This window comes from Symphodus melops (assembly GCF_947650265.1).
Source record: "Symphodus melops genome assembly, chromosome: 13".
NCBI lineage: Eukaryota > Metazoa > Chordata > Actinopteri > Labriformes > Labridae > Symphodus > Symphodus melops.
In genome coordinates, this window is record NC_136703.1 from 12,091,080 (window position 1) to 12,235,258 (window position 144,179).

The following is a 144,179-nucleotide window of genomic DNA, read 5'->3' on the forward strand; positions in this document are numbered from 1 at the left end:
TTTTCCAATGATAAACAAATAATCATCATGTGAATAATAATGATCTGCGAGTACTCGAGTACTCTTTCATTAGGTAATTTGAGTACAGAGATTACAGCAATTTGCCATCCCTACCCGATACCCAAGATATATATATCACAAGATTCTTGCCAATGTCTAATTCTAGCTCCGTAAGATTCCACCTACAGTTCAGTATTTGTTGCAGATGTTTTGGAGAGCTTTTGTTCCAACTTTTTCTGTTACTTAGCTCAGTGTTTGGTGCCTGGCGATCTTTATACAATATATTTCGTCTTTTCTTATCACAAACTATTAAGGTCAAGGGTTTCATACAATTTCTGTGATGAAAATATCAAGCTAAAATCCAATCACATGAGCCACCTTAGGACATATCTTATTACACAAGGGTCCACAGTCTAATGTAAATATGACATTTAAAGGGTCCTTGATGTGAGAACGTTTGACGACTTTAGGTTTCAGATTGAATGTGGCTCACAAACTGACTTGGTGCTTTGTCATGTTATAGTTCAATAAAAAAATAACATTCATCCATAATTGTGATTTCAATTAAACAGTTTAGTGATTGCCGCAATTACATTCCAATTCTGATGACGAGAAAATGCATCCTTCTGCATCCTCCATCAATCAATGACAGACACATAACGTGGTGGACAATACAAGTAAGGGAAAAAGGCTTTAAAGTCGTATTTGTTGTCCAGTGTGGTCATCTTGATTTACCATCAGGACAATAAATGGTCTCATATAGAGGATCAAAAAGCCCACACTCCACCTCTCTCTGCAAAACAACATTGTCTGCTGATTTTCTTTCTCATTGGACCAAAAATCCAGACAAAAAAAACAACAACAATGTACAATGTAAAACCAAAAAGTAAACTTTTAGGGAAATCACCTTAATTTACTTTTGTAACCCCAACAAAGAAGAGGGTAACATACGGACCATTCACAAGGAGACAAAGACAAAGCCCCTTTATGTTTGCCAGGCTCTTTCATCGAAGCCAAACCTTTACAGTTTAACCTTTTAACCGTGATGAAACACTTCCTGCGAGAATTTAAGGGCCACAATAGGTCCAGCTAATCCTGAGATTCAATAGGATGCCTGTATTCTGCCTGTATTCTCTCTCTCTCTCTCTCTCTCTCCCTCTCTCTCTCTCTCTCTCTCTCTCTCTCTCTCTCTCTCTCTCTAACACAATCCTTCTGCCTTAAAAACGCTTTCCAAAAGCTTTGCACATATTTAGCCACCACATGACCCCCACAACTGTTAGGGATAGAAGTTAAAAACATACCAGACAGCTTACAAGCCACTGGTCATCATGGGGGAGGAGCACAGCAACACAACAGAGCTGTGCTCCGACTGTAGCAGCATCACTGCAGCAGATGATCAGTTTGTAATTATCAGATGAAGCCTGGGAACCTCTGGGGGCATGTTGTGTAACCATGATGATGATGTAGCCAAATGTCAGGTTGTGACATGTAGAGGAGTTCTCATTTAACAACTGAACTCAAATTTTACATTTGACTTCTGATAGCCTGCAAGCATTTGTTTTATTTCATTGCATGCTAACAATAAGTCCCATGACATCAAGATATTGCAGCATTTAAATAATTCATGAATCCATACACAATCATGAATTCCCTCTGGACTAAAATGTTCTTATAGATTTCAGATTACATTATAGTACAAACTCCAACTCATCACACAGAGCGCACACAGTTTGAAAGCAGCAAGTGAACGTGTTCAACATTGATTCAAAATTCTGGATAACTAGTTCACGCTCTGGTGCAAATGTTCGTTTTACCCAGAATCATGAATAAATTAAAATCTGTAGCAAAACCTGCCACTCACAGAGGACCAGAACAGACAACAAAGTCTCCAAGCTGAGTGCAGGCTGTCTTACTATCATTTACTGCTAAATAAAGCCTTTCTGTTGCCAGGTTGTTATTCATCTGTGTCTATATTTAAAGAGTACGCAATTGCAGCTATGGACTGTTTTCTTTTCGTTTCTTTGAGGTAATTTCTATGCTGAACCTTTTGCAGGCTTTCAACAACCACTGGGACATTTCCTTGCAGTTTCAATGCAAGCTCTACACATACCAGACAGAAGGATCCAACATATAGAAATTGCAGCCAAATAGGTGTAGGTATGCATACTAATCTGGGTAAATGACTTCAATTCTTCAAGGTGGCTCTTTTAATTCTGTCAACCAACAATAGTCACTGGAGGTTCTGCTCACGCTCTAGAACAGCAGGCACACTTCTCTGTTTGTCTTGCCTTACAAGCTCCTGAGCTTGTTGATGCAAGCCTTCACTATCACAGACCGGGGACTGTTCCAGTAAGCCATGTTGACCCTTAAAGGAAACCCAGACCTCAGGGGCCCTCACTCCAACACAGCGCTCACACAGGAGAGCCTCTCAGTTTCCATGCCAGGCAACAACATTTGTTTGTCCTTTGAGCCGTCTCAGCCGCCCAGCAGAACGAACACACCCTCAGTGAGAGCGCTGCTCCTCTATAGATGGGGGTTGGGAGTCGCAGAGCCTTGAATGCAACTCAATCACCTCTCTGTGTGAATGGCACAAAAGAACCAGTGAGAGTGGAGAAGTGAGAGTGAGTCGGCTGGAGCGCGGCACAGGCAGTTCTTGGGTGTAGCTGACCTGCGGCAGGTAATGTGCTCTCTGGTTACCTGTTTCCCATGGAGCCTGAACCTAACTGTCACAACACCCTAATGTGATAACTACGCAGTGCCAAGTCTTCTGTAAGCAATGTGACTCTAGGGAAGAGGTCACAGTCACACAAGAGCTGCAGATCTGGTTTGAATTTTGACCTGTGTGCTCTGGTTTGATTACACTGCTTCAAGATGACTCAATAACACGGGCACCCGTGACTATCACTTCCACAATTAAGTCACTCTGTTTCAGTACGGCCTTTATAGCAACGAAATCAGTTGGTTTGGAAAAGGACTGCTACAGAGATTCTGCTGACGTTGCTGTTCACATATGTCCCGTTTCCACTGAGCGGTCCGGTTTGGTTCGTCTGGTTTCGGTACAGCGCGCATTTTGCAGCGTTTCCATAGACTAATCCTGGGAAAGATTCCCAAATAACCGACCCGTACCGTCCTACTTTTTGGGTCCCTTCTGTTAGAAGGGAAGAATTCCGAGCCGATCCTAAAAGGTGGAGCTAAACACTGCAGTCCATTGATTGGTCGAAAGAATCGTCACTTCCCGTGTGACAACAGTAAACAAAACCCTGGCACGTTTAAACACACAGCTGATTGTTTACGTCTGTTTATTTCTCCTCGTGGCACACAGCCTTCACTGAAACCAAGCTTGATTGTGTTTTGTAATAAAGAGCAACATGTCAGCGACAGAGTAGACGAACTGGATGTCATCCAGCATTGGTTTTGTTTGTATCGCGTTTTACTTCTTGGTTGAATTTATTAGTTAGCAGTTAGCTGTTAGTTGCCATCATGTGACACTGTTACGTAGCTGGCGTGGCTATCAGCCTCCGGCTTACACATCACCTACCAAATAGGGCACGGGTGGCTGTGGAAACACAAACGGGATCAGGCTTTGACAGAATGATGTATACCACCCATTGTGCCAATGGGTGGTATACACTGGAGAACAAAAAAGGTAATCCTGGTAAACGTGCACGGAGATCGCAGTGGTCGCGATACATTCTCTGCAGCGGTCACAGAATACAAACGTCACTACCACTACTATTGAATTTCCCATGGGATTATCTATCTATCCATCCATCCATCCATTCTTAGATTAGCTCATCGGACTGGCAGGAGAAACTCTGGGTGAAGTCCGAGTAAAAAATATGGTGGTTTGCGCTCACATACGGCTACTCCGAGACATATCCTGAGATTGTCAGGAGATTTCTGCAAGTGTGGAAGCCCTAATACAGTTTGACAATGAATTTCTTGCAGCCTGGATGTTCTGACTATTTCCAATGTTGAATGTAATACGTGAACCAACCAAAGGCTAATGATGCTATGATTGCTAACTGCTTTCTTGGTGGCTAACACAACTCCCCAGTGACCTGGCACAACTTAATATTCCAAACTGAATGACCCATTTTTGACAGTTCACTGACTCCATTCAGACCCTGAAGGCACCAATCAGAGCAGAGTCACAAAAGACCAAAAGTGAGTCCAGTATTCTCAAGAACCATCCTCATAGCAATGACTGGAATATTACCAAAGTGAAATGCTTCAACAACTTTGCACTGTCAGGGGGGAATTACACATTCTTGAGGGGCTTGACTTGTGATCCTTCAAACACTCCTCCAATTGTGACATGCTAAGTCAAGATCCCGACCCTGAAGCCTGGCCCCAAAAGCCCTTTGTTCCTCTTAGAAAATCTGAATAAATATTCAAAATGTTGGACTTAACTTTCAGAAACAGGGCAACTGAGTAGTACAAGAACACAATTATTTGTGGAAAAACAGGGTAAAATGTTTTTAAACCACATAAACAGTAATTATTTTCATCTCACTGTGGTTAAGAAGAGTTCTTCAATTTTTCACTATTTTAGAATTCTTCTCAGCTATAATTTAGCACATCCTTTAAAAAAAATCTTCTTTTCTATCTTCCTCAACTTAAATACAGATTTGGCTGAGTTTGACTACGTATAGTCAAATAGATACTTCAAAGAAATGACAAATGTCTCTAAAACGTTAATGCCATTTACTAATATGTGGTATACAGCAGTGGGATGATAAAGGGTCATCTATTGCCTACCTGTCTTTCACCTTTCTAGAAGTGTAGCAACGTCTTTCAATGGCCAAGGGCTTTACTTTGCAGGGAAAATGTGAGTTTCTATTACAAATAGGTCTTTAGTTGCATGTAAGTTCAATGACAGATTATGTTAAGCCGTGGATCTTATGGTGACAAGACAAAGTGGAATACGTGGAGCAGATCAATCAACATCAAAAATGTGTCCTATCGATTCAACAACTTCCAAGTGACGCACTGACGACAGCTGATAACTCTCTGCATCATTCAAAGTGAAACACCCTAAACTGAACTGACTCCCTTCTTTTCCCTTGGCATCACGTTTTTTTGGACATTAGCTGTCATACCGCTGACATTTAATGATCTTATTTGTGAGAAGAAACAGTAATGTAATCTGATGCAGAATGATGACTGTGTTACAAGATCTGCAGAGGAGAAGTGAACAATGGAGTGATTGTTAGCTGTGTTGGTCCACATAGTTTCTGCTTGCCATAACATAGCCAGATGAAATGCGTCACACATAGGTTGCTGTGTCAAAGGAGAAGCTGTCAACAGCAAGCAGCAAATCAGAGCATATTCATGTCCACTGGGTCACCAGGTCACCGATGGCCCTCATCATCCTAAATTTTGTGTATCATCTTAAATAATTAATAGAAATAGAGTAGAATAAGTGACTTATGAGCTAAGAAATCACTGATGGTTTTTGAAGGCTGACGTGTTTTTAAATTGAAACCACTACAGGCCTAATTGAAGACAATTGTTTTACAGCTGAAGTTATACGAAAGGAAAAAAATGTGTTTAAAGCGAATTTCAATGTGAATAAAATGAGTAGAATTATATTGTTAAAAAATATATTGTTATTGATATTTTGCTCAAACCATAATCAGTGGAAGGCTTTTCCAATAAATGTAAGACAAGGAGGAGTTGCACACTTTCACACCTAACCTATAATAATTTACTTCTTCTTCACTGCCAGCCAGGTGAACAGAGCGTGCCCTCAGTGCCACACAAAGCAAGGCCTTCAATTTGATCAACTCAAATGTCTTAATTGGGTGACGAATGAGCCATGAAACTTCCCAGCAGCCGGCTTTAGCTCTGTCTGGCTTTGTGCATACAGAGAAAGCTCATGAATACGGGCAGACCTAGTGTTTGACTATGGAACACGAAGGCACCCAGCAGCTGCTCATGAGAACAAAACAAGGGGACAGAGATGTTGAAACAAGTGGACCAAAATGGTGGAGCAAGAGGTGTCCATTTGAAGACATTAACAGGGTTGGACAACATCAAAGATCTTCAAGCATAACGTGCTTTCAAGCTTCAAAGACCTGCAGAAGATTTCAATTTGCACCAGTATTACACACACCATTGCTGTGTTTGCAGTGCAATGACTCACATAGTAGAGATAAGAATTTCATATGAATCAAAACCTATTCCTTCAGATCCTCCAGGGTTTATTGTAGACTTTTAATCAGTGATTCATGTTTGTGTAGGTGAGCAGCTGGGGAACTCATCCACTGCAAATACTGATAAATGCACCTGAATGACTCTCCATGTCTCCCTCTGTTTCTGCAGTAATAACCTCTATTAGTGATCATCTAGAGACTGGAGAAACCAGGAACATCATCAACAAAATACGATATGATTCCTGGTCCACTGACAGGTGGCTGGCAATAAAATAAGACGAATCAACAAGCCTTGAAATCTAAATGCAGGTGACAAGGGGTGTTGCACAAAATGAGCAAGTGACCTTTGGTTAATGTGAGATACGCACTCAACACGATGGTGATTTCACAGGTCTGCTTTGCTGATAAGGACAAGGAAAGCCAACAGGTGCACTTTGCAAACACACGCTCACCTTCAACATAAAAAGTAAGTTTCACACACATGAGCCAGCTTTAGGTTGATGAAAAAGAAGTGAAGTTACTGCTCGGAAAGGGAAGCCTCCCACTGCTGTGCATTCTCAGCTGTTTGGCATGGAAACAGTGAAAAATATGGCTTCGTTGGATGCCTCTGTGTAGACATTTATAGGTTTATTTATCCCTTTCAGAGCTTTATTTGTCAGTAGGTCATAAAAATGGCTGCAACATTAAAGTCAACAACACCCACTGGCCCAGGCATGTTGAGGAACTAATTAATATGCAGCTACCTTTACACACCCAACATGGAGTTCACACAAGGGAGTCAGTGGATTCAGATAAACGTTAAAAACACTCCATAAATTCATGCAATCAGGAGGTTCATGTCTGAGCAGTGAGCTGTAGGAGGAAGGTGGACCGCCCTGCAGCAAATAAAGGCATGTCTCTGCACAGTGTGTGTGTGTGTGTGTGTGTGTGTGTGTGTGTGTGTCTCCATCGGTGACATTGCAAATGAAGAGCACTGCACTTCCACTTCTCTACAGACTACAGTTCATATAGGCCCAGACTTTCCACACTTAAAACTGTGATCACAACACATAAATATTTAAATCCACCGACAAACAAGAGGCTGCTGAGGAGGATCTGCAATGCGTAGCCAGCCAAGCTCCATCCTGGTGCGACCATAACGCTGCCAAACTCAGCACAAGGCCTACGAATGGAAGAATAAACCTCGTCTGGTTTATTAACACTGACTGCAGAATATGGAAAAACAACTTGGGGAAAACCACATCAGCAATCATGTTCATATAGATATATTGAAAAAAACAAACCGTATTTTTCTCTTGAGCAGTACAGTGAGTACCAGACACAAGTTATAAAAAATAATCATGAAATCCCTGCAGAGGATGATAATGATTGTTTTATCCTAAAACAAAAAGGTTTAAAGCGATATAAAAAAAGCATAAGCCAAAAATAGACTACATGCAGAAGAAAGAAGGGGGTCGTTTCGTGGCCTTCGTATTATCTTCAAAGTAGCCTTATACGGGGGTTTGACAATTAAAATAAATAAAACAGATGTAGTTAGAATGTATTGTTTACTTGTAGTCTTTTTGTAGTTTAATTGACATGATATCGCGTGATGCACTTGCTGTCGGCGGGATACTGCGCGACATCATCCGCTGCGGCTCGCGAGCTGACCATCCCAGAACAGGTTACATCCCTCTGGACCGACACTTGCTACAGACTCTGTGATAACCTTCACTGTCAGGACACAACCAAAAAAGCCCTGGGAAACCACTTACTTTCAGTTCATACGACGCTAAGCCACAAAATAAACCTGTCCGACACGAACAGACAAGCAACGCACAACATAAATCCCAGCTTATTACCTTTAGCTGCCTCCACCGCACATAATAGTCCGAGGACCAGTCCGACAGCGGATGCAAAATGTTTATTCCCTCGGAACCGCATCCCGACTTCGAGTTCAACGGCGGTGAAGTGAAAAAACAACCTTCTTCTTCTCTTGCCAGTCAGCCGAAATATTTCTCTCACAGGAAAAATAAAATCCAGAAGATGAGAGTCGGTTACTACGGTAGCTCTAAGATGGCCGTCGTCGCCACCGCCGCTCTTCTATCCCCTTCAATCACCGCTTCTCTCGCAGTTTTGCAGCTTGCTGCATTCAGGGACTGTTGGACGTTTCTAAACGAGTCCTGAGCGCAGTAAATCACTCAGAAACAATGTGTAGCGCAGTCTTGCGATCCCAAGTACATTTATTTTCTCGGCTACTGTATAATCACTGAATCTCAAAGTTTGCATAAAGTTTGTCTACTTAGGGCTACAACTGGCAGGCCTACTGTTAGTCTTTTCGAATAGGCTATAGCATTTCCCAATTTCTTTGATATTAGTTCAGAGCCCAACATGTCTTTTTAAAACGTATCCAAAATTAGAAAAAATAGAATCTCAGAGTACATGAATAAACACCCTACAATTTAATACCTCCCCTTCATAATGACTTCTTTCTTACCTGCCTATCTTTTTTGTAAATGTTGGCATATGGAACTAACTTATTATTTTTGTTTAGTTTTTGAATATGCCTTATACTTTTTTTTAACATGTTGGATAACACAACCTCACTTCCAATCTGAAGCTATTATCAAAGAAAAACTTTCATGGCATGGTAATGGTAAAGACTTAATTATCTCCCCACATGAGATAATTCACTCATACATGGAAGCTCAGTTTTGTTGTCTGAAAATGTCTTCAAAATCAGATGCCAGACAAGAATAGTCAGATGGACTATAAAATAATTTTGTTTTGTAGTTTCACTTCACAGATTTCTAAGAAATAATACATTTAATCATGATCCGTAAGTCCCAGGGAAAGACCAAAAACAATGTTTAACAGAAGCTTTTCTAGTGTTCTAGTTAAGTTTTTCTATGACAATATAGTCACATGCATAATTGCAGAAACAAGTCCAAAACCTAGAAGACACTTTAAACCTGGAAATGAGTGGACACATCTTGTTTCCACTGCCAGAGGGGGACACCACCTTGCACAGACAGAACCATGTTCTGTTGTTTGGTTGAATTAGGTTGTATGGTGTTATTTAAACTAATTTAATTGAAATCAACAAGTCTGTAATTTCAGCAAACTCCACAAAAACGCTTTACTTTTGTGAGACTGGTCCTTATAAGCTTCGCCTATTGTGTACTCTTATCTACTATGTAAAAGCTCAGAAGTCGAAGCTTAATAGGTGAACCTGAATGCAGCCCGTGCTCAACGACGGTCAGTGACGTCAACACTTTTATTGTGGGAGAGCGTGCAGCTTGTTTAGCACTGTAGGATAAACTAAGACCGAGGGCGGGGGGCAGATGTCTTCTGGTGCTACAAAGAGGTCAGTAAGGATACAGACTCCCAGTGATGGTCGTAATGGGAAAGGCACGACTGAGTTAAACACAACAACCAAGGATGTAACTTAGCGTCTGTAACAAAGACCTTGTAGATCTCTGTTTGCACGAAAATTGCAATTTAACAGCACATTTTCTCAATCTTTGGTTATACAGGCAACCGTTGTAAAACAGAAATGTAAGGTTTTAGGTATTAGTCTCCTCAGTCTCAAAAAAAATTCTTTAGTTGAGGGTTGGCCTATTGCAGGCAAGTGTCGACCCATGCAGCCTGCAGGCCCCTTGTAGATAATCCTAGCATGGTCAAATTGATATTTCAACAACATGACATGACAAGAAAATATCAAGTTGTAGTATGAGAATGCTTCTGGGCCTTATGAATCCAAAAAAATGTTTAATCCTTTATTACAGACAGGCGAGAAGGGACTAGTCAATCTGAAGAACATCCTTGTTTTAATTTCGCCCCAAATGTATTCTGCTGTTGAAGAGGCTTTCACATTTGTTTAATAAAGATGAGCATTAAATTAGACATAGACTTTCTTTATTGTCATTCAAAGTTGAACTTTACAGTGCCAATTACAAAATGTTGTTGCTTTGGCTCATATAGTGCAGGATACGGAAAATGACCGTTTATGAGTTAAAGAATGACTCCCAAACAGCCCCTTCAGTTTTTTCTTGAGACAACCTTGATGTAACTTCTGACAATCAGATATGACTTTACATACAGGCCTAAATTGTTTTAGGGAGGCTCTGTGAAAAGGTCAACCGATGTTCTATGTTGCACACACACAAAACTATAAAAAATTAAAAGTGTATCTGGATGTTGAAAGAATAAAGTCCGTCTATTAAACTTCAGTGCAGTCTCAATAGTTGCAATTTCCACAGAGACACAGAAGACAATGGTCCTAGTTGAGTGAGGCCACAATTAAGTGATGGGTCTATAAACTGGGGCAGTCTGTGAGCATCAGGACAGCAGCAGAGCTGAAGCACAAAGCTTGTTTGTCTCCACTTTGGCAACACATGAAGTGGTCAGGAGAAAGTGGAAGCAGCCCCCCTCTCTCACAGATGTCTGACACTCTGGGGAAGACACAAAGCGGCCATTATTATTACGCAGGGTGACAATGGGCAGCAGAAGGAGGGTTTGGTGAATAGGTGTGAGACATCAACTAACAATCAGAAAAGGTGTTACTTTGCCCAGAACAGAGTGGCTTCTCTTGCTTATCTGTAATCGTTTACATGAAGACTTGTTATCTGTTTTCATATTCATGCTTATTGGCTGTTGCTTTTGTACTTTTTTTTATTTGAAAATCACAGTTGGGTTCCTGGTATCGGCACAAAGTTTTTGACTTCTAACACTTATCTTACTTTTATTATCAACTGCAAGACCACTTTGAATGCAACTTTTTAAGGGTTGGTTCAACTGAAATCAGTACTTGACTAACTTTACATTTTTATTCCACAGATGTTAAGAAATCTATCTCTAAAACGTTTGTCACAGCCTCACAGAGATAAATATATTTTTGTTTATGGTGCTCACTGCAGTGAAAATAAACATTTAAAACATGCAAAGGAATTTTCCCTTGTACATACTGTGTACTCTATTACTTTCTTCTACTCGACCTACATCTTTACAAAGAAAGGATCCTAGGATTGAAATTCAAAACATTGAAAATAAAGTGAATGTGCATGTTGCAGTTTTAAAAAGATTAGAGTGCAATGCAATTCATTGCTCCACATTAAAGGCAAATAGATCATGATTGTTGTACTTTTTCAGATGATACAACACTTTTTCATGAAATCTGCCATTAATTTTTGTATTTCCTAAAAAGAAAAATCCTGAATAGTTTAGATGCAGCCAAACAAACTGCCAACAAACTACAGAAGCACACATGTTTGTGTGTTACGTCTACTGGGACTTGAAATAATGCATCGTTTTATAGCAGAATAATAATAAATTAGGTTATTTTCAATTGGAAACGTTTAATTAAATTATGCACTCACATGGAGCTTCTCTAGTCCTGGGACCACCAAAGTGTTTTTCAGTTTCTCTAATTTATTTTGACTCAATTTTCAAACAACAATTGTTATTATTGTTTTCAAACAGATTATAAAGTCTTATAAAATTCATTATTGATACAGGTATATGGGTGGAAAAGATTAGCTACGATCGTCAACATAAAAAATAACCACTCCTACCCACTGATCAAAACTGATACATTGATTGTCAGTGAAACTGACAAACTCTGCACAGCTTCATAACTTTTTTCATCTTTTGAGCCAGTACAAGTGAATAGGGTCAGACATACATGTATTTCATAACTGTAATATCCATAATATGGGATGCTTGTGGTGTTTGCAATATTGGCCAATGAGCTGCCAGTAAAGAACAATTGGAAACACACTGGAGTCATTTTGTGACAGATCTTCTGTGTATGGTGATAGATAGATAGATAGATAGATAGATAGATAGATAGATAGATAGATAGATAGATAGATAGATAGATAGATATATAGATAGATAGATAGATAGATCTTTCTGCCTCAGTTATACACTCTGTCACTGTGAATGGGGGCTGTATAGGCTTGGGGTCAAACATTTTCAGACGCTGACCTTGGTTAAAGACATTACTGTAGGCTGTAATAATGGTGGGTGGTTTGCAGCTTGAAAATACTTTCCTGTCATTGGAATCAAAGTGGTTGTGACCATTTACTGCCACAACTTTCCTGTCTTGTGTCCAGACTGCAGCTTGTGTCATTAACTTCTGTTTTCATTTCCTTCTTGGCTAGCAGATGATTTAGGAAGTCCAGTTTTTTTCCACTTTACTTATAATAGGCAAAGATTACAGGATATAATCTCTGATAAGGCTGTTGTTAGGAGAGCACAAAGCTTTTCATCCCACTTTTCTTTTATTTCAGGTTAATATCAAGTACACAAAGAAAGCAATTATTTGGTTATTGGTGCCATTCTCACAAAGCAGCAGCATCATTTTGAGGGAAATGTTCCACTATCTTATTGGCCTCAGAGTGGATTATACCTGCCAGTGCCAATTTAGCTTTATTTCTGTTCAATGAAACAATTTACCAGTTAATCAAAAATATATCCAGAGAAGGCTGAATGTGGGTTGCCTTAAAAAAAGTATAAGGCTCAATTTTCAGGGTACATTTGTGTTGAGAGATTAATTTATCCACTGCAAGACTTTGGTCCTATTTTTCTTTTTTTTTCTTTTTTTGCCTCAGTACGGATGTCTGCTAGACTTTGCTCATGAATACATTTTTTAAAATCCTTGGCTGGGGGAAATTAAATCTCACTTTAGAAGTTCCAGATATAATCGAGTTCTTTCACGGGAGATTTTAAAAGCCGGTGGGTCTGTATGCGCAGGAGTCTGGCAACAAATCACACGGTGAACTGAAACTGTGCACCTTGGAGCTGTCTCTGCTGTCTAATTCATACTCTCTCCACGGGGAACATTTTAAACTAACCCTCTGTGATTGATTCCCTTCTACTTACGCTGCTCCCATTTATCTTGACGCCTTGGCTGTCGCTCATGGTCATTTATTAACCACCGGCTCTTCCTTCATGTGCTCACACTCTCACGATGAATGTCCTTAAAATGCAATGTCTGATGTTTTTATCATAAACTAATTCAACCCTAAATGATCAGATATCTTTTCTGTCAGAACTTCAGGCAAGAGTCTGCACTTCACCTCATGAGACAAGGGCTTTATTTTTTCACTGTTTCATCTAATTTCCACACTAACACATTGCATTCCTGCGTGTCTATTCTGGTTTATGAACAAAAGGTTAAAAGCGACCGAGGGCAAAGTTTTCTGATGTAGTCTGACAGCTGAAATCTATATTCCATTCCTGCAGAATTCCCTTTCTCATAGAGCCCCTCATTTCAACTACATTGTAACAATCTCTGGCTTGTGAATTATAGTATAGCATTCTTGATTGCACATAAGAAGCACTTTCATTTCAGCTGTCTCTTGGGCCCCATTGTTGCAAACACCCAAAAACCACATGATAGGAGAGAAAGGGATTCTGACAGATGGAGGCTCCATAGCCTCTCTAAAGACCTCAGCCCTCTCTGCAGGGATCAAGGACTCTGCAGATTAAGTTTTAGCCAGCACCTTGACCCACATCAATATTTATGAGTACCATATTTTAGTTTTTATCACTGATATTGGATGTGAAACTAGTTTCATTTCATTTGCATTCATTATGTAAATCTGAGCAGAATATAAGATCAGATTTGATTCATGAACATGCCTTTATTGAGGCTACCACTCATGTGCTGGATTCTACCAGATGGGCATCAGGTTGCTCAGAGGTGCGTGGGTGTCATGATTTTGATGTTCTCGTTTTAAGACCTTGACCCCTGACCCCCCGAGAAGGTCACCTCTGACATACCATGAGAAGGGTTCGTACTGTGGGTCAATCTGGTGTCAAACTCTCACCTCATTGGCATTATTGCTTTGCAGAGTTTAGGGTGGGGGGCACCCATATGGCTGTCACAACCAGTCCCATCATTCATCTATGATAGGCAGGGTTCTTTGGCACCATGGAGACTCATTTTGAACACTAAAAACCAGGGCCCTATAGGGAAGGAATATAAATATTGTCGTGATCACAGTCAAACATGAACATTGGCTGTTGTACAGCAGAAAAGTAATTTCCAATACAACAGGTGCACTTGTAGGCTACTTGAGGATGACACTTGGAAAGATTATAACAAGTAGTAGCTTAAACTTATAAAACAAGAGAAATATTGTAGTAATCTAAAAACATTAACCCTCATTTGAAGCCCTTCCTTGAACATTAGGTCTTTGTAAATGTTGTAAATGTGAAAAGTAGCTGCAAGCCAGTTGTTACCTTGAAGTGACTGATATATCATTGAAATAGATATAGTTAAATTAATGTTGTAATATATTTAATAAAAGATAAGGTATAGCATACAGATACAAAGTTCAAGCTTAAATAAATGATGAAATATTGGATGTATTGCCAAAATCTAAAAGCTGATAACGACTGTTGGAAGTTAGCTTAAAAACAATGATCGTTGATAGCTAGCAAAAAGGAAGCGATCACAAGTTATTTTCTGTTTCTTAAATAATGGACAAATAGATCACATAGGTCTAAGAGTTATGATGAATGATGAAAGTTGGCAAAGATAATAGATGAACGGGTAATGGCCAGTTAAATCTTTTCAGTACACTGTATCTTAAATAAACCTAGAAGTTATGGCTGTTTAAGAAAACTAATGTTGAGGATTGATATCGAAATAGCACGCTTCATAAAATAGATAAATACTTTTAGTTGAGACATTGTTTATAAGGCAGCTAAAAGTCACGTTTGAGACTTTTTGAGCCACAAGTAACTGATTCAAATCAAATACTCTCTCTTTTTGCAGTGCTGTGGTAAAATAATTGAAGTAACTATGTTAATAAAAAAAAAAAGAAAATAGTAATATATGGTTGAAATTATAATTTACAATTCAACATGAGAGAAAATGTGAACAGCCACAAATGACTTTTAATTCTGTTTTAGTCTGTTACACATATATATCTATCTATCAACACATCTGTTGGCAAATCTAATTTGTGTTGAATATTACTTCACGCACACATACAGTTAAATTGCATGTGCACCCACACCGGATAAAGCTAATAACACAGATGCAGACCCAAGACACATTGCCCACCCATTGTAACAACCCCCCAAGTTGAGACATGTCTGTGATTAAAATCTGCGTCCCACTTGTGCATGGAAAAAGCTGCTGTCCAGACAGCAATGTGAGCAGTCTGCTCCTTCATTACCCTTGAAGGAGGCTCATATGGTGAGTGGGTGATATTAAAGTGGAGGAGCTTGGTTAAAAATGGCTCTGAGCCAGTGTGAACTCCATCGTCTCGGACCAAGTGTGCAGCACACTTTAGATCACACTGACCCAGATGCTGAAAATGTACAACAAAAATCAAGTGATAACATTATTTACATGAGAATAGATCTAATACAGCTCGAACTGTTTCATAAATACCACGTGAAAGATCAACCTAAGCTCCCCTCATTTTCTTTCAAAGATTCATTTACCGTAATAGATTAATTTCCTTAAATGTCCTCCTTTTTTATAATTAAATTGGAAACACGAAGTGTGAGCAATCCCCTTTGCCTACTAAGATTTTTCTGTTTGACTGATGATCCTCTCCTTTTGTATAAAATTAAAGATAGGTACAAACTGTCCTTTGACTGGTGGTAGAGTTCACACTCAAATCTGTTTTTGAGACATAAAAGGAGTATCAGGGTCCTTGGCAGCCATGTTGTGGCTCTGTCCCCATTAAATGGTTTCTTTGCTGCTCCCTAGCTGTTCATAATTATGTTGTTAGTGTGCCTTTAACTGAGATCAGTGATTATTAACTGGCCAGGTCAGACTGGGAGCAATTAAGATATCCCCAGTCACACTCAGTTCACCCCCATCATGATAAAACAGAGAATAACACACATAAGATGAAGAAGCAAAAGGAAATGACTTTGAGCTTTGATAAACATCAACTTTGACCCACAGACATGCATGTCTGATTATTTTCAGAGCGTTTTCTTTTTCTTTTTTTGTTGTTGTTGTTGCCCCTTTTACTGTAAAAGAAGTCTCTGGCTCATCAGAGTCAACCCATCAATTCTGTGCCAAGCTCAGGGAGGCAGAAAGCTTCTCCCGATGCATCCATTTGGTTAATTAAGTGTATTCACTATAGATTGTGTTGAGCTTTTTCCTTTTAAAAGTCTTACTCCATCCAAGTTAGACAGCTAGTGATGCACTTTATAATTATACTGGGTGCCTCAATGCACCATGGGGTATTTGATTTACCAGAAAAAATATAGAATCCCAACTTCGCCATATGTTGCTTAGTGAGTATGATGGATTAATGATAGGTCTTTGTTGATTTTATAACAATGACTAAAGCTATTTTACCTGCTTTTTATAAAGTGTTTTGAGAAAACATTTGTTATCAACTGCCACTACACTACCACTTTTTCAGGACTTCTTTTTCTAAAAAAAAAAAAAACACTGCTCCACACTCCTGCTGCAAAAATTTCCTGTGCACCACATCCTGACTGAAAATAGTCTACAACTTGTGCATCACTGCTATTTGAGTTGTTGTCACTTTTTGCATGGCATTTGTTGACAGGGTTAAAAATCTAGAACATAACCAGTATTTGCCAGTAGGCCTAAGTCAAATTAATGAGTGTGGATGACAATGTTGTGTCAGAAATAAAACCTGCACATAATATCAATGTGTCAAACTAATATAATGCATGTGTTAATGGTCAATGAAGAACTTATTTCGCACATACAGTATGTGTTAATGCAACAGAATAGATGTTTTGCATGCTTACATCCCATGGTGCATAGCGTTGGCATCCCCTGTGACCTCACATGATGAGGAAGCAGGATATTTTGGTGGCTGCATATTAATGGAGGATTAAGGTTTAGTTAACAGGGCTTCCTCCTCTTGCCCCCCCCCCCCCCCCTCTCTCCGCATGACCTTTCAATAATTGATTTTTTTGCCTCTATCTGTCCTCTACTCTCTCTCTCTCTCTCTCTCTCTCTCTCTCTCTCTCTCTCTCTCTCTCTCTCTCTCTCTCTCTCTCTCTCTCTCTCTCTCTCTCTCTCTCTCTCTCTCTCTCTCTCCTTCTTCCCCTCTATCTCGATGCTTCTTCTGCCTTTTCAGCATTTAGGCTTGTTTTCTTCCAACGTCAAATCAAAATCACTTGCAATTCCTGCTTTACACACACTTAGATACATTTCTGAGCATGCATACACGCGCTTCCCATCCTTTTTATTCCCTCCTCTCTTTCTCCCTGACTTGTCTCCACATTAAAATGCGTAGTCGCTGTCCGCTAGCTGCAGTGTCAGCAGGGGGGAATGGTGAAGGTAATTCATACACGGCTGTCACCCAGGCTGGAGGTGAGTGAGCACACTTCTCTGAAAAGACTGCTAGAAATGAGCCCAGCAGAGAAGCTCAGCACATCAATAATCCAGCAGATCTCCCTGCACTAACAGCAGCCTCACACAGTCTCATTAAACATGGTGGTCTTCTCGTGCTGCCACATTTGTGCAGTGGGAGCTCCAAATTGAGATAAATGGAACATATCTCTCTCTAAGCACACAGTCCTGCAGTTATACGTGAATGAATTGAATAAGAAATGTTGTTCAAAACTACATGTTGAGAGATAATGCCCGAGCCAACTCGATGAGATCTGGTTCCTGCTCTGAGAAATAAATACTGTATGTAGAAGGTCCTTCAAGTGTTTACACCAATAAGATGTTGTGGTATATTTTCCATAGTACACCAGCCAAGCCCTGTGGGAAGCTGCTGTAAATAGGCTGCCACGCTTCCCATGGGGAACATATTAGGAAACTAAGGAGGATATAAGGTGAAGGCACGTGCACACACGGACCAAAAAATATCAAGACTGGGAATTGAAAGGGATCAGTGTGAAGAGGACCTGAGCTTCTTTTCATGAGGTGCCCGCTCTACCAACTGACCTTAGCCAGCATCCCAGCTTTAAAAGAAAAAAAAAAAAAAGCACAAGAAGATTTCTCTTCTGACTCTGAGTCCGTACTTTTTTTTTTAAACTCTAATGTGAGCTTTCAAATGTGATAAAAAAGAAGTATTAAACACACATTGATTGACATCCATTCATAGTCGTCAAGCCTTCAAGTCATTGATATGGGCAATTTTTACATAGGAAGGCTGAAAAGTGACAGGAAATGTTGTGTGATGACATGCCTCAAGTAGCAAAGGGACGGGTCAAATTTGAACCCACAGACACTGCAATAAGAACATGGGGCGCATGTTCTAACCATATAGCGAAACCAGCACCCCATCCTTATTCTTAATGTTACTTTAATGCAAGAAAAAAGCAGTCAGGAGAGAGGGCATGGCTGTCGTGGCTCAATGTTGGCAGTCGTATTTGGAAATACAAACAAATTATTTCTGCTAGACCACCACCAGCTCAAAATAAACATTTACATAAATGCACTCCCCAAAATGGCTCCTAACTCCATTCCTCCTCTCTGCTTCACCCTCAGGATAATTCTGGCCCAGAGTATTCAAGGAATCTGTCTCAGGATAAGATAATCCAAGGACAGCTGCTGTCTAATTTTAAGTTTAGGGCCCGGGGATACGGGTGTCAAAGTGCTGAGAGCTGCTGGATGGTAAAGTGGGTAAAAAGCTGTATCCTGCATGTAAAGGACTGTATCTCTTTTCACCAGCTGACACTATTCACAGTGGCCCAGCGGAGGTCACTGACCTCAGGACAAGGAGTGAACCTGCAGATTACACAGTGTTCAAGTTAGAGATTCCATCTTTTGTTGCCATGGTGACAGCACCTGCAGGCAGATGAAAGCCCCCACATGAAACCTCAGAAGCACCTTCTTTGAAGTGTGAGGGCATGATTGAAGGGCGTGTGTGAGCTGATTGTTTGATGAGAAAATGCTCAGTTTATGCATTGTCCGTTTAGAAACATTCGTTTTGTTGTGTTTGTGTTCTGTCATTTATGGATATTTGTGTATTAGATGAAATACCTGTGTGAATATTTATCCAAACATTACAGGTGCTGCTGATTAGACCCTCAGCTGCTTTGTCCCTCAAAGCAATTACTCTATTGCATAGTATTTGGTTGGTTCATCATTTTGTATGAACATCTGACTATAGATGTACTGTAAGGATTTCACAGATTTGGCTCTCATTCATTCAAGCCAATAAAGCTTGGAATTAACAATGATATTATGCATTTGCAAAGTCTTCAAAATGGGAAACCAAAGGCTGGTGTGCAGGCTCTTGTCTCTGCAGACAGCAGCCATACCATAAAGTCTAAAACAAGACACTACAGCCACCTGAATGAAGCTATTTAAACACATTTTCCATCATTGAAATATTTTAATTAATTGTGTCAGAGCAATAATCCGTTATGTTAAATCAATGTGGCTGGTTACAATGAGTTGTGAGGCAATCATTTATTTTATTATCATATATAAATCGATCAGTTTGGGTTTTTCTGTACCTGTAGACCCTTTAAAAAACCCTTTAAACAGTCACAGTGATGGTTGTTACAATTGTAAAACTTCTCCTCCTAAAACCTAAAGTCTGTAAGGAAACACTCGTCAGTTTGACCTATAACATTAAAAAAAAAGACGTTTTAAGGTGGATTTGTTCTTGAACAAGTTTGATTGTGTTGCAGACAACGGCATCCTGTGATAGCATGATGTTCACAACATCACAATCCCACAGTCTTTGACCTATGTATAGGTATGGAGTGCCTCTCTAATTTTGGCCCCAAACACCGGAGGGTCAGCAACCTGTTTAGCATTTCTGATGTCATAATATGTTACAATTTCTTTTATTTTTTTGAGTTATAGGCACAAATTATGTACTATAAAAACTCAGTTGTTTACATCTAAAATTAACTTAATATTGGAGACAAGCTTGGGCCATCAACCTTTTTTAATAATAGTACTGGAACATTTTAGGTGCTCCAGGCAAACTATCATAAAGTGCACCCATAGCTCCTCATGAACCCGAGCCCTGCAGCAGGTTAATGTGGCCCTGACTGTGAGGCTGGAAATTAAATTCCTCTGAGACGGACAGTTCTGATTTAAACATAACCATGGTTTGAATGTTTTTGTAACTCCACTAATTACTTCTTCCTCCCCAGCTGACATCAGATTGCCTTGACCCTTGGGCCAAGCAAGATCAGTGATGTTTTCTCAGCAGCGTGTTGCCCTGCCTGCACAATGATTCAGCAGAGACAATGTCAGAGCAGTGTCAGGCTTCTATAGGCTGTTGACACACCGTTGTAGTGGCGTGATGGATGTCCTCTCAGCCAGCATCCTGCTGAGAACGCTGAGTCATTCTATGCATTCCCAGCATTCAGCAAGAAGCTGCAATGGCTTCACTGCTCCAATTACTTATCTGGGGTCAAAGTCCACAAATAACCCAATCCTCAGTGGAGCACAATCTGTTTCATTTTGCCAGTCTGATTCAGAGGTCCATCCTGTGATCTGCACTTGAATCAACAGCTCATCCCTTTTATAACCAGAGTTTCATTTAGGATATGAGTAATAAAAATAAAGTGAGATATGTCTGTCTCTTCAGGGATGATCTTTTCAGTTTACAGACACCATCATCTGCAGGAAAGAAACAGAGCAATAAATACAGCTTTAAACTTAAGAGCTTTAGAGTCTGTTTCATTAATCAATGCTAACATTGCTGCTGGCTGTGCATCGTTCATTTGCCCTCTGCAAACACCTCAGGGAGGAATTTTATCTTTTTAAATCCCTTGCACAGGGTGAATAAAAATAAGAAATATTCAGCTGTCTGATAAAATCTTTCACTGAAAAAAAGGATGAAACTTAAACATAAATAAAAGAACACATCCAAATCCAAAGTTAAATTAGTGTTGTGAATCTCCAATCAAGCTTTATTTTGTTAAAAAAAACACTCTGCAGTTGGCTGCAGCACTTGTGTTATTGTTGTACTCGGATCTTCTCTAAATACAGTCTAAGTATATTCTGCTCCTGCAGCAACAGCAGTCACTCAGGCTTATTTCAGTCCATGCAATGCATACTTTAGGCCTGATGGCACTGCAACAATCTGTTTGTTATGACAGACAGTAACGGGCTGACTTGTTATTTTTGGGCTCAAAGTGGATACATTTATTACGTTAATACTTAGTTAGATTAGCCTTTTCAATAAAATGTAGATATCTGGCAATGCTAGAGCATTTGGAGTTGACTTTTTAGCACTTACCTGTACTGTGTGTATCTAAATATAAACTATTGAAACTTATTGCTGTCAATTCTTCCGACAATGTTTTCTCCTTAAAATGTGTCATATCCCAAAACCCGGAGATGACATCTCCATACATTGTGCCCACGCACTGTTTCATGAACAGGAAACAAATCACACACAATAAACGTATTAAGGAGTGGGAATTCTGGGGGTGGACAGGTATGTTGTTCCTCAGAGTATATTGGAGAATAGAGCTCCTGTCAAAGCTATATTACAGCTACTGTAGAAAGAGCTCAGGCAGATGGCTGGAGTCAGTCTGCCTTCAGAATAGCAGCGTGCCATTAAACTCAGATGGGAAACAGAGTGGAAATCTTTGTAGAAACAGATAGTTGGAGGTTGATGGGAATACAATTGAATGTGTTTTCTTTCTGTTGAGTAATGAGATATTTATAACACAGGTGGTCCAAAGAAACTCAGCCAGCACATGGCCCAGATTAAAAGTAGCCAAATGCAACAGAAATCTAGTGAGAATTAAAAAAAGAGCTTCTTTTGGATGCATTGTGGACCAAAATGTGAGTGTCAACCTCACGTAAAGCAGCATTATGGGCTTAAAGGTCCTTCAGAAGTAGCACAAAAGGATGTCTAAGGACCAAATTGTCTTTTCATTCAGAAAAAGTAAACTTGCATTTCAATTCTAAAGCAGTGATTGAAAAAAGGCAGATATCCTTAAGGCTGTATTATTCTAGACCCCTCCAACTTCAACAACCTGCTTGTGCAGCCATACATTTTATTAATGTCAAGGGACTTTATTTTGAATTTAAAGACCCCAAAATACCTCTAATCTCTCATCTCTCTGACTGAGCTATTAGAAGTTGTTTAAAATAATGCAAGACTTCTAGAGCATTTCCATTTGATTGAATGAACGAACAAAGCAAATATAAAATGTAGGTTTACTAAAACAAAGCTTACTGAAGCTACTACAACTTTATACAAATTACAGAAGATACAATGAGCTTTTTATCAGTTGTTATTTTTGTTTCATTTCAATTGCTATGAGGATAACATAAAAACACAAGTCAAACAGTCAACAGCCAGGCTGGCAACATTGTAAAACTGTTACCATTTAATTACAGGGAAGCTAAATGCTAATGTTGACATCTTAATATGCTCACAATAACAATGCGAATGTATTAACATTCAGCATCTAAAATTCTAACAACATTCACCATCTTTGTGTAACTTGTTTGCATACTAATATTTAATGCAAATCAACCTGGGAGGAACATAAATGACTCTGCAATTCATGACAATCTTTTCACCGTTGAGACATTGTTTTAAAACCAAATAAAGATATCAGAGGAAAAGTCACAGTAAAAAAAAGGAGTTAAGCTTCGTGTTTCGGGACAAATAATTATCTGCTCTGTTTTTCATGGTAATCCATCCTACAGTTGTGTCTAATTATTGTGTTAAAATGCTAATTAGCTTTGCTACAATGGGGCTGAATGAAATTATACAGTCTGACTCCTATACAAATACACATTTTGCAGTCAAAGTGATCATATGTTTGTCAGTAGGATTACAGATGGGAGTGGGATACAAAAGCAGAAAAATCTGGTGACTGGCGCATAAAGGGAGAGTTCTCCTCTCAGAAGATGCTGCAAGTTGAAGGAATTGAGAGCAAATCTCATCTATTAGTCATGAGGTTTAGGGTGGACTAGAGTGTATCTGTAGAGGTTTGTGCAGTGCTACATGTACTTCTCAGCATGGGCCCGCAGTCTGACCTTGCAAAGAAAAATACATCATTGGAGCATTCTGTACACGTTTTTTTCTGATAAACTAGAATAATGTTTAATATGATCAGGGAAAGATTGTATAACCTTTTGGTTATACAAATGTTAAGTACACTGATGTCCCAAAAGAAGAACATTCTGTTTGTACGCTCTTACAACAGAAGGGGAAAACCCAAATAAACAAGTGTTGAAACATTCAAAAGCTTTCGGATTATTTCATGTAACTTTTTAATTGGCCACTTACTCGGATAAAGCCTGGATGACGAGAGACAGCAAACCAGGATCAAACTAAAGCATGTAGGATTTTCTTTTCTTTCTGTGTCGAAAAAATAATTTGAAGGTTTGAAACGAAATCATTTCCCGCCCTTAAAACGTCAAATTATGGAAAAATCTTTGTAAATACGTTGTTCAATTCTCTTACATTCAAGAAGTTTTGACAGCCAATGTAAACGAGAATTGAAGCTAATACTAACTCATAAAGGGTAACCACATGGAGATGTCAGGTAACCTTCAGTGCAAGTGCTGCTCTGAAGAGAAACATTCCTGTTGAAGAGAACATTTTAATTGTTTTAGTTGGATATCAGAAGGCTTACATCTATTTTTTGTACATTATTGTGAACTCCATCACGCATCTGATCCTATTAATATTTATTGAGTCCATCTAAGAGAATGTCTGACTGTAAACACAAGAAAATTAGAAAAACAACCCATTTGAAATGGACTCTATTTGTTTGTTCACTCTGCGAAAGAAGAAATATTCATTCAGATAAGAGAAGTTCTGATTGATTAAGCCTTATCCTAACTTGCAAGATGTCTCAATCTGTAACTAAACATCGTGATCATACATTTGCAAAAATTCACAAAATGTGTCAATAACTGTATGCTGCAAAATGTTAAATGCTTTCTTGTAAAAAACGTTCAAAATAAAGTAGTGTCACAACATTCATACTTTATTTGAACACATCCAAATATGGCTCTTCTTTTGTGTCACACTGTAACTCTCAAAGTCCCAAAGAGATAGTTTAACCATATAATTCCAAGATTACAAATGTTAGATGTGTATAGGCCTACGAACAAAAATAACACACACACAGTTGCACGTGACATGACAGTGCTTGTGGCAGCTATCGGCTGGCTGCTGCACAGATGCTCTCATCCGTGTGACATGAGATAAACACATCTGGCTCACGTGTACAAAGAGAGAGAGACAGAGGGAGAGAGAGAGAGAGATGAGCTTATGCGTTTGGAGGAAAAAACATGATGCTCGCATAAGCGTTTACGTTATTTGAGGCAACAGCAGACAAAACTAAATATCACTCCTTAAATCTGTAAAAAATGTCATACCAAATGACATGTTCTTCAAACACTTTGCAGCATAAAACAAGAAATCAACCTGTTCTCATGAGAAACACATTGTTTCTTTCAGTAAACGACAGCCTCAATCTGAAGTGCTGTATCATCAGTAAAAATGCAGCTAACAGCTGCCGTGTTATTCCCAGAGCGTGCTCACTCTTAATCGCAGGATTCTTCTACATCTGTGAGAGAAGACATGGGAACAGGGAACAGATGCTGACCATTAGCTTTGGAAAAAACATTTACACCATTATCCCAAAGATGATTGCCAGACAGCTCAAGATTTAAACATCTGACAATTTGAAGGACTCATTACTGGTAATGAATGATGTTGTTTTTTAATTGTATTCGTTGTTTAGGGGATTAAAAGTGACAGGTAGTGTCATTGATAATGCTGTACGTTTATGTAGAGTTGAATGAGTCTATGGGTTATAAGTGATGTGTTCCAGGGCAAAAAGTAACATGTAAAAGTGATAATTAAGTGTTGGAAAAGCTAACCTAAAAACAAAGTAATGTTTTCTCACCTGCTTGTTCTGGAGACTTTGGCTTTCTCTACATACGCAATTAAATGCAATTTATATCGGCTGTTCAACTCATCTGCAACTTCATTTCTCACTGAAGGGCGATTTTTTTTTTTTACAGCAAGGCATTAAAAATGACAGAAAATGACAAAACACATTTAGAAAGTGAATGAATTACAAAAGGTAAGAGACACTGATAACAACCTTGGATTAACAACGACTGATGCTCTTAGCAGCTTCCATTACATACAGAAGAAATAGCTGAGTCAACATGAATTCTAGAAAGGTCACTGATATTCATCACTAATCATAAAAGTCCCATTTTAACACTGAAATACAAACTGTACAAAAGCCCAATAACATTAGCCTACATAAGTAACTGCTCACAATTTTTTCTACACAAACAGACCAAGGTGACACTGCTGAGGTCAGCATAGCATCAGCATCAATGTTACCGACAGCAGAAGCAACACTACACTCTCCCACCCCCTTTAACCTGAATTAACGAGGGCCTGCATCTATATGCTCCTAGAAATGTAAAGTAAGCAGCTATCATTTATTAGTATTTGACTAAGCTTGAAGAGAATTTCGCTGAATGATCAAAACATTTTCAGATGTTGAAAATGTTCAAACCTTTACAGCTAAATCTCAATTGGAAAAAAATAAAAAATAAACTGTTCTTTTGCCGAAATCCCCAACCTAAGCAAGTATGTAGACGGAGTAGCTATGTCAGACATCTCTTGATTTTAGATTAAACTGCATGTGCAAACTTCTACAACTAAAAACATTTTTACCTGTTCAGACTGACTTTTTTCTGCAATTGCAGTGGATAAGAGAAACAAAAACATTTGAAACCTGTGATGATTGTAGAATTCTTTGTCCTTGCACCCAGCATGAGAGTTTATCTGAAGCAATTTCCGCATTTAATCCAATGTAGCAAGATGTTTCTCCGCCTGTATGTCTGAGGCTGCATCTGGCTTTATATTGGAAAAAAGAACAAAATAGCAACTTTTCATTGTTTAAAATATCTTTAATGGTTCAGTTGGTATAGGATTTGGAAGCATTAAGTCAAGACATGGTCAGCAGCCATACAAAACAAAACCAACTAATCGATTTTGACTGAGAGAAAAATACAATTTAAAGGCAAAACAAAAAAAGGACAATTAGGCAACGTCAGGTCATCACAGTAAAAAGATACACCGATCCTAATCAAAGTCAACAGCATGCTGAAAATCAAAATCATAGCAAGTTAACAGGTGATCACGCACGCACACGCTTTCACACACACACACTCATCCACAACTTGAACGAAGGCTGCAAAACAACCCTGATAGGTCAAATGTACAGTAAGACACATTTTAGAGAAAAAAAAAGAAAAACAATGCATAGACAAATAAAAAATGTTTTAAAACAAAAGTAAACATAAAAAGACAAACGTCTTTGTCATAGGCGGACAGTGTGACATCTGTTGGCGTACTATGTTGCGATGATGAAAGCTGAGGACATTCAAAAAGAAGTTATTGCCAACAAGATTTAACAGATAACACTTAATCCACTGAAAAAAAAGTTTTTTGTTTTTTTTTACATTTTAAAAAAGCTCATGGCTTCCACAGACGATTACAAACAATGGTCATCGTGGTAAGGATTCAAAGATCCTCGACTCCACTTGAATGAACATTTTAATCCACGAGGCAGACATGCTTGGCTTCAAAACATTACGTTACAATTATTTTAAGTTATACAAGTTAACAAAATGTACTTAAAACACATTAAATATTGATCGTGTCACTAGAAAAACATGTCTGGTATTAACAAGTATTCGTTTTAGATATTCCAGTTTAGTCAATTATCACAGAGATTTCTTTTTATAACTGAATAAACAAAAATGGTGACAACTTTTTTCCCCATTGAACCAAACATAGAATCTCTGTGCTAAATATCAAAATGTATTTTTTGCAAATATCTCAATGATAATAGTGCAAGAGACACAGTACAGTCAGAAATAGCACACAGTTCTGATGTTTGCTTCACATGTTTCGTTTCCACGTCGTTCAAAATTAGAGTCGTGTTGTTTTAGTGTGAACAAACAGAACCTTTAAAGAGGGACTCGTGTCGGACTTTCACTATCTACTGGCTCTCCATTTTTAATGATGCCTTCAAGGAACAGGGAGTCGATTCAGTAAACAATAAATTATATCAATAGCCGTCTCTCATCAATGTTCTTAATCATTGTTAATTTTATCTTACAGATAAAAAAACAACCAAAAAATACAAATGGCACAATCAATTCATTATTGTATTTTCCCACCTATCTGTACAATAAAAAAGGTTTTACATGTTACAACAAGCCTAAAGTAGTATTTGTTTTGGGAGAATGTGTACACCTGTGTTTCATGTGATTATATCTGCTAGTGTCTGTAATTCTTACTCTTTCCTTGAGAGGAAAGTGTGTTTGTACTCTCCACAGCGTAGGGTTCAACATAAAGCAGCAGAAGAATGGGAGAGGCCTTCTTTATTACAATGTGTGGAAGCTCTTTACACTTCTGGACCACACTGGTGACGTGATTCGGATTCTGCCGTGATAACTCGCATAGTTCTACATGAAGGACACACATCTCCCTGCACATTATTCTACTTGAATTAAAGGGCAGAGTGTAGGTCCATGACAAGAAATGCTACAGAGGGAAAATGCTGCAGGTGCTAAGTTAGTCTGAATTTATCGTTGAGTTTTTTTGGTTCAAAGTTCTAGTTTGACGAAGAAGAGACTAAGTCTAAAGAGCAGCGAGCCGTGCATGATAAAAAGCCCAATTATTCAAATATTCATCATACAACTGACTTCATGCTGCAATAAGGGGATCAATAAACCAGCCAAAATTTAGTTTGACGTTCAAATTAATTGAGTGAATGATTTATAAGTTTCGTATCATCTACGACTTTGCAGATTTAGTTACCATTTTGAAGCGCTCCAGAAACCTTTGTTTGAGAGTTTGTGTACGCATCACTTCCTGTTTATAAATTAGGCCCCTCCTCCTCGACAGAAATACAAAAGCATCAATAACAAAACAGCTAAACCAAAAAAAATAAAAAAATTCAGCCCAGTTAGGGTAAACAGAAACAACTAAACCTTTCCCCTATTCCTCACACTCGCTGCCTGACCAAAACTATACTTTCTCTTTGCTTCAATCAGCTGCTGATTGGTCATTTCCTCCGGTGACCTCAGCAGATATAACACGTAACACTGCCTAAAGTCTCAAAACAGACAAATAATACAAAACCGATGCTCCCAGCCACCCCCCCCCCAAAAAAAACTACATTTGATATTCTTCCACACAATCTGTGAGTGTTTTCACTGACGGCCTTCTTTTAAAAGGCTTTAAACCCACAGTGAAGCACAACAGGGCATCTGGGGTAATGGTATGCCAGCTTGTGCGAGGAGGAGCTGTGGATGAAGGAGGCGGGGGGAGAGTGAGGCAGCCACCTCCTGGAGTCTCTTCCCCTCCTCTTCGTTTCCTGCCAGCTGATCCGTCTCTCCTGAGCTCATCAGTGTTGTGTTTGTGGAGTTTGGGTCGTTCGTGAATCACGTATGGGGCGGGGCAGTGGGTGAGGCGGTATGAATTGGGGTGGAATGGAGGGTGATGGCGCGCCCGAGGTCACTGGCGCCGGTCCTCCGTCTCTGACCGGGAGAACGCCATGACCACGTCCTCTGCACCTGTGAACACAACGAGCAGCAACATGTCAGGACTCGTGATAAAAAAACAAACCCGACTCTCGTGCTTAATTGACGTGAATTCACTTTCTCTCCAGGTCCTCAAATCGTGCCTGTCGCCTGTAAATCCTGTCAGCTGGGACTTTTAAGCTGGGGAGGGAAATGCACCACCATGAAAATCCTTTTTTTTGGATCAGGAAATGTCATCACTTAATATGTTCAAATGTTGTGGAAAACCACCGCCGGCCATCAAAGCCCCTTAAAGGGATACTTCACCCATTTATGCTATTTATTGATGCAATATGACGCTTTTTGCATCACATGAAGAAAACTTCCAGGCAAAGAAAAACACATTATTCTCGTCTCAGAGCAAAATGAGGGTTGGATTCACGACCATTCAACACTACAACCATGTTTCTAATGATACAAAGCTTCATGCAAATGAAGTATCCCTTTAAGAAGGCTGTGGCTCAGTGGAGTTTGATCTCCAGCCCCTGTAGTCACTTGCTGAAGTAGATTTGTCAAGACATTGAATCTTACTGCTTTACCTGTCGCATGTGAATGTGTGGTAGTGGAAACGAGTTGGGCAGTTTATGTAGTAGCCTCTGTCATCAGTGTGTGAAAGAGGCGTAAATGTGACATGTAGGAGGAAAATGTTTTCGGAGCAAGAAGAAAAGCTGTGCAGTACAGTGAGCAGTAACACACAGCGTCCGGTGATCTGTTCAGTTTGTGCTGCAGCAGCTCAGACTGTCAGACACACCGAGAGAAAGAAAAGAGGCTGAAACGATCGGATTGTTTTGTTCCTCTTTTAACAGTCTCGTATGATTGGAGTCGACTAATGGCTCCTCTTGAGTTATACAATTTGATAAAAAGCTTTTTGTTTGTTTGTCGAGGAATCACTCAGTCTGTTGCTGCCAACTGTGATTCATCAAATGATTTTTGGCCTGCCCACACCTGCTGTGACGCCTTTTCTCCTCCAAAACAAACATATATTTTCTTTTGTGAAAAGTTAAAATACAAAAGCCTATTTTAAGCACCTTAAATATCAAAGTGCACTTTCACAAAGGCATCATTTTTTCGGATTTTTTTTAAATTGAAAAAAAAAACAACAGATCAGAAAAAAAGGCTTTTTTCAGAATTGATCAGCGAAAACGTCTCTCTTTTAGTTATACTTTGCAGCCTGATGAAATACATTTGCTTTCTGGTGATAGATGAAAATCAATTAAGAAATATTTGAGATTGCAGAGTACACGCAGCAGCATTTTTAGAGGCTTTAATTCCCTTATTAAAGAACCTTTATCAAAGGAGGCCAACTCGCCTCTACTCCTTACTCAAATAATTGATGAGCTTTAATCACATTCTACACCTTTGCAGACTGTTGATAACAATCCCTTACAGCATCTCACACGTCTTTGAGAAGAAAAAAAAACAAAACCCTCTCACCACAGCCCCCAATTGCTCGTTAGATTTAATTATTGTGGAGAAATCAAAGTAGGCCAGGGACTGAGATTTTCCGCTCCTATTTGGCACAAAAATCCAAACTCTCCATCAGACAGCGCAGACCGTCCAAACAGATTTTTTTTTCGTGTTTCATTTTGCTGTCTCTGCAAGTGGGTAATTAGCAGGTCTCTATTCAGGTCGTCTCGAGCGCGGTTAGATGGAGAAGTTTTTGGGGGAGGGTGTATTTTAATATGAACTTTCAAGTTCCTCCTCCTGTGGGAGATCGTTGGCCTACTGAAGACGGAAAGAGCCAATTGGCAAAAAACAGCATGATGAGAGGAGACTAGAGATAAAAAATATTGGAGAACACGTTATGTTCTCTAGTTAATAACAAGAGTGTAATCTGTTTGGAGGAGCGCGGAGGGATAATGATGCTTGAACAAGAGAAAGATTATGTAATATCACAATGGGGACGTCGACCTGAACTACCAAACTGCTGAATAGCACTGCTGTAAAGATGATGTGATGGTGCAGAGACCAGCAATAACACCCATTTATCATAACAGCTGTCAGTCTCAATCATTCTGTGTCTGGCTGAAGGAGTTCATCCGTGTGCGACGGGCAGTTCAGTGGAACTACGTGTCTCATACTGAGCAACCTGAGCCCAGTGACCAGCAGAAAACGCTCTCAAAATACCCCACAGGGCCCAGAGGATGGCTGGGTTATATCTGCTTTTTATTTTAGCCCTTTGCCTTGGAGTCATGTTTGGACCTCGCCCTCACGCACACGCGCACACACACGCAAATTCAATGGAATCGTCAGGTCTCCTAAAAGCTGTTGCCTAGCGACAGATAAAAATCAGGCCGCTGCCAATGAGGAGAGGGCTTTTCAAAGATGCAGCTCCAACCCCTCCCTTCAACGTGAGCTGATCCGCTCCTCACCTCGTCTGATGGGGGTAAACAGATTGGCTCCGGACAACGAATTACATAAATGATAATAACAACAGGCACGTCATCCGATTTGTGGTTTATAAATACATTGAAAGGAGGGAGACTGGAGCCACCTCATTGATTCATTACAGAAACTGTTGTTCCAGTAAAAGAACTTGGCAAAAATATGTCAACTCTTGTTATACAAAGTGAAAGAGTTTCTATCCTGTTCATGAGATTAAAAGAGAAGGAAAATGTGCCAATACTTGACAAAGCCGTACCTGCTATTTGTATACTCATTCATTTACATTTATTTAATGTAGAACTAAAACACCAGTTCTTTGGGTTAAAAAAGGTGCTCCGTCACACGTTTTAGAGACTATAAATCAACATATTATGAATTCTTGTTCATTTTCAGGATAACCTTTTCTCAGAGTTCCCTTGAACCTCCGAGGACGAGAGGCCCGTGAAATAAACCCAAAGGGAGTTTGTTTGAAGTATAAGGCTCCCGTGCTGCGTCTCTCCAGCCCCGCAGTCTGACTAAGCAGAGAAGCTGCCGCTGCATTATGACTCCAGTGCTGCACTCGGTTATTAGTCAGAGTAACGGCAGCCTTCCAGGTCACAATCTGTGCGGGGTCAGCTGAGAGGATAAAGACCCAGGATCCCCTTCTCCACCCACCCCCATTGAAACGACAGCAGGGGCGGGTTAAGAAGCAGCACACACACCATGGGAGTGTGTGTGGTCCGGCTCAGCTTGTTGATGTAAACAAACACAGCGGGTCTACTTTGACTCAGTGTGTATTAAAGTAAGGATTTGCTACTTCAGACTTACACATGTGTATTTCTAGTGATCTATTCAAAAGTCCTCTTTTTTTGAAAACATATATATTTAGGTTCTTGGAAGATTATTCAGACTAACAGGAATCACTGTGTCTCCCATTATGACTACAATATTATTTTGAGGGGCATTTTAACGTCGCCATTTTAGCCAAGTCAGCATTTAAACAGGGATACTGAATTTCTGTAAAGTTCATGGAAGATTTAAGGTTAAATAAATAAAACAAACTATTGCCATTTGTCACATTCTAATGAGTTCTTCTGGCTAAATGTTTTTCATGATATTTTCAAACATAAGAGCGTCAGTGTTTGTCATCAAATTTGTCTGCTGTAGTTACATTTAAGACCTTAGTTTGTTCTTCAGCTCACAAAGCTTTCCACAAACAATTTCGGCAGTCCTTCTTGTCCTCTCAATGGATCTAACCTTTGATACTCTGCATCCACAAAGTCAATTAGCTTAAACAGCAGAAGAATTTCATGTAGCAGGTCTGATCTTTACTTTCAACTATTGCCAAACGGAGCTGAAGCAGAGTTGAGAGCAGTTGTTTGAAATCAACCGCTTTACCCATCCACCTATTGTTGTGATGCAGATGAGGATGAGTGGATATCCAAGGAGGCACTTCTGTGTTTCCATGATTTAAGTAGCAGGCAGTGCTACATAAAAAATTGTGACTCTGGCTCCAGAGAGACGCAAAAGAATCGATGCCCCAGCAGTGTCGCCAAATAGAGCTGGGTCCTGGCGCTGTGACACTTGACATCCAGTCGAAGGCAGGTAGAAGCTTTGTGATGTGAAGAGGTTGTAACACAGAGAAGAAGAAACAAGATTGTGTATCGATTGCTGGAGGCTGTAGTAATATTTGACAGTGGAGAAGCTGAAGCTGGGAGAGAGGAGAGAGGGAGAGAGAGAGAGAGAGAGAGAGAGAGAGGGAGAGAGAGAGAGAGAGAGGGAGAGAGAGGGAGAGAGAGGGAGAGAGAGAGAGAGAGAGAGAGAGAGAGAGAGAGAGAGAGAGAGAGAGAGAGAGAGAGAGAGAGAGAGAGAGAGAGAGAGAGAGAGAGAGAGAGATATCACACTGCATGTGTGTAATTAGCACCCCAGCTTGCCTCCGGGCCCCTTAATGACACCTGCTCTGATCTACTGATGCAGCACATCCAAACAACACCAAAACCCACAGGGAAGCTGAGCTTTCCTGGGACAACTCGGGTTTCTATGGCAACCCCTTCTCTGTCTCTATCCCTTTGTTGAGGCCCTCAGACATCCCTCTGGTAGGAGTTCACTTTCCTTGTCACATCAGAGTAGATAACAACTCGTTACTGCTGTCTTTATGTGAAGCTCTGACAAACAGTACTTTTTATACATGAAGTCAGTAATAGAAAGACATGCAAGTTCAAACATGAACAACTGCCTGATTGTACAGACGTCTTCAGAGCTGCAGAAAACTGAAACATTATTCAGTCGGAGCAATTAACAGTGAAACAGGCCAACAGAAAACAAGGCTTCATTAAATGAGTTCTTTCTTCAAATATCAACACAAATATATTATGCAAAATCCTGTCACATCCACAAATACACTACATCAAGGTATTCACAGTCAGACAGCTGAATTGCAAAAAATAAATGTATACAATCTCAGTCTCAGAGCCTTTGGCATCAAAAAGTTTTGGTCTGATTAAAATTGCAAAACTGAATGCAGTATTTGCACGTATGGTAATAAGCCAATTAAAACTATCTGGAATGCAAATTCAGTGACCCAGAGACTAAAAAAAAGAAAAAAAGAATAATATGTGACATCCCTCGAGATGGTTTTTGCCTCTTTTTCAAAAGAAGGACTCAGAAAAAACCTCTGACAGCTGAGCAGAGCCTGCGAGAATGATTTTAAAAACTGTCCGCTCAGCAGTCATGAAGGAGGCTTCGCGTTGTTCCACAGATTAGACTGCAACACCTGCTGCACGTGTGTTTCCCTTTAAGAACGGGCTTAATTGACTGCAGCAATGTTTCCCATTTGTCCCATGAGCTCGTGTGCTCTCACACATTCAGTTCTATTGTACGTTTTCTGATAGAGCTCAGCCTCGACTTGAGAGTGATAAATATATGCATCTCCACGACACCACAAAGCTTAAGGCCCTCTAAGTGAGCTTTCAATCAATGGACGAGGCCACGTCTGTCACAGGATGCAGGGTAGGTCTTCGATCTACAAGTGTTTGTTTACTTTCTGCCATATCATGGGGTGTTACAGCTCAAGGTTACTAAACTTCATCACTCTTTAAAGTGAAGTCTCTCTTGTTGATGCACGAACACAGGTTATGGATGATGATTCAAGGTACAACTGCTACGAGAACGTATGTTGAGTAAACAATGTCAGAAAAAGACTGCTGGCTCGTCACACAGGGGATCAATTTAGCTGATGTGTCCTACACTTAATTTCATGAACAATTACCACTTGCTAAAGATCTTTTCTCCAAGGTGGTGAAAAGAAAATTAAGCTAGACTTTAGTTTGGCCTTTTTCCCTCCATCTGATAGGACAGTGTATAGAGTAGGAAACCAGGCAGAGAGTGGGGAATGACATGTAGGAACTACAGTTTGGACTTGAACCTCTGTGCATGGGACACAACCTAAACGCTAGGCCATCTGCGCCCCGTAGATTCAACTTTCCAAACAGGCGTCGTTTTTAATTTTACTTCATAATAGTCCACACAGGCCATTAGTTGTTTGATGTGCTTCTGCATGTTTTAAAAGGCACGATGACTGTGTCAGTTGCTAGGCAATGCAATGATCACTTTCATCTATTTCCGCCTCTTTTGCTGCGCTCAAATGAGATCAAAAAGGGGACTTCCCTTTTCATGTAACTGAGCCTCTTCACAGCACCTCAAAGGATCACGTATATGCTGATGTGTGCATCCTTCAGCGCTCCGTTTAAAAGTGATTAACTCTCAGCTATCTGCCTCATCACAGTGCTTCAGATAGGACGGAGACAACAAATTATTTATTGACACACTGAGGAGATGGCAGGCTGCCAAGTGATTCTAAATGTGTCTGTTTTGTGATGTATAATGCATGACCAGAGCACCTTTCCCCAGTCACTTGTACATTATTGATGAGGTTCTCCTTAGCCGTATTGACACAGTACAGACATGGAGTCCTGTTTCTACTAAAGGGCATGAAGAGAGAGAATAAGGACATGCTGCACAAACTGACAGCCACGCTACTCTGTAGTTGTTCAAATAGACACCCACAATTATTCATAAAGAAAAAAACCCATAACATCAGTCACCTGCTCACAGTAAGCTCTGATTTTTAAGATGTGAAAGCAAGCTTCTTTAGTGAGGCTAAGATATCATTTGTTCTGCCGCATGATGAAGAAACACTCTGTAATGATGAAACTAACACTGACCAGGACGCAATAACCCTTCAGTGACATTTTAAAGAGACAACTAATATTGCAGAAATTACGAAGACGCAGTTTAATTCCCTGAAATGTATAAAAAAGATGGTTAAAGAAAAAAAGAGAAGGTCAGAAAACAAAAGCCATTATGCTTTTTCACATGCCTTGTTAAAACCCTGTATAATCATAAACCCTTCTCCAACACAGAAACCCCCCACCCCTTTTTAATTCAAACTATGGTGCTATTTCTCCGCAGAATAAGGACACAGACAAGGAGACTTAAATCTATACTGCATGTAAAGCATTGCAAAGTAAATTTCCGGAATTGGAGCTCCCCTGAGGGAGCGATATCAAAGCAAGGCCTGGTTGACCACAGGAGGACGGCGCGGCTCCTATCTGACTGCTGTGTTTGAGCTGAGTCTGGAGAGCCTGATAAGTCTATTTGGACTGAAAAAAAAATCCTCTGAGACGATCTGCTGCTGCTTTTCAAGGTAAGAGCGGTGCCTTGCTGCATACATAAGCTTTAAAGCAGCACTCTCTTGTGGCAAGAAACTGAACTGCAGGGCAGATCAACAAAGCTCAACAGCACCCTCCGGTGCTCTAAAAAAGCATGACCATTGTAGGCGAGTCTTAAAGCAGCACATGACAGGTGACTAGCTTTATCACATAAACAAACGTTTTTATATCAGTACCATATTTAGCCTAATTAAATCAGTTAAAGTAGTGGATGAGTCACTTGTTTCCAGTCAGTCTGTCTGAGTCATCTCTCTGTGCTGGTGGGCTGCTGAGTCGGCCACAGTGCAGTCAGGGAACATTTCCGGCCTGCTGGGGTAAATGCTCATGAGGAGAGATGTTTGTGGAGGGATTTCCCCTTGTTGTTGTCTGAGGAAGGTCACAACTCTACTCCATGTGTAGGTGGCGTTTGGGAGCTCATTAAAATGTGAACAGCTCCAACGTAAGACGTTCTGACCGGATGGCTGAACTTAAAGCTTTGTGTGTATGTGGGTGTGAGTGAGTCACAGCCTTACCCTGGTCTATGTTGTGCTGTGGTAGCTGGCTCATCTGACTGTGGACCACACCTGCATAACTCCGGAGAAAAGCTTCCTCACTCGGTGTAAGCTGAAGAGATGGAAATAATGTGAGGTTAAAAAAAAATAAAAAAAAGGGATCAACATGAAAAATGTTTGTTAAAGCATTAAAGTATAATCTGAAAATGTGTGATGTCATGTCCCGACATCAAATCATTCTGAATAATTCTGCAAGAGACAAGAATGTGACAGATTAGATCAGATTAAATATTTCAAGGCTTTTAGCTGAATTATTTCAAAGTAGCATTGCTTTCATCTTTTCTGTTGTGTCTTTGTTTATATCTCTACTCCTTCGATGGGTTTTGGTCAGGGGAATATTTAAGTCCCCATTTCATTCAAACCAGTAAAGAGATTTTATGAAATTCAACACATCAAAACTGATTTCCTCAGCCATAGTTATTTACCATGATTTTCTTGGAATCACACAAAAGGCTGTTAGTTAGAGTTGTACTGTTTGCTGTCTGCGTGCTGGAACTGCTGGTCTACACGGAGTATTTACTTCTTTGCAAAAGGTCGAACAGTGAGCGTAGTGTCTCTGATTTGATGGGTTTTGCTCCACATTTGTTTTAATATGACAACAAAGCGTTCGACACAGTTCGAAGGAAGACAGAATTTGCTGCTGTAAATTTAGACTTGTTTCCCCTCCAAACACACTGTTTTTGTTCTCAGGAGGCTGCAAGTCAACTCATCTCTGCTTAAATCCTCCAAGCTGTCAGGAGGCATTAAGACAACAACTCACGACCTAAATGTTTGTCACTTCCTGAGTTGAAAAACATCTCTGGAGCTTCAAACTCCCCTACGTCAGCTCTCTCTGTTTACTTTTGAAAAAAAAAAAGGATAGACAAATTGTACACTATAATAAGTAGACCAGTGTTTCTCGGGACGCTAACACGGTTTCTGGTCTGGCTAATGTGTCAAGACGCCATACTTACATTTGATCCCATTTTCTTTAGCATGAGCAGGACCCGCACTTTCTGTTGGATGTACATGTCTTCAGGAGACTTCCCCGGGGCCTCCTCGCGGTTCATCCCCCCTGCTCCTGTGGCTCTGGACAGACAAATGGAATACATGTTACACAAGAACGGTCAAAACTTCGAGCTACACAAACCATCAGTGTTTTCAACAATTGTGTAAACGGTGACTGTGATGCATTAAGGATATGTAACATTTACTCCAGTCTGAGTGATATCCTTAAATAATGTTTTCGGGCTGGGCGATATGGACAAGAACTAATACATCAATATTTTCTCTAATAAAACAACCCGTTTCAAATTCATTAATTTTCTGCATCTAAAAATAAACACTGTTGTATTATCCATTCGTTTTTTGAGTTTTGATCAGAGAGAGAAAAATAGGTCAACTGGCAGCTCTATGATCGATCGCACAGATGGATGGATGGATGGATATCTATCTATCTATCTATCTATCTATCTATCTATCTATCTATCTATCTATCTATCTATCTATCTATCTATCTATCGTGATACATCGCCCAGCCCTATAATGTTATGTCATACAAACAGGAGTGCCAGGTCTGGCATTTTAAAGGCTGAATGGTACTCATTAATATTGCATAGTAGTTCTCCTCTGCATGCTCCTTCCGTCTCTTATTATCCATCTAACTAATGACCTATTTTCACTGTCAGTCTGCACTCATCTAAAATAAGGCAAGAAGGGAGATCAAGAGGGAGGGAAAAGAAGGCGATAAAAGGAGCTGTCAAAGCTAATGCGGATGGCAGAAAAGGAAGAAGTTCTGCTGTGATAGCATGCGCACACTTCAAGGTCGGCTCTTGTCGCATTAGATCTCTGCTATAATGCACCAGCAAGAAGAGGCAACCCAGTCTGGCTTGATATCCAGCATACATTTGCTAATTGAAAAGGTGAAACATGCGGGAGAAATTATTCACAGAGGAGAGCAAAATTATTCTTCAAATGTTGAAATCTGATCAGAGAACAAAGCTAGAAGAGGATTTAAGAAAAAGAGAAAATCAGTATGCAAGCCAGGATTTGTTCTGACTTAAGAATCTTTCAAAAAAAAAAAAAAAAAAAGAAGCTGCTACAGCGACTATGATAGTTCTGGCAATTTACTTTGGCCTCTTATCTACACAAAGGGCTACTAATGCATGTTGACAGGCTGTTTGATGTGGGGTTATATTTAATTGAAGAGCTGGCCCACCATCCCCTCTCCCCTGAGCCCCGGGCAGGGGGATAAAGGGGGGAACGTCGGCCATTGGCTCTGTTTCATCGCCACTGCAAGGCGGATTCGTCCAGAGCAGAGCAGCTGGAGACCATGCTTGAGGCTATATAGTCCTTATAATTATAGAAACCTTTGGTGGCTGTTTACTGCAAGCAAATTGCATTTAAGTTTGTCTGTGCTTTTTTTGTAGGACGCTGAATTAGGGGAAGAGGAATACATTAGATATTCAGTTCCAGCTCAAAGCCAGGCACAGATTAATTGGAGAACCACTGAGGACTCAAAGCTAGAAACACATGAAAGATGAGAGATCGTGCTGGATGCACTTGCTCAGTGCACCTTCAGGGTGGCGGTCGTGATGCCAGAGTGTGAATGTCTTTGAGTAGGGGTTGAGGTGGAGGGGGTGGGGGCTGGCAGTGTTTTTATACTAGCAGCAGTCACACGTTTCATCGCGGCCCCGAGTTCCACACTTCAGACAAACAGAAAAGCAGTGACTCTGAGAGGACCTACTCGCCATCATAGAGAATAAAGAATGATACAAATTCAGAAGCACCAATCAGGCGCTCAGTGGGAATAAACGCCACAGTGCATGAGGGATGATGGGAGGAAGAAGAGAATGGAAGGGGATTAGTCTGAATGTTGGAAAAGGTGTTGTCTTGTCAAGCAGGATACATCAAATAATCCATTCATATTCAGGTTTATTTTAAGACTTGACAATTTAACTATTTTCATGTCTGCAGCAGCGCAAAAGGCCAATATATTCCACATTCATCTTTGGTATAAATAGGCCTACGGCTTTCAAGACTGAGGCATTTCTGGGCGTCTGATGTTTGCTTTTGAAGTTTGAAAATTGGCCATATTAAGTATCATCTCTGTCCAGACTGCTGAATGGTCTGAGGGCTGCAATTTGTATTTTTTACCAACTACAACATATATTTTAATCTACAAAATATATCACAACACAGATCTTATCTTAATGCATGTTGCAGAGATTTCTGCTATAAGGAGAACATGGAAATGGTGTTAACTCTAACAGACTGATCACAAAAGGGACACTGCAAATAATGCTTTGTAAATGAGGAGGAGCTGTGGTGTTCTTCACATTTTTTAGCCAGTTAAAAAAAGACAATATAGATGTGAGATTCTTTACAGTAGTTGATTTCACTTATTCTTATTGAGCTGAAGGCTCCTTTGTGGAACTCTGTTCTTGGCTGCAGAGTGGCCACAAAGCAGGAATAAACACTGATCTAATTCTCCGTAAACTGGAAGCCAACATGCATTCAGTAATTAACAATGTGCATATGATTACGTAACCTATGGTTTTATCCATGTCATCCTGCTGAACTAACTAGCTTCCCAGCCATGTTTATAATTCCAACAATGCTCCAGATGGCTCTCAGGATCCTGGCTTACGACGCTCCACTGCCAAACACTGAACCTCTAAATAATGGTGTCCTGCATATCCCTGCTGGATTACAACAGTTTGAACACGCTGCATCAAAGTCAAATCCAAAAATCCCATATGTTACAGTGAGGAGTATTATCAGGAGCCAGGAGGCTGAGAAATACTGCAACAACTATTTCCACTATTAGTTCATGTCTAAAAGGAGCTCAACTTCACAGGTTGAGTTAAAACTGCTGGCAAACTGTAAACAGCAAATGTTAGGATTTGACTGGATGATTTAAAAAAAAAATGAAAAAGATAAAAATCGTTGATTCATTGGTCCCACTATCAGCTAACTGACAGATTTTTTGTATTTGACAAAGTAAAACCAGTCCTATAAAATCCAGCTCTCTATGTGGACTGACCTATAAATTATTCATTACAGACACAATGTGTTAGTCATATATCTATTTATATTCCTTCAAGCTGTATGCTGATTCAGGTCTTCTGGGAACAGGCTCCAAACACAAACTGCTCTATTTGTAATCAGCAATGACTGAAATGCACGCTTGTGACTTCAGCCGAGTTCATAAAGGACCCTTCATGACAGTTTCGGAATAAGCTGCTTTTTGTACAGCGTCTGACTGATCAAACACATCTACTTAGATTTTTATGTATTATTATAGATTCTCGTAAACTGATGGCAGAGATACAAGAGTTGTGAGGAAGCAGTGATACACGAGAAACGACTCTTGATTGTGTATTTGAGAAAGAACTTTATTTGTGTCCTTTAGTCTACAGGCTCATTCTCGTATGATTCTTAATGTGTACTCTCTGTTTTGTAACATGTCTAACATGGTTTCAAGCAGCACAATAAGGATCCTGTCTGAGTCCCTTTGTGTGTGAGATGTTAGGGTGTAGAGGTGGGCTGGCTCAACATTAATCCCTCAGGGGAGGCTCAGCCAGCCACAGACGCATGCAGCTAATATTCTAGACGTAATCAAAGGCTTTCTTTAATGCTGATCTAGTCCTAATCCTCCCCCCACCCTCTCTGTCAGTATCGGGCTCTTGTCAGCGTTGTGATGTTGGGCTGAGTAGAGACTTCTGTGAGCCCTTTTAGGCAGCCAGGCTAAACCGCATCATCACCAAGAACAAAGTCAAGGAACCAGATAAAGAAATAACTGACAAGAGCAAGCTACACATTTTTGATTTGTACAAGGTGGAAATATGACTTTTATTTGACTTAATTTTAAACCTTTTATTATTTTTGACAATTAAAATTAAATTTTAACTGTCTGAAAAAATCTGTTTTTCAAATCAACCTGTTATGAGAATACAGTTTCTAAGATCAGTATGAAAATCACATATTTACTATTTATAAATGTATTATTACTTGGGGTGGGACTTTAACACGTTGATTACGATTAATTAATTATAATAACTTTTTTTAACACATTTAATCACAGTTTGCCTTATAAACAGTGCGGAACTGTTTATCATAGCTCCGCACTAGCTTCAACATATACATGATCTATCTAATATAAATACTATTTCAATGATCAACACAAATGATTGGCTCAAGTCACGATTCGAGTCACGGTACGATTAAACGCTGCATCATGTTGGTTTTGTTATTTGTGTAGTTCCCTCTCTTCTGACAGACAGTTGTATCTTTTCACCTCTTTCATTTTCAGTCTTGGGGGAAGCCAACATGCTTCCACACCTGTGATTTATGATGGTGATTTATTTTTCACAGTGCAGATGTGAATCTTGACACCTTTGAATCGATTTTTTTCACGATTTGACGATGAATCTTTACATCCGTACAAAGCCCTGGGTTAAAATATTGTGTCGTAAGTTATTAATCAATCAATCTTTATTTGTTCTATCGTGTCATCACAGGTGTTATCTCAAGACACTTTACAAAGAGCAGGTAAAGGACCTGACTCTTTGTCTGTTTACATTACAACAGAGCAGGTAAAAATGACATGGACCACGCTTTATCCGTCATAGTGTGGCAAGAAAAGAAAAAAACTTCCTTTAACAGGCCAGAAATCTTCAACAGAGCCGGGCTCATGACAGAACAGCCGTCTGCTAAACTGCGCTGGGCTGTTAGTGTCTGTTGCTTGCACTCACAACAAATGAATAAGCAGACTAAAATGACTAGTAGACAAGAGTGCTGGTTCCCAACCCGAGGTCCGAGACCCATCAGGGGAACACCAAAGATCTCAAAAGCTCGGCTTTTCAGCTTCTCTTCAATATGAAATATAAGTGGGGGTTGGTTTCTAGGAGAAATGAAAACACAGAAAAGTATTCTCAGACCTTGTCAGCACTGTGACCGGGCCACTCAGAGAAGTGAGGATCTGCTGCCAGGGATTACAGTGTGCAATGTGATAGGCCCTCACATTTGCTAAGGGTCATGAAGGGCAGAGGCTGCACAGTGCAGTGGCCCAGTCATGGCTCGGTCCACTTGACAAGCTTGTTGTTGGCTCTATAGTCTCAGCTGCTCACATGATGCACTGTCTAATTGTTTTCGACATCAAATTCTTTCTGCCGGGAGAAAGAAAAAAAGAAGAAGAAGGAAACAGGCTTTTGGGTTGGCAAACTGTCTCACCGTGGAGTTAAGCTTTACATGGACAACACTAAGAGCCAGAACTCTATAAGGCCCCGAAAACTGAGAAGGAAAAATAACTTGAATTCAATCATGAGCTCATGAGCATCTCAAGCAAATGTGTGAGAAACGTAAGTAGGCTAGAAGCCTGGTGTGGCTGCCAGCTGAGCTGCCAACAACCTGGCCTGGTTCTGTAGAGCAGCTGTGTCACTGCAGGTCCACGCGCTCTCACACACATGCTCTCTTTTACCAGTGGCTAAGGATACAGGCCCACCAAAGACAAATCTGTATCAGGATAAATGTTTTGCTGATATGTGAAGATATCTTTAAATGAAAAAGAAATGTTGAGGTTGTCTTTGAATTGGTGTCTTCACTAAGTGTGAGCATGCACCCACTCTAGCATGCAAAAGTTTCAATACTGTCTAAAAACTGGTTAATAATGTATACAAATGTAATATCTTCTTTTCTAACTTTTATGAAGAAGCAGCTTTTTGAGTACCTGTGCTTCGTCAGACAGATAATTAATTTCAGTTTATAATATTAATACTGACCGCTGTATCGATAAATGGTGAGTTATTTTATACCAGAATTAATATTCAGTATTTTTGTTAAGTATCATTGTCAAAAACACAGAAAAGAACAGCTAATCCTCAAAATCATCAAGCTTGAACCAAGAAATCATTGGCACACTTGATAAAGGATTTCTGAGCAGAAACACATATACAAGATGGTTGACAATCATTTTCAGTCTATTCATTCACTTACTATTGATAAAAAAAAATAATGGTATGACAACTTGAAAAGGGGTGTCAAACAACCAGCAAACTATAAGCCCTGTTTCCACCAAGCAGTCCGGTTTGCTCAGTACAGTTTGGTACGGTAAACCCTGATCTTGTGTTTCCACAGCTTGCCGTAGGCAGCCTCATTTGATAAGCGGAGCGTAAGCCAGATGGAGATAGCCGCAAAATAGTGTGACGTCATAGCAACCCAACACAGTGCAGCCCGCTACTAATTTAAGTTCAACGAAGAAGAAACCCTTTACCCTTGGCACCCAAACAAAAGGGTATCACGAAAGCAGGACGGTACGGATCTCTTATTTTGGTACCATCCTCAACTTTTAACAGTGAAAACGCTAATAAATGGGCACCAAACCGAACTGAAGTGACCCGGACTGCTTGGAAACGGGGCTTTATATGACTGTATTTGACCGGCTGAGCATCCAGCAGACTGACTCCCTGCAGGTCAGGGGCAGCATGAGGTCCTGGAACAGCATGAGCCCAACAAGCAGACACAACAGGCCAGAAAGGCTCTGGCTTGAACTCACTGGATGTCTGCTTGCTGCCTTTGTGTGAAGCCATCTCCTCACATGTACAGTGCCCACAACAAAGGCTACAGTATTTGGGGACAATGGTGACGAACTGGATTGTGAAAACATGATTGATAAGTAGGTCATGTCTTGTTGTCACCATGTGAGGCATGAACTCAAACAATCTTGCTCCACTGTATAGGCTCAGTTTATATAGCTGTTTTCTATCGGTCTATTAATGTGACACATTAGGTCGATACAAGGACAGATTCATAACTTATTTTAAACTTACTTTCTTGATACCACATAAAGGAACTTGTATTCAAATGTACCCGTTTTAAAAAAAAAATGTTTTTCAAGAAACAGATTCAGGCAACCTACATTGCCTCCACTATGCAAAAGCTTTCACAACCACGATTTTCTTAGACCATGCCATCAAAAGATAATTAATACAGGTTTATGATCTTCTCTGAAGATCCTAGCTCCCTCCTAAGGGACCCTTCAAAGGAATTGAAAGAGAAGCTGCTGCCACAAGCTGGTCCCTCTGGGATGTGGCTGCAAAGATTTCAAAAGCACCAACGTCAAGACAGAGCTTACGATGCTGAAGTTATATGATGCATGAGCCTGGAACAATGCCAAGCGATAAAAACCTGCAGGATACCATCTCTCCACAACAGAAAAAGAATCAGGAAAATAAAAGATTAGGTGGAGAGGAGGGATATTGTATTGTACTGGGTGAATTAGCCTCAAATGGGTACAAGCAGCTCTAGTATTTCAGTGTTGGGTGTCAACTGGCGACTACCTTGGCTGACAGACTGACAAGTTCTTGTGCTAACACAGAGCAAAAGGTTGAGACATGAACCAGCTCTCCCTCCCAAACTGTTGACCGGCAGCTGATGGAAACCCATCGGGGGATTCAGCAGCCGCTAAAGAGCACCCGCCCTGAGTGTGAGGAGGCAGAGAAAGGAGTGAGGTAAGGCCAGGGGGTCCATGCGCCTGTCCAAAATAAAACCGGCAAGAAGAATGTACAAGCTAAGGCAGGCTTGGTATACAGTGCTTCATGACCAACTGTGCCAGAAGGATTCAGGGCACTTGCCTGTGGCCGGGCCTTTAACACCCACGGTCTGCAGCCATCATGGGTGCCCTGTTGGTGCCAGCTTCACCACTCTGTCAGCTTTCTGACATGTGGGGGAAAATCAGACACTGTAAAAGGCAGTGGCACAATGCATCCAGGAGAGGCATGATCCAAAAATAGAAAACCAGTGAAGTAGTTATGTGGCAAGCTTAATTAAAGATGAAAACAAATCAGTAAAGAAAGTCAGAGCATGTAGCCACAGGAGCTTTGTCTTAAATCTTATATTTGGCTTATAATGACAGTAGCTGGGATAAATGGGACTGTAATTTATTTACAGAAGAGCTTCCACGTTGCATGTTAAGTCGTTTACATTTTGTGCCAGCTGGAAATTAAAGGATGTTTTCATATGTGTGTAAAGGAAAACACTGTAAACACCATAAACAATACTAAACCATACTGTAACGTTAACGAGAGTTTGCATTACAGATCACTTACGTTAGCAATGATTTGCAGTAAATGACCGTCTAAATTATGGAACTTTTAGTATCAGACAAACTTATAAGCAACCCAAAAGCAAAGTAAAAGCACAAGGAGTATGTTTCCAAAGATGTGGACACATGACTGGACGGTTCTTGTCATCATGTTGATGGACGCAGTCTGTTCAAATAGCAGCAGCGCTTTTTTTGCTAGCAAGCATTCAGCGCGTTTTCGCTGTATATCCTTAACAATGTCCTTTATGGTGAAATACATGCATAGTTAACTAACACACTTAGACGTCGCATGTATTTTGTCATGACAGACGTTATATTTCGTCTCCACTAAATCCACGCAACCATAGGAAAAAATAGGCAGTGCTAACAAGCCTAGCTAGCTCGCTAGCATGCCCGAGACAAAAGCCTGAATGAAGTTCCTCTGGGTGCAAACACCATCCAGGTACCGCTGCTCTGAATCAAGTGTTTCAAACACAATCATGCTTTAAACAATGACCTTGGCAATATGCGCCTCATGTAGAAGACAAGCCACAACAGCTTACCCCTCCTGGTCCAGCTTTTCTTTCTTCTGTTCTCAGTTTGAATGGTGTGTTGTTGTAGGAGGGCGTCCTGTTCCGGGGTCACATCCCTCCAGTCGGCAGAGCTCCGGCGGACTGACTCAACGCAGCCAGAAACCAGCTGTCTGTGCAGTACCGCTGCTAGCCGCTGGGGGCCCCAGTAGCTCTGTCTAACTAAACTGTGCAGGAGAACATTGCCACGGGGGTTCCCAACCTATTTTCTCTTAGACCCCACCACACAAACGCAACAACAAATTGAGCCCCATTGATGTTTAAACTAACATCAATCTTTATTGTCTTCATTGATAAATGTATCTTTTCTGGTGTAAGTCTTAAAATGTTTCTGTTAATATCCCAGCAGAATAAACCTACTACACACGTGTTCTTACCAAAAGACCTTTATATTACTATCTGGGTCATTCCGCCAAAAGAGTGCAATTTGCTCATCGTAACTCTTCAAAATTAAAATTAATTTTTCATTCCATTTCAATATAGAATTGAGTAATATACACATTTACTGATTCAAAATGAGTACTGGTCAATCTCAGGCTACTTTTTTTAATTTATTGCAACTATCAAAAGTTTATTATCATTGCATTTTTTTCTCTGCTGTTACCAAAACACAAATGCCATTTTAAAACCATGTTTAAAGGAATATTAACCACATACATTGTTTTCCCTTAGAAAACAATGTATGTGGTTGATACATTTCGCTCATGTCTGTGATGACTCCAGGGTATAGATCACCATCATACTTAAGCAGCAGTGCTCAATGGTCCCTGTAACTATGATTCACAAAACTGATCTCAGATGACAACAACTTTAGCCTATTTCATTTAAAATGCATACAATCATGTAAACTAATAATACTCATCCATTCGTTATATTATTTCAATTCATTCATTCATTGTATTCTTTTAATTAACAGAAAAGGGCATCAGAAAGCACTAGCCTACTCATTGCTGTTACTCTATGTTTGAGTAACAGCAATGAGGGTAACAGCAATGAGTTTTTAGCATAAAATGACCAATTGTGTGAAATCTATCAACTCAGCATCCGTGCTAATAGCTTGAGTATATAGAGCACATTCTTAAGATTTAACTAAATATTTTACTTTTGATATCAACAAATATTGTCTTAGAGATAATTTAGGTAACAGGACTGAGTTTTTAGATTGACCGTCTCTGACGCAGCTAATATATCCTTAAATTTAAGGAAAAACAAATGAGATTATTTACTTTTGGTCTTGCCATGACTCGCAGAAGGCCCAAATGATGTCACTTCCTGCAGAACATGTCACTGATGAAATGTTCCAAATTTTTTAGAAGGGGGAATATGTTTGGGTAACAGCAATGAGTGAAAACCTGGGGACAGCACTAAAATATGAATTTTAACCAAAATATAATGATGTTTTTGTAAAACTTTTTTCTTGCAAGTGTATATTGAATATGGAGTCACACTTAAATGCAAAAAAAAAAAGATTTTGGAAGGATTTTGTTCATGATGCATTGTGGTAAAGTGTAGCTTTTGGCTGTGGGGACAGGCAAGAAATGCCACGTATCAGTGTTTTGGATGCTTTTTAAAACATTTAAAAAATATATATCTGTAATTTCTACATTGATTCATGTGTACGGTGTTTAGTATAATAATAAAGTGTAATTTGTATTATATAATTACTTGTGTTTACACATTTAATATACAATAATATGCTGGGGACGGAAATGTCACTCTTATGGCGGAATGACCCATCTAGTGAGTGTAGGTTACTACTCCAGGTTGTGAACCAGTACTCTAGACTAGAGTACATTACAAAATTGTACACACACAATTTAAAATAAAATTCAAACGTTTAAAAATGGTCTACAAACTCCAACATTTACCTAGCAGACTTTTCATTTATGTCCAATGATGTCAAATATACATATACAGTATTACAAAAATGAACTACTTTTCTCAAGGTATAGGAACATTTAGCCAACAATTGGGCCATTAATTGTGTCCACATCGGCTTAATTAATCCACAAATGGGTTCGATTAATCCACTAAAAAGTCTAAAAAGTGTTATGTATAACACATGAAGAATAGTTTTCCTTAAGAAAAACATTTCTCTCAGTGCAGTATAGGTTTTTTGTCTACTTTAAACTACTGGGAATTTAGAGAAGGCCTCAAAACACGGCAACTGTTTGAGAACACAATGAAAGCAAGGAGAATCTGATGGCTTTCTTGACCATCACACTTTAAATAACATTTGACTGGGATTGAGCTATTTTGTGAGTGTCTTTTCCTCTAAACAGTGAGAAAGGCAGTTTAGATAACAGAATGAAGGTAAACTCCATCAGACACTTCGTTCACACACAAATATATTTAGTCAGCTGTACACATGAAAATCGTGCCTGGTGAGTATCCTTTTTTTTTTTTAACTTACCAAAGCAGTGTTCAGTCTAGTCCACTGAGAGTTTACTGACTTTTTAATCATCTTCCTCTGTAAAGGTACTGAGACTCATACAACAGAGATCGTTTCAAGTGCTATGCAAACTGAAAAGCCTTGTAGGACAGACAACAATCTATACAGCATCTAAGCAGCCTGAAAGCACCATCAAATTAAACCCTACAACACAGTGACACATGTTTTTCTTTTAATTTGGGGGGGGGGGGGGGGGGGTTGTGCCTTTATTGGAGACACAGGACAGTGGACACAATCAGAAATCAGGGAGAAAGAGAGAATGGGGAATGGCATGCGGGAAAGGAGTCACAAGTTGGATTCCAACCTGGACAGCCTGCTTCGTAATCTGTACAAACAAACTAACCACTCGGCCACCAACAGCCCCGCACTGACACACTTAATCACTATTTTGCACAGCATTGGACATGACTAAGTATAGAGGTGTTTGACACAAGCATAAAATCTCTTTCATGGCACTAAGAACATCAGTTCAACAATGCAATTAAAGTTATACAGTGCATAACTGAAATTTACGAAAATAATACAGACAGAGACTCAAAGTTACTGCATTGTCTTTGATAGTACTTCAGATTCAAATGTTCAAAAGAGACGTGTACCACATTTTGAGAAATGCATGTCTATGGCTCTAAAGTCTTATTTAAGTCCTACATGCTCATCTATTCAATATTTAATTGGATAATTTCACCTGAGATCACTTCCTTTTCATTTAATGTAAATTGTTTGTATGTATAAATGCACATACATGAGAGTGGTATCTAACTGCTCATTAAATTCCCAGCCAGAAAAAAAAACAAAAAAAAAAAAACAAGCACATCCAACAAAATGCTTAACTTTTCCCTTTTCTTTTTTTTGGTAAAAGTCTGCTGGATATCACAGCCCTGCACAAAGGGTTGCAATCAAAATGAAGGTTTAACTAATTTTCTCACCTTTCAATATATTATAAATAGTACTATGCTAATTTATTACTTCACTTCAAGGCAATATTATATGTAGTTTAACGCATCACATCTTAAAAATATTTCTGAGTTACCAGATTAAATAAAAACACAAAAAATAAAATAAGAAAAGACACCATTGTTAGTTAACATGAGATGCGATAACAATATCACAGTTAACATGAGATGAAACAACAGCAATGGAGCGTTGTAAACTGAGCAAAGGGCTTGACATTAAAACTGCTGCTGCCCTGTTATTGTACTCTGTGTGACTAAACAGTGTCACCTCTAGTCTTCATAAAGCGTGTCTGCAGTTTGCACCCTGCTGACGAGTGCAGTCGGTGAGATGAGTCTTCAGTCTCTGTTCTTGTTTCATTGACTCATGACACTTTGCACGTTTTCAAGTTGCGATTTTAGCGATTCTGCAGCCTTAAGGAAAAGGCATTCTGTTGTTTAAAGGGAGAAGATGAGTGTGATTGATGTCCTTCTTGAAGAACATAAAAGCATTGACATTATTCCTCAGGATTAAAAGTTGTCTTTGGATGTCCCTTCTTAGATGTGGTTTGCATCAGACCACTGTCACGCCAGCCAGAGAGGAAAACATTTGCAGAGTGTCCTTGAAAACCATTAATAAAAGATAATATTTGATCAAGTTTACTTCCCTTAGTTCAAATTTGTTGTTGCTCTTCAGGTTCCCTTTGTGAATTGTTCCTCACGGTCTGTTATCTTTGGCTAAGGAGTGCATCATCCAGTTCACCTTGGTCTTCCAGCTCTCACGCAGAGCTTCGTTGAACTTTACTTTGAAATTCTTCAACGCCTCCTCCTCTGATTTGCCCAAAGCTAAAGAGTCCTTTTAAATATGAGAAACCAAGACCAACATTGTTATCATCCTCATTAACATTATAGTCATTAGCATGATCAACAGCAACATGTTTACATACCTTTAGATACTGGATGTCTTTGAAGGAGGTGAGCTCTGGCAGTCCTGCTGCCTTCATCATAGCAAAGAGGTTAACAAACAGGCTCCAGTTTCGACATAGGATCTTGTAGGCCTGCTCACAGTACTCCCGAAACCTGCAACAACATGGATGCAGTGATAAAAGTAAAGGTAGGTAGTAAAAATCCCTGATTAGCAAACAGACCAATAAGAAATACCATACCTTTCAAACTTCTCACTGTTATTCGTTTTTCCTTGTTGGATCACATGGACAAAGTCGTAAGTCAAGATAAAAGGCACACGCTCTCTGTTGATCCCCATTTTCCGCTTGAAGTTACCCAGGAAATGACCAAAGTCAATGTGGAATAGCTGAGGAGCAAAGGTGAAAATTACCTCTGGATTGTGCATTGGTCCTGCATCACTTAGCAGTCACATTTCTTCAAAACTGTTTAACACATTAGTGATATATTGAGAGATTCACTTTGAAAAAAACAATCTAATCCAGGAAAAATAAAGTAAATTTCACAACAAATTTACAACTTTTATTCAGACAGGAAGAGTATGCTTTACATAGAATATCAATTTAAGAAACAAGTGTTCTGCAGTGTAACCTTCTCCTTGAGGTGGATTTCAACGTCATAATAAATTCCTATGATATAAAATATGAGAATACCTGTCCAGTTTCCCTGATCATGATGTTGTCGTTGTGACGATCTCCAATGCCCAGGACATAAGTAGCTACACAGTAGCCAGCACAGGACAGCGTGAACTCTTCTATTGCTTTATCAAGTTTGTCCCTGGTCGTAACAAAGAGAAACAAGGAAGCAAAGCATGATTGGGTTTGTCTATTTACATTTTCTTATCATGGTCACATAATAAGCATAACTATTTACACACACGGCCACAAGGCACAATTTCCTTCTAGCAATATTAAATATTCACAGAAGAGTTCAGGTGCTGGTTGATGATTCACCATCACATCCTTTCCCTGTCTAGACGTGCACAGTGTCTACCTTTTACTAATTTTCTCTGCTCCATTTTGGCTGCTATAACATTTCAAGCTAATTACCTTTCTGTTCTGTTGTGCACTCAGCTGGGCCTGTCTTGTCAACGTGACGCACAAAGGCTTATTCATTACATTGAATGCTTCTCTTACTCCGAGGAGCTTTTAGAAAAGACAAGACCTTCAGACTGTCTGGCACCAAATAAAAATCTACTCTCATTTATTGTTGCTGATGCTTTAGTTGCCTCTGCACCTTGTGAATCTTGATCAAGGTTTTAAAACACTGCACACAATAAATACTTTCAAGTAAACATTCAAACACACAATGATAACCACGAAGACATTCTTTAAGAGTAAAAGAAAGGCTTCTGACACGCCTGGAAACACATATTTTGTTGTTACTGAAAAGAAATAACACAATGATCTTTGTTCCAACTGAAGCTACATTATAATGATTCAGATAAAGGAAACACTACAAATGTATTTACGGACATTTTGTAACTGCATTGAATTATACTGTTAACCTACTAACAGTCTTCTGATATGAAACCCGTTTTTCTTTAACCGTAAACAATTTTCAAATGTTCTTACATCTGTGTATCGCTACAGTAGAGAGGAAATGGGAACATGGGGGAGGGAAAAAAAGTGTGTTACAAATGATATGAATATGTTTGTAAAAAACAGAACACATTTCACTCCATTACTGGGTTTCAGTTAAACATTTTTTACCAACACATAAAGTGCCATAAGTGTTGCATGTTTCATGCATACGTTTTTTCACACGTCTTAAAATGCACTCAGAGACATCACACGATGTAGTTGTCAACAACAGAAAGATATAGCTCACGATTTTGAATATACAGAAAAGCAAAACCACAACACACTGCCATGTGAGACCTCAGTTAAAAATACAACTGAGTAATTTTATTTTTAAATGAATATGGTTGAAAGCAGGACTTGCAAAGCATTTTACTACTGCAGATTTAACACTTGTGAAACATCTGTGGAACTGTTGTATCAACTACGACTAGTTCTATATTTTTTTGTGTGCACTTCCATGTGGAACAAGAATGTTGCCTGTCACAGATCACAAATACAAATCCAACAACTCTGGGATCTGGGATCACTGGGATCCCACCACCAGGTGTTGGGAAAAGTTTCTAGTAAAAAGGTCAGTTGGTTGGTTTTGCTCTACCAGTACTTGGGTCCGTGCATTAAAGAGGGTCATCATCTACACAGTAGAATATGTATTTTAAATTGTCCAATAGTAACCTTTCCATGTCAAAGTGTTTCATCATACTCACTCAGGATTCTTTGATTTGAGCCAGTTAAGCAGAGCGTCCTTGTTGAAGGCAGCGGTGGCGGCACTGTTGCTGCTGTTTCTCTGGATATTTGCGATGGTGTCTGAGTGCTTTACTGCCTCGATGAGCCCCATCTTGTTCCCAGTGGACAAGCAGCCATATGGGATCATCCTTTTGAATCAAGGGGGAAATGATCATTATAGGCTGACGAACTGCTTGTGTAAAAATAAAAACAGGTCATCATCACCCATTGTACCTGAGATCCAGGCCTTCTTTCTTCCATAAGTTCTCCATTAGCTGGATCATTTGGAGCGTCAGCATGTCTTGCCGAAGATCTAAAGATGAAGGTGGAAGTATACAAAACATTTTATTGTCAGACCAGAAGTGATGAAACAGGTTCTAATTTCATGTAACTTTCATCTGAGTGTTAAAATGTTGAGGAAGTAGTTTTCAAAACCTGCATGGTATTTTCATCTTTCTGTTGCAATACCCATTATTCATACCATTAGTTGTGTTCCTTTTTGTGTGTGCACGTGTTTGAAATGATTTGTATCTCACCATCTCCATTCTTGAAGATGATGCCCACCATGTCTCCTTGAATGCAGGGGTTCTTATACATCAGCCAAAGCGGCTTCATCTTGGAGTCCATAAAGCGGCACTTATCTGCACTGTAAAGGAGAAAAACACACTCTCAAACAAAAGATTCTCATAAGTGTGCAATGTTCATGGGCTAAAGAACAAAACACTTAGAAGTTCATAAAGGCTGTGCTGTTTTTATCAGGTTTTCCCCACTGTCGTTTTAACCTGTTGCACGTATTAATGCACATCATTGAACATTGTATCTTCTGAGCCACTGTATGAAAAGAGGAAATGTTGGACGGCAAGGATGGCAAAATAATTAAAAATGCACTTTAAGGAAGTGAATAAGAACAAAACCTTTCAACTTAAAAGGATTAATCAATGCAAGACAAGAGTAAGATGGCATACAGTATAGTTTATTGGAAGAAAAAGTCTGCTGTGCTGGTGCCGAAAGGATCAACTGTCAATATGCTATATAAATGCATTATTTTGTGATACAGTAAAACCAGAAAGGGACCAAACTCAACCTCAAAAAATCCAATTATGGAGTCAAAGAGGCAATTTGCAGTTTATTTTGTGTGTTTGTTTGTGTGTCTGGCACTTACCAGATCTCAGCGAGAATGATGCTGGGGTTGAGCGGTGACAGCAGGTCTGACAGGGCCTCCAGGTACGACTCCTGTCTGATGCACAGCTTCAGGTCATCCACTGTCATCTTCTGGGAACCCGACTTTACAAAGTCACTCAGGGCCTTCATTTTGCCCAGAGCCTCGTTCTGTACAGCGAGCGTAAGGCAGTCGCAGACATTTAGTACAAATTACAAACATATTTAGAGTATGTACTGTCGTCTATGAGATTACCTGTTTGGTTAAGAGCTTGATGTGGTGGATGTTCCCCCGGCAGTAGGCCTCCAAAATCAGGCCAAAACGTAAACTCACAGACGCCACGTGAATCTCAGACCTTCAACAAACACAAATTCATCAGTCAGACAAAATATTTCTCGATAAACTTGATATCTTGCTTATTCTGCTGTACAATGTCTCACCTGAGATGCCAAAACAGAAAGTGTCCTATCTTCCTGTTGGACAGAGCTCTCTCCAGCAGGAAAGTGGTGAGGTCACAGTCGAGATATGACTCGTACTTCAGGACCTGAACCAGCTGGATTAAGTACTGCAGCAGTTCATTATCACTGTGCAGAAAACAAATGTGCCATAAAGGGTTTTAAACTTGACAAAGAGATTTGTAAAAGCAATGAAGATGGATGTTTGTGTACCTAAGCTTCCTGAGGCATCTGATGGTAAAAGAACGGACGACTGGGTCGGGAAAACTGTAGTCTAAGAGCTCCAAGGCATGGATAGCAGGGAGGTCAGGCCAGTTCCTCAGTAAACTCACCATCTGAGGAGAATCAAAAGACCATTTTCTACTACAGTGGCAATAATTACAACTCTCAAATAGATCGAATCTTCCCTGGAGATGTGAGTGTTTCAGTTCGATGTATTTTTGCACTTTCAACACTTTTACCAGTTGGTAGAGCTGGAAAGATGAATCGGCATTTACTTTCATCATTGTTTTTTGTTTTGATCATTCATTGTGTAAAAACACTGTCATATAATGTAGTTTTTCTCTGGTTTACAACTTTACATACTAAATGTTATAATGTTTGTGAGTGTTGGTTGGACATTAGAAGCAATTTGCAGACTTTCAACTTGATTGCAGAAAATGTGATGAGCATTTTATGTTTTTACTCATGCTAGCATTGTAGCTTAACAACAGTTCTAACTCTGGTGAATACATACTTTTATGAAAGTGCTATATCCATCTTGGTTTTTGTAATCCAAATTAAATGTCTCCCAATCAACTATTGGGTTACCAGCTAAACATTTTATTCTGCCAGACACTAGTTTATGGCCAAATACTTGCCAAGCTTACAAAAAGTCAAATGTTAGCAGAAAGACTGTAAACATAATACACTGGGAATTGTCTGGTGAATATACACATGCTAGTATAGTCACAAGGGGAGTGTTAGCATGCTAACATTAGCATTTGCTCAGAAAACTAGAATGGTTGTACAATCTTGGTCTTGTTGTTGCCCTTTACAGACTATATTAATAGATGCATTTATCTTCATTTTAGCTATATTAAGATTTGGAAAAATATATTAGCAACAACAACACTGTTCTGATCATTCACTTTGACAAACATTAATTGTGGTTAGCCAGTAGAACAAAATAATTAGCAAGCACAATCACATACTTGGGAAAAAGCTGGGCAAGATGAGTTTTCTTTATATTTTGAGAAGTTAAATTGACTTTGGACATTTTTCTGGATATATGTTGGGTTGGGCAAACATTTCACACCGTTATACTGTACAAACACCTGATAAAAATAAACTGAACATAGTAGAGAAATCCCAGATAAATACCTGGACTACATCCTCATGCTTATTCCACTTGGTTATGAGAAGCAGCTTGGAGAGACTTTCAGGGAAACAATCTCGGACTTCAGCACGAAGGTTCCACAAGAGCTCCTTCTCATCCTCGAAAAACTCTGTGTAGTTTTTGTTATCCATGATTTCTTTTAATTTCATGTACTACAGAAAGCAAACAGACAGAATTACATATAGACACATATAACAGGTTCTGAATTTGAACTTCAGCTGTGTGAATTATAAAGTCTTACGTCATCTTTGGCGACAAAACTTTCATCCCCATTCTCCTCCATGTCACTTATCTGAAAACAGTTAAAGATTTTTTTTTTTGGCTGACTGCAACAAAAAGTCTACATCTCAGCGAATAGTCATCAATGGCCGTTTTAAATAAATACCTTGTCTAGTGGAGGGTAATAGAGAGGATGTGGGCGGATGTTGTGGAAGCGGATGAGCAACCCTGCAGCGCTGTCCACATTTGGATTTTTCTCCACAGTTCCCATCGGATTCAACAAGTCACCTTTGTCATCTGTGCAAAACATTTCATATATGAATTGTGCCACAACTTAATGAGAACATTTTCATCTTCAAATCTCTCCTGTATTAATGCAACAGTGAGTCAAATAGTGCTACAGCATCAGGGATTTAACACATAACTCACATTTTTACACAAACAAACATTTGACAAGTCAAGTGACTGGCGTGTGAATCAGCCCACACGTAATGTGTGGGGTTTTGATGGCACCACATGGCATTGTGGGTATTTCAGCCCTCTGTGTTCTGCCAGGCGTTGTGGAGGATGCTGTTAAAATGGGAGGTGTTTGAAAAGGGGGAGATGTAAGAAGAAGAAGCAAGGCTAGAAGTACCAGGAACAGATGGCCATGTGGACAGGAGGACCTCCCCAGTCTTCAGCTGGTCCTTGTAGTCGAACACCATAGTATTCACCCAGGCTATCGGACAGTCCTGAAAAGAGGGACAAGGAGGATAATATTTGTGAAAATGTTTTTTGGATTACCTGCAAGCAGCAAAATCATTTAAAAACAAATGCAAATGTGGGACACATTAATAATACTCTAACTTTTCAAGTTAAGTGTATCATAGTTTGATCAGTAACATGAAAAAAAACATCTGGTCATTTAGCTATTAGGGATGAGATTAAACTGTAAAGCATTTAGAATGGAAATAGCATCCAGGCTGAGGCTCACTGAGTATGTTAGTGAGGAAACAAACAAAACTAGACTGAATGAACTCAGCTAAAAAAAGTGGCATGCATACAAACAAGAGCAGCTAGAATAGCTCAACTTCCGTCGGTCTTCCTGGTGTCTGTCTGCAGGACTTCTCTTCCAGGCAAAAGAAGAGAGAAGTTGCTCAGAAAGCAGAAGTGGCTTTGATGCCCATAAACCCACCTGGTTTAAGACTTCTTAAATATGTGAGAACCTCACCCGCTGCAATGCTTAAAAAAAAAAGAGGCCGCAGAATAAAGAGGAAATAAGATGTTGTTTACTGTACTTGTTACTGTACAGAGAGTGGCTGTAACTCAAAGAGTTATTTCAGTGCTTAGACTTTCTGCTGCTTCTGGCAGTTCATGTCACAGCCTTTTTTTAAAACATGTGAATAATGAGCGCAATGTACAACTTGTCATGTCAGTCTGTAGCTAAAGGTGGTATATACAAGCAAATATTCATTTTAAAAAAGGTATAAATATTACAAGGAGAGAAATAATCAGTAACTAACAATAATCTTATATTGTTGGTTTATTTTATTTATTCATTGATGAAACGCTAAACAGTTGTTTAAATGTTTTTCCAGATGATATCTCCAACTCTTTTTAAAAACTTGCAGTCAATGATATAAAATGTTGGGTTTTTTTTAAATGATATGAAACAGTTCAAAGCTGCAAATACTCAAATTTGAGAAGCCTGAATATCTTACATTTTTGCATCAAAACATTTTGGTTCATTCAGTGTCAAAATGCTTGTGCACCAATCACCTGTAGATCCGCTAATGAACTCAGTTATGTACTGTTGTGTTTTAAATTAGTTTTTAATGTAATGTAATGTAATGTAAAGTTGTGTTTATAGCTTGAGCCTTGTCAAGTGACAATTGTTGCCACTGTTGGGACAAACAATAAAGTTTAACTAATCTAATCTATTAACTGTTGCTTGGACTTTGTTAAAATGATTGTCTTCTGCTGGCTTTCTAAGGCTTTGTCACTGACTTGTGCATCTTACACATACAAAAAAATCCAGACACGATCTTAGCCTGAACCGCCTTATTCACGCATAGATCCTCTTTTCTGATCCAGTGTATTTTGTTCAGGTCTTTATTTATTTTTAAAAAGCCATCTGCCTTTCTTCCATTCAAAACCTGGAAATTATCTAAAACTATATTTTTCACATGGATGTGCCTACTGTATGAAGAAAACAGAGTATTGTAAGTCCAGAGTTCACTCTACATAACTGTGTCTGCATAATGCACTAAAAGATCAATTTCAAAGGATTTGTTCACTGGCAGCATGGACACAGAACAATATAACCTTTCTTGGTTTAGACAAAGTCCAAATACTCAAAAGAACAACAGTTGGTGGAATTTGCATTTACCGAGTACAGGCTTCAAATGAAGGGACTATATTCAAAGTTAAAATACTATGAGGTTATGAACTCTGAAAAAATGTTAGGCAACTCTGAAGATGAATTTAGAATTCCTTGAAAATGTTTGCCATGTCCTTCCTTCCTTCTTTGGGGTGATGTACAGATAAAAGAGCTGAAGTGAATTACAAGTTAACCGCAGCTTTGCCACTGAACACACTTGCACAACACACCCACACAGCACATACTACACACGAGAGAGGAAATAGATCTGTTTGTGCATGCTTACATCTTCCCACCCACCAGCACAAACACTTGCCTGCTCAAAAACAAATTTTACACTATGTCCTCAAACAACACCTCAGATGGACTCACAGCTTTCTTATTCTTCTTCTTGGTGCCGCGGGGTTTCTTGGCTTTCTCAATGACAGCGTAGAGCGCAAAGCACAGGCGGCTCATGCGAGGCAGGTCGGCCACGTTAATGTCAAACTCCAACTTTTGGTCCCACAGAGGCTCAGATGACACTGCCACCTCTGAGCTTGTCACCACCTTACAGAGCAGTTCGCTGCCATGGAACAAGCCCGCCTGCACTACAAGCTGGAGAGGAAACACACATACACAGTAGTGATTAGATGGGGGAATGACATGTGGCTAGAAAAGCTGAAAGGGGTTAACACTTGTGTGAGGGAGACTGTTTGTGAAAAATTTACAGACCTCACAAAATGATTCAGAGGTTCCTGTGTCAATCAAGGTATGAGTCAAAGAGTGTGCACATTCATTACCTACTTTAAGAAAGGTAGCACTCTCTTTTGAAGCTATTCAGTCAGTCAAAATGATACACAATCATAAGAATCAAAACGCAATAAGGCACCAAACAAGATAACACTCTTGCCTTTTTGCAAATGAAGTTAGTCTTAATCTATATTAACAAAATAGAAGACCTACTCTTCCCCTTAAGGGTTTGGTTACAAGCCGTTGCCTGCCAAATGCAGACATGATAATTATGTGACAGGACAAATTTGTCATTAGTCATGATGTGCCCTGAGGTAGCAGCCAGAAGTGCACTTAATCATCCATCTAAATAGTAACATGGTTAGTTATGAAGGTGAATTAGAAACACAGCCGCAGAGTTCATGTGTGTTTGTGTGCTCTGTGGTTTCTCGTTTGTCAGCTTAGTAAAAAAAAAAAAAAAGACATTTAAAAAAATCTGAACAGCAGGATAAATGATTATGGAATATTTTTCTGCAAACTTTTGCCCCTATTTACAGAGATACATTTCAATGTTAACTGCCACCAATGTTAAATTTCAGCATAGGTTAGAGTGTGTTTACTATAGTAACAGAGTGCCCACACTGCCTACCAAAAAAGAATTGCATTGAAAGCGAGAAAGGGAACAACACAAGCATGAAGTCGGCCTTCTTCTTAGAAAATAGGCCTCAGAATGAGACATAAAAATGAGATAGGCCCTCCCCACTTCCTGTTTTGAAGTTTTAACCAACCGCCTTGATGAATTATGGGAAACGTGTGGTTTAGACCATGTGACCCTCCTGTCATTTACATGTCAGCCCCTGCTGTACTTACAACTGAAATTGAGATATTGGTAAACAAGTGAATGCCACACTCCAAAGTAAGAGAGAACCCACGCAAAACCACACCAACCTTCATTCCTTCATCTGCGTTGACTCGGCTGCCCTGCAGCAGGTGAATGCAGAAAGGCTCATTGATGGACCACAGTGAAGACGTGTTCTGCTGCAGAAAAAAGCCAGAAGGGATGACTTTTATTTACTTGGCTTCTCAATTTTAAATTGAAACTGAACGCACTGCATTCACTGAAGTAGTTGGTGATGAAACTGTTGCTACAATTTCCTGTCAAAATACAGACACACAACTCACAATTTCAAAATATAGTATAAAAGGGGAACAAGGGTTTACCTGAAAGAAAATAGGAAAAAAATATGCTCTCAAAGGTTCCTTTGTTAAATTTGCAAAAACATTTATTTTCTTATACTTCCATGTCTGTTTTTAATGTGTGAATCACTTTAATAAAAGCTCAAAAACACATTTACTTTAATTTTTCTAGCACAGTCTTAAAGTTAATATTGTGCTTTATTGAGGTTGTCAACATTTAAACTAAATTAATAATTTTTCGACACCACGTATTTTAAAATGATATCGTCTCAGTTGTTTAAATGATAGATATCAGAATGTAGTGAAGCTTTAAAAAGAGCTTCTGTTATCAGAGGTTATCAGAATTCAATTTGCACATACTACATAAAATCCTGTTCAAACTTTACTGGGAATTTGTAAAAAGGGCTTTTGGCAAGAACAACTGTATTGGCAAATTCTATTTTTATCAATAAAACCCCTTCAAATGTGCATTAATTTTTGTAAATTTGTAATTTTTGAAAGCAATGTATCACTTTTAGATCCTGGGGGGGCTCAGCTTTTCAAAGACACAAGTGAGGGGGTTACAAGGAAAAAAGGTTGGGAGCCACTGTTCTGAATAACAGAAATATGTCAGTACAGAAACTTTGCTGACGTATTTGTGCCATTTTGTTTGTAATGTGTGGTTATAAAAAACAAAAAATTAGCCCCTATTGGGTCCCAAGGACTAGTACTGTATTTGTCATGCGGTTTTAACGAAACATGTAAAGATAATGTGGTTTTTAATGATATCTTGTCGAAGTTTAAAATGTATCTAAGTACCGTATGTTTGATGTTAAACTTGGAATGGTGTCAGGTGTAAATTATCAACATTGTTTTAGGACAGCTTGTTTCAACAGTGCCAAAGTCCACAGCTGTTTGAGAAACAAGTATAATGAAGAGGAAGGGAAAAAAAGGGTCGCTCTGTTAATAAAATACGTGCAGTCGTCCGCTAACCCCTCACCTTCTTCAGGGGCAGTGGAGGAGGTCTGGACGAGGAGCGACTCTTAATAACCTGGCTGCACATTGTGCTCTGCTCCGCCTGATATTTGCTGATAGTGGTGTAGTGCACCATGGTTAGAAGAGGGTTTTGGCCATTTCTCAAACACCAGAAAATGTACTGTGAGGAAAAAAGATGGAGAGACACATACATACACACATACACAAGAGGGGATTTACTAGTGTAAGCATCAGTCAGTTCACCCACAGATATTTCCCAGTGTTCTGCTAGGGCTGGCTGCTTAACGCTTGCAGGGTATTCTTTGCTGTAGGTTACTGCAGCTGAAATCTCATAATGTGTGGTTGAGTGAAGTTTCTTTCTGCAGGGCTGCTAGACTGATATGAGTAACCCCTGCAGTAGGCTGGGGTTTCATAAACAACAGTGGGGTCTCCTGTAACCAAAGCCTTGACTCAATCCAATTGTGAAATGACAATCGCTGAAGCTATAATGTGCAAAACTCACAGACAGAAAGCAGACAGGCAACAGAAAGGTTATCAACAGAAAACGAGAAATGTTTGACCATACCATTGTGCCTTTTCACTTGTGAAATGGCAAAGTGTCACAGATCAACAGACATTTCTTCATGCTTAAGGTGAAAAGGAAATGTGTTTTGATGAGGTTCAATTTTCAACAGTTGTTTTTCATAACTTAGGAGAATGACGATAACTTTATGTTGTAAATGGGACAGAAGATTCGGAAATGATATACAGGACAATCTATGTATAAGAACATTTTAGACACACTGAAATCTGTATCTGTAAGAAGAAGACAGAACAGTAAGTCAAGTTGTCCAACTGCTTTGTGAGTCACATCTTCACAGCACAACAGAGAAACTGTTGGGAAAAAGTCACATTTGATGTGTGGGAGCCTCTGAAACCCAGTAGAGGAAGATTTTAGGATCTGATGAGACCAGAATTTTTGCATTTCATATTTGAGATCATACTAATCATTGCTGGGCAGAACCGAAACAGCAAACATCTGCCAAAACACACCATCACAGCGACGAAGCGTCATGTTGTTTGGATGCAGTTCAGAGGCTGGTTGGGGTAACGGCAAAATGTATGCAGTAAAATACAAAAATATACTTAAGACTAAATGGTTTCAACTGATTTTTGAAAAAAGGTTCATTTTCCTGCAAGATTACACTCTGAATATAAAGACAGAAGCTAAACTGCTAATGTCCAAATCAAGAAATAGTTGAAGGAGATTGTCTTTTGTCTGTGCTATACAAACCAACTAAAATAAGTGTTTTATGTAAGAAGAACAGGGTCAAATTAAATGTCTAAAATAATACATTTTATACATACTAAGTTAAGTCACTAACTGCCCCATTTTCATTTTAAATCAAAGTGGATGTATTAACACAAAGGTGATGTTGTTGATATGACTCACTTTAAACTGGCACAGAGGGTGTTTCCCATAAATGAAATCCCACCTCCCGTTGACCTGTAGGGTGTAGTCTTCGGGCTCCTGTCGCACTGAACGAAACACTGTGGCCTTCTTCTTCAAGGCGCTCTTCAACAGTGCTACAGGGGGGTCCTGAGGGTCCTGCTGCAGCATGAAGCTTTCCTAAGAAGAGTCACAGACGTCTTAAACAAAAGGTGGAACCACAGTTTTTCCCAATCAGAGCTGTTTTACTCTGTGCAGGTAGCCCGGATGCTAATAATAGCTAATCAAACTTGTAATAAATGACTCGGGGGGAAAAAAAGAACAGATTGACTCACATCGCTAGCCTCAAATTTGACATTGATGAAAATCTTTTTGGAACTCTTTGACTTGACGTTAGTCGGTGGAGTGCAGCATGGCTCCAGGTCACACGGGAAGCTGTATGCCATCCATTGATGCCATGGCAACAACTGCCGCTCCTGAGCCTTCTCTTCACAAATCGTACGCATCTTAGTCCGAAACTCGTCCACCTCTTGGTTCTTCTGGGCTTCAAACTCGTGCAGACCTAAAAAATGACAGTGACATGAATCACATATTGAAGGGGGTTTTGTATGAGGTACAACTCCACCTCTTTAATAGCAGAACAACAGGAGTTCCAGCACAAAAGCTAAGCTACATGGCGATGCAGACAGGGATGCTCCACATCATTGAGCTAATTTGAAGAAAAAGTTGCTCAGTCTTTTGAATTCATCTTTTACTTACTTTCTTTTCAATACGAACAAACAAAAATCTCCATCGCCTGGATGGGCCTACAGTATCATACGAGGTCTGTGAGAAGAATTTTTCTGACCTTTGCCAATCAACAAGCTGATTTGTGTGTTGGTGAGTTTCTCCACTCTATCGCCTTCCCTCGCCACCAGCCTGAGAAAACACATGAAGGGCCGCACATCACTGATACGCCTCGATTCCTCCTCCAGCTCCTCCCTCTCTGCCGTCTCGTTGATGCAGGTGAAGACGTACGCGTCAGGGTCCCCAAGGGCACCGAACAACGGCTCACTTCTGGCATTTTTCCAAACCATCTGAGACAAGAAACAGAGATACATGAGAGATTGAGAGCTCAAGTTTGTATCAGCGCATAGTCGACAGTGTGTTCTGCCTGTAAAGACAATGTATTTTGAAGATGTCTTTTATTTTTTCAAATTTCAAAACACTGAATGAAAACATATTATGCAAAAAATTACCCTGGCAGTTTTAGTAATATTCTCCAATAGTCTTTTGTGAATTACATTGTTGACAGGCAGGCAGGCAGAAAGAAAAAAGAAAGAAAGAAAGAAAGAAAGAAAGAAAGAAAGAAAGAAAGAAAGAAAGAAAGAAAAAAGAAAGAAAGAAAGAAAGAAAGAAAGAAAGAAAGAAAGAAAGAAAGAAAGAAAGAAAGAAAGAAAGAAAGAAAGAAAAAAGAAAGAAAGAAAGAAAGAAAGAAATGGGAAAAGGAAAATTCAAGAAACTCTATTCATTCATTTCATCTCTTAATCATTGTAACAGCTTCCAAGACTATCCTTATTTAACAGCTAAATCAAACACCCTGGAGTGGCAGCAGTGTTGGCATAGAAACGTCACATTCATATTGAACAGCAGATCGGATCCAGTGCAGAGCTGGCTGTGAGTACCAAGGAGGAGCTGCAGCTCTTTCTGTTACAGTTGCAGCAAAACTCCAAGGTGCATCAGAAGCACAAGAAAGCATTGTTTGGATTGTGTAGTGTTTTAATTACTTTAATGTCTGAAGAAAAGTCATCCAATTTGCTTAAAAGCATATTGAGTAAATATTATAAATAACAGTGTTTGGGAACACAACGCCCCAGAGGCCCAGTGCTGTGTTGCAGTCAATCAATTGCAATCTTTTAGGAATACAGTTTTATTCTAATAAATATAAAATGCATTGTATGATCAAAGTAATATATCAGATTTTACATGTAGCTTCTCTGATAGGTGAACATACTTTTTTGATGCTTGTGATGGTGTTGTTTCGTGAAACTGGGAATTTGAGGAAGATCCCCGTAGGCAGCAGGAAGTCCATCATGATCTCCTGGTCCCCCTCCTTCTCCCACTCCTCCTGCATCCCATACTTCCCCGGGGGCATGGTGACAGCCTCTCATTTACCGTCAGCTCCTCTGCTGCTCACCGGAACACAAGCCAGCCACACACACAGGAAACACAGGTCAATATGTCCACTATTAACATGTATGTTGGCCCTGTGTTAAGTGTTGCAACACTTTTGACTGTTTCCTAAAAACCCTGGATGATTTATCTTTACAAGAGTTTTAAAATCAGAACACATATGCCAAGTTTGTATAACACAAATAAATGAACGACACAATGACTGAAACATAGCAGCCTGTAGTAGAGTTGTCACTGTGCCAGAAATGCAAACTTTGATATGATTCTAGTGAACATCAATATTTATTTGGATACAACTGGCACAAGAGTAACAGTCTTAGGCAGGCATCACTTTGTCTTTTCTTACTGTAATGAGGCAAACTCCTCAACACTATCTAAATTACTTAATTTTACTGGCAAGATTTTATGCCATATTTATTTTTGCAGCAACAAGCAAGACAGTGCTTGGTCCTACCTGCGTAGCTGCGTGCAGTTATTTTAATACTATTGATAATTAAAATAACATTAAATGCATGCATTTTCAAACCTGGGTTCGTAACATATCAAAGTATCAGACATTAAGACCATAGAATTTGAATGCACTCAATCTATTCAAAGACGCTTACCATTTTAAATAATGTTCAGTCCTTTAAATGTGGGCTGTAAAATAGTAAGCAATAGCTTTAAGATTTCTTTTGGTTTTCTTTTTAAGATCTGTTCATGATTGTTTAGTGTACACAAGGTGCATATCCTCCTTCACAGATATTCTGAGAAAGCAGCAGGCTACACAGAGGTCAAATAAGGTAAAGAAATCTGATAATCTTTAACTGACAAACACTACATGTTTCTTTTGCCTTCTGTCTCTTCCATACGTTGTATTCGAAATGTTACTGTACAGTATATGATTTGCCGTATAAGTAATTCTACTATCTGCTAATGATGTTGAAAGAGGAAACTTGTATTCTGTAAAACATGAATGTGTGTCGGTGAATTGTGTACAGTATGTATGAACTGGCACAACGCGGAATTAAAAATGAAAAGCCTTTTTTGAAGTGAAGGAAACAGAAGGTGATTATAAGAAATGAAATATTCTGGCGTAGAACTTGATAGACATATTTCAAAATGAAAACAACATGTTCGCTTTACACTTGCCTGTGAGCTCTACAAGTCCTCGGTCATCTCTTCATGGTGTGTCTTACAGTGAAGATCGAGGTTGTAATATCACAGTGACATGTCTCTGTCAGGCAGCTGCAGCTCAGTCCGGGGGATGAGGGGTTGTAAATCCAGCTCAGTTTCTTGCACGGCTCATGAGAAGCAGTGAATAGTTTCCTCTGTTTCGGTTAACTGCGCTGTCATTCATGCAGAGATGTAGGTACATTGCCGGGAGACTGACGGCTGCGCGTTGCCTCTAACTTCGTGCGCGCCAAGGGACCGTCAACAAAAAAAATTCAGCTCGCGTAAAGTGAAAGTGATATTTTTTTTGTTCTTACTTCCGCCTACTGTAGCATAATAACGTAATATCATAGAACAAGATTCTTGTTTATTGGAAGATGTGTTTAATAATTTTTATTTCAGAATTTGTTACATTGTGTGCGTTAATGCATAACCCAATCATGTTATGCTTAAATCATTTTAAGGAATCAATTATCCTGTTGACATTAAATTAATGGGTAATTATTTAAATATTAGTTTGGTCATTTAATTTTGCTCTAATCAAAAGTCTATCCATTTCCATAGCCTACTCTCCACTGTGAGTATAGCTTGTGCACACAGTTGGGGTTTTTAGGTAATTTGAAATGTATTCATTTTTCTTGCAAAAGACAATGAAAATAAACAAGTCATAGCTTTTGGCTTTTAAATGAATGTCAACTGATTTATTTTTGTTTTCAGTTGTGTTCAATTGCAAGAACTTAAATGAGTAAATATAAGTAGCCTATCAAAAGGTGATCTCGAATTTTTTTTAAAGTGTTCTAAATAGTGCTGCTAACATAATGTGCTTTAAGTATCAAAAGTTCAAAAGAATAAATAAAGAAAACTATACCTGAACACACTTAGCCAATACATTGCATTTTCGTAACCCCTATCTGACTTACAAGAATTTAAAAACCAGGAGACCCCACAGCTCTATTTTGGGTGAAAGTGCCTTATAGACTTGTGAAACTTGCAAATGGTTATGGGAAACAAAAGAAGAAGTATCTACTGTACTTCTGTCACTGCATATAAAATATTGTCAATGAAAACCATGAATAAATTGGCTGTTAATGTTTTTATACATTTTGACCAATATTACAAATTAATGGGTAATGTTGCAACGTTAATCTGCCTCAATCCCTACTTTTTAAAACTTAACATACTTGTTCAGTATTGAATTGTCCATTTGATGACATTAATACTACGATTCTACTGAAATCCAATTTTGTTGCAGACTATATAAATGATTGTTTAGAACCATGAATGCTTTTATATGTATATGTATGAGAACTGTAGTTTCTTAATGGTGTCTTTTTCATTCAGGGAAGTCAAGGCTTTTGTAACATAGAAGTTTTTCTATATTTGAGACTATTAGGGCTCAGGTTAGTATACACTCATTTTGTTAATGCGTTTAAAGCTATGCAAATGGTCACCAGACATGAGGCTATGAAAAAATGTAGATGACCTGTGTACATTTTATTAAATAATTTAAAAAGTCTAAACAATCAAAAGATAACTTATACATTTCTTTTTGTGTGTTTGAGTTGGTTGATCCAGGAGTTTTGGTGGTCTTAATCTCTAAACACTCTAGTTTCCTGTTAAATGCCATCTTCAAAAGTAGCACCATGTGTACATGAGATCTGGTAATCTCTATGTCATGTAGTTTGAAAAACACAACATGTGTTTGTGACTGCAGTGTAGCCCAGCTGGTAAAAACAGGAAGTGTTTGTGGAGAAGAGAAACTTTCGGCCAGAGCTGCAGATAAAACCGGTTCCCCACCGTTGACACCTGAACAAACAGTATTCACAATAAAATCCTGTCAGTAAACACGTTGCTGTTTAAACTTAAATCAGTTTTATCTTATTAAAAAGTACAATTCTACCAGCTTTCAACCGCAACTCAAATATTCCCCAACATGTGAATATAACCTATAAAATTGGGATCAATGTTACAGGGCTTTAAATAAAAATGCAGATACTGAATGTATTTTCAAAATTTTCCCCAGTGAAAGTGAGCAACAAATAATTAAATAGATGTCAGTGAGTGTACAGGTATTAATAGGTTGGTCGTGACTTTTAGTTGTGAGACCTGTTTACTGTGTTCAGGCTTACCCGCAACTCTGTGGAGGGGAAAATAGGGGGGTCTTAACTTCCTGAAGAAGCGCTGTTAAAGAACAGACAGCTAAAGAGAAAAATCTCGAGGTTTTAAAAAAAGTTTAGTGCGGATTTTTTTGCTATGTCTTCATTTCTAATGCACATTTTTCTCTTTACTGCCCTTTCTAGTAATAACTGTGATGCGGTTCTGGTGAAAGTTCTTGAGAAAAGAGATAAAGTCAAAACATTTTAGTTTTCAGAAGCATATTTTTATCATAAATTATATATAACTAAGGACACTATCTTAAATAATAGAAGAAACACTCTGAGACTGTGTTTATATTTGGCTTTTTAGCCAAGACACAAGAGCTGCCTCACAGACTGATGTCCTTCAGTCTACCATTGTTGATAAATTATCTGAACATGTCAGAATAAATTAAAAACACCATCAAGTCACATTTTTTATTTTATAAGTAATTTTGACGTACATAAAACCAGAGTAAAACACTTTTACTTTTACAAATGAGCGTTCCTAAAATGTAACCACACAAACTACATTTGCAAACATCAGTGACATAGCGGAGGGAGATCCAGATATTTCAGTACATCTCTAAAGCCTTGTTAGAGCCCGAAATGTCATTCCTTTTTTTCTTAACAAAACCTAAAAGGTAATAATTGGTTATTAGTTCAACAAAACGCAGAGCTCAAAACACAACATATATTTTTGTTATTACATTATGGGGCAGGCAAAATATTTTCTATTTATAATGTAACAACTTGTTACAGTTTGGGCAAAAAGTAACATTAACAAAAGTAACAACGTTTTGGGCTCAGTATTTTCCTACATTGTCGGTCAGTTATTATTTCGGGCTCTAACAAGCCTCAACTTCAAAACAATTGTTTTATATTATTATTCCTCAGACCTTTTTTTTTTTTTTTTTCGTCACATACTTAGTCAATAACGCATTTCTTATTCCTGCTTCTTCATCCACTCAGTCAAATTCAATTTCTCATTATGAAGGCAACATTTCAGATGTACGGCTTCACTCAAGGCTTCAATGGAAGCAAAGTGATGACAACTTTCAATTCCTCGAGCCAGCCAGCTGAGAAATGTTCCAACACGACAATCAGACTCTGAAAAAACTACAAAGGGGAAAATGCAGGCGATACACTGCAGTTTGTTCTTAATACCAAAAGGGGGCACTTAAGAGTGATCTCTTTTGTACATGTTCAGGGCTTAAATGAGTGATACATTCATCAGGGAAGAAACGTTTTATTGAAAAAAAAAAAGTACAACCTGATAAAACAAGCAAATAATGTTCCTTACAATACAAACAATCATTGCAGAACACAATGAATAACAACACATCACACTCGAAACATCCACAGACTCTTGATATGACATGTTGATACAAGGTCCCAAGAACATTTAAACTATAGTTTAAATAAAAATAAATTATTTCATCTTCAACTGAAAAACAAGGAGGTTTTTCTCATGGCTAAATGGAAACTTAAATTCTAACAATAATGTAACTTCTTTAGAGCAAAATCGACACATCGAAAACAAAACATACATATAGTATGTTAAATACATTATCAGACAATAAGTCATGTGTTAGTTCAGTAGCATGTAATCTTTCTCTTTGTTTTTTTAAACTCACTTTCATTCATTTAGGCTCAAAATAAAAATGTCAAAACAGATCATTTCTCTTATATCAACACAATATAAAGTTAGCATTGAGTGTCTGAGAAAAACATCTGCATGGTAAACTGCAGACTGCTTACACAGCTTAACACAAACGATTCAGCTTTTTTAAACTGAAATCTTCAACACATGCAGAACATGCAAGCACCCCCCCCCCCCCCCCACACACACACAACTCAGAAAAAAGTGCACAATTAAATGGATTTAAGCCTTATAATCAAGTAAAAGATTGACAGCTCAGAACAGAGAGACACTTTGCTCTGACCCAATGCGCCTGTCATTCAAACACCAAGTTTATTGAATATTTCTTTTCATAGAGGGGTAATTACAGTGATTTTCAATAGACATTCATTTCTAATGACAGCCACTACCGACAAAAACTACAAACTGTGAACACTATCTCTTTAACAGAACATTTGAAAACTTAGTAAAAGACAACGAGTATGACAACACTGTGACACGTGTCACTTAGTAGAACATTTTTTTCCAGAATAAAAAACAATATGAACTGTATGTTGGAGCCAAACTGAGGTTTTTGTTTGTGCTTCATGTTATCTCTCTTTGAGACACAATGCAAAAATGGCCGTTTTTAAAACCGCATACAACATAACACTATCAAATGTATTATACCGAACTGCTTACGACATTCAGCAGCAGTATATAGTAGTATGCTGGTTGGTGGTTATTTTGCAGAATGCCAGGTCCGGCCACACTGGTTTCCAGTCTTGGAATGCCGAAGTAAACAACAGCTCAGCTGACCACAAATGCTGCTACAGAGTAGCATTCACTTCTGGTCTGGAAAAAAAATGCTGACAAGTGATTCACTAAGACATTTCCATCCTTACGATCAGGTTTGTTTTTGACAGTACATTCACTCTATAATGTTGAAAATGATACCGCCACATAATATTTAGATACTTTAATGTTAAATTGAATCAGAACACCGTAGGGCCAAGTTTGTGTGTGAGGGGAGGGGGGGGGGGGCAGGTAAAAGTCAGGTAACTTTGTAACATCTCAAGTGTTCCAATGTTTCCTACAATGATCTCATGCACAGTGAAAGACTTCTGCTGAGTCACTGCCCAGTTTCATAGCTAAAACATTTCCTATTGAGACAGACAATTCCTGGAAACACACTTAAGAACTTTCAGCACTATCTTCTGCTTCTCTATGTGGTCTGTCTTTAAATAACAGGCTGTTTCTGTTGAGACAACTCAATAACAGATACCAAGAAGTTTCTTTCAGTATCTCTTGTTAAAAGAGTCATGTCTGTCACTTTGAGTGATCAGCTGCATTTCTAAGCTTCATATGCAGAGTTCTGCGTGATGAACGCCACAAACAGTCCTTTCCAGAAGTCTATCTGCGAGTTCTTAAAATAATGAGATGTGAGAAGTCGGTCTGAGTCGGACTGTGTGTCTCACTGTCAGACTGCTCACTTGAGCTTTGCATGGCAAAGATGCTATGAACAAAAAAAGGCTGCATTTTTTTCTGCTCCTATGTGACTCAGAACTGAGTTTCTTTTCAGACCGTCTAAACATCACAAATCACATGGAATCTAATCTTTTCAAATTAGATCTGGATTCCAACAGGAGTCTGATCCGGGCCACATTTACAAAGGCAACGGGAACAGCCAAACAAAAAAACAAAAAAAATCTGAGCAACACACTCAGAATTGAGCATTAAGGTTTGCAGTGTGAACTCCTCCAGATAGTCTCACGTTTTGGGGGGAAAAAAATCATGTAACACTTACTAACTCTCAGTCATTTATCATTTGGAACAAATCATTGTGACCACCCTTGCTGGTTGCTTGTTTTTTGTTGGTTTTGTTCTGAGTTTCAGGGGCCAGTAGGTGTTGCTAGGTCGTCATGGATTTGAACATCTGGGAGCCATCAGCAGAACACTCATGCACACACACACTTTCACAAATGATTTACTGACTTTCATATCACGTTTTAAAAAAAAAAAAAAAAAAAAAAAAAAAAAGAAGAAGAAGAAAATATCACTTATGCTTCAATGTTTACACAATTACAACATTTATGCAGTCCATGTATGCTCATGTTACTCTTCATTTCCTTTGAGCCGGTCGTGACATGTTCAGAGAATTTTACATTTGGTCAAGATTGTGTTTAATTACCTCTGTCATAAACATGCTGAATGAAACGTGGATTTTCTCTGAATGCAAACACCTCTAAATAGTATTTCCTGATAGTCTCCTCGTGTCTTAGTTAGATGTATGTAATCAATCAATCAGTGTAAGCAAGGCCTGGCATGCTGACATATTGTATTGTACACTTAAGTATTGAATATGTTAGGGTATTATTTCTAGCTGTATAAAGGGACAACATTAAAACACTCAGCTTCAATGTTGAAGGACCCCGGTATATCTGAAGTCACAATTTAAAAAACAGAAAAAAGAAATGTCTTTTTGTTTCAGTCTTGAATTTATTTTACCTGTGATGGGGAGGGTAAAGGAAATGAGTGTTTTTTTATATTGCACTGTTACATATACTGTAGAAAAAAAAGACTACACTAAAGCCAGTGGTTTGAAATAATTACAGTACAGAAAAATATTTATACAAATTGAGAGAAAAGCCAAAGTATCATGACTCAGCACTGACCCCCCCCCCCCCCCCACACACACACACAAACACACACACACACACACGCTGCATGCTTTTTGGCTTTAGAAAATGAAAAAAAATATATTATTTAGTGTGAAGTAGTAATGTACACATCACAGTCAGCATAAGACGTGACCTTGCGTGTAGGAGCAGTGTTGGCTTGGATTGCAAATTTCACAAAACGGATTTTTAAAAGCTTTCAAGCATCAGCGCAAAACTGAGCCTTTGAAATCTATTACACCTGCCTTTATTGATGAAGCAAGAGCAGTCAATGAAAAAAACAAAAAAGGCCACAACACAAAAGTCAAAATGCTCTTGAGTCTCTATAATAAATAATGATAAAAAACGCTGTTGTGTTTCTTCTCTGAAAGTGACCTTTGCTGTTGATTATTAAATTCATTGAATCCATGATATCTTTCCGCTGACATCTGTGTTTCCACAAAGCCCAAGCAAACAAAAAGCAACTACCAGAAGGTTTTTTTTCAAGTGCAATTGCTGAATGACCTCCAGGTCCACAGAATTGACAGGGTCGTCAAGATCCATAGACCCGACTCACCCTTTAGGGGTCTTAGGAGTACCGCAGCAGACCCACCAGCAGTTCATCTCCAGTTGTTGTACGTGTAATGGCCCAGAAAGAGCAGGTTGGCAGTGAGGCTCACCAACAGGAGCCCGGGCCAGATAAGACGTTTCAAAATACCTGTACATTGAAGAAAGAGAGAAAGCAAAGGTAAGGTCATGAAAATAATCTCCATGCATCAACATGGCCACATTAAGGTCCCCAATGACATAATCAAAACAAATCTGTCCACAATACACAAACACTCGACTAAGCTGCAGTCAGAGAAAAAAAGAGCGACAGAGTTCCTGTATGGGTTGTGTTCTTTCTTATAGGTAAATGTTGTGTCACTCCTCCTTCCTCCAGGAGGAGTGACACACCTACCCACACCTACCATCAGCTTGATTTGTGGGGAAACATTTACAGAACATATGTGTGTGTGTGTGTGTGTGTGTGTGTGTGTGTGTGTGTGTGTGTGTGTGTGTGTGTGTGTGTGTGTGTGTGTGTGTGTGTGTGTGTGTAGATTACAGTAGTTTGTGAACACCAAATAAGTTGGAGACAAATACAATAAAAGTAGCTGAAAAAGAAAAAGCATCCTGAAAATGGTTGTTTAATCTTTTAAACAAAATCTGTATTCCTTTTTGACGTTACGTTACTTAATACCCTACAAAGTACATGATGATGCATTCCCTAATTCATTCAAATACAAAAAAACATTACATTGTCTGATAATGATACTGCTCCCCCCTCCTTTCTTATATATAGGATAGAGTGTGATCGTCACACCACATAGTCATACTTATCTCGACGAAACTAGAAAGCTCTCTCTCATTTCTCTTAAAATGGTGAAAGCGCAAAGACAGAATCCTATTTTCACTTTGACTGAGCTTCACAGACAGAACAGAACAGAAATGGTCAGACTTGCAGAAGGACACTAATTACTCCAGCACTCAATACAACTCAGGACTTTATGGCAAAGTGGCCAGATGTAAACCCACTTAGAGTTCCAACACAAATGACCATTAGATTGATTGTGAGAGGCAAGATTCACTGGTTTGATGAAACCAGGGGCCTGTACTACGAAGCAGGATGTGAGATTAGCGAGGTAACTCTAGGTATTCAGGCCTACGAGGGTCGTTAACTTCTTATCTGGGTATATCGCCACGGTAACTTATGCTGCACACCTAACCTGCTCCGGAGCAGGTCATGTTGGAGATAAGAGATCAAACTGTGAAAAGCTCCGCCCACTGACCAACCACATCCTTTGATCTTGTCGCTCCCGGAGCTGATCGAGAGGGGGAGGAAACTTCCCGTGTCCCGCCTGATTTTGCATTGGGCTATAGTCCGTTAAGTTAATGATTATTTTTTACTCATATCCTTCAACATAGCTTTAGAGTTATGTGCAATTATGAATGCCTTCTTATGGCTTTAAATTGTATTTTAATAATAATGTTTAATAGCTCCATGCTGCTCTGCTGAAATATAGCTTCCCAAAGTGTTATCGACGTCACTTTTACTTACCTCTCTCATCAGTGGTGCTCTCTGGCGTCTCTGTTGTCGTGTCAACACCGCATACGGACGACTCTGGGGAGCTGTCTTGCTTCACCTGCTCTTCTACTACAGCTCTAACCCATAACATTGAAGTCATGTCTGAAACAAAATGAACAGCTAAAAACATCTCATCATAAATTTAATTCTGAACATTAATCTTTTCTCTCAGATTTTCAGTGTCTAGGGTTAATGTTTGGCCCTCTTGTGGTAGTATCCTGAATGGCACTTAAGCCCATAGCAAGGTATGTTTGTGTAAAAGTCTTTACATATGACAATACATAAAAAGCTCATTCCCCACTGTGGTTACCATTTTGTCTTTGGAAGGATGGAGAAGCAGGAGGTGGAGACGCGGGGGGAGACATCAGCGAGGGTTCTGGCTCTGTGGAGAAGAGTCGGAGACTCTGACCGCTGATGTTGAGACGAGCTGGGCAGATGAGGGGGCGTCTTTGTCTGGCGGAACTTGAGGTGGATGTGACAGACCCAGCGACAGAAGGAGTAGGAGAGGGGCCGGGGGATGATGGGCGGCTACCTGACTTCAGTGAAAAGTAATCTGCACCAAAGGAGCAACAAAATATGATATAATATCAGGAGCTCGAAAAGACTTTTTCATGAATTATTAATTTCACACGTGCAAAAAAAGTTTTGTGTATACTGTTAAGGTGAGCTGCATGTATGAACTAAAACAGCCACTTCACCCTTACTTTACCAAGAATTCTGCCAGCACCCTAGCAAAATTCCCAGATGAATTAAGGCTGAGCCGATGTGTGAACGCAACAAAAAATATTCAGGAGCAATGAAGCGTACAGTGTTTGCATCAAACGACCCGTGTAAGGTAATGATGGTTATAAAGCTGATCTGTATCTTAGCTGCTTGACATGCATTTTGTGTTTTAGGTCATTTTAAAGAGTACATTGAAACAGGCTCATGATAAGGTTCAGCAGACATCACAAAATCAGGTGAATGTTGAAGTACCTGAAGACGGGGAGTCTTGGCATGCTGATGTTGGTCTACTTCCGCTAAACAGGTAACCAGAATCTGAGAAGAATACACAATATAGTAAGAGCATTCAACAACAGTATCAGGGGCTTTACTTTAAACCTGCATTAGTCATTTTGCCAGAAACAAATTCATTCATTATGTGAGGCCAGTGCTGTTGACAATGTTTGGCTTAAAAAAAAAATATACGCATACATTAGTGATACTAGGTGGGGGTTAATCTGTCACATAAAGTTTACTGAATTATGACACCTTGTGGCAAAAAAAAGACAGTGCGGCTATGGGGCAATACTGTTTAGTCTTTTCATGAGTCATTAAGACTATTAAAAAGGTCAGAATGAGGCAACAAGTTTAACTAACATCACATCCAGGCATAATACTTCCTGATCACACTCGGTTTTTTTGGATAATCACCACCTTAAACATGGAATTTCAAACCTTCAGCTTTAAGTGATGAAATAAGCAGTAGGACCTTCAACTGAAGCAATTCACTCCTCTTAGAAATATAAACTAAAGCCGGGTTGAGAGAACCTGTATTTAAATAAGTATTAATGTTTGCCGATATATACAGACATTATAGTTTTAATGATATATTTGAGACTGCAACATCGTCTCCATTATACTCGACTAGACTAGATTAGAATCAGCTATACAGTATGTTAAAGAAATGTAGAAACATTTTTGAGCAAATGCTAAACAATGTATTTAAGTCTTGACCCAAATTTCTTCCGAGCAGGAAAAGCTGGAAGAATGTTATCAATTTTAAATCATGTCAGTTTGCAAGGCAGATCAGGGGAGATGCTGAAACTCAAGATTAAACGTGTCTGAGCAGCTGTGGAACTGTTGGCAGAGGTGGGCTGAGTATTCCCATCTTACCCTTGAGCAGCTACTAGGAAAATAACTGAACTATACTCCACAGCACTGTTGTTTTATGAAAGAGGTCCTCATCAGACAAAAGTTACCTGTCCTGGTGAGGGAGCGGATTGTGCCGAGGCAGAGGGCTCTGTTGAGGCGGCCTGGCAGAGAGGAGGGGGAGGCCTTGCGCTCGCGGGGACTCTGTTGTTGTCGATTGATGAGCGTGGAGATGTTTGGGGGTGGGCTGGGGACGAAGGAGTCTGCCTGACCATTAGAGAACAAAGGAGGGTTGTTGGTGAGGGGGGCTGAAGAGCTGCCTGAAAGGTATCTGCAACACAAAAGATATGGAACCGTCTACAACTGGAAATTGAAATGACAAAATAACTACAAAGCTTTAAGAAGACAAAACTAAACAATTTACTGCTGAACAACAAGTGCTACAAGGACAGTGACCTTCAGTCATTTTATTCTTGAAACAAAAGCTGAATCCAATTCCTATCCATTTCATAGAGCACTAACAGAGCATTCTCAACATTATAATTGAAACCCTCTCTGTCCAAGCGGTGTCTGAAGACCGCTCTTCTGTGAGCGCTTGTTAGTGACAGCAGTTACGAGAAGGCAGTCACTGAACTGCTGCTGCAGCTGTTGAGCAAAACGCAGCAGCTGAAAGTCACTGAAGAACAAAAGAGAAGTGCTCCAGTGCATTATAGTTCAACTCAATCACACGCAGACATGCTAAGTGTTCATGTAGTTTATCACTAGTAGCAACAAAGCCCCGTCTTAAAACAATGCAAAGAGACAACGTTTGACTCAAGAAGGTTTGAAAAATCATTTCAGGATGTAAAATAAGTCAAAGACGTTTCTTTAAATCAAACAGAGAAGGTTCATCCTTTCAAAAGTTGTTTATTTCATTCAATGTACAGCAACAATTGCTACAAAGTCCCAACATTGGCACCTCATACAGCTCACCGATTTCAGCACGGACGGAACTTATTTGTCAGCTGTTACTGAAGGCTTTAACAGTTACAGATCAAATATACTTCACGAGCTTATAAATAATTAGCTTACAATACAAAGTCATTGCATAATTTTAAAAACAAAACCAAAAAAATCCACATGATTTGGCATCATAGCCTGAACATACGTTTCAAAATTTATAGTTAGTGTTTCTGATATGACACAATCAAAACTGTTAGCTGAATACTGGAAATCCATACATTGTAAAAAAAGTGTAGTAAAAACAAAACATTCCTGGCTGCATCGTTAGAAAAAGGTAGTTCTACAGCGGTCACTGTGTAACCCGGAAATATGTTTGTAGAAATGGTATAGTGCGGTCGTTTCATTTGGCAACCTAAATCGATGATTCCCAAACACGTTATAAAGCATTTAGCTGTCAAAGATAGCTCCACACAACTGAAGGCTGTAACATAGCTGATGGAGTAAATACAGTAAAGGGCTGCTCCACCATGATATATATTGTGATAAGAAACATCAAACCAGATAAATGCAGTGTGTGTTTTTAAGTACACGTTAGGCCTGCATGATGCTAGAACATTGTACAATGTGGGGTTAATTTGTGACGGTCGCTCAGTTAGCTTTGGCTTCTTCTGACAATGATCAACATGGTGCTGAAGCACGGCCATTATACCTGGGCCTCCATCATACAGGTCAAATGTGCACATCATTTCTTACTTATATATTATATTATGATTAATTCTGACTTTGAAATGTGTTAAATGTGAATGCTGATATTGATTTAAAGCTGCCATTGAGAGGAGTATTGTGCAGCCCTAATGCAGTATATCCCTAAAACACACAGAACTTGACACACTCTTAGAATAGATATTCTACATAACATAGATGCAAACAAACTTTAAGCACTTTCTCTTCATTTAAGAAGTATTTGTCAATAGTTTTAAATACTGATTAAAAGATGCATTTTATCAAAAGGAAGTGATTCTGGGGCCTTTATCAGTTTTGTTTATTTTTAGTCAGGTAACTCTGCTGCAGACTACCTTCAGGATTTTCATGGTTAAAGTATTGGAACTACTTTGGCATACCTCCCTTTTAGCATCCACACTATCTGCTGCAATAGAGACGAACACAAGTGGTCACCATTGACCCTTCCAATGTTATTTCTACTTTCTTACTTAGATCTGTCTATTAGTGGACAGATGGTAACTTGTGGTGTAAACAGACCCAGGTTAATGGTGCTAAAGCGTCAGGAATATAGTTTTACAAAGTTATTACATTTTTACTTACTAGGATTGAAAATAACTTCAAATTACTCTGCATGTGGAATTATAAGTGTGAAATGTTTTTCTCATGACCTTTAATGCCTTCCATTTGACAATGTTGTCGTACATTTTCAAATCTAAAGCTAAGAGACAACTGGTTTGATAAAATGACATCACGACGTGCCAGATAAGGCCTACAGTCACTGTACGCAGCAAACAGCCAAAAACACTCTACTGTACACCTATTAACTCTACAACATCACCATCTTTAGAGTTCACCTTTATACATTCCAACAGTAAAACAAATCACATCAACAGAAAGACATCGTCTACAAATGTGATGTAAGTGCATGCAACAGTGTGTTTCATAAATGAAGGTATCAGACGGCTGGTTAAGGAAAGTTCAGTGTTACTAGATCAAGAGGAGAATTACGTGAGTGTTAGAGACATCCGGTAAGGTAACAGAGCGTTTATATACCTAAAACTATTAGAAAGAATCGTAATTCAAAAGTAAAATGAACAAAAATAGAAATACAATACTTTCGTTTGTTAATTTTTTTCACGAGTTGAGAGATCTAAATCTTTTTCCATGTACATAAAAGGACTACTTCTTTAATCCATAATAATAAAATAATCCATCCACCTGACAGGTCTGTGGCATTTTGAGATACTCACCAGACAGCATGATTATTGCAAAGGTGCGCCTGAAGTTGGTCCCGATAAAAGGCACCCCAAAATGTGCACTTTTATCACGTAGCAAAATGCGGTTTGGATGGATTGCGCAATCTGCAAGCCGACTGCAAGAATGTCCACCAGAGCTGAATTGACAGTTAAATGAAGGTTTATATCTCCACCATAAGACATCAACAAAGGTGTTTCCCAGAATGTGGCAACACAACCAAAAGGCCTCACAACCACAGACCACCTGCAAGATTGTTTGAGATCAGCCACCAGGAGAGCAAATGAAAGAATTGGTTTGCACATCCAAAGAATCTCTGCACAAACAATCACAGGGAAGCTCATCTGCAAGCTTGTTGTCCTCTGTACATTTGGAAAATGGTTGGCCACACCAGATACTGACAGGTTTTCTGACCCTAAACATTTGAGAGGGATTGTCCTTCTGTGTACAAAGAAAAATGCTTCACACTTTGATTCCAACTTCTAAAATATTGAAGCAAAAACAAACATTTTGCCTTTATATTTAGTTCTCTGTGTTAACTTGTTTAGATGAAAGATAACCTTTCAATTAGAACATATCTGTAGAGTGTGACCATCCTACTTTTCTAATACTGATGAGTGTGTAGTGGTTCATTCAGGTTAAAACCTACTATACGTTTGATTCTTACAGTTCTATATTACGCATACATGGTAGTCACCAAGAGACACCAGCTTTTGATCAAGCAGACAGTAACATATGTACAGAGAGTGAAGTATTAAATCAAAGACAAAGTCCCTCGTGGGCTACTGGCTCAACATTCAGGTCACTTTTCAAAGCAGAATACAAGAAATGAACACTCAATAAGGAAAGGGGGAACGATCACTAATGGATTAAGATTCGTCCTCATTCATGCACGGCTTGCTCCGACAACAGGAACGTGAGGAATACAACGTAGAAATCCTTCCAGCATAATATCCCATTATGCTCTATTGTAAATCATTTCAAGATAACGCTTGTTATGAATTGGCACCATACAAATAATGACTGATGGATATTCCTGCACAGTGGCTGTCATGTGAAATCACATCGACATGTCTTCAAAGGATTCAGGAACGCCTTCCAGAAAATATCTCAAGTAGTACTAGAAAAGGACGGGAGAGTTGAAGAGCCACATCTTGAAAACTGCTTCAAGAGTCTTCACCCATGAGTATTTCATGCAACAAGTAGATACACAAATGTCGTAATAAATAAGTACACTCAAAATTATTAAGATGGATATAGTCTCGAAGACAGTGAAGTACTAGTTAGAGACTGTAATGTTAAACTACCACTTCATCATTAGCTACCAATCAGGGTCAATCACACATCTGTTAGGGTTAATATGAAATTAGTCATAGATTAAATGACAGGTACATTTTGGAGAAACAAATCTCATCCAAATCAGTCTGGGAAATAAAGAACTTCCTTTTCTTTGAGTTTGTTTGGGAACAATTCCTATTAGAGCAGACGATTCTCAAACCCCAAAACACACTGGGTAAATGTAGAAGATGTGCATGTGTGCTTGAATGTTATATTCTGATGTAGAGTATTTTAAAAAGTAGCATTTGTGTTTTGTTGTGAACCTGCGCACGGCTCACAGCTTTACGTTTACCATTCATATGTCCAAACTTCACAGTCACTCACACATTAGTACCAGGGAGATGAGACGTAAAAATGATCAAATTGACACATAAAAGATTGATGTGTTTTGATGTCGAGCTAATGAACGGAACTCTCTCGCGAAAGAGAACCCTCTACAGAAGCCCACGTCTATTACACAATGAACATTATCGCTCAGATTCTGACCTTCGATATCTGGCTCTTCTTGGACCAAGGGGCTTGCGAATTGCCACAGCGGCAGCAAAGCTGACAAGGCAACAGAGCGAGAGGATACTGAGCTTTGCAGTGTCCATCCAGCTTAAGGTACCAGTCACGTAGCTTTCAGCCAAGTAGAGGAGCAGAGTGAGGAACCACAGGACGGAGGCTGCAGCGTCAATTCTCCTCAACCTGAAAACGCAGCACAACATTAACTTATAGGTTTTTGTTTTCACAAATCAAATCTCAAACTACGCAGAGATTACTGCTTACCTCACAGGTCCAGCTAAGAAGATGGCAGTAAGACAAGTCACGAGGGCGACAGAGACGACAGCAAGCTGGTTGTCTCGTCCATGCTGCCACACAAACTTGGCACTTTCGATGGCTTTGTCAGGGAGAAGCTCCTTCACGCTCTGCCACACAGGAACAACTCTGCTGCTTTCGTTCATGGAGGAGGACTTGTTAGAGGCGTCCGGCTTAGAAGGAATGATCCCACCGCTTAGTGTCTGTGGGCCAGCAGGTGAAGTAAGCTGGTCCGGGGGTGCGTAGAAACAAGTAGCAAGTAGGAACGCGCAAATAAGGAAGGAGAGGGCACGTAGCATTATGACCCCGAGGGGAGAGGACGCAGAACAGGAGCTCTGTTGGAGAGACAACACACTTTTTTTGTAAATGCTATTTCAGCCAATATTGAAACCATTACTAGACTATGTAAAAACACACAGCAAATAGAAGTGTATTACTTTTGTCATCTTTGAACAAAGCCTTCACCACAATGCCTTCCTGTGTTTAATTTAAACATGACTCTTATTCATACACACAGTTTGTTTCACTAACCTTAGTGAATCCGTTGTCTGAATCTCGAGTGCGTCGAAGCTGATGATTTAGGAGCACAGTGCGAAGTTGACGATTCTGATATTTGATGTAGTACTCCACAGCTGTCTGACAAGGCCTGCATAACTTGTAAGTCTGCTCAATGTGGTGCTTGTAGGCATCAATTTCTTCATCATAGTTCTCCTGCAAAAGATCAAATACAGTCTGTATCTATTTTTTCTAAACAGGTTAGTACAGAGATGGTCTCAAACGCTGTACAAACCTCATCTCTTGGGATAAACGATGCCAGTTGTCTGATCTTAACAGACTGGTTGTTGTTGCACTTTTTGCAGAGCAGCATCTGACAGTTGACCCATTGCTGTGTCTGGGGTGCCACCGATGTGGGAAAGCTGCCACATACTCCATGGTTGAGATGCTCATTGTGCTGAGCTGGAATAGGTTTGTTGTAATCCCCATTCTGAAACAAAAACAGACAAGATCAACATTACATTGCAACATACAGTTTACAGCACATAAACTGAACTTGTTAAAAATTAAACTATGTTTAAAGATTAAACCACACTCACACTCTGAAAGCCATTGTACTGGTCACAGTTAGGACAGTCCCAGCAGTTCCTGTTACCATAAGGAACCAATGTGTTCTCATTGCAGAACCAGCAGTTCACGTTTGCATGTACAGGCTTCTTTCTGTAAATAGGACATCGTTTATATACAGTACACAATAACACACATGTTTATCATACCTGAGGCTGCATTGCACAAAGCAATCGCAGCAAAATCTTCGGTGTTATTGATCCAAGTTTTACTTAATAATAATGATTAACTTTTACGTTATATTGGGTCACTAGATGGGAGATTCTTAACGTGCGAAAGTGCTAATTTATTAAGACATCAACACGATCTATCACGTTGTGTCGTAACCTTTACAATATACGAATATGCATGCAACAGCTGAACAAACAACAACTTTGAGAATTCAAAAGGGTAAAAACACTACATATCTTAAAAATGCTACAAAAAGTAAGTTAGCATCACCGCTACCTAAATAAACGTTAGCGCTGATGCTAAGATAAAGCCACATAAATCCACCATTTGCAGGAAAAATGAAATGTTTTTATTTTTTTGTAGTCAGGATTATTTCTTGAATGACACAATTTGACCCCTCCGCTGTGAAACCTCCATCATAGTTTGCTAACTTGTCCTGAGGTTGAAGTTACCTGGTGGAGAGTTTGTAGATCAGCGCTCCTCCGGTGACTATCACCGTCACTCCGACTCCACTGTACATTAGTTCAGGGTACTCAAGCATGATCCGGTTAAACGCCTCCATACTTGTGAAATCAGATGCAGGTAATAAAGTCAAAACATGACAAAAACACAACACGAAACCTGCCGCGAAAAACGGCGAGAAAGCGCACGCGGCATAAGGTTGCCTTTTGTTAACGCCCATGCAACGGAAACGGAAGTGTGTCACTATCTGGACACGTTCCGATATATTTTCATCACTATTTATCGTTGTATGCACTTTAAGAAAACAATAATAATATATTTTATATAGTGCATGTTTCGGTTTCTTTACCATAGCTCGAGTTATAAGAGCACATCTCAATCAAAAGCGAAACCTGCCACAATTTATAATTTGATTAAGAGCACGACGTAGTGTTGAGGGCATGGAGAATTTTAGTGTTGGAACGCGGGAGGGGACAGTCTCTGTATCTGTTTCCCTTGCAAACATGTTTATAGCCAATGCTTTGAGTATAATTAGGCTATCTCCTGCAACATGCTTATGCTGCTTTTATTTGTTAAAATGGACATAAAATATAATGTAAAAACAAAGAATTAACACACGAATCTACATTTTAAGGATATTTATTTTAATTAGATTTCTATTTAATCAAAGTCTCAGGATAAACTGATATAGTGTATAACTAAATAGAGAAATATCATGGAAAAAAACCTACCTCTTACTTTACTAACTTAAAGCAGGACAGTTGGGCTATAGCCTAGGCCCTATGGGTTTATTTCATCTGACACAAATAGAGGATCAAGTCATTATTGATAGTTTGATGCAAAAATAACACTTTATTCCACAAACATGATGTATTTTACATCGAGTAAACATTCAGAATCAAATAAGGAAACTAATCAGTGCTTCAGTGTTTCATAGCCTATAGCAGTTTGGTATTGTATAAAGCCAGAGAAAATTAATAAATAACACAGTAACAAATGGATATAGGCATTCGTAAGAACAAAAAAAAATACAAATGTATGGTGGTTCTGGTAAAACATCTACCAACAAAAGAGTTTTAAACTGCCCCTCAATTTTAAATCTGCAGTTTGGACGTGTGCCTCCCGTAGGCCTAAACCTCCAGACACGCAGAATGGTGGAGACAGTCAAACAGTTTAGCAGCTACACCACTATTTAACACTTGAACAGAGAGTAAGATTAAACTCACACATTTATATTTTCTTAACAAAACGAATGACAGCCGAACTGAAAGGTTGAAATTAAATAACTTTGAGTCTGTGAACTAGCTGTCAAATGTTCGAGTAACTCCAACCTTACTGGTCAAATGACTGAGCCTCCGCTCTTGCATATGAAGTGAACTGCTGGTTGCACGCCACTGACACGGTGCTTCCCTCGGGGCTCATGGGCTGGGTCACCCCGCCGTAGGTACACACGTTGTGGGGGACCAGTACGGATGAGTGGGGATGGTAAGCACCGTATGGAGGGTGGTAGAAGTGGGAGGAGGTGCAATATGAGGTCGGGCTGCTGGGAGACACGCCGCGGGGATGCACATGTGGGTATCGAGAGGGCTCGGAGCCGGGGACGCACACACCCCAGGTACCACTCACAAAAGGCTCTAGGTAGAAAGGATTGGACAGGTCCACGGGGTTCCCTGACATGTAAGGAAAAGTCAGTGGTCTGTGGGGTCTCCTCACCCTCCTCCGCCGCCGGTAGTTCCCCTTCTCAAACATGTCCTCAAATGCGGGGTCCAGCATCCAAAAGTTGCCCTTCCTGTCTCCCCCGATCTCCCTGGGGACTTTGATAAAGCAGTCATTGAGAGACAGATTGTGTCTTATGCTATTTTGCCAACCTTTCTTGTTCTTCTGGTAATAGGGAAAGTTGGAGATGATGAAGTCGTATATTCCGCCCAGTGTTTGCCTCTTGTCCGTAGAGTCCTCTATTGCCATGGCGATGAGAGCCACGTATGAATAGGGTGGTTTCTCCTGCTGACTTGACACCTCCTCCGCACCTTTGGGCTCAGGAGGGGGCGAGTTGGAGCTGATGTCCAGGAGCTGCACTCCACGGTCTTCAGATGAATCCACTTTTGCATCCATTGCACTGGCTCTGTCTGGTTACCTGCTGTGCGTCTGGCTTATGCAAAAAAAGGTGCGATCTGCCGCTAAGCAAGGCAGGGACTGTGTCCGCAGGTGCACATGCTCCTCCCACAGGTCGGAGCGCAGCAGAAATCGGCCGCTTTCATCTCGCATTGTTTTTGCCAGTGTATCTGACTACTGCACTGTCTGTTTAGATTGAGACTGGGGTCACAGGGTTGTGTTTTCAAGAATCTTACATTGGAGCAAGAGGATCAAAGACTTAGTGTCACATATTTTAGATGCATTGTGATTGAAGTTCATTGTCATTAAGTTTTCTAGAGGTTATGTGCATCAGGTGGCCACTATATATAGCAGACTTTAAAAAAAAAAGGTATTTCTGTTAAGTATGCCAAGAAATAATGAATTTAAACGATAATTTTAAATTCTACAAGACTTTCACTTTTAGGAAACCGTAATTTTAGATGTTCTTTTATTATGGTGATTCATTTATAAAGTCCGCCTATTGGTGTGCATTAGTCTACGTTTTTTCCACTTTATTTAATTTAGCTCTATAACTTTTTCTTCGATTCTATAACTTGTACCCATGTGCAACGTGATTTTTTTTGCACTAAGTCTTCCACAGGGAAGACAAGCTTGGAGGCCTGTATCTAGGCCCAATCATTTCACCCACATACAGTGAGGCATGAAAAGCAAGCCTGTTTGTCCGCTGAGGATGACAGATAATGATCACCTTCTCTTACCAGACAGTCTGTCTCCCTTGAACTGATAGTGAAAGACAGATCTCAAAAAGTCAGCGCCCAGTTGAAAAGCAGCATACTCCTTGGTGAGGATGGCAGGGCATTAGTTGGCTATTGTTATCACTAAATGCGGCCTATATTCATTAATTAGAGTATTACTATATCTCTCTTTAACTACACTCAATGATATCTTGGTTTCCAATAGCACCTACACCTAGAGTTTTCTCTTCACAGTGATAGTCACCCTGCATTTTAAATGCATTTGAGGTGCATAAGATGGCATTATGAAGAGTTCACAATAGTCCCGGGATGGCTTTCTTCATTATTAGGATTTTAAATGAAACAAAGGGTTCATCAACTGGTAGGAGTCAGTTTTTAACAACTCATAAAATGAAAAAAGGAAACTTAACAGCAGTCTATTTTCTCTGAAAGAGAGTACATTTCCCTCCTAATGTCCTATGGGCAAAGTTGGGTATCAGACTTAGCAAAAACAGCCCCAGAAAATCAAGAATGCTGAGTAAAAGCAGTAAAAGAAATGAAGAGTTACAGACACTTTCTCAAATAGCTCCTATCTAACCAAACCACAAAGAAAGAGTTTAAAGTACTTTAGTTATGTTATCAAGTGCTACATAACCTGAAGAATAATGCTTTATTTCAGCTGAAAGTGTTTATCTTTATTTTCATATTTTTTCTCCATAGTTATGCCAACAGCTTGATGGAAGGTTTTTTATGTTTGTTTTTTTAAAATTGTATTATCGGTGTTTCAAAGTATCTTGTTTGAAGTTTTCGGGTAAACTCCCTAAAAAAAGGAACTTGTCGTTTTCCAGGTATTCCTTCTTCAAATGTTTTTGTAATATATTTTCTAAATTAGTCAGTGCTTTAAGTCTAAAACAATCTTAGTTTAGTTTAGTTTATTATATAAAAAATAAATATATGATGGCTTCATATTGAATGACAGTAACTGTGTCATTCATGTTATCGTACATCCTTTTTATGAGACACCTTCTCACTTAAAGATAACACAATAAGGAGAATTGAGAAATGTAACCTTTTTGAGAGATTCTGAAAAATATCCACCCTCTTATTTGTAATAAACGGACTAAATTATGTCAGTCCTTTTTCAGTCCAGGTAGCCCATTTGTAATTTCTCTCATCTACACAGGTCTTTTATGAGTTGTTTTGTTTGTGTGGCTTTTATCCAGCCCCATAATGGACTGCTACTACATGATCTTTTTTAGCAGTTGGATAAGTGACTTTGGTAAAAGAAGCAAATCTTTAAGAGAGCTATATGGCAAACTAACCACACCCTCCTATTGTTGCGTAATTAAATTATCTGTGAATTATATTTTTCGAAATTGCACTTGTGCTCAAATACCAAAAAACACAAATGCAAATAAGACAGATGTGATTTATTGAAAATAAGGACAGGACAAAGCTACTACAAAATCAGCTTCTCATCTGATGTGTCATGTTGAATATTTGTAAAATGTTGTGATGTCATGTTTTAGTTTCTAAGTAGGATCATTACAAAACCAGATAATGATTCAGGTTGAACAAGACAAGAAACCAAGCCAAGAAGCAAATGAAGTGTGTGTGTGCGTGCATGTGCGCGCGTGTGTGTGTGCGTGCGTGCGTGTGTGTGTGTGTGTGTGTGTGTGTGTGTGTGTGTGTGTGTGTGTGCGTGCGTGTGTGTGTGTGTGTGCGTGTGTGTGTGTGCGTGCGTGCGTGCGTGTGTGTGTGTGTGTGTGTGCTAAATAATAAAGACACAATGTTTCAATTGCTTGTGAGAATTGCCAACAGCTCTGGTTCCCATAGAGGTTGTCTCTAATGCCAACAAGGTGGGTCATTTTTTTCTTTTTTTATAGATCACACAAACTTGAACTTATTTTATAGACTTAAAAGTTGAACTCTACAATTTTTTGTATTCAGATAAGATGAACTTTAATGTCCTAGTGGGAAATTGCGATGGACTTCACAGTGCTCTGATGCAGTAACAATCGAATTACATTATTCATCAGTAAAACACGGCTGTTAAAAAATAATTAAATTCCGTATATAGTAAATGACTATAAAACCATATTAGTAAAGAACAGCTGCATGCACACACACACACACACACACACACACACACACACACACACACACACACACACACACACACACACTCCCTCGCACATCTTACAGCTGAAGTTGTGTTAAAGGCTTTGATTGATACTCATTATTTAATGATTTGTTCTTTACACAACAGGTGTGCATCTGTTAAATTAAACAAACTAAACTTCATGAAAAGGATTTAAAACAATGTGTGTTGTTACTTTAGTGACATTGAATGAATGAATGACTTTATCTTCAACCAAAAATTAAAAATAAGATAAAAAAACAATACTACAGCAACAGTGTCTGAATATAGGAGTATAAAGAAGTAAAACTTATTTTCCCTACCCCATGTTACATTTCTTAAATTATTATTATGATTTTTTGAATTGAATAATATTTGGGGTCTGTTTCAGTCCTTCACCCAATTCATTCTTCAACTCCACCCCGTACCCAGAAACACATTGTTCTTCATTGTGTGAACACATTGTTTTTTATTTTAAATTAAATTTGCCTCTTAAATCATAAACCCTCTCCCCATCACAAAACATCTTTGCCATGTCAAGTTGACCTTTTGGTTGAATGATCTACATTTTTTGTAGAGAAAACCTTTTAACTAGTCCACTTTATCTTGAACACAACAGAGCCCCATACAGTCTGAGCAACTATTTAAAAATAATATTTTTTTATTTGCTTCACACAAAATTTAAGTTAAATCCATAATCATGATAATTATTTTATTCACAGTTTTTAACGCCTCTTTTAAAAAAAGCTACAACATGTGGATTTGTTTATTTGGTGAGGTACCATCTGTCAGATTAAAAGAATAAATCAAGACTTTTCACCTAATGCAAAACGAAACTTCCCCATAGTCATACCACAAATACCTTTTCTGCACAGATGGTGACTGTACAGCTGCACTGGTCCAGATCAACAACTTGTCTTAACAGATCAGGTGTCTCAACACCATTGCTTGTTCTCTGCATTCTGACATGGGCTGAAAGACAAAAAAGGTTGACCTTTTTTTGTGTTACGGGGCTAAAAAAAAGTCCCATCCTATTGAAGCGCAGACAACAGGATACACTGGTGTTTGTAGGTGAGATAAGTGGTGACAGGCAGACATTTATCAACTTCTGGTTTTAAAATGATTCCTTTAAAATTGTAACCAAATAAATCACATTACAAATATACATTACAATACATTGATAACAACATAGGCAATAATTCATTACAGTTTCAATGAGCAGAGCATAAATAACATCAGAATACTAAATCTGACACATCAACATAGAATTTGGAAATAATTGTGGCTGTGGCTCAGCAGAGTCAGTAGTCTCTTAACCAGAAGTTCGGGTTCGATCCCCTGATTTTTTAAAAATCCACAGCTTCTGCAACATGTCCGATGTGTCATTGGGCACGACACTTAACCCCAAGTTGCTCCCGCTACTTCGTTGCTTGTGTATGAATGTTTGTGAATGGGATTAGTTACTTCTGATAGTTGCTTTCCATAGCAGCTGTGCCATCACTGTGTGAATGGGTAGGTGTAACATGTGATGTAACAGTGCATGTTAAAGAAGACGAGAAAAGCGTTATACAAGCTCAAGTCTATTTATCATTTACCTTAATTGTTGTATACAGTACTTCCAATCTGTAATTGTGCTGCTTTGTTACCACTTGTTGACCCAATAACGCATCAACAAATTAAATTGAACTCTGAAAAGGTAGGATATTACATTTGGGATTTTAATGTGAACATAGCAATAGCAATTTTAATTATAACGCACATTTCCTAAAAGTTTAGTTCAATGTGCTGTCAATAACCAATCAGATATGATATCATCATCCAAACAATAATATCTCCAAAGAAATCCACTTTACTAAGGAAAACACAATGACCCGAATAACTGAAAATCATTCACTTAATAATCATGTTTTTTGTGTTTTGTGCCTGGTTCTTCCAGGTGTTTTTGAAATGTGGACCTCATTACTTAATGAAATCTCTACACAGAAAATAAAGATGTATTCCACTACAGCAGGACGAGCAGGCCGGAAGCTTGACTCACCTGACACCTGCAAAGCTGCAAGGAAACAGCAGCGTGTCGTGTTATGGCTTCTGTCTAAACAGATTTCAGCTGACAGACCACAGCCAACTCCTTTATTTACAGTAGACATTTTAGGCACCACTCCTATACCTCCTTGATCCCTGGATTACAGGAAACCTGACTTTACTATTCATGTTTTGATATGACCAGACAGAGCAAAAGTCAACACAAGACAGCTCCAGTTGTTTGTACTCCCTCCTTGTATCATTTCACCTGCGATAAATGTGATAATTTCTTTCACTCCTCTGACACGGTTGGTTGGCTGAATTCCCAGGCAAGGTGTGGCGCTCCCTCAGGTGATGCGACGCTTCAGTTCTTTGTTGAGTTCACAAAGTCACTCATGTCTGCTTATAGAAGATGAAAAATGTTTCTTGTGTGTAGGCCCTTTAGTCAGATCCTTCTTCTTTGCTGTTTGACATACATCCTCACATTCGGAGTGTGAGGACTGACGCAACACATCTTATATTTGATGGTTTATAAGACAGAAGAGGTCTTTTATAACAGCTGTTTTTAAATCTCAGACTGAAACTTGCCTCTACCATGGAGGCAAAAAGTTTCAGTCCCAGGTTCAAGGTCAACATAACATTGTTGCACTCACCTGTCAATTACCAAAATATGTTTCCTGCCAAGATAAAGTCAAACAAGAATTCAACAGTGACAGATTGCATGCTGACAGCTTTTTTGCAACTGATGATCTTCACAGATTCACACGTTCACACATAGAAACTCAATTACGTTACAGGTTTAGCCCCTTTTGCCCTCTTAGGCACAACAAGTCTTTAAATGATGGAATTGTACACCAGGAAAGATAAAAAAAAATCTTCCTGTTTAACCTGTACTCACTTGTTGTCACATATGTGCCCAGCGTTCGTAGGTGTTGTGCAAAGGTTTGCTAGTTTGCTCTTGCTCCTTTCCACAGAACAGCTGGAAATACAGAAGCTGATCTCAGATCTCAGGTTTGTGACATCTCACTGACAAATGATTTCTATCTAACTCATCTGAGCCCCTCCCTTCGTGACTGAGGTCAGATCACATTCAGATGATAAAGACACTGCCAAATAGAAAACTTGGCTGAATATTTACTATGCATGTTCCCACAAGAAACTATGTTTTGTTATCTTTTCAACTCTAATGAGGACTTTACACTATTAGCACTTTTAACAACTTAATTAAGGTTTCTTTTGTTCAGGTTGTTGTCATGTGAATGGATGCATCTGTACACCAATGAATTGGTAAACAAAAATGTGTAAACAAACAAGCTTTATGTAAACAGGCACAGAAACTCAGCTCCGACTATCTACAGTCCACGATAGACGATAATGCCCTTTGGCCAAGCAGTTAAAGAAACACATACTGTCCTGTTTCTTCTTCTATCTTTTTTTTTGTGTTACAAAATTGTTGGATGCCATCCCTATCCAACATCTCAGTCCATATTTTCTTTGACATTGCTGTTTGTCATTTGTTTTACATAATAGGTATTTGTCCATTTCATACTATCTTACGCCATCTTGTGGAGGTGATGCACAAAACACTAAGCTATGAGTAGAAGTAGCTTGGTGAGATGCTGAGGCAGGGGTTCGTAAATCCCCCTGTCGCAGTGCCTCAAAAGATAACTGTCAAATGAAGGCCTATCACCAAATTAAGAAGGGATACATGAAATAAAAACACATTGTTTTAATATTGTGCGTATTATCAAGGACATTCGTATTGAAGTAAAAGGAAACAAAGTTAAGACAAACTTTATTTAAACGTTTGACTTTTTAAGTCACAATTAAAAGGCAAGCAATATCAAATTAAGCAGGATCACAGACGTTTAATACTCTGTGAATTTAGAACTCATAGTACGTTACTACGTTTCATTAAAGTACACATAGTGTCATTTAATTGGTAGCAGCAAAGTTTAGTATATTATAGCACTATTACAGTGCAGTATGATAAAGCACAGGACACAGATGAAACATTCTATCTTATTAGTTACACATTTTGAAGTATGCGATTTCTATAATGTTCTGTTTTTGTATTAAATCATATAGAAAAGAAGCTAAGATTATTTTGGCTTGAACATAAAAAAAACTAAGTATTAACGAAGTAATTCTTTAATTGTACTTATACTTTCTGACAGCAGAGGGCAGCACAGTAACACTTTGCAGGGCATCAGAACTGAATCCAAAGTACTTTATTAATCCCAGGAGGAAATTTAGGTTGTTACAGTTGCTCTTTGGCACAATATAGCAGTAGGTAAATGTGAAAACAAATGTATAAAATAGAATAGAGATAATAAAACAATCAAACGTTACCAAGTGAGACAACAATAATATGATTTCAAATTAAATTTACACATTGTGCTGTGTTCAACAGTGCAAATATTGCATGGTAAACGTATACGGCTCAATATGAAAAATTGGCTTACCTATGTGCTGACAGATTTATTAACATACTAAAACAGAATAGCAGGATGTATTGATACATATATGTGTTTAATCTATATCTATGCTATTTTGTGTCAAATGTTCGCCAGAGACCAGTGTTTAAAGATTTTTTATACCTTATTTTATACCTTTCCATATACCTAACATTTCATAAAAACATCAATAAAAGTTATTATAAACAAGATACTTAAATTGTATTCATTATGCTACTTTTCATTCATTTGTTATAACAAGTTTACTTTTTTTTAAATCATACCAGTGATTGCAGCACAACAGACAAATCAAGAGAATTCTAAAATGTTTTGATAAATCTTTTTGCAGAAAATAAAGGAACTTTATGCCTTACTAATACCATTCTATGATCCATTACATGAAAAAAAAAATGGACGAAAAATGAAGGCAGTATGATCCTGCATATGTTCACACACTGCGGGGAGTCATCCATGGATGGATTCAAAGCTCATCAAATCAGAGGCACCTTCTCTGACCCAAGTGAAAGTGGGAAGAATGTTTTGCTTGTTCTTTGGATTCATCCCTTGAAAAACCTTAATGTTTGAAAAATGTTCTGCATGATGCCCTGCGGTGACTTTATTTTTTACTTGGTGAGAAGGTTGGTAAACAACATCCAGTGATGGACCTGGTGACCCCCCTCATGTTATCGTCATTCCAACACGTCCCGTTCCAGATAACTTTGAAGTCAAAGACAAAAAGAGAAAAATGTATCCCCAGGGTCTTTGGAATTTATGTGAGGAAGCACAAAAACAACACTTCATCAGGGGCACCATTCAGAATGGTAATCAGCAATATATGGGGAAATTCAAATGAGTAGCATTGTGAGGAAGAAGCCAAAGAGATTTGTCTCCTCCATGGCCCCTTCCTCCCTTTTTAGTGTCCTCTCATGAGTGACTTTGATGTGGACAAGATGATTGAAAAACAAAGCTGCGTGGCCTGATTCAATCCCAGAGGAGAATGGGTCAGAGGGATGAGTGGTTGAGGAGGGGGAGCAAGAGGGAGAATACAGTTTTATAAGAAAGACACATGAAAATCACATTTTGGAGTGTATCAATCTGCCAAGGAAAGTGTGTGTGTGTGTTGGGGGGGGGGGGGGGGGGGGGCAGAGGAGGAGATACAGAGTGGAGTAAAGTGAGCGGGGTGTGAGAAAGGGAGCTCCAGTTGATCGCTCTTTAGAAAAAGCCCCCTTCTCTCCTGCTGGGTCCTGCTCGGCTCTTGTCCTCCCGGTACAATGCTGCTGGAGCTGCTATCCCCCCAGTTGCCTGAGACCCCCCACTTGTGTGCCCCCCAACTGCCCTCCATGTGCTGGGGCTACGTTGACAGCCTGGACCCCAGACCCCAGCATATGGAGGCCAGACCACGAGGCCTGCTCCTCAATGTGCTCCACAGCTGGGGCTCTGCTGGAGTGGACAGCACAGCTCCATGCAGCCACATGCTCTCTGTTGACTCCTTTCACCCACACTATTACCCCTTATGATCAGTATAGACAAGCTGAAAATTAGCAGACTTGTGTGATCAGTTTCTGTGGACATATAGTTATACAATCTAACAGATTCAGAAAAACAAGTTACAGTATATGATGTGTAAGACCATTATGGATCTGACCCTGAATTATCTTCAATAACAATTTCAGAATAGCACCCATTGAAAAGCCAAAGGGCCAACCCATTATTTCAGCTCACTCAACCCTTATTTTCTCTTTAAAAACATCATAATTAAAAGGTACACTTGACTGTTGCAGCAGGAGTTGGACTGTATGGCCTGTTCTCAACCCTGCAATTCTGACATGAACTAATGTTGACTGATGGCAGGAATGTGTGGCAATTCTGATGCTAATGGATGCTCTAGCCACCTTCTTAACCACATAGCCCTCAGTCTCTGTACAGCTCCACTCACGCTCATACCAGCGTGTGTGTGTGTGTGTGTGTGTGTGTGTGTATGTGTGTGTGGTTTTTTTTGTCAGAGAAGAAGAGGGTAAAGAGCAGAGACACAACATGGAAAAGACGGACAAAAGAATTCTTAGAGGAAGCACTTGTTAGCGTATTTTGGGTAAAAATATTTGACTAATTCTGATTAAACTGATTAAAAAAAGTAAAGAAACCCCCCTTTTTTTCCTTTTTTTTTTTTTACAAAAACATACATGTTGAGAGCAGAGAATGGAAACTTTTTTCATTGTAAAACATCTTCAGTTTTTGTTCTTCCATATAAAAGATTAAGGTGAGGTTTGAGGTGTTTAAGGTAACAAGTGGTTATTCTTGTCTGGGTGGCTGTGGCTGTCAGGCTTGTGTTGGTGGAGACAAGGGTCACCAGTGAGCAATATGACCCTTTAATACGATTGGGATGCTTGCTGCTTGGCCTGGCATGGCACAATACAGTGCTGAAGCTAGGACAGGTGGTCATTAAAACTGCTGTAATCCCCTCCATGAATAGCTCATGTGCAAGAACACAGAGAGAGGGAGCGAAAGAACAGAGGAAAAGACAAAGAGAAAGAGACAGAGGGGGCAACAGGGGGAGAGATAGAGGTGAGGACGGGGAGAGTGTGATGCTTGGACCATGGGGCTCTTTAGCACAGTCTGTAGGCCGCGCTTCAGAGCGGATGTGTTAACAGTTTCAGGCTCAATGGAGGGAGAAATCCCCACAAAGGGAGGTGTACAAATATTGTGGGAAATCCGTCCGCTCTTTAATATTTCATGAAGGCCCACAATCTATTCATGGGACTCCATTCCTTTGGAGGGGCCCGCATTCAGGCTCTCTCTGTAGGCTCAATGGGCAGCCCTTAATTGAGTGCCCGCTCATTCTTCATCTCCCTGGCAGATTGTTCCTCATGAAAGCCCCTGCCTCTTCATCCTCCTCTTCTTCTCCCTGAGAGTGGCCAAAGAAAAGAGGGCATGCCTTGCTGGTGGTGCATGTGGGAGGGTGAATAAGTAAGGGATGGAAGGGGGGTAGGATCAAATATGATAATAGAGCAAGAGGGGAACGTAGTGTGCAGAGAAGAGGGGGTAGGGGCTAATCCTCGGGGTGGGTGATGGAGAGAGGGTGAGAGGACAGGGTTACATTCCCTCAGATGGCAGGAGTGCGTGTGGTAAGGTTTCAATGAGTGTTGATAATTTGATAGGTTATGTATGTGTATATGAGCACCTGGTTACATGATGAGATACATACAATTGTAACCCCTGTACAGTTTTGATGGAAAGAAAAGTTAGATTTAGAGACCAAAATAGTTTTGCGTGAGACGTTTAAAACATGTTTCGTTTTTAAATGAGGGAGAAACCTCCTGGATTGAAAAATGAAGTCAGTGCCTCCGAGTCTCCTGTAGCTAAATGGATCAAACGTTGGGTTGAGACAGCTTTTTCAATATGGCAACCGCCATCAAAAGTAACTACTGCAGCTTTGACAATTTCAAAAAAATACAAATAAAACAGAGCAGGCCAAGCACTAATATAGCAGCATAAACAAGTTTTGCATCTGTAGTAGTTTCCTGATTGTACTATTCATGTTTAAGTTCTCAGGGTCCTTAAGTGCGTTGTTTGGTGAACAACTTGCACAGCGTACAGAAGAAAATCCAACAACAACAAAAAACACTGACAACCCTTCCAATAGCAGTTTGGCCGTAAAACCAAATCACTGGTAGATGAAACATGCAAACTGCTTTTCAAATGTGTGGATGAAGATCTTGCAGCTGAATGTTAAGCCTTCATCACAAATGTACACCTCATGCCTGCACTGAGCACTTCATCCAGCCGAAGGCCACCTCAGCATCCATGCTGAAGTTGGATGACCAGCAGGCAGTATGACCTGGGGGCTTGGGCATATTCATGGCTCCTGTGGGCCTCCAGCTGCAGCCTGGGCTCCTGATCCCTGATTAAAGGTCATCCTGCTCCTTCTAAAGGCCTGTAAGACCCTGGGAGCTCGGCTCAGTTTTGGTGACTCCCCTTCACCCCTCCAATGTGTGTCCAACAGGCTTATATTGGCTCATGAGGGACAGAGGGGACCTGCAGAGAAGAGTCTCAGAAAGAGGAAAATCCTCCACATACACAACAGAGAAAGAAAACACAAGCAATGATCTACACACACAAGCAATGGATGCATAATTATCCTTGTGGTACCATGCCTGGCCTCCAGCTCCAGCACCCCCCTGGTGGAGTGTGGCAGAGCCATGCTAAATGGATTCTACAGAGGAAGAGATTTAAAGCTTTCATGGCGCTCGCTGTGTTCCAGGCGGCTGCATCTTGGGGCTTTGATGGATTGTTCTAAGGTTCATTTCTGGATTTTCTGAAAGATTTTGCAGGGCTGAAGTCGCTAAGACTCAGCCCTGCAGCTGGGTCACAAAAAGATTTGTAAAAACACCGAATTCAATTAGATGTTTACATCGACTTTTTTGTATATAATTTTTAAAGCGGTCAGTCACACCAATAGCTGTGGAGTCTTGCTACCGCTATACTTTAGCCTATCACTTTCCAAGAGAAGCACAAAGAAGTTGCTGCAGAAACCCCCAATGATAACTTAGCTGAGCAGTTTCCTTCTTGTCCATCACAGGGGGCCCGGATTTAGCCTATACCTACCAGGTTACATTGACACCACTGAACTGCAAATGGGAATGACCTAGACTCCCTGACCCAGACCCTTTCCTCTGTTTGAAATAGTGGCAGATGAAATATTTAAGTTACTTTGAACCACAGTGAGAGAATGCTAAATCCTTTTTTTTATTATTAATTGTTAAAGATGTGTTTCATACGAGTCCGAACTTTTAGGATAAATAGGATTTTATGTACTTAAAATAGCCTCTAAATTATCTGTTAATCCTACCAAATTAACTCAACTGATGTGCCAGTGCAGAAGCTGTCTAACAAACCTTACGACATCAGTCTGCATCTTATTACACAGTTCATACAAAGAGTTTTATTAATTAATTCAGAGGAAAAACTAGATCATGTTGCTTTCATCTAACAGCCTGACAGAGATGACTTTGGCTGAATCTCATAATATGACTGTACTTTACTTGTGAACCTAACAAGTGCTGATGATTAAATTCGCCGACATAATCCCCAGCAACCCATGGGCTCAAGAGGAAGTGGTTCAGGAACAGTCTAATCCAGCCATCTCCGGATATGGGACACCCTCACTTAGCTGCTCTGCTGGGCTTTGTATCAGCAGGTATTAACACCACAAGTGCCGCCGGAGACTAAGACGGGCTCATGATTAGGAGAAATACTGAGCCACTCGGCTGAAAGCTTTGGAAAAGTGGAATTGATGGTGGAATTCTTTCATCAACGCATAACTCTGTGCAACTTTGGTTTTCCATGACTGCATCCTGAAATTACTCAAATGGATCAAAGGCGTACTATTTTCCTCTTACTCTCTCCTCATAATGATTTTATTCCTTGAGCCTTTGAATGCTTTCTCAACCTTTCATTTATATTGCTTCAGCCTTTGAGTGTTGTGTTAAAAAGTTTGACCTACTACAGCCCTGGTCTATAAATTAATTCTGCTAAGTGGCAGCACACAATCCCCCCAATTATTTATACTTCTACTATTGGTCAGGGTGTCACTTAGATAAACACAGCGGAGGTTCATCTCATCTGAGCCACAAAAAGCCAGAGTGTGCCGCTACCAATGGCTCCGCTGAACTTTAGCCCCGGCAGGTCACAGAGAGCATTTGTCCCTCGGTAATTGGACAGAAGGGCCCTTTCGCTCTTCATTTAACCTTTGGGGTCCAAATCTTTCTTCCCCGACCACCATTGAGCCCCCTGGTCCTGACCCAGTGTTTTCAGGCCCATCTTTCCTCCCCCATCACAGGCCTTTGAAAGCCGGTGAAAAGCTGGAGTGTGCTCGCCCTGTCAGAGACAATGGCGGAGTTAGTGACCCCTGACCCCGCAGGCTGAGGCCTTTCTTCCTGGATCAGCCTATGCCTTTCGCTACGGTGGGTTATTGCTCCACAGCTTGGCAACAGAAAGAGGGTAAACACTTGTTAAGATTCTTCTCCTCTGGGCATGCCCCCAACTTCTTTTCTCTCTTGGTTGCTTGAGCTGATATTTTTTTCTCTTTTAGGGGGTTTGTGGGTCTGTTGAAGGCTGAACAGGAGCAAAGGCAGGTCCCTTGTTTGAAATTCTGGCTGCAGCTTTATAATCCATCATCCTGACAGCTTTTTGTCAACGGTCCAAAGGGAACAGGAGTCACAGTTTCTTTGAGCATGGAGAAAAATACACTAGCTAAAGTGATGTAAATGGTTTGGACATGCATCTGCTTGTATTTAGAAGCCTTTGGATTTCTTTTGCAAAGCAAGTTTTTGGTCAAATTCTTTTTTGAAAGCATGTTTGTAGTAGAGCATTGAATTTTTACATCTGTATAAAAATGTGCAAATCTATTATACAAAATGACATGCATAATATTACTTGTTGGTAATTTAATGCCATAATTGTTGCCTTTAATTTTTATTACTCATTTCTGTGACAACAACTGCAATTTCCTCTTGCTTGGATAGGACAGCTGAGGAGAGACAGAAGTGTTGGGATGAGAGAGGAGGGGGACGACATAGCAAAGGGCTGAGGTCGAATGGTCTCTGTGACGAGGATTATAGCCTTGCACATGGGGTGTACGGTCTAAACACAGAGCTAAACTGGCACCCCCATCTTCTGTAATTGCACAAAGAATTTGAATGTAAATCGTAGAAAATATTTCTGAAAAATTTAAAACAACATCTAAAAGAACTTTATTTGAAATATAAGTGAACTTGTAAACTAGCTTGTCCAGAAGCCTTGTTCCTCTTTTGCTTTTTTTTCACAAGATAAGTTTCAATCTTTTTGGGGGGGCTGCTTTTAGAATTTTTTGTGACTCTAAATCCAACTAAATTGGGATTTCACAACATCCACAAGTACTTCCTCTCCTTAATCTCTTGAGTGCTGCTCTGAATCCTTGTGTGTCCCTGCAGAGTAACCAGGGAGACACTGCTGCTGCAGTGGTCACTGAGGAGAGACGGCAGACCTCTTGTGTCCAGATGCCGAGCATGCGGCCGCGGCGAGAGCAGCATCCTGTGAGGTGGCCACAAACATATGGGCTGAAAAGGAGAACTCCTCTGGAGCTGCTTGCCTTCTCTCTTGGGACAGAAGACCATTGTCCCAGGCCTGCCCTCCATGCCACTTAATGGTGCAGAACAGCACTGTACAGGATTGTAAACTGCTCTCTGCTCCTTTTGCCCCGTCAGGTCCACAATAGCAGGGCCCTCTCCCTCTTTCCCTCTCACTCAGTGGGTGTTTTAGTGCACTCTTCTTTCATCCCTTTCTTCAGCCGCCTCCTCCCTTTTTCTACTTTTGCTGGGATGCTCAATGTTCGCTTGACTGATGGTCTAATTGTCATGGAACAATTAAGCCATCTGATTTCTCCACTCTCCTCTTGTCATGTCCACTTTGTTTTAGAATGAGGCCGCCTGAGTACAGGAAAGGGCTGGAGGTCACCTCAATATCTGTCTGTGCCTTAATGTAAGGACCCCAGCATGTGGTCCTCATATACACAGAACATTAAAGATAAGTAAAAACTTTTCAGTTATTTTCAGTATGTGAGCTTGTTGATCTTGTGTATTTATAGCTAATCTAAACTACCAACACACATTGGAAATCAGATCCCCTCCCCCCAAAAAAGAGGGAGAGTGATTTATAGTCGTTTGACTAATCAGTCAGCTCTAAAGCATCCCCCTTGTAACCCAATAAATCTGTCTCTCCATCTGTAGACAAAAAGAAATATGTTCCCTTTTAATAGACAGGTGAACCGCAGCTGGGAGACAGCTTTGCCCAACATGGGATGTCTGCACACTTTTACCCCTGACACTCCTATTGTCAGAGTAATGTCACATCTGTGACCCTGTCTGCTCCCTTCTCCTGTTCTGTCTTTCATCCTCTTCTTTGCTCATAGCTTCCGCTTCATTTCATACTGTCTCAGTTCCTCCCTCACTGAGTAGGGGAGTCTCTGATCCAAGGTGCTGCAATAAGACAACCAGACCCTTATGCCTAATCCTGTTTTAATTTGACCCTCCTTTTAGAAACGGGCAGCTTTTTCCAACATTGAAAAACATATTCCTGCTACATTAAAGAACGTATTAATGAAAAAGATTGCAATTGAAGGACACAAGACACACTAAGACAGAACCTGAGGGATCACTGCAAGGTTTGTTGGGTAATGTCAATCATGTGATTCATGTGTTTTAGTCTTTATTGTGACAAAATCTTAACTTAATTCCCCCTGTGGAAGAGGTGCACCTCACTGACATCATCATGACATCAAATAAGTAACATCTTTAACTAACAACTTGACTTGACTTTAAAAAAAATTCTGTAAAACCTTCAGAGACTTTCGTACACATGATGTATAAAATCTAATATGAATATCCACATGCTTTTGGGCAGTTTTGTTACAATAAAGAAGTTATTAGAGTTATTATAGTTAATAGAGTAAGCAGAGTAAGAATTTTGCTGCCAATGTCACACAAAAAATAAAAGGAAAGAGTTGGTAGATACAGTGATGGGACTGTGGACCCTTTTTTGTTAGATATGGCACTTCTTTATACCTCAATATGTATGGAATAAGTCGGCCACTTTTGAATCTCAGTGACTGCAATAAACACAGATCTGTCCAGTTCTTTACAACAGCCAATTTCTTCAACCGAGACATAACCACAGCTTTCCTTTACATGGAATAACAAATCACTGTCATCCCAAATGTCTAATTCATATTTTAGATGTCAGTCTGTCTGTGCCAGCTTACTTCTAAACGTTTCATTGTGTTCGATCATTTGCCAATGGTAGAGAGACATTGTCCGTATCTATAACAGCAGCACCTAAAACATAAAGTGATTATTTTCCTTAATTAAGCCTACTGTACCAGTTGAAGTACCGGGAAACAATTTTATAATTACCTTGCCTTTTCTTGAATTAATTAAACATTTTTTGAAGTGTTATGTTGTTTTGGTTACATTATTTCTTGAACACAAGAAGGTCATTCCAATATTAAAGTCTCTGTTTACGTAAGTGGAAAATATGCAATGTTTTTGTTTTTTTTGGAAAAAGTTTCCTGAACTTTAAAGGAACATGTCCACAGTTTATTCTCACTAAAAAGTCAAGTACTTAACAAGCTGAGAATTCCTATTTTTGTATTGTCCATCTGAATATTTTTCACATCCCAACACGTGGTTAATGAGCAGCCTGTAAGGCTGGCTGTGTGACAGCAGAGCAGGCCACTGTGGTGCTAATGAGAGCAGAGGACGGACTGGCCTCCCCTACCACACATACAGCCTTTTGTCTCTACCTCTGCCCCCCGTCATTAGCTTAATGTGGCCCTCTCCCTACACTAAAAAGCCCGCTGCCAGTTTGAAAATGGGTTCACAGATGCAAATCTCTGCCCAGTGCTAATAGAGGTAAATGAAAATTAATTGATTCTCATTCATAGGGCCTGTTCTCCTTTAGAGTTTTCTTAATATGCAGACTGCCCTCCACCTCAATGATTCATTTTCCTGAAATGTGCTCGCCATTGCTATGCAGATTGGTTCACACAAAAGTGAGCAGGGAGCACATCGTCCTGACACCTCGGTATGTATAAGATGTGTACCTCTGCTCTTTGAAAGAGACCCCACCCTGGTCTCTGGCTGACTTGTTAAACACTTGAAATGGACGATCTAATTCTTTGTTAACCTGAGGGAGGACAGTAAGGGACACACATTCATTTTTTCTCAAGCCTGCAGGAAAGAATTTTCTGGAATCCTGCTGTCAGATCATTTTATCAATTAGATACCAAACTGGGAGATACTTCCAAATTTGTCTTTTGCACCTTCACTGCCCCATTATGATATTTTAAGTGTCTCTTTAATCCCAAAAAGTGGCTTTCGATGCTATACGAATAACATGCAATGTGTTTTACACTCTGTGAATCATGCAACACGCACATAGGCTGATACAGTATATACAGTATACATGCACATACAGGATCCTGTGGACATGCACTAATGGAGAGATGTCAGAGTTACATAAGACTGCAAATAATGCTATGCTCACAGTTTTATAAAGAAATTCAAACATCTGTCATCATGTAACTGAGACACAACAGTCATTAACCGTGTTGCCCTTAGCAAGAATTTAAGTCAGCTGTGCAACCATTTAACACATGAAGTCAGCTTTCCCATCCCCAGGACTACTATTCAAAACATGAAATATGTGATTAATGTCTTCAGTGGGATCTGAACTTAAAATCTTGACGTCTTTAGGGTTATATCAGCTCAGGCACTGGGGGATTTTGACAGAAATTAAAAAATAATGACCAATCATGTGCTGATTAAAGATGCATTTAGCTGCATTATTCAATGTAGGATCTAACATTTTTTGGAACCTAATCCAGCTCGAGCAACAAAGTCCAACATGATTTGGCTACAGGCTGCTCCTGCAATTCAAAAGCGTAAGAGCTATGCAGTGATGGATAAGTGTTCTGATGTATTGCAGTGAAATAACCAAAACTGAACTGCTAAAATGATTGGTTACAAATGAACGTATTGCTTCACAAAGTTTAGCTTCAGTGTAATTTAAAAGTGTGTACAGAATTTAATAAGGACTATGGACAATCCTCTAATCAAATACACCTGCAAAAACATCCAATTTAACTGTGTCACAATTTAATATGATGTTTTTTAAAATGAATATATCAGCTGCATTTATATGTTAGTTAGGTTTAACTGATAGATCCATTGTGATGCCTCATATTTAAAATGTTTATTAAACAAATTCTGGGTTACTCACAACCCATAAAGAATATTTTCTGGAAAAAAAATTGATAAGGTGAAAGTTGTTACTGCAAGGTTACATAAAAAGTTTATATATACGTAAATATAAAAGACACTTGAGTTATTATTTATGTACAGTGGGTAGGTCAAGCTGTCTGACGTAGGACAGTATAGCTATAGACAGATGAAAAGAAGCTCCACAGAAAACTGGATCCATCTAAGAGCACCCTCCAATTCACTCAACAGGCTAAAAACTTAATTCTTGTTTTATAACATGCTGAGATTTGATAGCAGGCAGGTCATCAACCCATCAGCACCTCCTGATACAGCTATGATAATGGGGTGTAATGGATGGAGATGTCACCCGTGGGAGATAAGGAGGCCGGGCTCGCAGGGTCCCTTCTGCTCTACCGCTCTGTGTCCAGCCTGTTTGTTTATCAATCAATCGATCACCCTCTGCTCTCCTTTTGTGATTAACCAATCCCCCTCTTTCTACTTTTCCTGCACCCCCTCCCGTGCCCAGAAACAGAGAACTAGCAAAACATTAACCAGACAGAGAAGAAGTGACAGTGATGAAATGAGCCTGGAGGGATGATGCCAATGTTATCTACCAATAGGACGATTGTTCCTGAGCCTGTAAACTGCAGCCAGGGGTCACCTGAGGGGTCACTGTGGACTTCTTTCCCCTTCAAGATGAGACAGGCTCATCACACAAGAACAGGAATAAAAAAATACAAAAGACAAAGTAAATGCTTTAATTCCCTGCCTTACTGAACAAAAAGGATGTTATGTGGTGCACGATGGAATTTATTAAAGTTTGTGAAGCATCTTAATTACAATACCGGTTATACAGCTGGTATAAAGTGGGACATTGCTGTGTATCAGGTTGAATTTATTGATAGCAGAGAAAATTGCACACATGGTGTTTATCTCACCGAGTGAAGAACATCACGACCTCCCAGGAAGGGCTGTTCTTATGAAACAGAATCACATTCAGCAGCTTTGGCCAATGACAGATAGCTAGCTTTACAACGTCACACAGAACATACCGTGAGAGCACAGTGCCCGTCAACTTAACAGGCAAAAATTTACAAAAATAACCCCCACCCCCTCCAACACACACATATACATTCACACACACACACACACACACACACACACACACACCACACACACACACACACACACACACACACACACACACTCCCCCTGCCCCGCTCCACAGTTCACACGTACAAAATCGGACAAAAACCAACACGTTTCAGCATCTCAAACCAATCAAACCCAATAAAAACTAACAAAGCTGGGCAAGTTTTTTGAGTAGGGTGTGAAAGAAAACGAGAGATGGCCCTACAATGAAAGCTGGTGAAAGGAGGGCCATTTGCTAAGCTATCATTCATGAGCTATGGGTCCCATGCCTGTACAAGCTTGCTCCCAGTTCCACACACTTGTTGCCATTGTGACACACTGGCAGAGAGAAGCCTCTGTAGTCCCAGGGATCAATTCAAACCCTGACAACACCACACTGAACCAGGGTGCCATTTGTTTGGAAAGAACCCCCTAAAAAACTCTCGCCCCATCTGTCAGGGGGCCTCCGAGGCACTTTGTGTGTGTGTGTGTGTGTGTGTGTGTGTGTGTGTGTGTGTGTGTAGGTGGGTGGGAAAGGGGGAGTGGGAGAGGAGGTTAATCAAGATTTGGATAGGGATGGGAGTAGGAGGAGGGAGAAGGAGTGTGAGCGTGAGTGAGTGAGGGAGTGAATGAGTGGTCATTATGCTGATTTTTCCTTTTTCTTTCAGGACATTAGAAGAATACTTCCTTTTACATTCCTTTTTTTCCTTCAGCCAGGCAGCCCTCTGCCACCTATGCTGCCCACTTTTATGCTTCTGCAAGGGTGGTCACAGGGACAGAAATCTGGGAATCAGGTCAATTATGGACGGTGGCTTGCTGATAAGACAGAAAGAAAGCGAGCGAGAGAAAGCAGGAAAGACAGAGTGAGGGAGTAAGGCTGCTGTTTTTCTTATAATTCGTTTGGTCATAGCAGCAAGCTGGGCCTAACCTGGCAGCCAGTTTTTTCAGACCTGTTGTGTTTCTCCTAACTAGATCCGTTCTCACACAAACCTCCCCCTTGACTGCCATATAAACCTTTTTTCATGCATGGGTGTGCTCCCTCTGATAGCTTCCCACACATCCTTGCACACCTGCAAATTCTCAAACCACAGCTTTGTTTTCTTTTTGTGTTCATGCCATTGATGATGCAGAAAAGACACCACAAAGCAGGACAACTATTTGTTCTTTACTTAATTAAGAAACCCAAAGAGTCCCTTTCAAACACTTCCGTGCGGCAAGCTGCCTCAAAGCACAACTCCTGTTCAGTTCACACATCCGTGGCCCTAAAAACCAACCGAGTACTGTTTCCCATTGACCGCAGTGTTGGGTCGGGGTTCATGTTGGTTCTGGCTCACAATAAAACAAGTGCTGACCTCTGGTCTTGCCGATGACCCTCTCTCTTCCAGGGGTGAGGCGATGAGACAGATGTGGGTAAACTTCCCCATGTGAACAAGAGAGTGAGGCCCACTTGTCAATGGACTCGGTTTTGTCCCTTGTGTTGGAGAAAGTAAACCTTGAGTGTTAGGTGGGTCTAATTGGGAAGGGTATAGATATGGGGTTCAACTAACAGTAGAACAGCTGAAGGCTTCAATAGATATCAGTGAAGACATGGGAGACACCATAAAATGTTTTGGTACTATCACATTCCTAATTGGCTTCATTAAGTTAAAGTTAGCAAGAAATAGGCTTAAAGTAATAGCTGCAGATAATTAAACAGCTTTCTATTGGGCAAAAAAGGACATCTGGTAGAAATTCTCAACTGGATGATCCATCAAAATGACAGAGACCTCATAATGTAGAATTGTTGTCAAAGTTTAATGAACAGCTCTGCTTTTCTGAAAAGAAACCAGTAGGTGGCAGTCAAGGTCTGAAGGCTGTACATATGACATGGGTTAGTTTTTCTTAACACAGCTCTGAGCTGACAAAAAGTATCCCTTTCATAACATAATGAAACCTCTCCCCTAGTAATATGATAAAGAAGTTATGTTTGGAGAAGTCAATTTCTTAATGTATGTGTTTTACTCTTTAGTTACACATAAGACTGAAGTATATCTTGTACATACAAAGACTCATTGATAATCTTTTACCTTTGTTTTTTTCATGTTTGAATTCTTTATTTTTGCCCAGTGACTCTTTCAAACCTTAGTAAACTCAGGTTGACCACATGACAGATTGTATGTGCAGTAACCCCATGAGCTGTAAGGTGATTGCCTTCTGCTTTATTTACCATAACCATTTCCAGATGAAATAATTGTACATCACTCTCCCTGAAAATTACATGCCAACTTAAGTTGCTGACTTTGACATGAAATATAAATCAAGTTTGATCGATTGTTGTAGTTTACCGGAGCTTTTCATAAAGATAAAATAATAAAACTTACATAAAAATGTGCTGTCTATTAGACTATTTATATCTAATTTTAATGTTTCTCTATAAAAACATGAACAATTTAAGTCCAAAAATGATACTTTGTTACTTTGTTGTTTTTATCTCTGCTAGTGCTTTGTAAGATAAGCGCTTTCAAAGGTGTCTTTAGATGAAATGTATTATAATCATTTTCAAAATATGAATACTAATTCCTAACATTGTTTGATCATTCCTAATATCCGTTGATTGTTGAGCTATTATAAAATACAGTCTTTCTCAGATTCTTGTTGACACTTATTCAAATTGACATCAGTTTATTTCAAATTAAAAGAACTAATGCATTTCCCATTCAGAATGCGCTTGTTGGTGTTGTGTTTCTTCAGAAAATGGCTGGTCAGGAAGGGCTAGGTGCAGTGTTGTGCTCAGCAAAACAATTTCATATGCGATATAGCACATCTTTAGGTGTTGGCAAATACACCTGCAATGACATAGTTGTCTGTTCTAGCAATAGTAGAGGCTGTGCATCATGACAGCACAGATGATTGGGGTTGCTAAGATGTAGCTGCAGTGATTCAACAACATTAGTCTTGGACTGCATTCCAGATATGACATGATGAAGGGGGATCTTATACAAAGGCTAAAATGTAACGCGATGATATGTTGCTAACATTAAATAACAGCAAAGCAAAGGGGAATCACACAATATACCATACGGTCAGTGTCATGTTAGCAAATGAAGTTACACAACATTGGCCGAGTGATTTATTCCTGGCCAAATGATTTTATCTTTTATGAACAGTTAGCTAACGTTAGTATATATTCAAAGTTTGGCAGACATTGTTAAATATATTTAAAGGGAAAATGGGACAGTATTTACAGTCAAACAGTAGGATGGAGAGTATTAAGTAAAGATGACATTCATTTAGCAAAACGAAATGGTAACGTTCAACTTACATTATAAGTTAAAGTAATGTTGCGTTGTCCTGTCAAGTCAATTCAGGGACGCAAAGAACACTGGCTGAATGTCTCAGTGAATGAATATTTTGTTTTACTTAAGTGATTGTAACGCCTTGGAAAGAATTTGCCCTCGACTACTTTTTGCGTGTGCGCTTTGTGTATTGTTTCCACTTGTCACATGTTTCCTGTAGGGAACGCTTCAGTAGGATTTCACCATAGCAAATCGATGAAACTAACCACCAATCTGAGCTCATCCTAACTTTACATCAGCACTGCACTTTCTTGGGTCCTCAGCAACACAAAAGCCAAGTGTGACGTAGAACGGATGAATGGTTGTCAAGAAACTCGTCTAACAAACAAAGAAATAGACAGACACACACAGACATTCCTGGATTTATAGATAGATGAATGTCCAGATGAAGAAGCCCTCTTGTTACTCCATTTATTTTAGCTTTGTGCATTGTTATCTGTATTTTACCTTATTGTTAAAACAGCAGCAGCAGTAAAATTCTTCACTGAGGACACAACCCAGACAAAACTGAAGTAGATCAGTTAATAGGCCCTCTCAAATCTAACATCAAACCAACCGCTAAGAACCTTGGAATCATTTTTGATCACTAAGCTTGTACAGTCCTGTAATGTAATCTACCCTTCCTTATGCCTACTTTTTTACGCATGTTTTTTGTGTACGTTTCCTGTTTTTAATTTGTGTTCCATTACTTCTTCCATTTGTGAAGCACCTTGTAACAAAGTGTTTTAAAAGTGCTATATACATAAAGACTCACTTACTTAGATGGATCTAAGTCTGTCTCTTTGGTTGCCTTGGTTATAACTAATAATGTTTACATTCCAGTAAGCCAAGACTCTGCTAGCTCCTGCATAATGAGTACCGGTGAAACTAATAATTAAAAGTGTCATATGGCTGGGATACCAATGGGGAAACAATGGCTGAGAAAGGTAGTAAAATGCCATTTAAATCACCCTGAATGAGACAGTCTGGTTGGTTTCAGGGGAGACCTTTTCTTCAGCCTTTTAGACACGGCCTCAAAATGTGAGCAGCGTCTGCCCAAAACAGCACCTCTTCCAGAAAGTCAGTGGGAGGACGAGAGGCCGGTGTCCTCAATGTGAACCTTTCATTTTTCCGAGGCCGAAAAGTCATAAAAGTCTTGTTTCTATTGTGTGGGAACTCATCTTAGACATTGTCCCCGTGGCTCTGCCCACCAGTAGCCAATAAGTGGAACATGGTCTCCTATCGAGCAGCAGTCTAGCATTCCTGGCATTTTCAGTCGGCTGTCTGGCATAAGGTCGGAAGAGACACCGTCAAGCCGAGAAACCTTGTTTTGGTCCCTTTTCCTGGAGTGGAGGCCTCGATTGTCTCCAGACTGGAATGTCATTGTCTTTAGCATGTTCAGTGTAGAACCAAAACTTACCATCCTTGACCAGCTGATACAAACAACCACTGAAGAGTTTTAGTATAACAAATACATATTGTTCTCATAGACAATACATGGTGCTTAAATCTGTGATGCATTATATTGCCTATGTTAGCCTTAGATTAACCCAAATTAGTGAATCATCACACAAGAAGAAGAAAAAAAAAAGACTTTATTTTTTCAAATTCCTCTAAAGTATTAAAGAACATCTTCATATTAGTCAGAATTAGTGATCAAAAATCACAACTTTTTTTTTAAAAGATTGGTATAGTTTTCAGTTTTGCATGGTAACATAAAGCTAGTAGATGGCTAGATAAACTAAAGTGTGTGGTCACGTTGAAACAGCTTGCCTTGGCTCACTCCAAGGTTTACATTTATGCAACAGAGATCTATCAGTAAAACCCCAAAGTTCAAATATAGTCTGATTTTAACCTTGGGTGAGTGGATTTACTATTCAATGCCTCTAACCGTCTAATATCTTCCATCCTTCTACCACCACCACTTCAAATTCAGTGAGGTGCCCCATGAATTACAGTGAATGAATTAAACTGATTCCCTGGAGAGCAGAGACAGGCCTGATGCTCAGCCCTGTTGCCCAGCGAAGGCATTTAACTAATCAACGCTGCAGTAGGAGTCCACGATTCATTATGAACTCAAGAGAATTTCACAAGAAAGGTAACCAGAGGCTTCTTGTCCTTATGTCAGCACAAACTCAGAGTGACAATTCTGATGTTTAAACAAAAGCTGATTTTTACATTTTATGTAACACCGGTTGTTAGCAGCAAACTCAAAATAAAAACACTGAGAATATTACTGTTTGGGTATTGATCATGAACCAAACAAATGATTCAAGCTTGCACGTCTTTAAAAAAACCTTTACACCTTTACAAAAATTGACCCACAATTTCATTCACAATCTAAAATGAAACCTGTCCAACCAAGGTTAAGAGCATCTTACTTACAAAGCCAGCTGCTGACATTGTGGAAATACAATGACCTTACTTAGAAAAGGACAGTTTAAGACAGACTTTTTGGTTCAGCTTTGACTTGAATTATTGGGATTTTTTAATTTAATTTTATTTATTTTTTGGCAGGAGGAGATTTCTTTTAAATGCTGTGTACTCTAAAAAACATATATATATGAACTTTTTATTCAATGCGACTCTAATTAACCATTGTTCAGGCTTTCAGACTTGCAGCTGGGGATCTTCATCTTTGCTCGTAGATAAGGGGAAAGTTGATGAGTAGCATTAACTTTTACTTGCAGTCATAAAATAAAGTCTTAAATGGAAAACAGTGCTTACTTTGTGTATGTCAACCACAGGGCTCAGTGTTTTACCGCTCTGGATTTAAAGTCTCGTTACTAGGAGATTATAAGACTTAATCTGGTAAAGAGGAGCGTGAAGTTCCGATAGCCCTGAAGGGTTCTGGGAGTCTCTTGAAACAGTAGGGGAATTTAACCGAGGCAGCCATATGTTGCCTTCCTCATGTCTCCTCTGTGAGGGGGGAGAGGTGCGCCTAATTCTCATTCACACATCACCTGAGGCCTTTAGCTGGCAGGTAGCGCCTCAGCAAGCAGTCAGAGCAGTTCAATGTGACATTATTGATGGAGCACCCGGTATCCCGCTGTGTGGCGGAGGGTGAGCTTTGCCTCGGGGTAGGTGGTGGCTGGATAGCAATGGAGCACTGAGGTGCAAAGGGTGACCATAAAGGGAGCCCTTTGAACTGCAGGCTGCAGGTGGAATGTGCTTAGTAAGCAGGTCACTTTTTTCATCCTACTTAAGGGGTAAGCTTGAAGAGTCAAGCTAAATGCTAATTGTCCTTGATGTGGTGTTGTGTGACTGAGATTTACCACTCGTCATGACAAATTCATTGTCCATTTTCATAAATGTCAACCATACTCTTCTTTTATCTGTTAAACCAAATGTTACAAATAGTTTGTAATAATCAGAATGGCTCAAAAGGATACGAATATACTTTGGCTATATAAATTATGTGTTTGGTTCTATATCATATTGTATGTGTAGATATAGATAATCATCTATAGGCTTTTCTTCTTTCCTGAATCAATAATGAAGGAGGGCTACAGCTGCTGTTTGTATTTACACGCTGAAACCATGATGCCCAACATACTGTTTTATTCAATTACACTTAAAATAGTCTCACATTTTTTGTGACTGGGACACATTAATAACAGTCAAAGTTATTCCATGCAGCATGTGGGATTTTCCAGCAAAAAAAGCAGCTTCATCCTCTCTTCTGGTCACCAGTATGTTCATTGAATGAATGAATACAGCCAAACAAATGTTGCATTGGTATTAAATCAAAAATCTGTGATCTTATTGTCAGACTATATATCTTTGACCTTTGACCATCACATTGCATTACATTTGTAGATTTTTTTTTTTTTAGAAAAACTGTTAAAACTGTTACCTTGTTATTTTTTTTGGACAAACAAAAATAAATGATAGTTGCCTTACATTTTTACAACAGGTCACAATAAACCTAAACAAATGTGGCCATCATTGATTGATTGATTTAAGTCATCCATTAAACATTGTCATTATAATTGATTGTGCCTATGTCGAGTGAATTTAAAAGTTAACCTTCTCACAGTTTTGCCATTTTCTTTTCACTTGATTGATGCTGTCCATCATGTAGCTTCAAATGAACAAATATTTCTTCTAATAAGGTTAGATGATCCTCAGCAGGAAAGCTGAATTTTCTTTTGCAACAGGCAGTATTTGAAAGTATTCGAAAAATCTAACTAACATATGTTTGTGACTTCAAACTGAATTCCATTGGAAAGGTTGTCGTTTAGAGACCCTAATTTCAAGCAGCGCCGGATGTAGTCTGCGTGACTGGAGCCACAAGACTCAGGACACTTGCTGGTCCTCCGATGGAATCCCTTTGTGTCTCCCCATACCTTGGCCATCTGACCGCGGGGGCTCCAGACCATTGGAGAATTAAACATAGACACATTAAATATACCTCCGCCTCACCCCCAAACTAAAAACTGGCAGTGAAAATACTTATTCGCAGAAAACACCTCTCCCAAAACAAGGGTGTGATTTGTTAGTCAGACGAAAGGTATTAAATTTGCTTAAAGTGGCTGGACTTCAAAGTGTGAGTCGACAAAAGATTCTTATTTCCATAATTGTTTTACAGACGGTTTTTACTGTGATTCCATCAATGCAAAGAGTTATAAACTTGGTCTCACTTTTTTTACAGGGAGAAGGTGAAAGGGGCTAAACTGACACTATGCTTTGCTCACAACAATTAAACAGATTAAGCTTGATCAACTCAGAACTGTTGGAGCTCATACAGTATAGATGATGGTGTTTTTTTTATGCTGCAGTATACTATGCTGCAACTGGCCTGTCCCCACTGAGTGTGCTCACAGCCAACAGATCAAGGCCCTGGCCCCTGTGGTCCCCTGTTAGCCCCCAGCCAGCCTCCAGGTGGGCGCTGCTAATGAGCCCCAGCCATAGCTTCAGCGTGGGCCTCTTCTTCCCAGGGTTGGAGGGGGGCCACAGAGGGGGCAGAGGGGGTCTGCTGACTGGGTCAGCAACAGAAAGGGGGCTGGGGATGGGACAAGGAAGAGAAACACAAGAGGCAGAGCTGAAAATCACACTTTTCAGACCTTATTAATGGTGAGTTTGTGTATGAGTGTGGGAAGATGGAGTGTGAGGGCCTTGTAAGGAGAAAGGTTGTGCCACATGGCGCATTCTGAAACACAAGTCCATTTTGTACTCTTTGATCTGGGTTTATTGTTATTGACCACACAGAAGTCCACTTGTTTCAGTGCTTCTTGAATGGGCCAGGCGGTAGGTTCTCTTTGCCTTTACAGTGTGAGATATTTCAGAGTAAACAACCCCCGCCCCCCCTTTCTCGTCCGCGATGTGATACACGTGAAAGAGAGTGCAGTGACTAATGGGAGTGTTTGTCTGATGCTGCCAGCCTCCACTTTTGTTTCCTGGGCTTTTGATGTAATTGATATGCTGTGTTTTCAAAGACACAAATCGTCTCCTCCGCAATGTTTGTCCCTAAATAACAGTAAAAGGGAGGGTACGCACTGTGTGTGAATCTCCACATCACACGGAAAAGGAAGGGCGGTGGTGTTTTGGTTCAAGAGGGGACTTTGATGATGGGATGATGTTCAATCTGACCACAAACATGGATCAACATTAGCTCACATAGCCATTGACTATTATGTGTGCTGGCCATTGCTCCATTCAGATACATTGAGCAATGACCAACATAAACAATAGTTGTCTTTACCTTTATCTCTGGACATAATACCAAAAAACTTGTCCTGCGTGTATGTGTTCTTTATTTTTTCCTCTGGCCTTGTTCAACAATTTACTCAGGATTGAGTCATATACTGCATCTGTATCTTTTTTTCACTGAGTCATTTTGTAAGATAATTAGAAAAATCACGTTTAAAGACCACATTTAATTGAACCTGTTGCTCAGGGCTGCTCTAGAACCCAGGAGCCTATACAGTCAAATTTTCATCACCAATGTAACCTGGACTTTAAATTTCATAATCCAAGACACAAAATTTATGGTAGACTGTGGTGTAATCTGGAAAAGAACCTTACCCTAGTGGTTAGATCATGTGCCCCATGTACAGCAGCTTGGGTTGGATTCTGACCTGCGGCTCCTTTTATGCATGTAATGCCACATTCTTTCTCTCCCCTGCTCCATATATGAAGGCATTTGCTTGAATTGATTAAGCACTAGAAAATGCAAAGCCCAAAATAAATCTACCTTGCGAAAGAATAGGCAGTCAGGTTGTAGGATGAGTGATGCTGGAAGGTTATCTATTTTGGGCATTGAATTGGCTCATCGAAAACAAGAGGCTGTGCAATGTCCTTCCTGTTAAATGTGTTTGGTATGAATTTAACACCAACAGGAAGTTCATTTTCAAACTTTTAGTTTTTAGCCTCTAAACTGGCTAGAGCCCAAATCAGATTTACAACCAATTAACTTGTGCAAGTTGCATGCTTCAAAAATAATCTAGGAACAAAGATATGAATGTATGATTCTTAATATTCATGTTACTTAATGACAAAATTGAACACATTTTTTAAAAACCTTGTAATAAATAGCATAAAAACCTGATAAATCAGTCTGACTGTCACATTGTGGCTCACATTGTGAACTCAAGACTAGGCAGAGATTAAGTTTTCTTTGGTTCTCTAAACGCTTTATGTGTGTAAAAAGGGTTGGTTTTAGTGGGTCACCATGTTTTGCACATGTTGGATCTCCTGTGGTGCTGGTCAGTCAGAGAGGAATAGCCCTGCCTCATGGGTTCACACCAACGTCATAAAGGAGTCTTTGTCAGCCATGAGTGGGGTCATCTCTGTCTTCCACTGACCAATAAACGCACACATTCTCCACTTTTCTGATTAACTTGTTTAGCTCACAGGACCAACACAAAGGTGCAAAGACTTGAATTATTCACAGAGAAAATATATAAAGGATTAATTTGCATTGATTTCGCTCCTCCACAAAAGGAGTCATTTTTGTCCAGATGAACCACAGAGTAAAGCATTTCATCAGCAAATAAAATGGAACAAAAACATCAATAGCATCTGTCTATATGGTTATTCCCCAAAAATGTTGCTTTGTGTTTTATTAGTTGGATGGATTTTCCACTTCATCGGATCGCATGGCCGTGACTTTTGTATGGGATTCACGCTTTTGGTAACAAATGGAGAAACATCGGTCTCAATTTAAATAATTTGACTCAGACGTTTGGTGAGGCTCTTTTTAAATCAGAACTGATAGATGAGTTGGTGTGTTAATGCAGGGACAAAAGTGTCTTTTTCTGCTGCGTGTTTGCCTGTTTGACTTATTCACCACATTCACCACAGCTTGTGAAAAATCTTGTTCTTCATTTACACCTGTTTAGTTTTGCTTGCATTGATGACACAAGCTCGGTTTCATCCAAAAGAGAGGGGAAAAGGCTGATTTTCTGCCTTATTTTTCTGCTCCTATACTGGATATTTGTAACCAGACTGACAAAGACAACTTGAATAAAGCAAAAGAACCCCTCTTTTGAAGGATTTCTTCCTGTAGTTTCCACATGTGCAAAAAGACAAAGAAATGTCATTTTAGCTAAACTAAACCATACAAATCGCATGGATGTTTATGATATATATGCGTGCATCGATGTGAATCTGAACCAGATTTAAATCTAGAATAACCTTTAAAAAATGTGTACCATGCCTGTCAGCTTGCATTGTTTCCTCCTTAACACTCTTGTTGGCTCAAAAATATATATATATAAAAAAGAGTGTGCACTTTATTATATTAACTGTAAAACTGTATGTAGGTCATGATTACAGCAAGCAAGAGAGAAAGATTTACAGGTCACGTCAAACATAGAAATATGCATATTGTTCACCTCAAACATCATTTCTTTGACACTAAGTTGATTTTTAGATTTTCTTCGCCCCTTATGTTTGATCCTTTGTCTTTGCAGTGCCCACCCTCTGTTTTAAATCCAAAGACCCTGTGTGCAGAGGGACGAGGGGGCTGCCAGTCCCATGGAGTGCAACCCCGTTCCAGAGTGCTGCAGAGGGCCATATCTGTCATAGCACATTCCAGTGTGCAGCTATGATATGAATGAAGTGCTGCGGTGTGCCCAAGCTACAAGTGTGGAGCTCAAAGGGCTGCTGAAATGCTGTAATGTAATTATGTGGACAGTCCCTCAGATCCATTAGCTTGAATTGCTTCCGCAGCCCCCATTCAGTCAGTGGGCTGCCATGTCTTTTCTTAGGGGGAGGCTCTGGAGTCATCTAAAGGACCTCCTCTGTTCTCGTTGTGCTCATTGTCTTTGGAGGCCTGTTATTAGTGGGGAATCAAGTTACACTACACCACTGATGAGGACTTCAGAGATTTTACAGTTACAGGTGGGGGTGTATTCTCAACTGGGCTTCTGTAAAAATTGATCAAGTCAAATCAAAAATACAAATTCTTTTTGGGACCAAGGACTTTCCAAACATGTCTCCTTAAGTGACTAAAAGTTTAAAAAGTGGAGTTTATTAAGAAGTGTACAGTTCCAAATAACTAATGAATATTTTTTTTGTTTGTTTTAGGCTTTTTTTTTGTTGTTGACTAAAACAGCTTTATCATATATAATTTTTAAAGAATTATCATGGCAAAACTCTTTTGGGGGGAAATGTGCTTACAGAAAACATTTTTCATTACAGATTGTCAATCTATCTACACAGCAGCCACATCTTGTATAAGACAATTAAAATGCATTTGGTTTACTTAAAAACTATTTAACTAGTTGGCCGTGAAAGCACTTCTCTCATGCAAGCCTGCAGATAAAAGTGGAGATTGCATTATAGCCTTGTAGTTTACACACCAACCCTCCAAACATTTATTCAGGAATCAAATTAAAGGTTCCAGCAATTTCCAAAATTTGATTTAAACCTTTGTGTTTACCTAATCTCTGGCATTCACACAGACACCAGCAGAAAAGTCCAAATGCGTCACTGCACAACTTTAAAGGCTTTTCCCATGTATAGCAGTGTAGTGACCCATTCTAAATAACCTATATCATTGGGGAACTGCGCTTTATAAAGGAGTCCATTGGGATCTGCGCTGAAAGGGTTTTTTTGGGTGGAAGCCTGGATGAAAAGTGCAAAGAGGAGGATAAAGGAGAAGTATAGGAGATGTCAGGATGCCTTTGGAAGGAAAACAAACTGCAGAGACCAATGTGAGTTGACTTAATCTGATTAGACTAACCTCATCAACAGCCCACTTAAAAGGGAGAAGAAAGGCCTGAATTGGGGCGAGAAGCAAGAGAAAAAGGGCTCTCTCACTCTGTTCAGAAAGCCAAAGAGGCTCCGTGAATGAAGCACATTGTACTGGACATGCTGGTCTGCAGATGGCAAAATGACAACAAGGCGTTTGAAAAGTGAGGCAAATATAATTGATCTAAGGGTTTTTTTTTTACTCTTTGCAGGTATGAAAACAGCCAAGGGAGTAATGAGATTAGGGAATAATGTGAAATGAAAGTCCATAAAAAATCCACTTTTCTCTCACGTTTGTGGTGCAAACATGCAGCTTTGAAGCCTTTGACTGAATGCACCCGCCCATGTAATGCTATGAGAAATATTTCCAAATTCATATTAATTTATTCACATTCTGGCCTCTTGTAGAGCACCCTGCGGGCCTGGTAATACATCAAACAGGGGATGGATGAAGTTGTTCTAATACCAGCACAATTGATGGGTATAAAAAATGTTTTAATACTTCAGGCCACTCCCAAATGTTAGAAATCCCAAACAACACATGAAATATTTCATCATGGAAAGGGGAAAACCCTTTAGATCTTTTGCCAATGTACTTATGAAATCTCTGTTAACCTTAATTCTTCAATATTTATTTCAATTAGGTTGTGCAATGAATCATCAAGCCGGTGTTTTTGCTCCTCTGTAAATCCCTCTAATTAAAGTGGGAGGTGAATACAGCAGCCACAGGTGTCCTTTCATTCAGAAGCTTAGATCTGCTGTTGTTGAGATTTTGGCTTTACTTGTTTCAGGGACCTCACTGCACTAACAGCAGCTTTGAAGTCCTGATTTGGAAACACAACTTGAAATGATCGGGTCCTGATCATCAACATGTTTCTCCGTTTGTATCATTAGTTAGTGGGCAAAGTGTTCAGATCCTTTCATGCAAATCCTACCACAGTAAGCATCATACATTAGTACAACTGTCCTTATATGTTCCTACACCACCTTAGACAAATTGCTCATGTGAGTGTTTTGCAAAAAATGTTGTAGGGGAAGCATTTAAGATTGTATTTGTCTCTCAGTGTTTAGGTGGAGTTTATTTTCAGCAATCAAAATGGTTATACTTAACTGTATCGTAACAACTGAGTCCAGTATTGTAACATATAGAATATTGTAATATGACAAGATTAGAACGGTGGCCAACTTAATTAATGATTTTGCATTTACAGAGCATAGTTTAATGGGTTAGGGTCAGACACAATTTTGACAACAAGTTGTGGAGGAAGTATTACAATCCTTTACTGATAGGGTTAAGGGTGGGGAGTATCTTGTCTTTATGAATAGCATTTTGAAGTACTATCTATAATTTTTTACTTGATAGAATAAAATGGAAAAACTCAGTGAATTAATAACATTTGGGTTGTGCCTCGGACTATTGTCTCCTTTAATAATAAAATCCATACATACGAAACTGACAAAAGTACTGAACACACATTTGTATTTTGCTAATCTAAAATTTCCCTAAGAACCAAAGTTGTCCAATAAATGAAGAGAAGGAAAAAAGTCAATTTTTCAAAGAACTTACCTTTGGACAAAGCAGTAATGCTTTTATGTGTTTGCTGATATTTCCCTACCGATGTAAGATGTTTTTTTCTGAAGAAACTCACAATGAGTAATTTTCCACAGAAAATATATAAAAGCTGGTTTGTGTAGTAGCTATTCATGTACTTGTCTAAGGCCCACCCTGAGGCAGCGGTTATGTGCATTAAAAATAACTGCAAAGAATGAGTCTCAAAGCTGACAGTGTCTTTTGCGTTTGTAAGTTATAAAGTATAATAATTTGTATTCTCTGTCTTTTTCTAAACTAACTTAAACATTCTCACAGGAGTTTGAAGTAGGCCTTATGCTTTAGTAAATGTAGATAGATTCCTTCACTGAATCTCATAAAAGAAAAGGTTTTGTCGCTTTACTGCTGTGTCTCTCTAAAATAGCCTATCTGACACAAACCCAAAGCCACCCAGACAGTTATTGTTTCTTCTCAGTGTTGGTGAGTCATCGTGGTAAACACATCGACTAGCACTTGATTGGGGTTTGTGTATAAAGGGATTGCCCAGCTGACACCAGCTAATGCAGATATAATTGACTCTGCTTCTGCATTCTGCTCGTGGATTTGCAGAAGAGCATGGGCTCATTGTAAAACAACAAATGAAGCAGGCGGCAGTGAAAGGAGCTGCTGAGTATTCCCCAGATCTACTGAACAGACTACTGAGCTCTGTTAAATCTGCAAACACAGCTTCTCCCTCCTCAAGGGCCCTTTGATGTCATCCTGCAGACCTGTAGCTCATAAAACTAAGTCAAAAAAGCAAGTACCCCAGCCTCTTGCGGGGTGAATGTCGATCAACTCTTGAAAACAGCAGTGATTTCTGTTCTTCACATTCCTCCAGCCTGCGATGTCGGCATCAGCTTTACAGACACTATAATGGTGAAGTCCCTCCAAAAGTTTCATTCAGTTGAAGGGGAATTCCTCCTCTCTTTGTTGTCTGAGATCTTTGAAATTCAGGATTGAAGAGGGGGAATTATTGATAGAAAAGGTTTGAAATACTAGAAGTTGTCTGACTTTGTCTGACTTCAAATCAGGTTCAACAGGTGCAGCCCCACCTATAAAAAAATTATACAACCCAAAATCCCATTAAGTTGACGGGTGCAGGGATCAGTTGTATAGAATTAGATCTGCATCATTTGGGCCAATCCAAAGGTAAATAAAGGAGATGTGAGCCCAACAACACACAGCTGGCCCTTAAAGCTCAGGATCCTGGGTAAACAAGTATCCAGCATGCCTCAGCACAGCTCACCCATGGGGCAACATCATGAGCCACTGAACAATGACAGATACTCCACCAGAGACGTGGCTGCAGTAGGGCTTAGCAAAATGTTATTACATTTGGCCAGTTTCAGTGCACTGCAAAAACAGGATCACAGACTTTGTCATCAGTATTAAGATTAATATGACATCCACCCCTCCTTAGGCTCTGTAATACTCCTGTTGATGTATTACAGCTGCTGCTTTTTAACATGAAATTTGCTGCTCACTCATATAAAGGTTTAACTTATGTCTACACAATTGCAATTTTACAAGGGTTGACGTGCAACTGTTACACTGTTTTAAACTTTTTAAGGTGATGTTTTCTTTGGATTCCTAATTTTATGAGAGTCATCTTGTAGCATACGGTCCTTTTATGATTTTTATGATTTGTATTTACATTTGGCCAAAAAGCTGATGCTGTTAAAAAAAAATCTACACTTGAATGTTTTACTATATACATTTGTGATTTAAGTCACACAAAATGCAAAGTGCATGTTTAGAATAAAGTTTATAGTATAGTTTTTGTTTGTAGCAAATATGTAATTAAGAGCTTTCTTCAGATTCTGCAAGTGTATGTTTGCAGGCTTTTAGAAAAACACAATAAATGCATAAATATAAATTTAAAACAACTGTATGTTCTTTATACAACACCTTCCTTCTTGATTTTTTGTTGGTTGTGCCCCCTTGTGGTCGCCTCGAAACAAGACGCAGAAAAGAAATGATACCTCTATTGTGGAAAAGCATTATATTTTTATTTTTATTTTAAATCTAAATGTTGGAGGATTCTTTTTAACAGACGTTAATTATCAGACCTCTGACAATGCTGAGAATAAAGCGCTGACCAGAGAATTATTTCATATGATGTCATAAATTTAGCATTTTATCTTTGCATTGATTGGTATGTGTTTTAATTTAAATAAATTCGTAAAGATATTCTGACATCGAATGAATATGTTGACTTTGTTAAATAAGGACCCGGTGAAGAGCCCGGTAGGTCTCAAAACGTTGCGTTCTTTAACGCATTTAGCAAATAATTAGGGTATCTTTCAGAGCCACAGTGTTGCGGGTCTTTGTGCATTATATTAAATGATTTTTTAAAGACTCAGCAACTAAATAACTGTTGGGCGCGTGTTTGCTTACTTTTTCTGGACTTTGTTCAATACCCACAGAAACTTCAGTTGATCAATTTATAAATTCAGCCGCTAGATGACGCTCATTTCTTTGAAACATTATTACACCTGGTTTCAAACACGCTCTTATTAGTGAAGAGAACGGGTCAAATTTAATGGTAAGAGAGATATTTTTGGAAATTATTATTGGTTACGCGTGCATCTCACAAGTGCGCCAATGATACAATTGGCGCACAGGCGATTTTGTATCCTATTTTAATAACATACTAAATAAATAAATGTTACAATTAATATTTTGACTTAGGGTACTGTTGCATATTATTCTGTGATTTTGCTTCGCCTCTCCTGAAAAACAAGATTGATAACTTCAATCCGTGTATCATTAGACTGAATTAGTGAACTGCTGCCTCTTTACGAGAAAATTTATCTTTAGAGCGAAAAAGGCTGTATTCATAATATAACTTCTATGTCAATCAAAATAGTTAAATTTTCCCTTCTTTTTTATCCTGTTGGAATATCAGTGTGCTCTCTATAATGCTCTCAGAAACTCAGGTCTAACATCGTATGCTCCTTCTCTTGTAATGTGTAGGTTTTGGCACGTGCTCCGCGTAGACCGGAGAAGGCTGCGCTAATGGCACGCGGACAGATCCCCCCCCCCCCCCCCCCAACCTCCCTTCCTCTTCCCCTTTGAGCGGCTCCCGCGCCGGGATGATTGACATAGAGCTGTCCACACAGCCAATCAGAGAACCGACTGCCATATTTGCATAAAGTGGCCGCATGCCATTGGCTTGGTGCGTGCTACTACAAACCGCCTCGCGTGCCATTACAGATGTCTGCTCCTTGGAGGCGCAAGAGGAGTCTGAAACATGGATGAAAGTGTGTTTACTTATGTGTGAAGCTTTGAAACATTAATGCTTGATTTAAAGGCTTTTGTTGTTTGGTTTAAGCAGGCACGGATACATGTCCTTTTACATTTTGGGAGAATACAAACATAAAAAGCCTATTTAATTCCGGTTATGGATACATACAAACAATCGTAATTAACAACTAATTATTATATTTTGACACAGACATGAATAAATTTGCAGTGAAGAAATGTTGGCCTAATTCTTCACTTAAATCACACAACTTTTTATCGCACTTCTTCTCAACGACATACTGTCAAAAGTTTGCTTCTGGCTTTACTGTAAAAGCCTTTTGTCAATACAGACTCGACATTCTTCCACACACACACACCAAGACGTCTAACATTTTTGACGAGCACGGAGCAAAGTTGGAAGCAAACATTCAGCGCATTCCCCTCCCTTATCACTTCACAGTCCAGCCCCGACCGCCGCTGCTCGCTCCGCTTTGTTGTTTGTCCCTGCAGGGCTGATTGAGCAGCGCGTGACTGACGGCCCGCGGGGGTGTTGTCCAATCAGCAGTCTGCCCCGCGCCCAATGGGTGAGTCCTCTCTGCTATTGGCTGAGGCGAGTGTGGGAAAGAATGCAGAGAAGGTTTCACACGAACTGGGAGCACGCGAACCGTCTATAAGTACCGCCGCGGCGTGTGTCAGCAGCAGAAGTGGAGAGTCGGACCGCGCGCCGCAACGCACGCTCACTGTACTCAGATGACAGCTCAGCGATAACAAGCGACTGAACGCACATTGATCTGCGGGACTGCATTTGATACATGTTGTGCAGCGGCACAGATTTAACGCCTTCAGATTTTCACTACCTTTATTCCCGTCGTTCCACAAGAGGATTTATTTCTGTATCTTTTTATTAACCTTTTGGTCGAAAATGCCTGCCGACACAATGGAAAAGCAGACGGCATCTCCTATTGCCGGTGCGCCTGCAAACGGATCACACACACCGGACAAACCGAAAAATGCCAGCGAGCATAGAAAAGTAAGCATTTAATTTCCACAAGCAAACGTTTTGTGCTTTAGAAGATTGAATAGTGTGTTTATGAAGAAGCACGTTGTTACAATGGTGTAACATGACATGCAAGTTGCTAAATGATTTGTAAGATTGATGAACAAGATACTTATGCAGACTTGTTTTTCTTTTTCTTTTTTGCAGTCATCCAAACCCATCATGGAAAAACGACGAAGAGCGAGAATAAACGAAAGTCTCGGTCAGCTCAAGACACTCATCCTGGACGCACTCAAAAAAGATGTAAGTTTAAACAACTTTAGTGCCAATAAGTTTTATTTTCATATATTGATTCAGTTTTAAAGTGGTTTGCTTTGCACATGGACTAAACTTTTTTTTTTTTCGCTGCAGAGCTCTAGACATTCAAAGTTGGAGAAAGCAGACATCCTGGAGATGACAGTGAAACACTTGAGGAACTTGCAACGCGTTCAGATGAGCGGTAAGTTTGCTTAATCACCGAAGTGTGTAAACAACTTGGATAAGTCATAAAGAGGCAACTGAAGAAGACAGACTCCTCACTAATATTCATCTTCTTTCTCCCTCCAGCAGCGCTCTCAGCAGACGCCACCGTCCTGAGCAAATACAGAGCTGGATTCAACGAGTGCATGAACGAGGTGACCCGCTTTTTGTCCACCTCAGAAGGGGTGAACACGGAAGTGAGATCTAGACTCCTTAATCACCTTTCCAGCTGCATGGGCCAGATGATGTCAATGAACTACCCACAACAGGCCGCGTCCCAGCAGGCGCACCTTGCTCAGCCCCTTCACGTGCAGCTTCCCTCCACCCTGCCTATCAACAGCCACGCCATGGCCTCCAAACTCAGCCCGGCAGAGGCCGTATCACCTAAGGTGTTTGGTGGGTTCCAGCTGGTACCCGCAACAGACGGACAGTTCGCTTTTTTGATTCCGAACCCGGCCTTTGCCTCCGCCACAGCCCCTGTTATCCCCCTTTACACAAACGCTGGAGTGCCTGTTGCTGTGAATGCCAGCCCGGTGCACGGTAGCTCTGCATCCACTGCAGCATCTCCAGTTCACGGCATGACGTCCTTCTCCGGGGGATCTCAGGCAGTTAGCCCAGTGGGGGTTAGTACTGGATCGGAGAGCAACGAGCCTGTGTGGCGGCCCTGGTAGCCTCGGATGAAAGACTTGTGTGAATCCAGTTTGCATTACTTTTTCAGTTTACACATTAAACTGACTGCACACACAACTGTCTTGGGGTTAAACCTGGAACTCTCCCGCTATGGGACAGTGACTCCAACCACTTAATGCCCCCAGTAGTTCTTGTTGTTTCGTTTTATGGAACATGAGTTGCCTAAAGTGGCACATTGTTTTTTTTATTATTTGTTACCAGATTCCAAAATTTGGATGTAGGTGATAAATGCTGTACATGCAGATGGAAGATTTATAGAAGATTTTTGTCATGAAGTACTTTTTATCAAAAGATTTAGTTTTGTACAAAGTTGTTACTGATTGTTATACCAAAGCTGTGTTTTATATTCTTTGTTGTTTGTGTTGAAAAGTAAAACTGAAGCTGGGTGATAACCCATTGTTTTAATAAAATACGTCTTAAAAATTATGTTTCCTGTCCAAAGCCTGTTTTCATACCATGTCATATCCCTTTGAGTTTAGGGGTGTTTTAGTTTCTGGGGTCGTGCGTAAAAGCTACCATTTATGCATAAAAGTCACATGATAGGTGAGTAAAATCTTGTGATTAAGCACGCCGAACGTTGGCCAATGCGACCTATCGATTATGTTTCAAATATAAACTCCCAAATCGTCACCAGTGTGGCGGGAGCTCTTTTACATCTGGCCTGCTGGAGAATGGTCAAGCTGACAATGGGGGTGTATTTTTCTATTGCTATAAAGGTAATTAAAAGTTTGAAAGGGGTCTCATCCTGTATGCAGCGGGAGCTTTGAGAAGTCTTAAACCCTATTCATGAGCCTGGGAAATGCGCTCAGGGGTTAATGTCACTAACAGATTGCCTCAGTGAAAGAAGAATATGGAAGGATCCTCGCTTCCTTTTGTGTATCAATTGTTCAGCTCGACCCCCAGTTGGCTTTCACCTTCTTGAAAAAAAAAAAAAAAAACGACGCAACTTTTTATTTGATATCATTGAAACCCGGAGAATGTCCGCCTTTTACAGCATCTAAAATTAAATTAAGTTCTCCATAAACCAGTCTATGGCTCTCATGCATTCAGGGGCGAATTATCTGACTTTTATAATTGCAAAATTTGGGCCTATGTGTGGTCAAGTGTTCTTGGATTGCTCACTGCTGTCGATGTGTTCCCCTGTCTCTGTTAATCAATGTGCGTAAAGTATCTTTCCCCGGTGAGTGTGGCCTGGCCGGCACTTGTGGTCGTACTCGTGTTAGTCGGTAGCCGTGGCGTTATTCGTGGGTCAGACACTTGCCGTCAGAGGGCCCCTTTGCTTTGGATTAAGTTACAGTTTGGTCAAAACTCCTCAACATTGAATACAACAGTCCAGCGGCGCGCCGTCGGTGCGCATGGCTTTCACAAACTGTAATACAAGTGGGTTATGAAGTGTTAAGCCCTGACAGACCAGAAGTACACACACAATAACAATTCTGAACGTTCTGTTTTATTGAAAGAATTCTTGTGCAAACTTCGCGTGCACAAATAAGCGTAACTATACCTAAAGTGCAAAACAATTCGTATACTCCCCAGTATTAGGGATGTGCTGACTCTCAATATACGTTTATATTTTCTTTAATAACACGATAAGGTAGGCGTATTTGCAGCATGTTTACAAAGATACAAAGCAAAGCTGTGCCAAATGGAAAAGAACGCTTTTTTAACTGTAACTTGGCCAACGGAACGTTTCTTGTTTTTGTTAACGTTCACATCTATTAGTGCGCATCTTTCTCTAACAGTTGCTCTGTCGTGTTAAATCGTGTAGTTGCGTTTTCGTCTTCATCCGCAGCGTGCCAGTGCCCTGCAGATGACACCGTGGGTAAATGGCACACTGAAACCTCGCTGCCAGTGATGCTGTAGCAGCTTCCTCCTGCGAGCAGACGAACTGAAACACCAGTTGGCAGCGTGTGTGGCTTCTGTGGTCTCTAGTTCTGCCTTCGTGTCTGAGTTAATAGTTCAGCGATGCCTTTGTGGAGTTGAGGTCGTGAGAACCGAGCGAACTAGTCTGCTTGAGGTTGGGCACCGCGCCAGTCAGTAAATCCCCGCTGGCAGGCGGAGGTGAGGAGGCGAACACACACACGCGTGGCCCCCAAGAGGCGAGCCTGGTCCGGTGTAAACATAAGGAATCGTGGGGGGGACTAAGATAGAACACTCCCAACAGAAGTTGACTGAGGCTGTTCTATTTTTATATAGCAGTATTTTGTCGGATTTATGGGAATCAGGTTTTAGCTGCGCAAGCTCTGTGGTGTTATGAGTTGGGAAATTAGGAACATAAATACACCCGAAGTTTATACTGTTTGCACCAGGAAAAGTCCGCATATAAACAGCAGTGTTATATCACAGTTTAGGTATAAAATAAATTAAATTTAAGATACAGGTAGGAGGATAGATTGGCTGCATACAAGCGCAGACGCAGAATCTGTCCCATTTAGCACATAAATTACACATAATCTTATGTGTTCAGATAACAGAACATGAACTGAGGCTGAAATATCCTAAACTGATGTGTGTAGCTGAAGATCCAGGTGTGGGCATGAATCACTTCTGCATTGTTTTTTTATTGCTACATATTTAAGAAAACGTGATTATGTTCCTTTTAATAATCGAATCAGGCGGGAATCCCGATCTGGTGGTGAAAAGGATTCCTATACATAGCAAGATGCCCCTTGGGGATCTGAACCATCATGTCCCCTGGGAGAAGTCACCATTGAAGTGGGGGTAGGGGTCATCAGAGAAGCCACAAATTATCATTCTCATTAGCGACTGAATGGAGGAACGCGCGCATCGCGTTGCCGCCAAACTTTTACCATCACATCTCCCTCCAAATTTACAACAGCTATTGTTGCACCAGGCCTTGTTTAGTCAGCATTTCATGCGTTTTCTGCTACAGACAGTTAGCCTTAAATGACTGATGCATCTTTAAATGCAGGACCATAACAATCCAATAATATAAAAAGAGGCTTCTTTCTATTGGTTACAGTTGCAATAAGAACATCAGTCAATCTATAGCTTTTAAACTGAATACAGTTAATGCACTGAGTTTTTCCCATGCCAGCTCTGGTTGATCAAAGTGGGAGTGATATAAAGAAGTAGCATGAAAGAGTGAGTTGTTAAGATTTTTAAATAAAAGAAAAAGTTGTTCCACCAAAACAGGGGATGTTTATGATTGTATATGTCTTGCTGATACTATACATGAAACCTAGCCACGGGTTTCTACCAACCAAAAACATTTTCCGAGGTGCTTTCCAAGTCAACTTAAAAACTGGTCTGAGCATTTATAACAGATTAGAGAAGACTATGCCCTCTCTGCATGACCCCCTAAAAAGTCAGAAAGTTGACTATAGACAACTCATTCAAGAATGTTAACAGGGACAAAAAACATATTACATATGGAAAAAGCTTCATTCATAATTCCAGTCTCGTCCAGATTGAGAAAATTAATTATTGTCTATATGGCTCCACTCTATCTGTCTGAGCTGTTATACAGGCCATTTGGATCCATCAGATCATCAGGTATTGGACTTCTAAATGTATCTGGTTTCAAAACTACATCAAGTGTTAATGGATTTAGTCACCGTGGTGCCAATTATTGGGGCAAACTGCCTGTTTACAGAAATCTTGTTAGTTTTTAATAAACATCCTTAATATATAATTATTATTGATCTCGTGGATATTCAGCAGCAGAAAATGCTTTTTTCCTGACCTTCTGACAGTCCTCCAGTTCTCAACAAGCATTTCTGAATCTGCCCCCCTGCTTGGCTTGAATTGTTTGAGAGCTCCACTGTTTGTGATGGCAGGCTATATTTGCTCTTTAATCTGATGACGCTGCAGCTACGGGGACAGAAGGACATGTTCTGCATGCTTTGGCCACAGGTTCTGGTATAAAGGAGAGGAAGGGCTGGAACAGGCACACACATAAAGTGTTTCTGTCAGTCAGTGTGTGTATTTGTGTGCACTGGACACTTCTTGCACCTGTTTTCTTGAGAATCAGGGAGGGTTATAGGGTGAGGCGGATAAGGATGACACCATAAACATAAGGTGTTGAAACTGAAGCGAGAAGCAATAAAGCTTTGCCTCAAGTGTGGGATCCTACAGAGACATGCATGCAGGAGGCTTATTTTTAAAGGGCAAATCATATGAGCAGCAACACTGCAGATTTATTTCCCTTTCAGTGTCACTGAACGGCTGACTCAATGACACCTTATTAACAGGTGTTCACTTTTTACATTCAAGCAAAAATCTCCTTCCTCCTCCCACTTTCACTCTTATTTGGCTCACTTCAGGCTTCCATCCTGTCTTGGTATTTATAGTAAGGAAACACTTATCCCTTGCTGGGGGTGTGCAGACGGAGGAGGTGATGCAGGGTGGGCAGACGCACTGAGACACGTCAAACAAGATCAAATATCACAGGGTCCTGGTGCCGCGTGGGCTCCCCCTGATCATCACTGCTTGTTTGCAGAGCGTACTTCTGAGACCAGGTTGGGCTTTTCAGCAGCTTCTCTTGTTTCAAGGCATGAGGCATAAGGCTTATGGTCTTTGCAACTGGTGCAGATTCCACAGGAGAAAGTTAAGGGTCCTCTTGACAGGGCTAGAGGTCATTTTGTAGACTCCTTGGTGGCCTTGAAGAAGCTCCCCCTAAATGAAGGCACTTTTATTTATGTGTTTATCTGTTGAGCATTTCTTCCTGTTTTTCTCCTGCAGCTCTGACAGCTGTTGCTTTATTATTACTGTCTTTATATCTGAGGTAACTTCTTAGCCTTCGAAACTGTGGTGCGAATAATAGATTAAAGATCAAATTCTCAAAAGATAAACAACCCACAATGTCACTGGTTGTGGCTATAGAATCAATTCAATTGTTTAAAGCATGAGCCTAACTCAGGACTTCAAAGTGTGTGTGCGTGCGTGCGTGTGTGTGTGTTTGTCTGACTCATCCTATGTCTCACCACATGCTCAGACATGTCCCAAATTTGACACTTAAGACCGTCATGAACAGAGATCTGACTCACATATCCTTTATGAAGCCCCAGTGTTTTTTTTCTGTTTGAGGGTATTTCATTCTCGTCATCCCCTTGTGTGTGTGTGTGTGTGTGTGTGTGTGTGTGTGTGTGTGTGTGTGTGTGTATGTGTGTGTTAGTGCAATCTCTTATGTATATTTGTCACTCAGAACTTGTTTGTGTATCATGTATCTTCACACATTTCAATTGTGTGGTTTCATAGCAGCATGAGAAACATTTGATCTCTGTCCTTGATGTATACTGCAAGATATAAATATATTTGTATAGCTACTATAAGCCCTTGTTGTTTGCTTATAAAGTCCATGAAGAGACATAGAGAATGCACAGTGTGGTCTATGGCCTGCTGGTGGATTCTTAAGGTACTGCAGGTGGGCAATGTGAGCTCTTTTACAAAAATTTACTGACATTTTAAAGATTTCATACATTTTTGTTTTTTTAATTAATCCATGTTGAAATACACAACTTCTTTGAACTTTAAAATTAGCTATTTAAACTTTTTGTTACTCTAAAACCATTATATATGTGGAGAGTATGTGCATTGCCATATTCTTGTCTTTTAATAATTTTGGAAATAAAATGTTTTATCCTAATGGGAAGTTTTGGTCAGAGTTATTTCTGGCTCCTCTCCCCCAGCAGACTGTTCCAGCTTCTTGGAGTGTAAAGGCTGAATGCAGCATATCCCAAATAGTTTTGCAGTGCTATGTGGAACAGCTAAGAGAGGAACTTAAGGATCCAAGGGGTCGCCCTGGTTTATAAACTGAAAGCATCTCTAAAATGTGGCCTGGTGTGAGGCCATGCAGGGCCTTATAAACTAATAAAATAATTTAAAAATCAATATGAAAAGTCACAGGCAGCTAATTTATTATTTAACCAGAAAGTTGTGAATTAATCTCTCTGTGTTGCTCAGAGAAACTTACTTTTGAAATGTTTATCTAAATGACAAAATGATGTTTACATGATGGAGCACACATGGCTAGATTTCTTGCAATCAGGACATGGATATTCTAGTTGCACTTTGAGCCTTTGTTTTGTCCTGGCTAAGCTTTGAAAACATTTTTATTTCTAAAAACTGAGTCGTTAAATAAGGTTTGTTCTAATATAATTCGCTATTTGTAGCAGCGGCCTTCTAACGCGTATCCTAAAACCTGACATAAGCATTTCTATTTTACTGTTTGAGTTTAAAAAGCTATGCTAACTGGATAAAAACTAGTTTCTCAAAAATGCTCCATTTTTTTTTCTTTAAAAGAGGTTCAACTAAAGCTATTTCAAAGCTGTAGAGAGTAATTCACAATGGTGGTTCAAATAATGGACTTGTTCCTTCAATAGATTGGGATTGGCTGCTCTGGTATGGCCTAAATCTTTTGCATTGGGCATTTTAGCTAATCGCAGGAGGCATGGCATCAGTTTTTGTTTTAACACTGTAAGGTAAGAGGCTCCAGAGATCCATCTTGTGTAATCTCAGGTAGAGGTTAAGCTAATCAAGTAAATTATGTGTCAGGAGTTGTTCAAGCGCATACCGAGGTTAGCGTCTGTGTGTATGTTTGGACCAAACATGCCATTATACAGTATACCCAATAGTTTGGTTTAATGGCAGGCCTATATAAAGTATTTTAATGGGAGTCACATGTGGTGCTTTTATTTTGAAGGGGGTTTGACACACGGTAAGCCTTTTGTTTCCTAAAAGGAGAGCGTTCTATCTGTTGCAGTAGTTATTTAGCTTCACATTGATAGGGGCCTAAAGTTAGTTTCGAAGAACACTAGGTAACGTGTCAGTCGCTGAATGATGAAATAATATGTGTTGTGGTCTTGCTTGGTAAGTTGGCAGGCCTTTGAAAGCTAGCATGGTGTTAAGACAGTTCCTCTAGATGTTCATTTGTTTGTAGTTGTTTATTTCAGTTGTTTCATCCTAACGAGCAAGTTTCCAAACATTTTCCACACACAATTGCATTAGGCCTAATTACAGCTGCATTTTATGTTTAGTTTTCCGCAGACTGTTTGTGTTATCATTAGGTGGCACTTTAAAACTAAGGAGGCTTACTATTCAATTTGAAATTGTAACCTAGCACCTACGGCAGCTTGCTTTGTTTTACGTTTTTTAAAACACATTTTGTTTCGTTTACAGTGTGTTCAAGAGATGTCTTTGGCACTGTTGGAGCTTCAATGATCTACAAATAACTGCACTCTCCTGCAACGTACAAGAGGTAGGTTTTATACAAACCATAGGCTTTTATGATAATCAACTATTTAGGCCACATACTATCTCACTGAACAAAGTTATTCAATTTTAAGATGTCAATGCACTTGGGTGTTCATAATGTGTTTAGCCCAGTATATGGGGGCTGCAGTAGGTCTACATATGTTAGAGGAAACGAAATGGAAACTATAGCAAATAACAAATGCAGAAAATTCAATTTCATGAATTTTAACCTTCTCTTGCTGTGACAGCCCAGTACATTGCAACAAAGAAACATTAAAATGTCTAATTTAGGCAAGTGCTCCCAGGGTTTGTAAAAATATTTATATTGTTCACACTTAAAAAATCAAACACAAGTACAGATTACAACCTTACTGTTCATGCATATCATCGTTTCACTTATTTAGTTATAATCTGCTCTCTTTAAGATCTAGCCGCAGTCTTCTCATAATTGACTTTTGTTACAGATATTTCTCTGAAATTACCAAACCTTTCCACAATGTTTTATTCCGTTGTTGTATTATTGATCATTGTCAGTATACCGTCTGTCAGAATAGTTGAGTGTATGATGAAGTTGTTTCTGGAACATAATCTGCTTGTTTAATTTCACGTTGGCTCTCTGCTTTGAGTCACTCTCGGTACAAAAAAATGCCAAGTGGCATTTTACATGTTGCCTGCAGATTATTGCCAGAAGATGAAGGAAACTGTCTTATATTTAGCAAATGAAATCCAAGCACATTTGACAGAAGGATATTCCACTCTTGGAGGTGTTGAAAAGCTTTACTTCCTGAGCAGCGATCCCACGGTGCTGAGACCTGTGCTCCTCTCTGAACCTTGGTTAAGTGAGGTGGTGACAGCGGCGCTGTTGTAAGAGAATTATCACTTCAGCACTGAAGAGAGGGGGGCATTGTTGACTAAACAGGATGTCCTGGTGTCTGGTCCCATCTCATACTGGCGATTCTTTGTGTGTCTTTGTCTTTGGACATTGGGACAAATCCTTAAAACAGATGTGACCACTATTTGAAAAGGTGCCATCACTTTTTTTCTTTTAATGTAGAGCCCTTCCTTCCTCTAACGTGTCAGTAGATCTTTCCCCCCCCCTTTTTTTTAATCAAAAAGTATTTTCATGGGCGAAGCAGACTCATAAATGTTGTGTAGGTGATTATTTTACGTCATTGTATCTTTGTACTGCGTGTGGTAGGGAGTCTGAGTTATGAGATGAGCCCTGTTCTCTTTATTTTCTTTTGCTTTCCTCTTTTCTCCCTGCCTCTTTTCATGCCCTGGGAAGGTAAACACTCATCTTCTTTGCTCTTGTTTTTCTTATGGTAACTGTTGAACAGTGTGTGCTCCACTCGTGGTTTTATTGCCTTGAATTGTCATGCAAGAGGCAAAGGGAGACAAGTGTCAATAAGTGGATGGGCTCACTCCAAACAAATGCCCCCAGAGAATTGGCAAAGAGAGCTGAGAATGCAGCTGGGTACACACACACACACACACACACACACACACACACACACACACACACACACACACACACACACACACACACACACACACACACACACACACACACACACACACACACACACACACACACACACACACACACACACACACACACACACACACACACACACACACACACACTAGTCAAACATGATTCAAACAAAATGTGGTAACTGTACAGCTGAAGTAGTGATAAGTTACATTTTGAAATCCCTCTGGGACAAAATGCTTTACAAAGTTGTCTAACTAGTTGATGCTGTTGCATCTGTAGGATCTATTTGAACTATTATTACTTAATTATTAGAATAACTACAATTCTACAGACTTCTTTTACTTACTAGTACAAAACAGGTAAAGATCTAGAAAGCAGAAAACAACGTCAACAGCAAACATTATGCATCTAATCACACTTAACATGTAGAGCAGGTCTGAATTGTTGTATTTGTTATAGGGAGACCCAACTTAAGATAGAATTACAGGGTACAACTGTATTGATCCTGCAGGGAATTAAATTAAAGTAAACCAAAATGCACGATAGAGTAATAGGAGAGTTTAATGCAAAGAAGCTGTGCCTTAAATAGGCTCAGTAGAAGTGTGATAACCTACAGTAAGTAACAAAGTAGACAAAAAATGGGATTGTTGACAGTTATTTATCAATAACATACATATATTGCACCATAAAGAATGTACCATATTTTGCAAAACAGTATTGTACATGATGATAATGCAAGTTATATTGCTTATTATAGGGATTGTTATTAGAGTATTCTTGTGAAAGAACATTGCACACAATGACGTCATGTTGAAAAGCATGCACATTACTGCAATGTTTGCACTCGAATTTTGTTCAAAAAAAGTTGTTTGAATTATTATGACCAGCGTAACATTCGAAGACACATGATCTATCAACAATGTTAACTCCCTGCACAGATCCGTCACCCTTCTGGCATACTCTTATCTTTATGACAAACAGCCTTTCGGTGCTACTTTACAATGCACTGACAGAAGGTAAACAGTGGCTTCGCAGCCGTCTAGTGGCTGAGCTTGTGCCTCTCTCTGTCTGCTGGTGGTGATCGCTCCAGGATGGATCAGCTGTCCCACACGACCCTCTCATCTCCAGCCATGTTTGGCTCTCGAGCTGAAGAAATTTGGCCTGATGATGAATACATGGAGCTGTAATAAGATTAGCGCAGGCCAAACACACATGGGTGGAGGGGATGGGGGGTTAGGGCACTGTCTAGCATGTTATTCACAGCCACAGTCCATTGATGGAGGAATCCCTCCTCTTGTGGGTGTCTGGCTTTGTGTCTCCTTGTCTCTTTTATTTTGGTTGTTCAGAAGCAATGCTGAATTGGTTCTCATAATGTCGGTGCTGATAGCAGAAATGACTTTGGAATGTTGATGAACTACATGTGACGGGGGAAATTTGAATATTTATTTGCCATTTCTGCCTCCTATATCTACATTCTGTGACGGTCCGAAGCAGACATCCGTCAATACATTTTATTTAATCTGTAAAACTGTGATAACTACTAATTTCTAGTTTTCTAGTTGGTTTTCTAAAGAAGAATGACTTTGTGAATGTCATTTCTAAGCAACAGAAAAAAGTTCCCTTCATCTCTTGAAATCTGACCAAATGAATCTGAAGGGATCTGCGTATCGGTTACATCTGTGAGGATCTTTTTGAGGTTGTTTTGTAATGTTCAGGCTATCTAACCCTTTGAAGTAATGTTACTGAACAAGCCTCATCATTTTTAATGACACTTGTGGGTGCTGCGGTCTGTAGAATCTCTAAAATACCCTAACACCCGTAAGGTCTGGGAACAGTCTGATGTGAGCGTTGATGTCTGTGTAAGTCAGTTGGTGTGTGTGTTTCTTTGTCATTTGCCCGGCATACCCCCTGCAGTGCAGCCCTGCGTTGACTGACAGCACCAATGCGGCTGTACAATAGCTGATCTTTGCTCTGTGTCTGACTGTATAAACACAGAGTGGGATGGCTCCCTCATGCAGAACTCCAGTATTGATCACTTCTGCGAGATCCCACAGCCACGCTCATTGTCCTCTCGCCCTCTCTCTCCTGCCAATCAATAGCTCTTTGTGTTGATTTTCACCCATTGACAAATCACTCTGCCCCGTTGCTTTTGTTAACCCGTCAATCAAGCAGAAGGTATCGTCTTATTTGATCCTCACTCAGTCGAGAGTTTTATATTCCAGCTGGAGTGAGTACAATAAGTGTTACAGTACACGGCAAGTCTGATAGTGATGATCAGTGCAGTTTTTTTAAAAATGTGGAAACTTCTCTAAAATTGCACCTGTGGCTCGAAATGAGCATGTTATCAGAAGAAAGTGGTACATACTACGGTATCTCATGGAAAGTAATAACTCTGCATGCACCTTCCTGCAAAAAAAAGTTTTCCTCAACAAAGCTAACTGCAAATGAATCGCTTGTAGTTTAACCTTCATCCACTGGGTCTGACAATATCGGTGCCCATTAAGCTGTCGGCAGATAAAAGCCTTTTGAGTCATTAAACCTCATTGCTTAAATGAGACCTCTGTTCCAGGAGAATGTGAGCGGAGCCCTGCTGAGCCCACAGACTGTGATAAAGATGGTCAGAGAGATGGAGAGACAGCAGCTATCACACACTTACTAAGCAGACAGATTCATAGGGCATGGAGGAGTCTGTCCTATGAACCTTCTATTCACTTTAATTGTTAACTAAGAGGCCACTATTTTCACATCAATATTGAAACTTTTAGTCTTAAAGGTACACTATGTCGTCTTGGTAGAGGCCTTGGAAAGTTATTGTGTATAGATTCTGTGTTATATGTTCATAACTCTACATACAAACTGTCCTCAGAGGAAAATGTGGTCCCTTTAACACTGTTTGATAAAATGCCACTGGAGAAGTTATGATGGGGGGAAACCTTCACTTTCCTGGTAGCTTTTTAGCTCTAAATAGTGTTAAGGGGCCAATTTGTCTTCTTTTTTTCTTTGAGCAAAGTTATTGTATTCTGTCAAGAAAATATACCAAAGAATCTTTTCACTTCTTCAACAACTTCTCTCACCGCACAGGAGTTCTGAGAGGTAAGTGGGGACAAGTCCATTTAATGTCTTAAACACAGTCAACAGCATTTTAAAAATCAATCCTCAGCTTGACAGTGTCAGGAAGCAAGAACTGGGGTGATCACTTCTTTTCAATTGTGTTAGGACTCTGGCTGCTAAATTTTGTATGAGCTGACTGTAGCGAACCCCAGCCAGACAATGGTGAAGCTTACTGATGTTTTAGAGTCTTTATTTATGTTCAGCCTTAGTCCTTATTGTGAGCATAAATGTAGTTTCTCCATGAAACAACATAAGAGCTAAAGGACAAAATGAATAGCATACAATTAGCGCTTTCAGACACATGTAGATAAAACGATGCTAAGGCGCCAAAAAACTATCGTGACCACAATGAAAAGAACTTAAAATTAGCATGACCTTATAAGCAATGCACAATAAAACAATTAAAACACATAAAAATAACTTGTTCTCGTTCCAGCTAGGCGCTTAATTTACACAACAAGATCGTTTTCTTCTCTCGTTCTCTGTTGTTTGTCGAATTTTAGTGCTGAATCCAATAAGATGCCAAGATGTTTTACCTGAGATTTAATGGGCTGGGACATTGGGCCGGGATGGGGTGACAATGAGTCTGCTAAGTGCTGTGGACCAACCAAGATAACTTCAGTTTTGTCATTGTTGAGTTGGAGGAAGTCTGTGGCCATCTAAGATTTTATGTCTTCAAAACAATTGGTGAGCTTTTTGAGTTTGTTGTGGGCGTTTGGCTCAAGTGGGAGGTCCATTTGTGTTTCTTTGGCATAACAGTGGTAAGATACATTTTTCAAAGATTTGGCCCGGTGGGAGTAAGTAAATAGAAAAGAGGACTGGACTGATTATGGAACCTTGCAGTTGCAGTGGTCCCTGCCATTATCTTATGTTTGTTTTCGTTTCATGGTTATTGTCTTACCTTCTCAACTCTCAGCAGAGATGGTAAGAATGCAACATGGCTCACTCCTCAGCCACTGAACTCAGGAAAAGGATGTTATGTCGGCAAACGGCAGGAAAAACACGAGCAATGACGTAACCAACGAATCGATCATTCAGTGAATCTGCAGCTAATTTTGTCATTGAACTTTGTCAAGCAGTTGTTTCACCACTATTGAAGGGTGAATCGGTTAATAATCAAGAATGTAATTACAATCCCATCAAACCACAGAGTTAATTATAGAGGTCATGTTTTCAATCGACAATGTATCATAACTCTTGACTCAACATATAGTCAGATATTTGCTGCTTTTGTTACTATGGCTTTTGAAGAAGAAGCTAAGAAGCTGCCTCATGAGTTCAGCAGTAGCTAAATAACAGCTATTCGCTGTCATGAGTTGGTTGTCATTCATTAAAGCCAAGCAGGTGGGATGTTTTGTTTGTTCATACAAGAAACTACTCACTGCACATCCTTTTCAATTCATAACTATCTTCTGCACGTCTGTCTATCAAAGGACAGCCTACATCTCTGAACACAGCTTGTTTTCCATCTATGTCTTTATCCCATGGTTCAGCCCATTCTTTCAAATATGGCCGATTGCCATGAGTCAGCAGCTTTGGTCAGAGGTTTCCACTCCTAGACACAACAGTCTATCCGGCAAAAACAACTCTCTGATGCCTCAGCCTTCCTATATTGTCTGGTCTGATTCCGAGTCGAAGAGAGACTTATTGTTTGGGTGTCTTTGTAGTGCAGGTCCATTGCTGCGGAATGTGGGGATTTCCTCCCTCGCGGGTATTTTTAGATCTCTGTGTGAATTCAAGGGAGCTCTGCATAATGCTGTGCAGTGTGGGGTCTAAGGGTGGGGTCTGTGCAGCCGTGCACATGTGTGGGAATCGCTCTGCTCATTAAATGGAGGATGTGTAAGTGGTGTGTCATATTTATGTCAATCGGATCAGTGTCACAAAGGAACATACTCTGCTTGTATGATGTAGGAGCGTTATACTGATAGCCTGGTTGTTTGAGATTGGTGCTCAGACAAAGTCAAACTTTGTTTTCTGGATTGACAGCACCAGATTGGACTGCTGAGTGTCAGTCAAAAACCGGTCTGCTTTGGACACAGTTTGTGCGCTTAAGCGTTTCAAAGAGGTTTCACAGGGTCCTTCAGGGGTCTCTGACCTCCCAGGGTAATGTTCTTCTCCAGGTCCGTCTTTTTGACAGCATTCAATGGAGGCGTCTATGCAGGGGACAGGCAGCCGGATGGTTGGGGTGAATCAGAGGAATAGACAGGTCAGATCCAGAAAGACCTATCACCTCTGAATCAAACCTAGTAAGATCTCCTTCCGGATTTCATCAACAATCTGTCACCTTAACCGACATCAAGTGACACATCTGCTTGACCCACATGTATGTGTGTTTGTGTGAGTGTGTGTGTGGCAGGATATTTGATGTATCCATTGAAGTAAAGTAAAGATTTGTCTATAGTTTTTTTTATAGGAAAATGTAATATATTTTTTTCTTATTCTCTGCAGTATTAATACTGAGAGGATAGAGGCTAGTGTGTGTGTGTGTGTGTGTGTGTGTGTGTGTGTGTGTGTGTGTGTGTGTGTGTGTGTGTGATTTTGCTCTGTCCTACAACACCTGCCATACTCCACAGGAACCTTTTCTGAAGGCCAGCCTAGCCCATGGAAGCTAAATAGACACAATATATAAGGAGAAAAACGTACACACAACAGGGTATGAGGTTGATGTAGTGATTGGATGTATGGCCAAGTGATGTGATATGTAGTGTTTTGTTTGAAAGTGACCTGTTGCACTCCTCCTTTCTGTGTCTGACTTCCTTTCTCTGTGATCTGCTCTGTTCAGCTTAAAGCCGCAATAGACTGAGTGCTTATTTTTAGTGGTGAAGAGCAGAGAAGTGCCTCTGGGGTGGGCCATGGCGAGCAATGACTGGAGTGGGCACAATCAGTTCCAAAGAGCGTGGGACGGATGCCACAGAATGACAGAGCCCAGACAGACATTGCGATTCATTCACAAGATCTCTAGGTTATATTGGGTTTTGGTTTATAAATGCTCTTATCAATGGATATCAGTGAGCCAACTTTTCAAAACAAAATAAAAGCCTATATACAACATAGAAAATATCCTTAAAACCCTGAATTTCTGAAAAGGCAGGAACTGTATTACAAAAATGAAATCATTGTTTTAAAGAGTACTAAGTGTTTGTCTTTTGTTGTTCTTTATTTTGTTAATTATAGTTGACTAATACTGTTTAGACTGAGCTCTCAGTTTATAAGTGATTACTTATGTTAACATCTCATATCATACATTTTATATTAACCTGAATGCTGAATTGATGGGACTCACTCTCATGTTTCCTTACTGCGAGAAAAATATATAGCATCTGCACCGCCTTAAGTGACTGTTTGACCCCATTGAGCCCCCACCCAATACAAAGCCTGTGATGACATCACCACATATTTCAGTGGTGAGTAATGAAAGAGTTGACTCTTAAATGTGTTGTTCACACACTGCTTATCTTTCCTAATGGAAATAGACCTCCTTTACCTTCATGCCTTCTCTCTGAGGGATTTCCCCTCAAACATTGACCAATCTGCTGTTATCTTAGATCCACATCAGCTCGCTATCTTTTCACTAAGTGTGCCAGAAAATCTGAAAGAATCTCAAATCATGCCCCTGTAAACTGAGCTATCAGAGCTCTCGTAACAGTGTACCTTGAGATGAAGGTACAAGTATTTGTGTTCCTGTAGTTCCTGTTGACATTAGTTATTCAAAAGTGTGTGTGTTTGCGCACGCTGCAGCTCCTGTAGATCTACAGGTGATTGTTAGGTTTTATACTACTTTCTGCAGGTGAGAGGACTTTGCAATCAGAGGAGTGAAGGATGACTAGTGGAATGGGATGACTTCATAGCAGCCAAAACATCCCACTATTGAAATGTGTACGCTGTAATACTCTTCTAGAAAATGACTTTAAAATGTACAAACCTTTTATCAGTGTGCACATATTCAAATAAAGGACCACGTTGTCGTTTAAAACATACATTATTATATCTATGCATATGGAAGAGCACACTTAGAAGTGGACTGTTCAAGATTTAGACTTTTATAATGCTAATCAAATTACTGAAAAAAAAACTTCATTGGAGAGGTGCCTAATCTGTATTAGGACCTAAATTCATAACATTTTTGAGCACATGTCTTTCCATGAAAGGACTAGGGTACATTTAGAAGATCCTTGGGTCAGTAGTTAAAGGAAGAAGGGACATATGGTTCTTTCTATTAGGTCTTTAAGTTGCATTTTTTTCCCACTCCATCTCTCCTCTTTCGCCTTAAACAAAAAGCAGACTCCTTAATGTCCGTATTAATGTAGAAGCAGGTGGTAAAGAAGCCTTTGTTAATCACTTAATGATGAATACCCCCCACTTTACATGGTGGCTTTTCACCAGCCGTTTACTTCTTGTGCATTGGCTGTGGAAACTTTATAAAAAGTTTATCTTACCATGAAATGAGTAGGCAAGGATAAATGGCTAACGTGGGGTTTTGTCCATCAATGCAGTCGGCCTATTGGGGGTCCACCCACTGGGCAGGTTTGGACCATATGTCATCATTCTGTCCTTTTGTGTGGGCGTGTCCCTGTGGCAACCCCATCAGCTGTGGGCATTGTGTGTGGGGATTCAATGGCCCATATATTCATTGCAGGGCTAGTGTGGGCCCCGCAACAGAAACAAATTGATACATACAAGTCCCAGCCCCATTGGGCTTGCATGACACATTTCGAATGGACAAAAAAAGGACATTTTAGTCTGTTGAAAATCTTGAGAAAAGCTTGGTCGCCATAGTGACTGTGCAGTAAAATCGGCCATGGGCCATTAAACTCCAATCAGATGTAAATTTGGGCTTCCCCCAGGCCCACGGACGGAAAGCCCCCTTCACACAGCAGACACAAATTAAACAGTTTGTTTGCCAATTCACATGTCATCTTAATGGCTTTTTATTCGTTTGGCCTTTGTTTAAATGAAGAGAATTACAAACCGTCATTGATTTATAATATTGGAAACACTTCTGCTGTCTGCACAGTCTATTCATTACTCACTTAAAGTCAGACTGTTAAAAGAGATAAGGAACACTTTAAAAAAGTTAAACAGGCGACACAATAAAAACTCTTTTCTGACTTTGAATAACAATTATATTAAGTAAAACAATATTATTTTGTAACAGTGGTGTTATAATTGGTTGGTACCGGTACCTATTTTTCTTATTTATGAACAACCTGCACATTTAATTTTATACTTATCCTGTAGAAATAACCAAGCAATAAATCCGGATATTTATCATTCATAGAGTGCAACTGTAGTGACGTTTTTTTGTAGGCCAACCCAGAAGTAAGCATCACCGTGGGATCTATTGGGAATTTGCGGATGGGATTTTTGCATTAGATTTTGTATCACTGGAGAAAATAATCTCTGTGGCAAAACGGTTTCTGATGCGTAGACGTTTTGTTCAGCAGGATAATCTTCACAGATGAACACCATCTATGTGATGTTTGAAATGTTAATGCAGCCGACAGAAATAAAAGCTAACATTATGCTACAAGCGAACTACACCGCGGTCGGATGGTTTTGACGTCACTACCACCATGTTCAGACGATCTAACCAGCGGTTTTGACAAGCTAGCAAAACTGTAGCTTAATAAGTTGTTTATTAAACTAATATTTATAAGAGCACTAAAAAACATGACCACAGGCTGTAAGGAGGATAAGTGAGAGAGTTCCCGGCATGATGACACTTTATGTCTCCAACTACAACTGTAGTCTAATTTAGCCAGTTGTTAGCAACCGCCATTTTGAGGATGCGTGAAAACTTCAAACAAAGTTTGTGTAATCTAACAAAACGCCAACATCTCTTGTGTTAACAACAGACCTTATTTCAGGCGTATAACCACAAACCTCTTCAAATTTGCCATTGACTTTTAGGGGATAGACCCCACAGTGCTTAAATGCTAACTTAGTTCCGTGTTTTAGGACTCAATCCTGTGGCGTTCTGTGTGACCTGCCAGATAGTTCAGAAGTGTTTTATAAGAAATATATATGGGTACAATTTAAAAATAAAACACATATATATATATATATATATCTCAAAAAAAGGTTGTGTGTTCAGTCTCATTTCAACCATTTTCCATCGACATTACTTTTTTCTCTCCATAAAAATGCCCTCCAACACAGGAAACACGGCTTATGAAAAGACATGTAGCCATTGGGTGACACTGACTTCAGGACAGGAAGCAATGTGCCCTTGTGATTGGAAAGAGAAAATATTTTGCCGGATTGGATGGCTGGAGAAACGTCCGAGCATTCGATTGAGTTTCAAGGTCACAAGCCATGTCTGATGTTTTTGTAATAATCAGTATTATTATTGTTTAACAATGCCTGGATTCTGTTAGAGTGCAGGCCGAGAAAGGGAGCATACGTCAACAGAATGAAGGCTACTCCTCATTGCTGCACAGCTTGTCAACACACTCATTCAGAGTAATTCACATTTTTGTTATCATATTGGCAATCTTTTGGAAGGGCGGATTCTGTATGCTGTAATTACCATTAAACACATAGCCGTAAGACATATGGCAAGAACACAGAGAGAACTGTAATTCATATCAGGAGGCAACTGTAATTATGTGCAATAATGGCCATATTTATTGCAATCAGAGCTGTTGAAAACAAGTTGCAGTGTGTGGAAGCGACAAATGAGTTAGAAGCTGTGTGTAACCTTTCGATGATTTCAACAATTACATTTTAAAGTAACTTTTCCAACCCCTCTGGACTTGATATTAATTACATTTCACTTGGTGCTGCTGCTTTTTGAGGATCATTGTCAGAACATGTGAAAGGGAAGAAGAAGAAGAAGACAGCCACTGATAATAATGAAAAAGTGAGTGTGTGGTCCTGTTGTTCTCTCTGACTTCAGGAGTTTGCAGCCGGCCTTGTCTTTCCGAGGCCTCATACAGTAAAAGCTCTGTTATGATAACACCGGACAAGCAGAGCGCAGCGTGGGCCTCCACTGGCTCTGGACCAAGCTGACCTGGGACCTGACATTACCAGTATAGCTGCTGCCTCCCCATTGCTAGCCTTTTGTTGCACAGTGCGGCTAACGATGCCCTGCCTATCTTCTGCGGTGTCTTCCATGCAGGGCAGGGGGAATGCTAATTTGACAGAGGGATGATTAACTACAGCAGCAAACTGCCTCATTTTCATGTGTTATTGTTTCCAGTGTCACACCTCCCACAGAGATTTGACTGCTCTATTAACAAGTTATCTTGTGTGTCAAGAGGATATTTATTTGGCACCACAGCTTCTGCGCCTGTCTAGAATTCTTTTGTTGATATGGTTTTAATATAATAATTTATAGTAGATGTTGTCATTGGCATTCGGTTGACATGTATTAAAGTAAAATCCCATGGAAATCCAAGGAACAAACAAGATTTCGCCTCTTGCGGCGTCTTTCATTCCAGCATTCCTGAAAGGAGGCCGGGTGGTGGAGTGCCTGGCTGTCTGGTGTCCGCACAGAGCTGTGTCTTGTCCACTGGTGGCTGTGGAGGATTCATTAAACTCCACGTTCACTCCCACTGCACGTAAGTGACAGGTCCCTACAGCCAGCGCCATCCCTCTCTTAAAAAACAACACAGATCGTCCCACTCCTCTCTTGCCCATCTGGCTGCCTGAGTCTAACAAGGGGCGTTCTCCAGTTCTAAAAGGGTAAAAAGAAAAGCAGGAAAAGTTAAAGACTCTAAGATCCCATCAGATTCTCCGTGGTCTGTGGGCTCCAATTATTCAGAGCTTATCTTTTCAGCTTGGCTGATCTCTAAATGAATAAAGTGCGGGCCGCATTACTGCCGGCCGGGTGCATGTCTAAAGACACTGAAGGAGGATCAGGGCTGTGGGTTATGGTGTCAATCTGGCTCTGACCCTCGGGGTTAGGGAGGTGAGATTATGTAGTGACAGCGCCCAGGCATCCCCTTGTAGGGCTTCCATTTAGACCCCGCCTGGCTAAATGGAAGAGGGCAATCACATTAAAAGAGGTTTCTTTCCATTTTAAAGCACACAAAAAAATCTCTAACCAGAAAGTGACTGACTCTTGACTTTTAATCAGCTCCAAGCCTGAGGCTGGAAAAGATAGAAGACTGGATCTTAAGCTGGCACAGTAAGTGCTGCTGCTGGCGTCTAGAGCTGCATCAAATAGTTTTAGACAGAGCCTACAAGCAACACAACAGACTGCACCTTTTTCAGATACAAATATGCTATAAATGCTAACTGTTAGTAACCACTAAGTTTCAGAAACGGATTGTGACAGAATTCATTTTTCACTGATAAAACAATAATATTCAAATCTCTTGAGGTGGTTTTTGTCTTCTGACCTGGACTTTACCAGAATTCTAACGAGTTGGGGTGAGACAGTATTTGACTGCAGGAGGAGATTT

General features: G+C 39.7%; 6 protein-coding genes across 11 annotated transcripts in view; 1 reads left to right on the forward strand and 5 right to left on the reverse strand.

Annotated features, from left to right (window-relative positions):
• clstn1 (calsyntenin 1) overlaps positions 1–8,277 on the reverse strand; it is a 35,254-nt gene extending 26,977 nt beyond the window's left edge. For all 4 annotated transcript variants that reach the window (XM_079359479.1, XM_079359477.1, XM_079359478.1 and 1 more), the window contains exon 1: positions 8,000–8,277. In XM_079359479.1, coding sequence (XP_079215605.1) covers positions 8,000–8,081 — 82 coding nt within the window. In that variant the 5' untranslated portion in view covers positions 8,082–8,277. The remainder of the gene's footprint in view (positions 1–7,999) is intronic.
• Positions 8,278–25,974: 17,697 nt separating this feature from the next.
• Positions 25,975–46,150, reverse strand: ctnnbip1 (catenin, beta interacting protein 1). Its single transcript, XM_079359491.1, has 4 exons — positions 45,950–46,150; positions 37,279–37,393; positions 36,287–36,377; positions 25,975–28,674 (listed from the first exon to the last, which is right to left on the reverse strand). Exons 2-4 carry the CDS (start codon positions 37,372–37,374, stop codon positions 28,616–28,618), a joined length of 246 nt encoding a protein of 81 aa, XP_079215617.1. The 5' UTR covers positions 37,375–37,393; positions 45,950–46,150; the 3' UTR covers positions 25,975–28,615.
• On the reverse strand, positions 34,454–85,410 carry foxl2l (forkhead box L2-like). Of its 2 annotated transcripts, none has more exons than XR_013780425.1 (2): positions 84,173–85,409; positions 34,454–34,468 (listed from the first exon to the last, which is right to left on the reverse strand). XR_013780425.1 is itself a non-coding variant. In XM_079359484.1 (2 exons), the coding sequence occupies exons 1-2, from the start codon at positions 85,138–85,140 to the stop codon at positions 83,822–83,824; spliced, it is 780 nt and encodes a 259-aa protein (XP_079215610.1). In that variant the 5' UTR covers positions 85,141–85,410; the 3' UTR covers positions 83,798–83,821. The 2 variants fall into 2 exon arrangements, 1 of the variants encoding a protein (XP_079215610.1); XM_079359484.1 differs by lacking the exon at positions 34,454–34,468 and adding an exon at positions 83,798–83,825 and having other exon boundaries at positions 84,365–85,410.
• On the reverse strand, positions 48,256–64,670 carry pik3cd (phosphatidylinositol-4,5-bisphosphate 3-kinase, catalytic subunit delta). The gene is made up of 22 exons (XM_079359475.1): positions 64,499–64,670; positions 63,353–63,581; positions 62,841–63,067; positions 62,509–62,685; positions 61,081–61,236; positions 59,853–59,942; positions 58,569–58,790; positions 56,472–56,568; positions 56,004–56,134; positions 55,860–55,910; positions 55,603–55,770; positions 54,454–54,575; positions 54,226–54,369; positions 54,041–54,140; positions 53,789–53,955; positions 53,163–53,272; positions 52,861–52,939; positions 52,608–52,775; positions 50,974–51,097; positions 50,524–50,669; positions 50,305–50,437; positions 48,256–50,213 (listed from the first exon to the last, which is right to left on the reverse strand). The coding sequence occupies exons 1-22, from the start codon at positions 64,637–64,639 to the stop codon at positions 50,076–50,078; spliced, it is 3,120 nt and encodes a 1,039-aa protein (XP_079215601.1). The 5' UTR covers positions 64,640–64,670; the 3' UTR covers positions 48,256–50,075.
• Positions 72,289–83,283, reverse strand: tmem201 (transmembrane protein 201). The gene is made up of 11 exons (XM_079359480.1): positions 83,019–83,283; positions 82,368–82,488; positions 82,064–82,258; positions 81,805–81,984; positions 81,244–81,608; positions 80,962–81,162; positions 76,329–76,549; positions 75,343–75,405; positions 74,678–74,920; positions 74,341–74,469; positions 72,289–72,960 (listed from the first exon to the last, which is right to left on the reverse strand). The coding sequence occupies exons 1-11, from the start codon at positions 83,246–83,248 to the stop codon at positions 72,863–72,865; spliced, it is 2,046 nt and encodes a 681-aa protein (XP_079215606.1). The 5' UTR covers positions 83,249–83,283; the 3' UTR covers positions 72,289–72,862.
• A 36,876-nt stretch (positions 85,411–122,286) lies between the features above and the next one.
• her9 (hairy-related 9) lies at positions 122,287–124,376 on the forward strand. Of its 2 annotated transcripts, none has more exons than XM_079360233.1 (4): positions 122,287–122,774; positions 122,949–123,044; positions 123,153–123,240; positions 123,351–124,376. In XM_079360233.1, the coding sequence occupies exons 1-4, from the start codon at positions 122,667–122,669 to the stop codon at positions 123,929–123,931; spliced, it is 873 nt and encodes a 290-aa protein (XP_079216359.1). In that variant the 5' UTR covers positions 122,287–122,666; the 3' UTR covers positions 123,932–124,376. The 2 variants fall into 2 exon arrangements, with proteins under 2 accessions (XP_079216359.1, XP_079216358.1); XM_079360232.1 differs by having other exon boundaries at positions 122,290–122,774; positions 123,348–124,376.
• Positions 124,377–144,179: the final 19,803 nt, after the last annotated feature.

Bases quoted from the DNA above. Each gene is read 5' to 3' on its own strand.
- ctnnbip1 (XM_079359491.1), bottom strand. From the start codon at position 37,374: ATGAACCGCGAGGAGGCCCCGGGGAAGTCTCCTGAAGACATGTACATC. The intron at 36,378-37,278 runs GTAAGTATGGCG...CCATCTCTTCAG, and splicing joins TAAAGAAAATGGGATCAAAT to CTTACACCGAGTGAGGAAGC. The intron at 28,675-36,286 runs GTAAGGCTGTGA...TTGTGTTCACAG, and splicing joins ACAGCACAACATAGACCAGG to GTGCAGAGGACGTGGTCATG.
- pik3cd (XM_079359475.1), bottom strand. From the start codon at position 64,639: ATGCCCCCGGGGAAGTATGGGATGCAGGAGGAGTGGGAGAAGGAGGGG. The intron at 61,237-62,508 runs GTGAGTCATATC...TTTTCCTCACAG, and splicing joins ACCCTCTGTGCCAGTTTAAA to TACATTTTCTGGTGTTTGAG. The intron at 58,791-59,852 runs GTTGGTGTGGTT...TTTCCTCTCCAG, and splicing joins ACGCAGATGAAGGAATGAAG to CTTGTAGTGCAGGCGGGCTT.
- tmem201 (XM_079359480.1), bottom strand. From the start codon at position 83,248: ATGGGCGTTAACAAAAGGCAACCTTATGCCGCGTGCGCTTTCTCGCCG. The intron at 81,609-81,804 runs GTTAGTGAAACA...TCTCTCCAACAG, and splicing joins CAGACAACGGATTCACTAAG to AGCTCCTGTTCTGCGTCCTC. The intron at 76,550-80,961 runs GTCAGAATCTGA...TTTGTGTTGCAG, and splicing joins AGAAGAGCCAGATATCGAAG to ATACCTTTCAGGCAGCTCTT.
- foxl2l (XM_079359484.1), bottom strand. From the start codon at position 85,140: ATGGATGCAAAAGTGGATTCATCTGAAGACCGTGGAGTGCAGCTCCTG.
- her9 (XM_079360232.1), top strand. From the start codon at position 122,667: ATGCCTGCCGACACAATGGAAAAGCAGACGGCATCTCCTATTGCCGGT. The intron at 122,775-122,948 runs GTAAGCATTTAA...TCTTTTTTGCAG, and splicing joins ATGCCAGCGAGCATAGAAAA to TCATCCAAACCCATCATGGA. The intron at 123,241-123,347 runs GTAAGTTTGCTT...TTCTCCCTCCAG, and splicing joins GCAACGCGTTCAGATGAGCG to CAGCGCTCTCAGCAGACGCC.